General features: G+C 41.7%; 10 protein-coding genes across 11 annotated transcripts; 6 read left to right on the forward strand and 4 right to left on the reverse strand.

Annotated features, from left to right (window-relative positions):
• Nucleotides 1–40,176: 40,176 nt before the first annotated feature.
• Nucleotides 40,177–51,679, forward strand: fscn2b (fascin actin-bundling protein 2b, retinal; the record flags this gene model as incomplete). The annotated part of the gene is made up of 7 exons (XM_083932299.1): nucleotides 40,177–40,202; nucleotides 41,517–41,615; nucleotides 41,878–42,604; nucleotides 49,987–50,143; nucleotides 50,883–51,004; nucleotides 51,129–51,296; nucleotides 51,474–51,679. Exons 2-7 carry the CDS (start codon nucleotides 41,523–41,525, stop codon nucleotides 51,677–51,679), a joined length of 1,473 nt encoding a protein of 490 aa, XP_083788425.1. The 5' UTR covers nucleotides 40,177–40,202; nucleotides 41,517–41,522.
• A 3,328-nt stretch (nucleotides 51,680–55,007) lies between these two features.
• On the reverse strand, nucleotides 55,008–60,601 carry faap100 (FA core complex associated protein 100; the record flags this gene model as incomplete). Its single annotated transcript, XM_083932295.1, has 8 exons — nucleotides 55,008–55,139; nucleotides 55,983–56,069; nucleotides 56,461–56,583; nucleotides 56,699–57,635; nucleotides 57,720–57,876; nucleotides 58,553–59,442; nucleotides 60,240–60,358; nucleotides 60,443–60,601. 8 exons carry the CDS (start codon nucleotides 60,599–60,601, stop codon nucleotides 55,008–55,010), a joined length of 2,604 nt encoding a protein of 867 aa, XP_083788421.1.
• Nucleotides 60,602–61,486: 885 nt separating this feature from the next.
• Nucleotides 61,487–65,416, forward strand: birc5a (baculoviral IAP repeat containing 5a). Its single transcript, XM_083932305.1, has 4 exons — nucleotides 61,487–61,608; nucleotides 63,343–63,452; nucleotides 63,783–63,900; nucleotides 65,279–65,416. Exons 1-4 carry the CDS (start codon nucleotides 61,501–61,503, stop codon nucleotides 65,369–65,371), a joined length of 429 nt encoding a protein of 142 aa, XP_083788431.1. The 5' UTR covers nucleotides 61,487–61,500; the 3' UTR covers nucleotides 65,372–65,416.
• A 1,474-nt stretch (nucleotides 65,417–66,890) lies between these two features.
• Nucleotides 66,891–77,138, forward strand: tmem235b (transmembrane protein 235b; the record flags this gene model as incomplete). The annotated part of the gene is made up of 4 exons (XM_083932328.1): nucleotides 66,891–67,068; nucleotides 67,158–67,238; nucleotides 67,372–67,509; nucleotides 76,915–77,138. The coding sequence occupies 4 exons, from the start codon at nucleotides 66,891–66,893 to the stop codon at nucleotides 77,136–77,138; spliced, it is 621 nt and encodes a 206-aa protein (XP_083788454.1).
• A 2,183-nt stretch (nucleotides 77,139–79,321) lies between these two features.
• On the reverse strand, nucleotides 79,322–89,833 carry LOC310960578 (modulator of smoothened protein-like). Its single transcript, XM_083932304.1, has 3 exons — nucleotides 89,519–89,833; nucleotides 82,087–82,299; nucleotides 79,322–80,228 (listed from the first exon to the last, which is right to left on the reverse strand). Exons 1-3 carry the CDS (start codon nucleotides 89,622–89,624, stop codon nucleotides 80,044–80,046), a joined length of 504 nt encoding a protein of 167 aa, XP_083788430.1. The 5' UTR covers nucleotides 89,625–89,833; the 3' UTR covers nucleotides 79,322–80,043.
• Nucleotides 89,834–91,300: 1,467 nt separating this feature from the next.
• On the reverse strand, nucleotides 91,301–97,419 carry uqcrc2b (ubiquinol-cytochrome c reductase core protein 2b). Of its 2 annotated transcripts, none has more exons than XM_083932297.1 (14): nucleotides 97,335–97,419; nucleotides 95,475–95,576; nucleotides 95,060–95,209; nucleotides 94,868–94,932; nucleotides 94,714–94,770; nucleotides 93,743–93,867; nucleotides 93,333–93,430; nucleotides 93,198–93,255; nucleotides 92,944–93,039; nucleotides 92,620–92,819; nucleotides 92,407–92,487; nucleotides 92,202–92,278; nucleotides 91,808–91,961; nucleotides 91,301–91,636 (listed from the first exon to the last, which is right to left on the reverse strand). In XM_083932297.1, the coding sequence occupies exons 1-14, from the start codon at nucleotides 97,365–97,367 to the stop codon at nucleotides 91,553–91,555; spliced, it is 1,380 nt and encodes a 459-aa protein (XP_083788423.1). In that variant the 5' UTR covers nucleotides 97,368–97,419; the 3' UTR covers nucleotides 91,301–91,552. The 2 variants fall into 2 exon arrangements, with proteins under 2 accessions (XP_083788423.1, XP_083788424.1); XM_083932298.1 differs by lacking the exon at nucleotides 95,475–95,576 and adding an exon at nucleotides 95,612–95,704 and having other exon boundaries at nucleotides 97,335–97,418.
• Nucleotides 97,420–98,650: 1,231 nt separating this feature from the next.
• On the forward strand, nucleotides 98,651–101,675 carry LOC310960571 (zinc finger MYM-type protein 1-like). Its single transcript, XM_083932296.1, has 2 exons — nucleotides 98,651–98,785; nucleotides 98,965–101,675. The coding sequence occupies exon 2, from the start codon at nucleotides 99,316–99,318 to the stop codon at nucleotides 101,509–101,511; it is 2,196 nt and encodes a 731-aa protein (XP_083788422.1). The 5' UTR covers nucleotides 98,651–98,785; nucleotides 98,965–99,315; the 3' UTR covers nucleotides 101,512–101,675.
• A 1,701-nt stretch (nucleotides 101,676–103,376) lies between these two features.
• LOC310960580 (NHP2-like protein 1) lies at nucleotides 103,377–104,987 on the forward strand. The gene is made up of 3 exons (XM_083932306.1): nucleotides 103,377–103,553; nucleotides 103,734–103,854; nucleotides 104,510–104,987. Exons 1-3 carry the CDS (start codon nucleotides 103,551–103,553, stop codon nucleotides 104,770–104,772), a joined length of 387 nt encoding a protein of 128 aa, XP_083788432.1. The 5' UTR covers nucleotides 103,377–103,550; the 3' UTR covers nucleotides 104,773–104,987.
• A 7,199-nt stretch (nucleotides 104,988–112,186) lies between these two features.
• LOC310960575 (ketimine reductase mu-crystallin-like) lies at nucleotides 112,187–115,976 on the forward strand (the record flags this gene model as incomplete). The annotated part of the gene is made up of 8 exons (XM_083932301.1): nucleotides 112,187–112,353; nucleotides 114,198–114,348; nucleotides 114,626–114,688; nucleotides 114,787–114,888; nucleotides 115,200–115,383; nucleotides 115,480–115,601; nucleotides 115,718–115,802; nucleotides 115,903–115,976. The coding sequence occupies 8 exons, from the start codon at nucleotides 112,187–112,189 to the stop codon at nucleotides 115,974–115,976; spliced, it is 948 nt and encodes a 315-aa protein (XP_083788427.1).
• A 1,101-nt stretch (nucleotides 115,977–117,077) lies between these two features.
• LOC310960577 (ras-related C3 botulinum toxin substrate 1-like) lies at nucleotides 117,078–122,351 on the reverse strand. Its single transcript, XM_083932303.1, has 6 exons — nucleotides 122,084–122,351; nucleotides 120,532–120,603; nucleotides 120,262–120,379; nucleotides 119,701–119,763; nucleotides 118,920–119,079; nucleotides 117,078–118,383 (listed from the first exon to the last, which is right to left on the reverse strand). The coding sequence occupies exons 1-6, from the start codon at nucleotides 122,116–122,118 to the stop codon at nucleotides 118,253–118,255; spliced, it is 579 nt and encodes a 192-aa protein (XP_083788429.1). The 5' UTR covers nucleotides 122,119–122,351; the 3' UTR covers nucleotides 117,078–118,252.
• Nucleotides 122,352–132,500: the final 10,149 nt, after the last annotated feature.

Genomic DNA, 132,500 nt, shown 5'->3' on the forward strand with positions numbered 1-132,500 from the left:
TCATGACTTAAGGGGGGTAGCTTAGCTAGTGCTAGCACTAAACTTATCTGCTAGCATGTTTTCTGCTGACAGACCCCAATGTTGTTATAAGAGAGCGTGAAATTCCCTGTTTTGTCTTAAGGTCAACTAAGCTAACCTCCCTCTGGCTGTAGCTTCTTATATTTAGCTATAAATAGCTTCTCATCTAACTCCCGACAAGAAAGCAAGTGTATATCTGTTCCTGTAAACACTTTCCTGAAAATATCAGTTCGGGATGCATTTCACATTTCTGAAATGTTGGTGAGTTTATTTTACTTTTATTATTAGTTTTCTGTTGCCGTACATCACTGAAAACCAACTGTAGGCCTGTTCTCACCAGTCTAGATTTAAACTTTTGCAATTTTGGAATTTACCCACATTTGTTCTTCACAAAACACAGACCTGGAAGGTAAATTGCTAATATTACTGATTTACTGTAAGCTTCCTGTCTCCAAATGGCTCCCTATGCTGGGTAGCTGGATTAGTTTTCTGCATTTTCACCCAATATTCAAGCTCTCAATCGCAATTAACCCTGCAGTCTGGGATAGCTCAAACAAGAAGGAAAAAAAAACATGCATCTACCAAATCACCAAAATTAAAAATAAATAATATATTTAACACATATACATATATACAGGTGTATATATATATATATATATATATATATATATATATATGACAGTCCTTTATATTGAGATGTAGAAATCATACATGTTGAAACATGAACGGTAATTTGCAATGTTTTTTTTTTACATTCCAATTTACGCATGCGGTAGATTCCCGGCAATTAAGAAAACAGACGACCTCGCAGTTATTACAAATCACAAGGGGGGCCCAGGTAATACATGTCCCAGTCGAACAGGGCTAATGTCAAGACGTAGTTACCATGGTAATAAATGGCAGAAAATAAATTAACAATTTAGAGAATAATTGGTAAACATAGGGACTCCTGCACTGAAAGTAGCCTCGGTAGTAGCCCCGTTGCTCATGTTAAAAGCTCAGACTGATAATATAAGACACACAAAGAGTAAATGGTGATATACTGCAGAGACAACTGCTTTCTTACAGTGTCCATTTTATGTTTTCTGTCCAAACTCTGCCTATAGTCCCTAAAGCTGAAAGCTGAAAGCTATGAGCTGTGAGCTGCTCCGCTCCGTCTGTATGACTGACAATTCATCAACTGACAGCGATCCTGAGAGATTAAGACGCCACGCTGAGTGAGCAGAGCTGAACCAACACACCAGGAATGTACAGTACAGAATCAATGGAACAGTTAAGCTTCCTATATATCACACAACAGAAATCAAGACAGGCGGGGGAAATCCTGCTTATATTTTGGCCTTTTGTCATCCGCATTGACTCAGCAAAATGTGTGTACGCGTCTGTGTGTGTGTGTGTGTGTGTGTGTGTGTGTTTGCATGAGAAAGGGAAAAGATACAGGATTATGTGTGGATTATATGTGTGTGGAGAATTTGTGGCTACGTTCTTGTGGTAGTGAAAGCACATGATAGGTGTGTGAGTTGGGCTGCAGGTTTAGAATGGGGATTTTGTGTCTGTGTGTGTGTGTGTGTGTGTGTGTGTGTGTGTGTGTGTGTGTGTGTGTGTGTGTGTGTGTGTGTGTGTGTGTGTGGCCTGACCTCACACAAATCTATCTATCTATCTTTCTATCTGTATGTGTGTAAGTGTGTGAACAGCCTCTTCTGTGCTACTGTATTCATGCCACGTTTCGTTAGCCCAAAGAAAATGTTTCATCTATAATCGCCCCTTCATCTTCCACGGAGGTGTGTGTATGAGTGTGTGTTTGTGTGTGTGTGTGTGTGTTTGCATAATGTGTCTTTTGGTTCTATAAGTTTGTATGTCTGTTCAACTACGCCTGTATTTGTGTTACCTGTATACTCAAATCAGAGGCCTTATTAGTCATGGACTTGGTCTCAGTGTGTGTCTTTGTGAGTGTGTGTCTGTGTGTGTGTGTGTGTGTGTGTGTATGTGTGTGTGTGTGTGTGTGTGAGAGAGAGAGAGAGAGAGAGAGAGAGAGAGAGAGAGAGAGAGAGAGAGAGGGAGAGGGAGAGAGAGAGTTGGGGTATGCATGCTGATGGCTCTTCACTCTTTCATCTCATCAAGCGTTCATCACTCCGTCCTTCATCATCAATCACACCATCCAGCAGATCACTCATCAACAGAGGGTCCTGCTTTTAAATGATAAGATCTCTCGGGCCACAGACTCTCTCTGTCTGTAACACACACACACACACACACACACACACACACACACACACACACACACACACACACACACACACAACGTGGTATGTGATCATGGTTTGTTTTAAAGGTATTCTCGCTAACACAGTTGGAGGCCTCCCGTGTAGCACCTACACATTACCCCCCTCCTCATAACACACACACACATCCTCCAGCTCACTGTTGGTCACCAGTGCACGCACACACACACACACACACACACACACATACAAACACAGTTTCCATGGTGACGGATAGGCAGCCATGCAGAATGAGTGCATAGTCCCTTGGGACATCTCCTTTGTCCATCTTTCCATCGCTCTCCTTTAGTGATGACAAGATGTCTCCTCTCTGTCTGTCTTTCCCTTCGGCCTCTGTTCATTTTGCATAATGCATGTGTTTCAATTCATAAGCTAAATTTCATCTGGCTCATCCAGTGTATTGCAGCACAGGCGGTCTTTGTTCCCGAAGTCTTTCCTCCAGATTTGCCCACTGTATTGCTCTAAAGTCTGTTTCAACAAATGCAACTGAGACCTTAATCCCAGCTGAGCTGGCTCATCCTGTAACCTCGACGGTGTTGCAATAAGTGCAGCTTGAAGCAGTTTGAGTGGCAGCTCCTCATTATGACAGAGTAAGTGTGGTATGGAGGGAGGGAGGGAGGGAGCAGATTGGTTGTTCTGTCAGAGGTTGTGAAAAGAGACCCTTTCACACTCTATGGTTGTGATTAATGCTAAAGATGATCTCTTACTTTTCCTGTGAGTCACTACCATTCAGCATGTTGGGGCTCTGCTAGGCAGAAGGAGTGTGCCCACAACAACAACAACAACAACAACAACAATAACAGCAACAGCAACAAGCTGGACAACAACCGCAATCATCAGTCTCCCATGCTGGAAAGGATTGGTAGGAGAGCATGGATGTAGTCTCTGTGATAATCAGTACATGGGCATGGACAGTTGTTCAGGGGGCAGCATGGTGGGAACCCTCCAGCAGACACCTATGGAGCCTCAATATCATATTATAAATGTCATATCATGTGACCTCCACTACAAGAATGGAGGTCATGGGACCTTAACCAACTTGGACTGGACTTTTGCATTAATGACTGTTCTGACAGTCTGTTAGTCAGTGTTAGGTATAAACTTGTCGATCTGTCATGATTCGTTGTAACCTGAGTGAATAATGCATTAAACGTATTAATACGTCAGATTTAGCTCAGATATTAATTTGAGGTCAAAAGCTACAGATTTAACTAATTGCTGTGGGTCTTGCCATTTTCAGGGTCTTGTTTTTTCACAACCTGTTCTTTGCTAAAAAAAAAAAAAAAACTGACTCTATTCACTGTTGTTATTTATTTGAACTGAGCTCAGCTGATCTATAACCCTACCAAACAGACAAAAGACCACAGAGACAGAGACCGTATGTTCACAGTGTAAAAAATGTACTCATCGCTGTAAAACACAGCTATTTCAGTGCTGAGGCTACGTTGTTAAATGTGCAAATGAATCAGTGTTGCTGTGGGGATAAATGAGTCTCAGCGTCTTCTATTCTGAGACATTCGGTACCACATGCTTCTAACACATTTGAGTTAGCTGAGCCTTACTCACACTGGGGGACCGGGGACGTTTCATATACGTAGAACAAATCTCAAATATATTTTAGACTGTTTTTTCTCCAGATTATCCTCCCATTATGTACTGTTTCAAGTGGGAAATCAATATAAATGGTAGATGTTATAACAGCTAGATTAGAGAAACATATTCTTCCCTGTGAAACTTTAATCATGACAAACTGATTACAGTGAAATAAGTCTCCAAATTGTTTCATCATTTTCATCACGTAAACATCAGATAACCATAAAGCCATCTGTTACTAATACGTCATGATTCATTCAGTTGCTCCCTCATTGCGCTGATTGCACAATGCCAAAAGGGTTATGGTGGTATGCCATGTCAGTAGTACTTAAAGTATGCTGAGTGTGTTACTCATTCACACAGCTGTTGTGAGCAAAGTTTCCTCATTAACATAACATAGTTATCCACTGCATGGTAGTGTACAGCTCGACTCTACTCCACTCACTCTTTTTGGTTTGTAATTACAAAAGTTGTTGATAATAGGCTACCTTTTTTTGATACGCTTGGTACCTCGGTTGAGGTTTTAAAGCGAGCTGAGCTTATACTAGAAGGTGGAGTTACTCATATTTGATCATGTTTTCCACCATAATTAATATCATTGTCATATTCTATCACCTTGGCTGTGCTTGTTTCTTACTATTCTACTATATTAACTGCCATAACCTATAAGTCATATTCATATTACTATAGATATTATTATAGCTCCTGTTACTTTTGGGGTTGTTTGCGTCTCTGGAAGTGTGTCTCTGTCTCTCTGTCCATCTGTCTTTTATCTCTTTCTCTCTCCTTTTCTTCCTCCCCAACGGCTCAACACAGAGCTGGGTGTGTCCGAGGTTCCTGCCGGTAATAGGGAAGGTTTTCGTTGCCACCGTACTCTACGGGGGAATTGTTGGGTCTATGTAAATCATAGTGTCATAGAGTGTGGTCTTTACCTACTCTGTAAAGTGTCCTGAGATAACTTTTGTTATGATTTGGCACTATAAATAAAATTTAATATAATTTAATTTAATTGATATTTTTAGACTTTCCTGGACTATAGGAATAACACATTTTGAAAATAGGCTTAGGTCCCCATCAAGTCTTTACCGATCTGGTTGAGCGACAGAGTGGCTTTCTCCAAACATGGTTTCTCAAAAATCATATGCCAGGCATCACATAGTGATCTCAATACCGTAAAAAGTCTGTGCTCTCCCTCCTTTGTCTTAATAGTGTCTGAGTCAAGATTTGATTTATTGAAGGTCAGCAGTGTTCATTCAATATCATTTTTTCATGTGTATTTGATTGTATGCTTCTATGCGAGGCCCAAAATCACAACGTCAACTCCGATCCCTGCAATAAAACTGACAAATGATTCACTTAACATGATCTCAACTCAGTTGCTGACAGCTTTTAGAACTTAAGCTCATTGGGCTGCATTTTAAGAATATGCATAAACCTTTACTTTTTCTCCTCCTTCAGAAAAAAACTAAATGTCCTGTTTGTATAAAAGCATCACCCAGTAACCCAACAAGCCTCGCATTTCTGTTGCTCAATCACCCAACAAAATGCTACAAACACAAAATGCTGTAACGCTCATTCAAGGTTGTCATGTTGAGATTGGAACAGGAATGAAGACACTGAAAGGTCTGGTGTAGTCAAACACAAAGCTTGTGCAATGTTGGCTTAATGACGCCACCCTCGACGTGGTTCACTGGATTTTTGCGGAGAACAACGAGGAGATGGATGTGGAAGGTGAAAGGTAAGAGGAGCAGAGGAGAGTAGCTGATATATAGTAGAAAAGTCATGTGTGAAACTGCCTCATCTGGGAATTTCATCATAAAGGCCGAGGGCTGTTTGCTATTGTGCAAACAAGGTCGTTTCTCTTTCACTCTTTTGCTGTGCCATTAATTGTGGACAACTTAGCCTGAACTGTTGCTCTTGATCTCATTAGTTGCACACAAAATTTCTGCAAGAGAGCCAGTTGGGGCTATGTGGTCACCAGCAGGAGGGTTTTAACAGGCTACTGGGAAATGTTGAAAATCTGATTACAAATGGGAGATGTTGGAAGTAATCAGGGAAAATGTTAAGAAAACATCATCTGGTTTTAACCTAGGCTGCCCTACCACCCAGTGACTGTTCACCCACACCGCGGGGTCCCTAATAAATAAGACTACAACTCTGCACTTCACTTTTATTGTGCATAAATGTGTGTGTGTGTGTGTGTGTGTGTGTGTGTGTGTGTGTGTGTGTGTGTGTGTGTGTGTGTGTGTGTGTGTGTGTGTGTGTGTGTGTGTGTGTGTGCGCGCATGCGTGTGCGCGACCTCCTCTCGTCCTTTGGCACGTGGAACATTTTGCTCTGCTGTTTTTACAAGCCGGGCGTTAAGCTGTCAATCAAATGCCAGGAAAATACTCCAGATCCTTTTCTCCCTATCACACACTCATGCACACACAGATACACACATCGATTCCCCAGAAACCAAACCGCAGTCGCCATAACGGTAGCCGTTCCTCTGCCAAAGCTCTTAAACACACTGAAACCAACCTCTGCGCTCTTTAAGGCCTCTCTTATACATGAGCCTTCTCTTTTTACATTTCTCACCCGTCCTCCCTTCCACCCATCATTCATCTCTCTCTTTATGTCCCTCCCTAAATATCCTTTCTGCGTAGATACAGGCCACGTTATAAGGCCAGCGACTGCTGACTGTGGACCGTGATACAGCCAGCCCCATCTGGCCTCTCCACCTAAGATTGGCTTGTTGGGCGATATGCTTGTAAATATAAAATACAGCCTGACATGGTGCGCTGCTCTCTATTACCGCTGCTTACACAGTCAAAAGAGAGGGTGCAAAGGTTGTGTGTGCATTCATGTGTGTGTGTGTGTGTGTGTGTGTGTGTGTGTGTGTGTGTTTTATTACAGGTAAGCCAATATATCAAGCTGAAATTATCTTTATTAAATAATAAGTATTGCAGGAAGCATGAAGGTTACAGCTGAATCACCACAACATCCTACTTCGCTGGAAATTAATCCTCATGTCAAGGCTGTGTTGCGTCCCAGATTAACTACTACAAAGCCATTTTGGTCCTGCTGTTGTAAAGAAGTTTCATCTTTCGCCGTGCTGAGTGTCTTTGTCCCATCAACTGCAGGAAATAATGTTTCAGGGGGAAAAAATGAATCTTGGGATACAAGCATGAGAGAACAAAAAGCTTTAAATTGATGGTGTACAGCCAAGAGGAAGACAGGAAATGTGAGGGGAGCGAGGGGGATGACATGCAAAAAAGGTCTCCTGTCTGACTTGCAGGGATGTTTGTTTAGTCAGTGTAAAAGTTGACATCAATCTCTCTGTGACCGTGGCAGTGGACAAATCTACAGCAGAAGAACACAGGAAAACCAACAGGAAAAGCCTTAAGTTTGGATAATACTCCCAAGCTTACACGTTCATGTACACGTACATGGACTGGTCACATCTGAAGTTTGGTGAACATGTGTAGTAGATCGGTGTCTATCATTGGCCTCTTAAATATTTCCTCTTGTGCCGACACGCTTTCTTCTTTTCCCAAACTCTGTGCAATATCCCTCCATGAATTGTTGCACAGACTCTCTTCGAATACATCGTCCATTTTTGTGCAGTTTGTGCACTTGTTGCATAGTACAAGTCTGCGTGGTCATAATAAATCGGGGGTTCATGGATATCTGCACAGAGCGAACACGCAGACCTACTTGATACTTGGCCCGTAAAGTATAATCCAGGCTTAACGAGATAGTTCTTAGTTGATATTTTTAAAGTGGAAAACTTGCTTTTTTTGTTCCTCTGGTCTTTATAAATACACTGGTCATCTGCCAACCATCAAGCCAACCGGCCGCAGACTACAATGTTTCAGACTTTGTGAGGCGCACATGTTATAATGGAGATTTTCAGGTGTTTATGAAGCCTGATTACCTGTATAATACTCAAATTCTTTTTATTAAATATATTGGAGAGATTGAGCACCAAAATGGATCAATCTTCAGTGAATTGATGAGCAGTTGCACAGACTGTATTACAAACATGCAACAGGCTTTAGTTGCAGTCCCACTAACCCCTAACCCTAACCCTTAGTTTGGCTATACATAATGCACAATACTGCCGAGAAGGTGTAGACAAAACTTTCGGACGATAGAAACAATGGAAAAACAGGTTACAAGTTCAACTTCATTCATTCATTCATTCCTCTTCAACCGCTTATCCCGGGGTCAGGGTCGCGGGGGGGCTGGAGCCGATCCCAGCTGACATCGGGCGTGAGGCGGGGTACACCCTGGACAGGACGCCAGTCTATCGCAGGGCACATAGAGACGAACAGAGACAGACAACCATTCACACCTACGGGCAATTTTAGAGTCATCAATTAACCTAACACGTGCATGTCTTTTGGATTCAGACCTAACTCAACTCTGAACTACGCTGTGTAGTTCTTCCTGCTGCCTCTGCTGCCTCTAGTTACTAACTAACCAAACTGAAAGGCAGTTGCATGTTATAGTAAGTCAGCAAACTGCCACACCTTTATCCACATTTTTTTTTTCTTTGGAAGCAAATCCAAAATTCATGTAATAAGTACCAAGTATAACCTGTTGTGCTTCCTGTGAATGTTGTATTCAAACTGATCATTAGGGAATAAATATTTATTTTTTCCTTCAGCAGTGGAAGGGACAGCCCTTCTCAGTTCAGGCATTTTCATAATGGATTATTTTTGTTTGTACGTCAGCTCAGAAACAAAATATTTCCTTTACCCATCACACATTACATCTTTTATGGGGGGTTTGACATTTCTATAGTTCATTTGCTCAGCAGGGAAATTGTCATTTTTTATAGATATTGTACATCAGCAGTTTCAGAACAACATTCAATATTGGTCTTGGCCTTCAAAACTCTGTCAAACCCCTGGTATATCTATACATCTGTGTGGATGAGGGAGAGTATACCTGGGGAGAAAACACTACAGAGAACCTTTGACAAATAAAAGGTGGAAGACAAAGGGGAGAACTAAAAGGAGGGAAGGCATCACAGGGGCCACGGTGGAGAGAAAAAAACATCAATACTGTGTGCATTTAGAGGAAGTGAGTGAGAAAGAGAGGGAGAAAGACGGAGCCATGGGAGAGAGGCAGGGAGCTCCACCGAGAGAGAAAGAGAGAGAGAAAGAGAAGGAGGCTTGAGAATCAAGAGGGGAAGTCTAAATGAGATTATCTGAAAGAAGTCGAAGACAATGAGAGAAGCATTCAGAGGAACAGACAAAGGGAGGAGTGGAAGGCTTTCTACAAACTGAGCAGGAGAGAAAAAGCTCCAGCCTTGACAGTGCCGCGAATTCGACTCAAGCAGATCTTCAGTTTTTGTTCATGTTTCATTAATGTGTGAACATACAGTAATTAACATCATCATCTTGTATATACACATGGTGTATCCAAGGTATAGTCTGAAGGGCCATACAGTGACATAGACTCGTAGAAAAGAAAGAAACAAAGGGGGGAAAATAGCCTCTAAACTCTAAAAATACCTAAGAAATAAAATCCTTTAGCTGGTCCTTTGAGAGAAAAAAATGTTAAAGGACTCATGCTGATCGATATTCACATAATATATCTAATACAATGCATTAGACCATCTCTCAGTACTTTCCAACGTTCCCTTCACTCTGCTAATGTGTTTTTTTTAAATAGTTTTTGGTCAGTGCAGGTCTATGACACAGATGAATGCGTTATATCAGGCTTTGGTTTTCTTCTTTTCATGGGATTTGTTGATAATAAGGAAAACGTAGAATATCATCAACCCCGTCCTGTAACAGCAGAAAGTATCAGCTCTTGAAACACTGGTTGACCGAGGAACCTAACTCACATCGGGTCAAGTCTACCTCACTTCTGGTTCAGATTTGATTTTATTGTCGCGGGTCATGTCGTTTTTTCTATTTGACCAAAGAACAGCTTGACGACGACACGGAGAGGCGACCGCTCGTTCAAAACAACAATGGCGGCTCCTAAAAAGGTAAGCTTGGTCGGAAAAGCGAACGATACTGAAGGCTATTCTCGGTTGAAAAGATGTTTTCTCTCTTCTGATTGACTTTGGCGAGAGTTTGATAGACGGATGGTTCTGTCCTCTATCCTCTCCTGGATTCAACACTGTTGTGTGAACCGGCGTAATTGATCTAAGCTTGTTCAAAGAGAAGGACTGGAACCTTCATCTTACTCTAAAGAGTATAACTCACTGATTTATATTGTCCTGTTTCCACGCAGTCCTCCCTAAAACCTGTAAACGGGTTAATATGGAAATAATGACAAAAATCGCAAGAATATAAAAATTGTTTTCATGAGCAAGCTATCAGCTCAGCTCACATCCACATAGTCAACCACCTAAAAATGTGTTTCTGAAGGGTTTGCCATATGGATGTGTGTGTGTGTGTGTGTGTGTGTGTGTGTGTGTGTGTGTGTGTGTGTGTGTGTGTGTGTGTGTGTGTGTGTGTGTGTGTGTGTGTGTACAGGGTTTTGGTGGGGGTCACGTCAACAGACAGTCAGTGATATAATTGCGCCTCATTAGTCGTACAGATTGGTGCCTTCCACTCCCTTTCCATTTCCCTCACTTCGGACGACCCCATAGGATGGCTGCCACTCAGAAGAAAGTCATTAACCAATCACAGCATGGCGTTTGTCACTAAGGGGAAAATAATGATAATCGTAATCCTTAGGATCTCCCGGATAACTCATTTATTTCATTTAAAAGCCAAATTACAGTGCTTGAATGCAGCGGAGGGCGCAGTGGCACTCAAAACCGCGCGTCAGAGAGGGATGAGCGACGTGTCGTGTCTTCATTAACTGTGCAAGAGGGAACCAAAGACTCTGCACGCAATTAATGCAACATCACAGCGCTAACGTTTACCACATGACCCCAAAGACATACACACTCACGCACACACACACACATACTGAGTGACATAGACACAACAGCACACTGCTCATTACTCCTGTGCAGGTCTGGTCTCCATGGTCTAGGTGATGTGATGGGGGCTGTGGGAGCAGCCTGACACACACACACACACACACACACACACAGACGCACCTAGCTTCACCTGCTATAGGGGATCAGGATGAGGGAAACCTCTGATTCACTGCCTTTTATCTCGGGCACATACAGACACACAGAAACTCTCTCTGTCTATCTGTCTCTCTCTCTCTCTTTCTCACACACACACACACACACGCAGTTGAGTCATATCTTGATTAGGCGGCTTAGGTGGTCCCAGGGAAATACACTCATCCCTGTCTGTCTCCCTGCCTCCCCCTCTCTGGCATGTTGTTATCTCCAGGGTCCAAATGTTTGGAGATATCTTCACACACACCTGATGGCAAACAACCTCAGTTGTCTCCCCGGCCTGCAGCCTTGACTGGACCCACAGCTGTTTACAAAGGGTCAGCCCCAACAGCTATTTAGCCCTTTTTGTCAAAAGGCAGAAACAGAAAGGTGAAAAAAAAAAAAAAAAGTAAAGCTAAAGAAGGGGAAAAAATGGCGAGCTTTTACTCTTCGAAAATACTTCTCTGGAAAATTGGATTCTTCACCAACTGAGCAACTTCATTTGCATTTAGTAAAAAATGACAATGTATTCCACTGAATAGTGGCCTACTCTTTGCCATAGAGCAGAATATATACAGTATTATGCTGTATGGCAGCCAGCTTGTGTAAAAAGAAGTGGATCTGACGTAATTCACTTTATTTTAAAGTGTGTAGGATTTAGTTGCATCTGGCGGTGCGGTTGCATTGCAACCAACCGAAGCTCACCGCCTCTCTGGAGCGTGGTCGAACCTGAAGTGGGCCGAATGCCGCCTACAGTCTCCTGTGACGGCACCCGCCTGTCATTCAAAGTGGCACACACGTCCTAATAACTTTAAGCCTTAAACAGGTGAGTTATGTAAAAATTTAGTTGCAAAGCATTCTCATCAACAGGTCCATATGATATATATATATATATATATATATATATATATATATATATATATATTACTTCATGTGACATCTTACGGATTGTTTATTTATTTGATGCTGTGAAACGGGTTTGTATGATATCTTACAAAATATGATATTCTATTTAACCAGAAGTGGACCACGACCGTTAAATTTAGCCATCAAAACGAGGATTAGAGAAAAGATTGTGGTTTGGCCTAGTACTTCGGGGACACAAACACTAGTGAAGACCCACCCACCACGCCGGCACTCTTACCTACACGGATTTGAGTGCATCTATAATACATCACCGGATTTACTTCTTTGTTCTGGACGTAATTTTTACTACTTTAGTAATAAATAAGTGGATTACATAGGAATTAAAATACATTACTTTTTGTTGTTATACTGTATGTACGTACAGTGAATGACAACAACCCGAAAGTTGTAATTAACGGGGAAATTAGCTAAACCATTCTGCACCAGGCTATAGATATATTTATGCCTGCTGCAAAGTTGGGCATTTGGACATGGGGGTTGACGGGGATTGAATCGCTTTAGGAGCCAGCCTCAAGAGGCCGTTAGAGAAACTGCAGTTTTGAACACTTGAACTAGCCGCTTGAGTACAGACTACAGTAGCCTTCAGGTGATGAAGCACATTAGACTTAATATTCACAATAAAACACAATTATGAATGTCGTATTACATTTCTTCTAATAGATCTCCCTAAATCCTACACACTGGCATAGAACATATAATTAGAGTTGAGTTAACACTGGGCTTTTGGTCAGGCTCAAATTTAAACTGCATGCTGATGCATGAGAGGGTATTTTTACTTTATCTGACTGGGTCAGAAAAAATCAAAGTTCTGCAGTATCTAATAATATAATATAAAATAATATATAAGAATCGTTGTATGTCTCCCGGTACTGTAATAAAATGCCTTAACAGGAGAACTTCGCGTTTGTCTTCTTGACTTGTGTCTCTCCTTGATGTGACACTATCAAATATGCAACTGTTTAATACAATTTTAGGGTTTTTAAGTTGTTCATAAATTTCAGTCTATCCTGAAGAAGTGACGAAGAATTAAGACTTTTTCTTCTTATTAAAAAGCAGTCATTACTGAAAGTAGATTGTGTTAAATATCATGAGTGTATTTTTTCATGAAATGCCTCTTTAGTGCCTCTATTGAGCTGTAAGCTTTTAATTTTTGCAGCGCCTAACAAATTACTGCAAAAGATCTCAGCGGTGACTTTCCCCTCCTTTATACTCATAAGAGACAGCACCAGAAACGTAGGTGCTCAAACTGGTGCCCTTTTGAACACAATGATCCTGAAGATAAACACAGCTAGAGACCTAGTCACTTACCGTACATAGATAGTGAAATTAAGTAGTGTTGTGTTTGTGAAGGGAGACGTCTCTGCATGATTAAAGGTATGCAAACTCTCACACACCTTGACTGTTACTGTTAAAAGAAGATCAGTCAACAGATGTGACGGTGTGACTTTTGATGTCTGCCTCCCCTCCAGCGACAGGTCGTCCGCAGGCAAATTGAAATGAGTTACAGGAATGAACTCAACTTTTAAATGCAAATATTTAAATTTAAATAAATGTACGTTATGCAGAGATGATCACAAGTCACTTTTTGCAAGTCCAAGTCAAGTCTCAAGTCTCTGAGGGAAGCAGCAAGTCCTAATCAAGTCTCTTGTGGTTTTAATAAATAATAAAATAGTGTTGGAGTGCAACCGTATTGTATAATTATACAAAGTCCCAACTAATGACACCTTATAATCTAGTGTGAATAAAGAAAGTCTTCTGCTCCCTTTACCTGGAACTAATTACAGACACATCTGAAACTCCAGGTCCTGCTCTCACTGGAGGATTTTAAGACATTTGATAATAACTTGGAGGCGGACCCTTCTGGCTGTAGATATTCTGACTGATATATTCATGATTAAGCTCGATTTTGATGTATATTTGCGGTTTTCAGTTGTTATTTGATATATTTTTATTGTATTATTGTCATGTATTTTATATTGGCTGCTCATTATGTTTGTCGGAAACATTGTCAGTCGTGCTGCTGTCTGTCTCAGGACACTTTGAAAAGAAGGGATGTTTAATGTCAGCGAGCTCTTCCTGTTAAATAAATAAAAAATCCTCCAGCCTCTCAAACGCAGTGTAATGGGTAAAGCTAATAATGCAGAAACATTATTTGTTATGTGGTCAACCATAAACCTGTAACATAAACTTGCCTTTAGCTTAATAATTAACAAGTATTTCTCCCGGTTTAACGGCATTAGCCAGCCGATGGGGGCAGCACCGACAAGAAAACACTTGTAATTTAATGAGCACCAATCTAATAACTAATCTCTCACAAAGCTAACATTAGTAACAAGCTAACATTGATAGTTTATGCAGCTGAGCTTAACACAGACGATGCATTCTGTGATTCTTTTGTTTCGGCTGTGCCTGAAGTTATTAAAGTCAAACAATATGACAAATTGTAATGAAACTGCAGCAGCAGACCGGGGTGACTAAGTTGGAAGTTGGATATTTGGATAGACTGGGACCAGTGTGAATATCCGTCTAATATCCAACTTAAAACTAACTTCGCAACAGCAGCAGATGACGTGCTCTCTGTTGGAGAGAATGATAAAACGATTGTATCCAAGCCTCAAACTAGAGATCCCGTCTCTGATATTAAGTCACTATCACTAAATCAGGTCATATTCCAGAGAAAAATAATGAGAAAAAGTGCATTGACTGGAGAAGGTGGGCCGAGCTAGTGCTGAGTCGGTATGGATTTCTTCTTACAGCGGTGAAAATGTAACATATCACCACGGTTTGGCGGAAGTTCCTGTGTCTTGCTTCCCAGCTACTGGGCAAAAGTGAAGGGAGAGTCTGTGGGATACCAAATGAAGTTGAATATACTTAGTCAGTGCCTTCCATTGGGCATCCACCTATTGAAACGTAATTAAATGCTTCAGGTCCCGGTTACACCCGAGACGCAGCTGAGACGCACAGATTAAACTGAGAGTATCAGTTGTAATCTATATAGAGTGTGTGTTTCTAGAAGCCTTTTCCGTTTTTCATTTTATTAAATGTATCAATCCACACTGATGCCTGTAGGTTTTTTAAACGCTTCAAATATATTTTTGACGTATTTAGTGAAGCGGAATCGGCATAGGCTGCTGTTTAAATCACACAGATATACTGCTGTATATGTGGTTTGAATTTCCATCCATTGATTGATCAGCTCCCAGTATGTCTGGGAATGAGTCACTACAGGCAGATTCCCCTCATTCACTACAGTGGGTGGGGAAATAAAATTAATAAATCAATAAATAAACACTGTTGATTTCTTTTGGAGCTGACATGAAATCTAGTCAGTGATGATAACTGTTACGTACAGCCCTAAATATCTCAAAATTGTATCTTCAAAAATGGTGTTTGTGCCACAGTTGGCAACTTGTAAAGAGAGGAAATATTGCAATATTGCAATTTTTTGGTCACTGTTGCAATAAGAAAGTGCTAAAAGTTGAACTTCTCCAAGTGGCCACTAGAGGGAAGTTTCATAGTAGAGCAGTTTCTCAGGGTCTGCTCACACTGTCCTCCTGGACCACGACCCGGACTTTAGGGTACTTGTCCCCCCTCCCTCTCCCCCCCCCCCGCGCCCCAGCCCCGTTTGTACTCACACTGTCGGGGCCGGCCAATGCTTCTTGCTGTCCATACGCCATCACGCTGTAACACGTCACACGCATTGATCGCGTGTGTGTGGCTTTGTTTACAAATCTTTCCATAGACCCGGAGTTTTTGTGCGTCTTGTCGACTGTTTTTGAATATTTTCATCCGACCAAATCTGCAGTAAACACTCCACCTCCGCACCACACGAACGTGAACCTTTCACCACCATTGTTGTTGTTGTTAAATGTCCGCGCATGGTCCGTCCTTCTATTTACATGTCCGAACAGGCGGACATAACGCTACTGCCGTAGGGCTCGTGCCCGTACACTTGCGCACGCTCGTGCTCGTACATGTGCAAACGGCTCCGCTAAAGCCCACCTCTTTCAAGCGGGCCGTGGAGGGCCAGCTGGCCGCAGTTGAGCGCGGAGCGGGTGCACTCACATGGCTTAAAGGTACTAGGCTTTAGCTGAAAAAACGGTTTTGGCCGCGACCAAAAGGACAGTGTGATCACGCCCTCATTGACCCCCATGTAAAACAGGCCGTTAAGGCCTGGTACAAAGAACCATTCTAGTCTGTATGTTTAGGTCAGATCTCCATGACAGCACTGAGGTGAGTGAATTCTTTTGTAACAGGCTAGTTTTTATTTTATTTGAGGTTGAAATGTATGAATAATTGGCCCTGCCTTTTGAATGACAGCTAGCCTCTGGCCCTCCTCGGAGGTATATGTCAGCCAGATGGACGCATCTCCCTCCCCCTTTTTTTTTGGTAAGAGGAAATAAGGCGGTGTCAAAAGTCCAGCTCAGACCAGAGATTCACAACAATTCGAGTTAAAACTTGCAATTACGATCTGCAACGTTCTGAAACCTGCCCGTTTGGACCAAGGAGACGAGGCGAGACGTGTATCATCTCCATGGCAACGACTCTCAGTACTTCCGTTCTAACCTCCGACTTTTCAGGCTGTTTTCATAGCTGGATATAATTTGTAGCATTATAAAATATAAATGAGGACAGAGCTATTGAGAAATTTACCGCTGCTTTTCTAGTTGTGAGGAAATGGCAAAAACATTATTTTATTTCCCTGATTAACTGCTTTGTTCTGGATTTTTTTCTATCTCACACGCTTATTGAGCCTCCGATTGATTGACTGGCTGTTGTAACTGGTGACTTGTGTTACGTTCTAAAAGCCAGTGATTCAACTTGTCAAATCGCTGGCGACGACATCAGCTGGTTAGATTCGCAACAACACGGGTCAGTTCACACCACTGCAACTTTCACCTGCGATGTTCTAAGGCAGTTTTGTTGCAAAACTTCGGTCTGAAATGGGAGTACGATTGGATCAAGTTGAGAGAACAGACCACGGAGGAGGGGCTACGTCCATTTTTTTATACAGTCTATGGAAACAACCTAGATAGTGAGGTGACAAGATGTGAATTCTATTCACTGTTTGTCAATTTTAACGTAATATCTTGTTAGCATGACCTTCTGGCTCATAGTAGAGCCAAACGGTTCTATGAGCAGAGTGGACTGTAAATGTCTCCCGTTGTCAAGTCGTATCTGAGGGTCGTCCTATTTACTGGAGTAACGGATCTGTGTCGGACAGTTTCTGCCTAAATTCTATCAAACTTCAAAATTCTTTTTAAACTACGAATATAAATGATGGTGTAATGTTTTGAGTTAATTAAATGGTGTTTAAGTAAAGTCTAACTTCTAATCTTTGCAACTTTATATCGTTTTAACGGCCAAATTTATCTTTGTGTTTACAAGAGGGGTCAAAAGGACGCTGACGCCAGTGAAGTAGCCATGTGCTGCTCTCGGCCCTAGTCAGACACCCTGATCTCCTCGCAGTAAACACTGGGAGCTGCTGGTCGTCCACATTAACATCAATGTTGTCAAAAGATCCGGGACCATACTTTAGTCCTTCACAATGATATTACATGCTTTAACAGCTCACCACCACCTGAGTGTCGCCCAAACGTTCTGACTGCTTTCACTCATCAACGTCACTTTATTTGACTAATTTGACATGTAAATGCGCATGTACAAATATGACATTTCACTTGTTGAAGTGCGTTAATAAATTCTACTTGCACTTCGGTGGCGATCACCCAGTAAAAGCACCACAAAAAGACCGGAAACTGCGGCAGACACATAGACTGTGAGCAGATCAGATCCGTCCGGATAGGGAGAACACCAGCGAACAGCATCTGACAGGTGATACAGTTATGTTAGTGAACAGCGTTTCCATTGCATAAGAACCTTATGGGAGAGTAATGATTCTTCCAGGGATTCAGTCAACCCCTCCAGAGAAACTGTTACTTTAGATTTTGAATACAAAACACATTCGAATTTAAATGAATGGTCTTTTTTTTTCCTTTGGCAAGTGACGACGGTGTAAGCAACAGTATGCTCTTAATTCCTGATAATGGACAGCTTGTCGAGAAATATCCCTTACTAAATGGACACCCCATAGCCAATCAGAATCAAGTATTCACTCAGATCATGGTTTAAATGGATGTATTTACCATTTACCTGGTTCATTATTTACCGGCTGTCAAAGTGACTCATCACATGCACGTATACTGTATTATAGGCCTATTATTTATTTTATTTTGTTTCCACAATACACAAGAATAATTAAGTCTACATGGGAGTTGGTCTACATTGTTTTCACAGGACACAGACAAACATAATCCGGTTACACACGCAACTTTGTGTGACAGTAAGTGAGGAAATTCCTGCAGTTGACAGGCAGCAACGAGACTGAAGAATGACTGACATGAGTACACAAACACAAATACAATTTGCACACTCTTTCTGTCTCACTGATCTGCTTGAATGGGCTCAGTTCAGCACGCAACGGCTGCGCTATGTGGTTTTTATTTTCTTTACTCCCGTATAGTTGACTCATGCTTCACTGCCTAGTGTGTGTGGGTGCGTGTGTTTCAAAACGGTAACACAGTTCACTCTTCTCATATTCACAATAACTGATGATGTGGTGTGATTGGTGACTGTAGCCAAAACTATCGCAGACAGGTTTCAAAATGAGTTATAGGAGCTGCTCAATTTTTCAACTGACTGGATGTTGAAAGCCTGAGCTGCTTGTATAAATACACGAAGACGCTCTCGCATGTATGTGCAGGCTCGAATATACAAATGCACGAACACGCCGCAGCAAAGTAAGTACTGTAAAGGCATCATAAAAAAAATAATTCACGCTACTTCATCCTCAATCTTTGTTTTGCTGGTGTAGTCCACACGTGCAAACAATGGCGTGAAAACACACGGGGACAGGTAAGGCCTATCATGCATTATGAGCCTACAGTGCCAAGGCGTTCAGTAATTGAAAACAGGGCTGAATAATCTGAGGGAATGACAGCCCTGAAAGATTATGTGAACTCAAACATTAACACAATTAAGTGTGTGAGCACTGGAGTATGTCGCAGCATTAGACAGTGTCTTAATAGTCCCCCAGCACAAAGACAGAGGAACATGTGTGAGAGAGAAAGAAAGAGAGAAAGAGAGAGAGAGACAGAGAGAGAGGGGGAGAGAGAGAGAGAGAGAGAGAGAGAGAGAGAGAGAGAGAGAGAGAGAGAGAGAGAGAGAGAGAGAGAGCATGCATCACAACCCATACCACAATAGTTAGATGTAGAAAGACCAGAAGCAAAAGCAGTGGTTGTTTAAAGCACCAAAATGTTGCAAAACAAATATGCTCCCTTTGTATGTGTGTGTGTGTGTGTGTGTGTGTGTGTGTGTGTGTGTGTGTGTGTGTGTGTGTGTGTGTGTGTGTGTGTGTGTGTGTGTGTGTGTGTGTGTGTAATATCAGTTTGATTACAAATTCAACCAGACTGTGGGGGGGGTGCAGTGATAACAAATGGTGTTATTTTTTATAGCAGTGATCCGGTTGTTAAAGACAGACGCTTTATCAGACAGCGAGCAAATGATTCAATTGTCTCCTGGTGATTCCGCGCCTTAGCAACAGCCGCTGGGGTCGGCGTGACGACGGCCCAGTTCTGATTTATCTAGCGGGCTTACACTCAGGTGCTGTTTTGTTAACAGGATTGCAGCCATTTATAACTGTGTTTCATTACTGTACTAAGAGCCGATAAGATGATCACTCACACACACACACACACACACACACACACACACAGGCTCTAATTCAATCCGCTGACAGAGAAACACGGCAAACAACATCCATTATGGCCTTAGAGCTAATTGGTAATGGTGGGGAGGGGGGTGGAGGGCTGGGGAAAGGGAGCAGGCGAATGGTTTGGTGGGGGATTTCTTCAATGAGACGTAATATTCCCCCCATTATTTTTATTATTTTTTTACCACCTATTGTCTGCAATTATTCATCACATCCATCACTTTACAACTAAACACAGGACAAGGCCTTTCGCTCTCCTCCTTCCTCCTTTTTTGGAAGAAAGCTGTTGCCAGGAGGTAAAGTTAAACCTGCCAATAAACCAAACGCATCCATGTGACCAGCAGCAAACTGTAAACCCAAAACAAAGATGGCATCTCAGCCCCAGGTGGCATCAAACTACCGGTGACATTTAATAATTCCTGGCTCTCTCTCCCGCCAACCCTCACCTCCTCCCTCCTCGATCACCTGACTCACTATTACAATTAGAGATAAATCTTCCTCCTATAGGAAGAAGAAACCGGGAGGGAGAGACAGGGTGGTGATGAATTACCGTTTTTCATGCTAAGACAAGATCTTTTAGGATTCCTGGCTTTGGCTCTGTTTATTTACTTCCTCCATCACACCACATCAGCAACAGAGTGACGGCGGATGAATGGCTGGAGAGGCGGGCAGACCGTCAGACAGATGGAGTTGCGGGGAGAAATAAATAATGCCAGTGGAGGTGTTTTGAGGAGAGGGAGAAGGAAAAAAGAGAGGGGAAATTATAATACGGAAAGAGAAGAGGAAAGAAAAAGTGCAGCGTGGAAGGATGTGAACGCCCGGGGAAGAGAGAGAAAGATAAAGAGATAGAGGCGAGTAGAGACAGAAGAGGCAGGGAGCGATGGATGAGCAGATTTAGAGAGCAGGAGATAAGAGGAGAGATAAAAGGGTGGAGGAACAGAAGGAGGGAGGGATGGGGCCGCTGCAGCGTACAATGTTTACATGCACCAATACGTTGTTGAACATGTCTGCTTACTTATGTCATTAGCTGGAACTACTGAGAACACACACAAACACACACCGCGGATGATGGCAGGTACCGAGAGACACACACACACACACACACACACACACACACACACACACACACAGGAACAGAGAGTAAAAGACTGATGACATTTTGAAAAAACAAAAGTGTTTTAGCAACTAGATACACCCTGTGTTGTGGCAGATCCTAATCCTGTTTGTGTGTGTGTGTGTGTGTGTGTGTGTGTGTGTGTGTGTGTGTGTGTGTGTGTGTGTGTGTGTGTGTGTGTGTGTGCACACGCACAAGTGTGTGTGTGTGTGTGTGTGTGTGGCTGTAGATTTCTGTTAAGTCATTGCTGATTAAAACTTGAAAGACATTGAATGCACCGCTATGGAGATTAGAATGATAATTTTTTAGCTGATTTCTAAGACATAGTTATAATTCATAGAAAAAATAACAAACAAACCGATCGACGCAGCCGCAGACCAGCGACTCCTGTGTTCTGTGAGGTAAAATGATGAAAGCATAGATAACAGCTTCAGTTGCCCCCAGTTTGAACTGAAACAGGTCTGTCTGATGGTAAGGAAAGGCTGTGAAAATAGTCTAAATGTAGGCTTTCATATTAGGCGACTGTACATTTAGCTTCTGCCCCATCCATAGCAATATATTTCTATTATTTTATTTGCTTCTGTGCCCACCTCTCCAAACTGGGGGCGTGCCGACCGCCGTCTACTGTAGGTAATACACTAACTAGGGAAATGTAACTCATACAATCCAACTTAACAAAAATCTGAACTATCCCTTTAACCCTAGAACATTAAACATGACAACAATTATTAACAATCACTAACAATGTTTGACGATTGTTGTCATGTGATTTCCATTGTGTTGCTGCTGTCTGACTGACGCAGGTCTTTGAGTAGCTTCAGTCTGCTCACTGACGTCATCGAAGGTAGGTGGGTTTCCCTGCACCAATCGTTGATTTTGTGTTTCACGTGAGTTGTCCGCGACGTTGGAGAAAGAGGGTACAGGTTTACACTAAACAGTCGCTTCTCATTGCGTCATACTTCGAGCCGCCTCAATACCAACGCTGATTGGTTCAGTCGCTTGGGCAACCTTCTCCACATTTGCTGCAAGTTACCAGACTGATCTGTGAGTAAAATACAATGGAGCCACTAGTTCCCAGCTTCCTTATTTTTGTTTTTAGAAAGTTAGAAATTTAAAAAAAAATCTTTCACTAATTTTAAAACCTTCAACCCATGATACCTTTTTCGTTTTATGAGACTTTGTGTGGGGGGAAATGAAAGAAGAGTGCTTCAATTTGCCATGTATTGTTGTATTTTAATATATTTTGATGAGAAGTAATTTGAAATAAATCCAACGTCAGTGACGTGTTACTAACTGTTGCGTTAGCGTTCTAGGTCAAGTAAATTTCCATATTGTAGTAAAATTAACTGAAAAGTTGCACATGCAAACTTGGAAATAACATGGAATGTATATACTTTGTACATGGGATATAAAATGCAAAACTGGCGGTGGGCTGCTTTAAAACTTCTCTTATCTCAGGGAGTTTCCATGCTGCTCTTAGTTCTCAGAAACAGGATCATCATCCACATAGTGTCTCGCTGTGTCCAGTGTGTCATAGTCAGCAGACATGGATTTTAAGTCCAGAGCCATGTAGCTGTCACCGATAGGGTTTGGAGTTCCAGGGTCTGAGCCAGCACATCTTCTCCTTCTCCTCCTCCTCCTCCTATTCTTTACTCTGATGACTAATATAACCACCATTACTGCAATAACCCATCCGACGCAAACACTGACTACGAGCATTATAGAGAACGTAAACAGGCTTTTTCCTTTGGGTGTCTGGTAAATGTTGAAGATTTGATCCGTGGAGTTCTCAGCATCACAGCCATGTGCCTGAGTCGGCACGCTGTCGTTCTTTGCACCCCAATTTCCAGGCGCCACCATGGGTCTTCTCTGGACCGTGAGACTGACAGCAGACGAGGGGAGGTCTTTGTACTGAATCGTGGCACAGACGTAACTGCCCGTGTCCTCATTACTGACTGGGTCCAAAGACAGGGAGGGTGAGTTTGCTCCGGTGCCATTTAATTTCAGCCTGTTCTTGTACCAGATGTAGCCTGGGTTGGAGTTCAGACTCACAGCGCAGGTGGGGACACAAGTCAGCGTTATCCTCTGACCCTCTATCACTGTCAGATCTGCAGCAGGCACACCCTCTCCCCTAACAAGCTTCTTCACCACGACGCTCACAGCAGATGCAAAAACGGAGAGCCTCGCACCAGGTACACCATTACATGTCATGTTTTGATCTGTAACATTTCTAAAACTGTATACAAAATAGTAAGTTGATGCGTCAGTCTTCTTTAAGCCTGTAAGTTTCTTTGTGCAGTCATTATTTCCACGTTTAGGGTAGGTCATTCGAAACAAATAAGCTGGCATCTGTTTCAAGGGTTTAGAGTTCATCTTGGGGTTCATTTTTTTGGACCATCCTGATACCGAGATGACTCGACTATTAAATGGGTAGGAGCAGGGAATCTCTACGGATGAGCCCTTTAAGCCACATGCTTGTCTATGTTTGTAGGTCACACAACTGGGAGATGATAGTTGAACTTAAATATAAAAATACAATGTACAAGCATGATTAGCACTCTCTGTGGGATGAGGTCGATGCCCAAAAGCTTGCTAACAATAACAGTGATGATGTGATGCAAACACATACCTGCCTCAGGAAACAGCACCAGAAACACGGCCCAGAATACACTTCCTGCTGCCCCTAGCCCCCATTGGTGCTTCAAATGCACGGCATTAAATTTGACAAAGAAAAAGGGATATAAAATGAAATAAATATACTCTTAGTCAAATATAATATTTTTGCATTTTATTTTAGGTAAATTTCATGCAAAGAAATGATGCATTTGCCATCCACAAAGTGAAAAAGTTGACAAGTGAAGATAAACAGTATAAGTTACATAAAGGCCACAAACATTTTACATTGCTTAAGATTAAATAACAATATATAATTAATTTTACTCGGTTATTTATTGTTTTCTCTGTGATTCAAGCTTAATTACCTTTAACTTATCAAACTCTCGAAAGATCAAGCAGGAGTGTAAAATCCTCCACAATTTTATATCTTAAATAAGAGAAGCCACCACAATTAAATAATATATTAATACATAATATAAATATTCACACTTACAGCTGAGACAGTCGAGCAGTCCGGTCAGGGATCGTGAAAATAACAATGCAGGTTTGAGGATTAGGGAGCTGATGATGCAGATATGGAAGCTCCATTTGCACACTCCCCCACCCCCAGCCTCAACCAGCATTAGGATTAAGGACTTTAAGGACAGATCTGCTTTTTTAGCTATAAAGCTGTTTTATTTTGTTGATTTATCATGTTAAGTTGTGTGTCATGTTTAGTTGGGTGTTGTTTTGGTTTTAAATGTGAAACTTGTATGTTTATGCTATCTTGGCCAGTACTCCCTTGGAAAAAAAATCTCAACAGGAATATTCCTGGTTAAATAAAGGGTAATAAAAAAAATGAAAAAGTACTCGTAGATTACTAATTAGTTAGATATGGATTCTTTTGATGTTCAGACAAACAAATGTTCTTAAAGCGTTCTTCTTTATTTATGGTAGGCAATAGCTCAAGCAGTTCACGATCTATGCCAGGATCAGACGGGGTTGACTATTATCTCCATTCTTGCTTCTGCTAGCCATCGATTGTGTAATGACTAAATCAACTGAACAAAGAAAAAAACTGAATTCTGTGGACACAGCTGGATGACCTGGACTGTGTGATGACTTAGCGCAGGGGTGCCCAATCCTGCTTCTGGAAAGCCACTGCCCTGCATGTTTTAGGTTTCTCCCTGCTCCAACACACCTGACTCTAAGGATTTTTCAAACCTGTGACAGGCTTCGGCTGCTTGATAACGAGCAGATCATTATACTCAGGTGTGTTAGAGCGGGGAGAAACCTAAAACGTGCAGGGCAGTAGCTCTGCAGGAGCAGGATTGGGCACCCCTGACTTAGCGCTATACTGTAACACAGCCACCATCAGATGCAGGATAATATCACAACGCTTGCAGCTATGTCCTCACAAGTATAGGACTTAACATCCATAAGGCAAAGATGAAGATCATGAGGATGAATGCAACCAGCGAATGAACAAAAATGAGAATCTTCTATTTAAAATCAGTGCCGCTCTATGGTGCAGCGACCCAGAGACCAACAAAGACCATAATCAATAAAGAACAAACCAAATCAAAAGAGAATTCTTGAAGAAAATCCACCGGCCAGACAAGATCAGCAATAACGATCTGTGGACAAGGACACAACAACAACCGGCACAAGACAAAATTGGAAGAAGAAGATGGCGATGGATCAGTCACTCGCTATGGAAACCAGTGACAAACACCACCAGACAAGCTTTGACATGGAACCCTCGAGGAAAAGAGTCTGGCTAAAAACACCTGGTGCAGTTTCTCCATGCAGACATCAAGAGATTGGGATACAACAGATACAATCAGATAGAAAAGAAAGCAAACGACGAGAACTCTGGGGGTCTTTTCTTGACGGCCTATACTCGGGGAGGGGTGTCAGGAATAAGAAATTAAAATCTCTCCCCAGCACCTGCCAAGATAAGTGTGTATCCCTCTCATGTCATTATTTTTTAAGAATACAATGCAATGAATTTAAAACCATTTATAATAGAGCGCTACACATAGCTTCGATGTATACCTATAAAAATCGGCTTTTATGTGACCCAACAAAAGCCTTTAAGTCTTTGTTCCATAGGGCTGGGTAACATTTTTTAGAACAAACTTAAACATTTCTGTAGCATCGAGAACTGTCAATCACCATAAATTGGCATAGAATGGATTTGTAGTTTTTAAAAAGTAAAAATTGCAATTTGATGTGGACTGGGTTCTGGCATTGGGAGACTGAATGTGGCTGCCAGATTTTTTTACAGACTTTGGCCAATTTGGGTTGAAAGTCTATTCCAGTTAGTGAAACTAAAGGCCAATGTCGGGGCCGTCTGCGAGCGTCCATTGCCTACTTTTTGTGGTGTCAGCGGCTTTTCGGCCGAATGAGCGCGTTCAATCAGCGACGGAGAAATCGCACTGATTAGCAGTTCAGCTTGTGCGAATCAGTGAAGAAGCCATGAGATCAAAAACAAGTTTCTATCAGATAAGGTTTTCTTTTCAGCCATTGACACTTTAGCGAAAAGTGTTCGCTAGTGCACGGTAAATATCATTTGTTGTTAATGGCTAACTAGCGTCTTGAATCCGTCCTGTCGGCCGTCCGGTTCCCTTTTTGAATGATGAATTCAAACTACTGCCGCCTGCTGGTATGGAGAGTTATTTCCTCTCATACAGGCACATGTGTGTGCAACTACTTACTGCATTTACTTAGCTGTGAAATAGTTACACTCAGGTGGCTGATATGCCTCCATACCCACAACAAACTACACAATTCCCGCATGCCCAGGCAAAAGGTCAATCACCAGCCAGAATGTGAATGTCATAGCTGCTTCCAGACCAGTGAGATGTGAGTAAGAGCTGAAACTGTCATGAACAGTGTCGGCACGGTGTTTCACATATTTTAATGAATATGCCAATTTGATTATGTTGAGTTTGACCGATGTGCATCATTAAATGCATTATACATTTTTAGGTTTAATTACCCTAATGAGAGAACTACACTCATGCAATACATATTCAACAAAAGCAACTATGTTGAACTGTTGTCATGTCAACATGCTGGCATTTCCTGTGTTCTAGTTATTTTGTTCTGCTTTTTCCTGTTAATGAAATACCATGTACTCTTCAACTCACACAATACAATCTCATGTCTTAACATGTGCAGTGCATTTTACCAAAAAGGGTGTAATGTACATTGAAATGAACAAACTACTTTGATTTAATTTTCCTATGTTTTGTTTTAATTTATAAGAAAATAAAGTACATGGGAAATGTAATGATAAAGAAATCTGTTAAACTGAGAGAAAGACCTGGAACTCAATCTAGATAGATAATAAGATAAACAAAAAAATAATTACACATTTAGCACCAAAGTAGAGTGAAATGTGTTTGATTGAAAGATGTAATGAGAGACAAGAAATATTAGTTTTAATTAAACATTTTCTTTTTGGTTCAAAATCCGAGCACATCGTGTTCAAGCTTTGTCTAATAGCAGCCCTACTTCTAACTGGCTATAACAGTTATAATATATCTTTCTATCCTCATCCTGCTTCCTGTGCTACTGTCCAAGACCTCAAAGATGGATTCCTGCTCTGGACTGATAGAAGGTGTTTAATATCATTCTGGAGCTCATGAAACCTTTCAAACCTCTTCAAATTCTCTAACATGCAGACATCATCTTGGAATAGGGGAAATGATGCACTAAAATGCCTCAGTTTCATGTTAGAAAGTCATACAAAGAAACCGTAGGATCCAGAAGACTCTCATGACACCTGTAAGAGAAACGTGAGGGCAGCTCATTAGATCATCTTACTCCTGTCCATTGCTCAGGGCTCTGGGTTTGGTGGTCCTTACACCAACTGCATCTTTGTGCTTTGGCCTTGGTAATAGCCTGTTGATGAATGGCAGGCCTGAATACCAGCTTTTTGACGCTCACGCTGTACAGTGTTGGTTGACACCGTGTCACAGAAGGTTTTAGAGGTTGATTAAAACCTGTGTTCAATTTTGATATCTTATTTGTACAAATGTTAGCAGCTTTCCCGTTACTGCAAATGTTTGTCTATCTCTGTGGCCGAGCTTTGACTTGAAACCACTTTAACTCTTGGCCCTTGCATCCATTAATTTAATACATGAACGTTTTTTTTCTTTCTTTTTGCTTTTGTGTGTGTCTTACTCATGTTGCTCATCGAAACCACATACTGATAAAGACTGATTTTACAGTGGAAGAAGGAAGCACTGTATGGTTCTGATGGCTGATCCGACAGGTGCTCTTTGGTGGGGCAGGTAAAGGTACAAAATAAAATAACAGAACCGACGACGGCTCGCTTTATATAAATTGATGCAAACAACCATGGAAAAAGGACCAAAGCACTCTGTCTTCAAGTTAAATTATGTTGTAATTGTTGTTGAGCATGAATATGAAATATACCAATTTGAGAAGCTCTAAGTCTTTATCAGAGTCTGAAAAACATGTAGTTAGCCTGAATTATACACCAGCCTTAGGTGGTAATCTAACCAACACCTGAGGCCGGGTTAATAACCACTGGTAAGTGCTTAAACATTGTGAGCCCCATGACTGCATACATACCAAACCTGTAAATGTGAATAGTGCTCTTTTTACTCCCAAGATTTCAACTTTTCAGAAAGTCGTTCTTGCATTTTTTTTAAACTAGTGCAGTGCCTGTTGAAAGCGTGCCAGTTCAGAACGGGACAATTGATTGGCTCCGGTATTGCTACTATATGCCGATTTGTAGAGAACCTTTTGTCCAAACAACTTTACAAATGACACTGCGCTCTCTGAGCAATGCACCTCCCATGACATCGTTGCATCCTCTAGCAATGCTGGAGTATACAGCTATTTGAAGCCAGGTTATGTCCAGGGTATAGCAGAATATATATATACATATAAACATATATGTGTGTGTGTGTGTGTGTGTGTGTGTGTGTGTGTGTGTGTGTGTGTGTGTGTGTGTGTGTGTGTGTGTGTGTGTGTTCATTTGTGAATATTATCTTGCTGCACAAAATGTGTAAGTATCAAAAGCTTTTGTTCACCACAGAGTTTAGAAATCTAAATTCCAATGAAAAAAATCTCATTGACTTTATATCAACAGGAACAGGACAATGGCAGGTTCCTCGTCCATGCAGCACTCTAGGTCATAGGATCAGGCTCATTTTCTCAACCCAATTTAATGAATCCGGCCCTTTAATGAAATCAAATACATGACGATTATTGAATCATTTTATCGTGTTCAAGGACACTTGCATGGGTAGACTCTTACTCTCCAGTTCAAGCAAAGCAGTCTGGAAATTTGACATGTGTTTACATGTCTTGTTTAGAATCTCAAATAAATCTAAATGGGTGTTTCAAATGCAACCAGTGAACGCATCACGGTTCATTTTTTTATTTGTTTACTTTTTCATTTGACAGGGACAGTGCACAATATATAAATTGCAGCAGAGAAACCTTGACTGTCCTCAGTTAAACAGTGTGTTCAGTCTGTTGCAGATCAAACTGTCATATTCAGTCCAATACAACACTTGCGGCGCTCTACTACCTGTGAGCCAATTACACATTTTAGTTGATCTGTGTATGCCGTGATGGATGTAGAAGTGGAAGCCAGGCCACTGATGATGATGCCTTCCTGCCTTTTACAAATACCCACGGAACGATTTCAATTAATTATTGCATTACTGTCACACATTAGCCCACTGGCCAGAAAACAAATGTTCCTCTGCAAACAAAGAAAACCAAGAATAAACCAATGAATTAATTTACTCTGCAGGCGATGGCAGAGTCAAGCCTGTGAAAACGGATCCAAACACCAACCGTTGTTCAGAGCAGAAGCAACGCCATCTGGTTTGAGTTTATATCTCTATGTGCATGTAATTTGTGCTGTAGTTGATCCGAGTACTGTGTAAACACATTTTAATACACTGGGGGGAGGAAGAGAGAGGAGAACATCAGGACAGAGATGAGTGACATGGTCTCTCTCAATCCACGTCTTTCCCTCCCTCCCTTTTCCCTCTCCCAGACACTTTTGGTATGTTGATGGATACAGCACACTCAGCAATATTTCAAGGTAGGACAGAGGTGTGAAAAAAAATCCTTTCATGGCAAAACAAACAGGCCTTCGAGCTGCTTGGGCTTGTGTTGACAAATGGGGAGGGAGCATTAAGTACAGTCAGAAATGGCAATGTGAATTCCCTGGAGAATAGAAAGAAAAAATCTGACTACTTGGTTAGGCCATAACCATGACCATAAGGCTGGGTAAATCTCTCTGACACACACACACACACACACACACCCACACACACACAGTCCTTTGATGAGCCTGGGGCCTAGAGGGAATAATGGTTAGCAACCTGAAAAATGCCCTCATCACAAAAGGCCTCCGACAGTAATAAATGAAATAGTTGAGCCAAACACATTAATCCACGCCAGTGCTTCCGTGTGTGCATGTGTGTGTGTAACTCTGTGTGTGCCTCCCTGTACTTGTCTGCATATTGCCGCTGGTATACGTGAGTGTTTTTGTGTGTCCGTACACACACGCATGCATGCATACAATCCTGTATGTGTGTGACCCAGAGAGAGAAAGAGAGACAGCTAAAAAAAAAACTCTGAGAGCGCTTTAGCGTAAGAAAGTGAGAGGTAGTAACACACTGTCAAAGCAAATACTCTCGCCGTCACTCTCTTAAGGCTGCGTTCACACAAAGAAATGTGGAAAACTCTGGTTATATGTGAAAACAATGTGCGTCTTCAGCTAGTGGAGGCTTCAGTTTCTTTAGGATTATTATGAAGTTGTCTGGCACATCTAATACAAAAACAGATTAATGACAACGCCTGTTTTGAGACTGTTCTCACAGGGAAGATTAAGGCATGGTCTGTTTGTTAAAAGCACCTCTGTGTATGCCCCTAACAACGGCGTCTTAGGACGCACTCACACTTGGCCCAGATGATCCGTACTGTGCTTTAGCGTTATTGACCCCCCTCCCTCTTCCCCCGTGGCCCAGGGCCGCTTACACTCACATTGCTTAAAATGATCCGCCCCTCAGCTAGATTGCTTCTTGCTTATACGTCATCAACCCTCTGAGATTTAGTTTTGTCTGACTGTTTGTGAATATTTTTATCTGACCAAATCTGCAGTAAACACCTCCGCCTCAAACCATTCGGCGGCACCTTTTTATATGTCCTTTGCAGGGAACACTCGTATATAAACAGACATCAGGACCGCCGTCAATGCTCGTGCTTGTGCTCCTGCTCATGCATGTGCATCCGTGCTTTACTAAAGCCCACCTCTCTCAAGCGGGCCGCAGTTACAGTACCGTTGTAGTCACACTGGTCAAGCAAACTAGACTTTAGCCGTAAAGCGTGATTGGGCGCGGTACTAATGGACAGTGTGAATGCGCACTAAGTCTCCGTTCAAGCTCAGCTCTGGGTCAGGAGTATGGTCTGGCTGCACAAGTTAACAATTCAGGGGGGGGGGGGGGAACACTCTTGGCTTGTGTGTATTTATTTAAACCAATCACAATCGTCTTCAGCTCTGGGTGCAGCAGTGGACTCCTTGTATCGGAGAACACAATGCCCACATTGCATGACGCAGCAAATATTTCTTTAAGGCTTCAAGTTTACTGTCACTATCTACACAAGATAAGGTACTTTGGTATGAAATCTCACATTTTTTATTCATCCAACTATCCTGTGTCATAATGTCTGGTACCTCTTGATGATCTGTTGAAAATTCAACGAGTAGGCCTAATTATGATTTTAATTGTGCGTAGACCTCCTGCCTCAATAGATATACATACATTAGGAGGCTCGGTTCCCCCGTACAAATGTTGCGGCTGCGTTGATGAATCGCTCCAATGAACAGCAGGGTTCAAAGTGGTACCTACATGTGTCTATCTATGGTTTCTTATGCGTGACAACGATCTTTCCATTACTTTAATAAAATGAATTATTTGACCTTTTGGGAAATATGCCAATCTGTCCATTAAATATAAGAACATATCTAGCAGCTGGTTAGCTTAGCTTAGCGTAAACACTGGTTACAGGGGTAAACAGCAAGCTATGTTGAAAGGTAACCAAATCCCCATGGTTGGTGTCCTTCTTCAGGTAGTTCTCCTCAACCAGAGAGTACAGTTGTAGGCTATAACATATGATTCTGGAGGAGCTAAAGTGTGATCCTACCTCGGGCTTGGAGACACTATTGAGTTGAATTACGTGCATTTAAGGATCCAACATTTTTTGGAGCTTGTCCCATAGTGACTAAAAAAAAGGCTATCACGGTCTCTGCTGCTTCCATTTTGACCATTCCTTCTTATCCGTCTCTGGCTGGCATGCACCTAACTTTATAGAAGTGAAACCCTGAAGTACCCCTGGCACAAATACCTACTATAACCTTTGAAAATGATTCCCAGTTTCCAGGTGTCAGCGTAGAGAAAATTTTAATATAGCCCAATTAGTGTTAACACATTCTCCCGACACCCGTCCACAACACCTCTCGCACAGTTTTGCATGTTGGGCCTCCCACTTCTTCCTTCTTTTCTCATCTCTATCTCTAACTTCTAAACTGTATACATTTTCTCTCTCTCTTTGTGTCTAAACTGTGTATTTTTAGTCACCATTTGGCCCCCCTCTTGTTTTCCCTTCACTCTCTTCGCCTTCATTTTTCCTCTCTCTCTCCAAACTGTGTATATTTGGGTCTGTCTGTGGGGAGTCAGGGGTCATTATTAATCTTGCTAGCTCTCCTACCTTCAGGCATAACAGCAGGGCAGCATCCGCGTGTGTGTGCGTGTGTGTGTGTGTGTGTGTAAGTGAGCGGGAAAGGAGTGGTTGCGAATGAGTCAGTTTCGCTGTTCGAGTAAAGGTGTTGGAGAACATGGTTTTGTGAGTACACCGTCTGTATGCCGTTTAGGTGTGCGAGCGTGCGTGCGTGTGTTTGCGTGCGCGCGCGCGCGCGCGTGTGTGTGTGTGTGTGGGAAGGAGAGGGAAAGTGCATTTTGCCATGATGGATCATGAGAGACCCACATTCTTAATGCACACTCGCACAAGACAGACATCCATGAGAAATGAAGGGGAATCACAGAGGGGGAGGGGGCGAGAGAGAGAGAGAGAGAGAGAGAGAGAGAGAGAGAGAGAGAGAGAGAGAGAGAGGGGTGATGAGGAAACAGAAAGGAAAGAGAGCGCGGAGAGTCCCTGTTCCTCCTGAACTCATTAACCGTTGTCCTCTCCGCCCTCCCTCCTGCACTCCCACAATGCCAAGCAGCGGCGTGCATCAATAATGCTGGTGACAGCACGAGGGGGACGGGTCAGACAAGCAACCGCCATCTCCCTGGCAACCACCACTACGGCCACCATCGCCACGACAACAATTGCCGAGCGCACACGGGGGGTATCCCCCTTCCCCGCCGGCCCAGCTCCCCTCCTGCAGCCGACACACAGAGAAGGCCGCCGCGCCTGCTGCTGCTGGATCAGAGGCAAGCTAAATCCGCAGCACGGCTCCGGCAATGGATGAGCCGAGCAAAAAACGGACTGATCTCGATTTCCGAGGTGAACTGAACGGACAGGAGACTCAATCTGAGCAGAGTTTAGCAGCATTATTCAACAAGAGGAGGAGGAACGGGAAGGGATGTTCTGGAGGCAGAGATCCCAAAGAGTCACTGCAGCTTTTTCTGGGAGTCAAAGTCTGGAGCTGCACGGGAGACACGATACTGGCAGAATATATGAACCCTCAATGTCAAAAAGAAACTGAACAAAACACACACTAGACTGATTTAAATAAGCTTGGCTGCTGTGCAAAACCAAGTTAGATTATAATGATTTATCTGCATCTCGTGTTTTCTTCATTGCTAAACCAGCATTAGGTTTGTGTTTATACATTTTCACTGCATGAGATGACTCTAGCATATGTAATGTGAGAGGGGTCATAATGCCAAAATCATGGAGGAGTAATTCATCTCTGCAGCTCTTATACAGAGCTTTTTAACCCACCATCAAGCATTAAAGCTGATCTGTCCTGCAGCAAACAGCTAAGTTACAAGTAGCTGTAAAAATATAAATAATAATAATTTAGCAAGCTAAAGAGTGAAATATTGTTTCTCAGGAGTTGATGGAAAACCGTGCACGGCAAGAGCCAGCAGAGCCAAAAGCAGAGTGAATGCAGCTTTGTTTGCGGTTTCATTTTATCTCTGAATGGGAGACGGATGAGCCTCAAATAGGGTCCTGCCTCTGCAGCAGACTTCACTTCCACTAGCCTCCATATCATGGAGACTGCCCTTTATTTTTATGAAACATCTTAGAGAGTAGTCTATCCTTCTTCAAAGCTGACTGGGTTTTATATAATCTGAACCAGTGCTGTAAGAACCATTATTTTGACAGTGCACCAATGTCAAAAGCTTTTTAAACTGTTCGGAGCAACCCCTGCATGTTTCTGACACCACAAATCACCATTTTCTAATTCAAGTAGTTCAAAAAATAATGATTAAATAAAAAAGAACTGATTACACCTAACTGGATGTGTTCAACTTGGAGACAGCCTCTTGTGTGCTGAGGGAAAACATGTTGAAAATCAGGATAAAGGATGAACAGGATGAGGCAGCGAGTGTTGCAGCTGAAATGTCAGTGGTCCTACAGTAATGGGACACATGGTTTTCTCAGTCCACGCTGTCACAGCTACAGACTGAGACGAGTTTAGGTTCTTTACTAGAACTTTGTTTGTTAGTGGTTCATCTCAGTCGCATTAAGAAATTGCATTAGAGAGGCTTAAATTAAGCATTTTATCTGAACGTCAACTGCCCGTTTAGTGTTTCCTAGTAACCAATTTACATTTTAATAAGTCCTTTAATAAGACATTCATACATTTAAGTGGTGCAGAGTAATATAACTGTTAGGAAGCAACGTATAATAACCTAGGACTGGATAGATAGATAGATAGATAGATAGATAGATAGATAGATAGATAGATATAGAGATAGATAGATAGATCAATAGATAAATGGATGGATAGATAGATAGATAGATAGATAGATAGATAGATAGATAGATAGATAGATAGATAGATAGATAGATAAATGGATGGCTAGATAGATAGATCAATAGATAAATGGATGGATAGATGGATAGATAGATAGATAGATAGATAGATAAATGGATGGATAGATAGATAGATAGATAGATAGATAGATAGATAGATGCCAGAAGCATACTCTCACACACATTTGATTAAACGCCTTTGCCTGTTAATTTTCAGTAATATAATTAATGAATTAAAGGTTAATGGTCCTGCCTGTGTGTGTGTGTGTGTGTGTGGGCCGGTAGGAGGATCGGTGCGAAATGTCACATCTGACTTCGCGCGCCGTGAAGCGACGACGGTGGCACGGTGCGGCAGCCCGCGCGAGCCCTCGGAGCTCGCGAGAGGGATATTTCCTTTCCTCTCGGTCGGAAAAACAACGAGAGGAAGGGCGGAGCGGGAGTGGGTGAAGGAGAGGGGGGAGGAGCTGAAGCCAGCAGCTTGGCCAATAACAAAGCGAGACCCTCTACGGGCGGGTCCTCAGGGTGGAGTCTCAGCCAATGAGAGCGCAAATGAGGGTTCGCGCCCCCACGTGGGGACCGAGTTCCAAACAACGACCGGGCTTTTGGACCAATCACGACCGCGCAAGGTGTTAATCTCGACGCGGATTGGCCCGCTGCTTTTCACAGAGTCCCCTCACTCATCACGTTTAGCCCGTTGTTATTAACTCTTTCCTACCACACAGGAAGGAGCTGCACTGCCCATAAAACACAAACCCGCACTGTAATAGCCAAATGTGAATTAATGAATGATTCAGAGGCGGTTTGTTTTTAGAAACGCGATACATCAGTTAATCCGGACTGTTTCAAAGGGCTCGTTTCAGACACATTTAAAGAAAAAAGCGAGGGTAGCCTAACTGAACTGTAGTGGAGCACATGGGGCGACCAGAGCAGCGCTGCAGCCTTTTCAAACCGTGCGTGTTGTTGATCATAATCAGATCAGCATGCAAGAAAACCAATGGGATTAAAAGCACATGAGAGATGCATGCTTTGCAGTGAGGTATAACCCACATTCACACATCCAGGCTCTAAAATTGTGGGTCAAACCTGCTCCTGTTGTGCCGTGTACAGCCTGCATTACACGGCACAGACTCTGGTACAGTGACTGGAAGTGATTGAAACATGGGGAAATACTCCCTCCTCCTCCTCCTCTTGCGTTTTAATTGCACTGATGTTTTTACAGTTGATAACGCCGCACGTGTTGTTGACGCCTTTCATTTTCTGCAAAGTACCCCCCCCCCCCCCCCCCCCAAAAAAAAAAAAAAAAGCAGGACACATTATAAAAGCAGCCATTTTAAATAGCACTAAAGTCATCCCCTCCTACGCTATGCAGTCACACAGGCACCAACACTGACAAACCAAGCATCAATCTTCTCTCTTTTTTTAACCTCCAAAAAATATACAGGCAAGGTTCTATGAAAGGAGCCAAAGGAGAAGGCTGACACCGCCTCTAAGTGGTAGCTTTGGGGATTACAACTGTGCATGCCCGGTCAAAAGGTGTGTGGTAGTAATAGTGAGTGTGAGGATGCAACTGTTTCAACATGCAAAAAAAAAAGAGTAGAAAACGTTTGATTTGTGATCACAATGCTTAATCTGATAGATGTATTTAGATTAGTTTGTGTGGAAGATGCTTAAAAATACACAAAATGTAAAAATGCATGGACTTTCTTACACACTTGTTTTTTCCGTCAAGTTTCAACTTTCAAAAGTCTGGGATGTCCTCTGCTGTGTGAGGAGAGGAGCCGTGGGAAGGAGACAAGGAGGTGCAAAGAAATGGAGGTGCGTCGATGAAGGAGGAATCAAGAGGTGGTGAGAAATGTTCCACGTGTTAAAAGCCAGTTTTCAACGTTCATGTTGGGAATAAAGTGTGTGTGAGCGTGTGTTAAGTTCATTTGCATCCGTCTCCGTTGACATTTCAGTCAGATCTTGGTTACAGTCGGTCACTAAAGCTCTTGTGGCGGTGGCAGCATCCTCAGACTTATTTTCACCTCTGCTCACCCCCATGCGTGTAAAGAAAAGAAATCCATTCTCAATCTATTATATTTCTTACAAAACATGTGTATTATGATAAAAAGAAGACAACATCTTCTAGGTAAACAGTTAAGTTATTATTATTTGATCTTTTTCACTCTCTTTCACTGAATGCAGGTATCTTTACACCTAAGAAAAAGTGGTAAAAGTACTCAGAATGAGCAACAAAGTTTGGTCTCCTGTTTCCTGTCCCCTTTTCCCTTTGATCCCCAACATGGCCGTCATATCTTCTAGCACATTGGTTCTCAAACTGAGATACTCGCAAAGAATCTCCAAAATAAAAAAGGAAAAACATTAATTACTAAATAAACGTAAAACTATCAAAATACTACAACATTTCGAAAGAAATTACTTCAACTTTTAGGATCCATGAAATGTAATTTAAAATAAGTTCAGCATTTCCTGTCATATTGTTGTTTTAATAACAGCCTGCTACGTGCTCACGTTCATGAGTAACGAGCTAAGCTGTGATGGACGAGAGTGAGCAGAAGGAAAGTGATTGGTTTGAAAACACTGCAATCGTGGCTCCAAATGGGAACTATTAGGAAGAGAAATGTGGATCAGGAGGAGAATATTTGGAGCAGTCCTTCTGAAACTGAAGTCATCACAGACAACAATAAATAATCTGATTAGGAAACAACCTGCCTGTCCGCAGCTGAATAGGGTCGGCCTACGCTGCTGTATTTGAACATCTGTCTTAGACGTGGTACTCGAGAGCCTGATCTTTTCTGAGGTGGTACGTCATGTACACATTTTAAGAACCACTGTAGCATAACCCGGCCTTTAGACAGTCGTGCTTAACTGAGTATACATGTTAATTACAAATCTGGGTCCAATACTAGTTTATTCTTTTTACAGAAACAGGTTCATAATGTGTCAGGGAAGAGAGGAAGGGAAGTTGACAAAGCTAGACACCAGCAATAGCTTGTCAGGGCATGCTTTTTGCAATATCAAGGACAACCGGTGGACTTAGAGATTGATCCAAGTGATCTCTCTTTCATTCAGTTCACAACCTCTGGAATTGAACCCGAAGACGAGAGAGAGGAGGAGGGGGTCTTAAAGTGGGAAAGAAGGAGGAAGAGGATGAAACTGAGAAAGAGTGTTGAAAGGAAGGGAGTGTGAATGTGTGTGTGTATGCAGGGGGGTGTCAGTAAGAGTTGGGGGGGCACTGTGGGGTATGAGGTAGCCCCCCGCAGTCCCAAGTAATGGCAGAATAGAACTTAATAGGGTAGAAAAAGGCTGGAGGCTGTTAACTCAGAACGGTCATTTTGAATTCCCCATTCTCTCCCTCAGTCGCTCCCTTCCCCTCTCATCCCTTCTTCCGTGCACCTTCTATATTTTTTAACATGGTTCTCCATCCCCGCCTGCCCGTGTAATTTGCCGATTCTCCCACCGTCTCCCTACACTTAACCCATCTCCCACCGGTCACCTTTCAGCCTTTTTCCTCTCTTTCACTCCTTTCCCCTCGCTCTTCTTCTCCTCCAATATACCACCCATCCTTTCCTCTTCCTTCCCCCTTGCCTCATCTCTCCCTCTCTCCCTCCTCCTCCTCCTCCTCCTCCTCTTCCCCGCGTCTCCTTGGAGGAGGTGTAATGATAGCTATTTGAGTGTCATCAGAGGACCGCTGTAATGGCTTCTAAAGCACCATTCCACGGTTGCCACGGTGAACCTTGCACAGCCGCCGTCCCACAATAAGGGGTTGGGGGGAATAAAAAAAAAAAAAACATCTGGTTGGCTATCGACAGGCGTCACTGCGCCAACGGCAGCAGGAGTGCCGGCACAACAGCAGACAATGACGCAGTCCCCGGGGGCCACAAAGAGCGAGCTAATGAAGCGTGGGATAGGACACATATGAGGAGGAAGTACAGTAATAGTGATAATAGTGATAGTAATGAAAATAATAGCACTGATAACAATAACAGTAGACGACTTTTATGATCTGTCTCCTTTTTTTCTCCCAATTTCTGCAGTGTTTTCTATGTGTGTGTGTGTGTGTGTGTGTGTGTGTTTAAGTATGCATATTTTGTGTGTATTTATATAAGAAAGAGAGAGAGTGCAAATGTTTCCCCGATGAGGGAAATGTGAATCTCTAATTTCCAATTTATTTTTGTAATTTTAAAGATAGGAGTGTTGTTACACACATTATGCACATGCACGATGTGGCTCCTCTTAACAACAGGAGATCAGATGGCTTGTCCGAGTAGAGAAGCGGAGCGAACGTTTGAAGTGAAGTGATTTATCCACATTATTAAGTGTGTTTTTGAAGGCACAGGTGGACGAGAGAGTTGGGATGATGGACTATACCTTAGAGAACTGGTTGTACCCAGCTAAAGCCCTTGAATGTCCCTTTTATGGTCTTTGTCTGAATGCCACATGCCATTCAATCGAATGATACATGATAAAAGAAAATCTAAAACTCAAACCCAAATCTTGAAGATGAGTTTGCAAGGTTCATATTGGCCTGACCCGGACCTCCTGTCTGCAGAGCAATAGAGCCTTGTGTAGTAGCTTACATCAGTATGACGTGAGACCTGTACACTAACTTGTATCATTCAATCAATAGTCAAATAAATAATATAATTGTCCTCCTCTTATAGACTACTCACATAGCTAATTATCAGTATTGCAACTTTTGTTTTTGAGTTAGTGTATAAGAGACAGTTGGTTATATAATAATCTAAATAACGACATACGGCTTAGGTATGAATCCTCTCCAAAACGCCTTCAAAACAGGACATGACATCAGTGTCTTCTTTTGCAGAGAGACTGGTCTATTCCTGTCTTCTTATTGTATCTAAGTTTTGCCATTACTGTGGAAACATTACGTTTCAGACTTGTATAAGGGAAGCTGATCTCAAGCCAGCATCTTAGAAATGTGGGGTCTGTTTAGTCTTCACACACTAAATTACACCACTGCTGTCCTTCAGTATCTGTGTGCCTGCGTGCGTGTGTGCCTGCGTGCGTGTGTGTGTGTGTGTGTGTGTGTGTGTGTGGGCCTGTGTGTGTGTGTGTGTGTGTGTGTGTGTGTGTGTGTGTGTGTGTGTGTGTGTGTGTGTGTGAGACGCATTGTTTATCACATTTTGCGTAAAGCGCAGCAGTTCAAGTCTGGGTCAGGAAGAGTAAATCTTTGGGTGGGTGGTGTTTACTATGAACCCTCGGACCCTCCTCTGACCTTTGTGTGTGTGAGTGTGTGTGTGTGTGTGGTGTGATGACAAACATGTTGCTGTGGGTCAGTGAGTCTCTGTGTATGTTTATAGCTATTGACAAGCAGAGGTGTGTGTGTGTGTGTGTGTGTGTGTGTGTGTGTGTGTGTGTGTGTGTGTGTGTGTGTGTGTGTGTGTGTGTGTGTGTGTGTGTGTGTGTGTGTGTGTGTGTGTGTGTGTGTGGAGTGGGGAGGGGTCGTCCCTGTAGATTAGCCAGGTTGGGATGATTGGGTTGAGGATTAGATGGATTCAGGAACAGACACGTCTGTTTACTCTGCAAAGTAGACTTATAATAGGCTGATTGGCACACACACACACACACACACACACTTGCTGCACACACAGTCATTCAAAACCCCATATGTTGATTAACTTATTATTGTGTACTTTAAAACATCCGCCATCTCCTTTCCCTCTGCTTGTCTCCCCAGTTTGGATGTGATGTGTGAGTCCCTCGGCCTCTCAGACACATTTCCCATTAGGACTGACCCAGAGAGCCTGCAATCAGAGAAGGTGTGTAACTAAACCCCCAGCATAGGCAAGTAAGGCGAGCCGCACTCAGGCAACTACCCCAAAGACACAGGGAGCGCTCTGGTTACCCGGCGCTGTGTGTGCATGTGTGCGTGTGTGTGAGTGTGTGTGTGTGCGTGTATTGTTTCTACTTACCTGTCTTTATGTGTCACAGAAAGAGGCGAAGTGCAGAGCTCAGAATAAAGCGCAGAGAAAGGCAGGATTATACACATGGCAGGTTAGAGAAAGGCAGAGAGAGAGAAGGAGAGGATGGGAGGAAAAAGCGACAGAGGGAGGCTTAAGACTACAGAGGCAAGCGCCCTTTGTTGCTGAGTTCAGCTGTGATGGACGGCTTATGTTTAGGGGAAGAGTGAAGGAGTCCTTCAATGCGCTACCATAAAATTTGCAGGACCGTGGAGGATGTTCTTCTTCAGTGATCAAACTTTTGTCTGACAAACGAGGAACCTGGAAGGTGAAGAAGAAGGTCAGTGTATTCGATGTGATCTACAGATAGTCAAAAAAAAGGAGCCAAAGGAGGGAGGGGGGACCCAGGGAAGACTAGTCAGGGGGACCAGTTGATTGAGCCTTCGGTGTGAATAAAAAGTCAAGTAAAAACAAGAGTTAGACTTGGCGGGAGAGTACTTGTTCGACGAGGGAGAGGGAGAGGGTGGACTGCAGAAGTGGAGATAAGCAGTCGAGAATAAAATTAGTCTACAGAAAAAGAGGTTGAAGCCGGGCTCGGGACTGAAGAGAGATCAAGGTTGACTCAAGACTTTGCTGCCTGATTAGGGTGAGGAGAGGTAGTGGCGGAGGGGAGCTGGGAGACCCGATCAACAGAAACTGAGAGCCAACAAGAGAAGGAGTGAGAGAGAGAGAATTACAAGAAGTCGCTTGGTGAAAGAAGCCTCTTAAATCTGGGAGCTGGAATTAGAGCCCGCAGAAACTGCAAAGGGGAAGCCACAAAACCGCAGTAAGTGAATTAGGAGGCTGTAGCTGGAAAAATGTATAATGAAGCCATGGGCGGGGGAAGGAATTTGTGGTCTTGGGAGTGCTTTATATACAGTACCTTAATGAATTGATTTCCTGTCTTTAAGACTTTCTCATTTCATCATTCTCCATGACTTCATCCTCTTCCTTATTCCTCACCTCTTTAAAAACCCTTTTATACCCACCCCCACCCCCTTTTTTTATGAACACCCCTCACTCCTGCATCCCATGTCAGGTCTACCCTCTTTCGCCCTGCCCACTCTTTCCCGCTATACCTAACTCGTCTCAGCCCTTGTCCTCCTTCTGTCTCTCACGTCCCTGAATCCACAGGTGAAGATGCCTGCTAATGGGAACCGTCCCTTGAAGTTGCAGTTTGGTCTAATCAACCATGAAGGTCGCTACCTCACTGCTGAGGCCTTTGGCTTCAAGGTACAAACACGTCATCCGGTAAAAAACAAGAATTGTAACATAGGCCGTATTTACCTGTGTCTCAAAGCTGTCCTTTCTCACATGTTGTACACAACAGGAAATCATCGTTCTTACTTACTCAAAATACTCTGTTAGACGAGGGGTACAGGGACTGAACTTTGTACAGGGATGAAGTCTTTTAAGCATACACTTGTCTAAGTATACAAGACTAAGTATGTAAAAGTCTTAATGCTCTATGTTGAAGTGTTCCCTTGTCTCTCAGGTGAATGCATCAGCGCCCAGCCTGAAGAAGAAGCAGATATGGACTCTAGAGCAGGACTCCAAGGACACCCAGGTGGTCTACTTGCGCAGCCACCTGGGACGCTACCTGGCCTCTGACAAGGACGGCAAAGTCACCTGTGAGGCTGATGGGCAAAATTCAGACTGCCGCTTCCTCATCGTGGCTCAATCAGACGGTCGCTGGGCCCTGCAGTCTGAACAGCACCTCCGCTTCTTTGGTGGCTCTCGGGACTTCCTGTCCTGCTTCGCCCAGGTGATCACAGATGCTGAGCTGTGGGCTGTGCACCTGGCTCTACATCCGCAGGCTAATCTGCTGTCTGTGGCCCGCAAGCGTTATGCCCACCTGTCTATGGAGGATGGGGAAATCGCTGTGGATATGAACATTCCCTGGGGTGTGGCAGCACTCCTGACCCTTGTCTACCTGGAGGGGAAGTACTGCCTTAAGACCTACGACACCCGCTTCCTCAGCAATGACGGGAAGCTCTTGATGCAGAGCGGGAGGGCCACAGCGTACACGCTAGAGCTGAAGTGCGGCAAGCTGGCTTTTAAAGACTGTGAGGGGAAGTATCTGTCTCCCATGGGGCCGACGGGCACCCTGAGGTCTGGGCGGTGCTCCAAGCCGGGCAAAGATGAACTGTTTGACCTAGAGGAGAGCCACCCACAGGTGGTTCTGATGGCCGCCAATGGGCGATATGTCTCCATAAGACAAGGTAAAGAAAACACAGACACATCAGCAGGGTATTTTGCCATGAGGCCTGGCATGCATTCACAAGCAGCAAATCTTGCAGCTTCCTGGGTTCCCTAAAGTCTTACAAAGGATCCCAAATGTCTGATTAAATGGCCAAAGGCTGACCTTATGTGCCACTGAGGGTGGTCATATGAGTCTTTAGCTGACACACACTGACCTACACACATACATAATGGAGAGGATGGGCAACAAATACTACAACAACTACAGTTCCTGCTGTGCACTGATACGCCCCCAGAAAACTGAGCTTACAATTCACAGGAAGTTGTGGGCATGCTAAATATGCATGGTTGAGTGAATAGGCCACTCTCTAATGATTGACAACCGATAAGGGATGCATGGTAATTATGGGTAATGTAGTCTGCTCATCCGCATGCATTGACATCTCATTGGACAGTCGCATCTTTCCAGGAAAACAAGATAGATGAGGTTGATAAGAGAGCCTCATCTAGGAGACCTGAGACGAATACGCCATTCGGTTTAGGGCTGCAATTGATTTAGGTGAGTCCAATGTCGGTGTTAAATATTGCCACAAAGGGTGGTTTGGTAAAAACGACAGATTTATTGTACACCCATGTTGGAGAAAGTTACAGAAACAGATTTCTCAACAACAATTTACAATTAATTTTTCATGAATGAGTTTAAATGTTATCGGAGAAGGCCTTGCGTTCCTGTAATGGTGGATACCCCCTCATAAAACGCAGCACATAGAAAGTTTTGCCGAATAATCTATCAGAGATGTTCTTTTCTTAAATCCCCTTTCACTCCCTCTCAAATGTACCTCCTGGCTTTGTTGGGCAACAGTGTTAACACTACACTTTTGCCCCTCAGGCTTACTGAAACAGCTGCTTGTAACCTATATGCTGTGGAGTAACGCTCTGTTGATACTGTATTATGTATTTACTCTTCGGCCTTGTGACAGCGCCCATGGAGTGCGTTATTTGATCAGCATGTAGGCACGACACAACACTACTATACTGATGGATTACACCTGTTCCTCATTGGCTTTTTCCCCCTCTAAAACAAGGTTGGATTTCTTTGATCAGTGTAAAAACTAGAAAAATTGTGATTGTAATGATCATGTTTCATGTAACCAGAAGTGCACTAGACGGACTTGGACAAATGTTTAGTTGTTGATGGTCGAAATGGTTTGCTGGTCTGATTTGAAACTGGATTTGGGGTGGATTAGCATACACCAACAGTGCTTGTCAGCATACTTGGCCATGACACCCATCCTCAGGCTGCAGATTCTTGTCGGCTGGGTCGAGTTACTTAAGCCCCTGGTGATGTAACTGAATCTCTCCCAGCTCATTGTTCCTGGGTACTAGTGGGAGCTTCAGGCAGAAACTAAACGACTGGGAGCACTGTAAACTGAATGGTTGAAGAGAAGGAAAGATGCGGTGCAGTATAATACATACAGTATATAGAGCAGCTTTTTGTACAAACGTATGCACAGACGGAAATACTTGCAGTATGCTCATATTTTTACCGATATTCTGTCCCTGTCTCTCTCTTTCTCTCTCTCTCTCTCCCTCTCTCTCTCTCTCTCTCTCTCTCTCTCTCTCTCTCTCTCTCTCTCTTCCTACACTTGTTCTGCACAAACAAAAGCTTTATCTTCCTCCGACACACTCGCCCACACACAACCATACCATCCTGCTGCGGCGAGTGGTGAGTCGAGGTGTGTTGAATTATTGATGAAGTCGGCCCCTGTTCCTGGAAGGCGAAGGGAGAGTCTGCTTTCAGAAACCCAAGCTGTCTCTCACCTGGGGCCAAAGCTTTCTGCCCCTCTGGATCCTGCTCTAACCTGCTAATCCAACCCGGTTACCCCCTAGCACATCAGTGAGCACTGATGCGCTGCTGGAAATCATGGAAACAAACTGTTAAAGACAAAAATCTATGTTAGGCGAAAGGTTAAATAGTGAAGTTGGACTAAAAGTGGGACAAAATGGAAAAATCCTTCCATGCTAGTACCACAGAAATTTTCAGTACTTGGGTAAATACACCCTGTAACCTTCTACATCTCGGTTCAACGTGATGATTAAAGGGGAGGAAGAGGAAAAATGGAAAGCAGAGAAAGGAGGATACAAGTCTCAAAGGACTTGAGGACAATAGGAGCATGTGTGGGATCTTTCTCCTCCCTCATGTCAACTGTGTCTTTACACATATTAGCATCTTTAAATCTGCTCCATTTAGTGCAGATGAGTCACATTGGCTATCTATTTAAAAGTGAATATGAATACAGTAAATGGGTTAGTAAAAAAAAGGGGGTCAGCTGTGATGATGAGGTACCATGAATTCAGATATAAAAGTGTTAAAGAAACAGCAGTGGAATGTTCTTCATCTCTTTATTGTCTGTAGTGTGTGTGTGTGTGTGTGTGTGTGTGTGTGTGTGTGTGTGTGTGTGTGTGTGTGTGTGTGTGTGTGTGTGTGTGTGTGTGTGTGTGTGTGTGTGTGTGTTATGTGTAGATCTGTCATCATGTCTCTCATCACCTCCCCGTGGTCCACTCTGCACTGAGAGTGACACATTAATGACAGTCCAGAGAGACAAACTTTCCATTAACACACATGAACACGTGCACACAAATAGATTACACACGTGACGCATGCATGTACAAACACACACACACACACACACACACACACACACAGCAAAGGAACAGATAAATGGGAAAAAAATACTGGACTAAAATAAACAAAAAACCTCAGAAAATGCAGTTGTGGATGAAGGATTGGGAGAAAGAGCATCAGCTTACCATTAATAATAGATGTCAGAGCCAGCTATCGCTGATGGATTAGTGAGGCCTGCTCCACTTGCAGCCTGCAGGTAGGACAACACCAGAAAGTGGAGCTGGATCTGGGGTCTGATCTAGAATATGGCACTGCTGACGCGTGTTTGTGTAGATGCACCAGGGAGTGTGCCGTGTTAATTATCAGTGGTCGTGGATATGATGACAACACCTTATTCTGTATGCTTGACCAACGGCTGTGTCAAAGATGGTCACCAACACAGCTATTGATATCCTCAGATTGCTGTCTTGGATTTCAGCGTATCTAATCTCTTTCTCCCCATTCTCTGTTTCTTTCTCTTCCTCCATGCGTCTCTCTTCCTCTGTCCCCTCTCATCTATCAGACAGTGGCTGCGAGGTCCCAGCTGAGCCCTGTCGGAGGATCATTTCTGGGTTGAATTAGTGTGAAATGGACACATGGAATAGGTAGACAAAGCATGACATTGAGTCGGGATGAGAGAGAATGAGAGTGATGGGCCCCCAGGCATAGGTGCGGAATAGAGGGGCAGAGATATATTCTTCAAATGCACTTAAGATCAATGATAATTTCACCAGTTGTAAGAATTCATGATACCTAGTTTATCAGGTGTGAATATGATGTGATTAAAGGGTCCCGGTAGCTCAGTAACCATGACATCTTTGTCGCATGTCATTCCCTTTCTCCCGCCTCCAGCCTGTATCTATGGATAGATATCAAATTAAGGCAAATGCTGTGAGAGAGCCATGTGCACTGCCCAAAATGGGATTCACACTGACATGAACCACAGTCTAGGGCTGAAAACTGGTATTAGAATTTTAATCAATCTTTTTTTTTTCAAACAAAAAACTGCTTTAACCAGGTCGTTCAAACTGGTACGTGAATTTGCATCGCTTGAAAATAGCCTTAAAGGGGATGATGGGATTATTGAAGTTCCCCCAGTATACATGAGCGGGAGTTGAATGGGAAAGTGACGGAGCCCTGCCAGCATACAGCTGGACTGAATACATCTTTTGTCCGGTTCACCTTTGTCAAAATCACAAGCGGCCGACTTTTGGACAGAATCCGACTGAATCTGGTCTTTTTGGTAGTGATGTTACTTGCCGTTGCAAAGTCCTCCCTTGGTTTAAAGGTAACACTCTATTATAGTTGTTTTTTTTCACATTGTTTCCGACGCGGTTGCTTTCTGGTTTATTCTATTTCGGGGTCAAAAGCCACCGCCGCGGAGTGGGGAGCATGCGCAGACAAGAAAACCAATAACAATCTGAGAAAGCTGTTAATGCACAAATAATCGAGGAACTGAAGGAGTTCTCTAGGTCTGTTGACCGGGGTATGAGAACCTCGATAATTTACCCAGGGTATGGTGTTAACATGGTGTTTAATCTCCATTCAAGTTAGAAGTCAGGAAGTCTCTAGTGTGCTTGCTCTGTGTGCCCCATAATGCAGAAACAGTACTGGTCATCTGGGTATTTTTAGCTGCAGAATTTCAACTTTCTTTGGCTTCAGACGCTACTGAGCAACTTTAATAGGAATGACCGATGCTCTGCCTTAAATGCTTCGTCAGGGAGCCTCCAGCAACTGTAGGCAAGTGGAAAATATGTGCTAAAGCCCTGTAGTGGTTTCTTGCCAGAAACCGGGTATGTCCTTAACCCGAATATAATAGGGTTTTTAAACTGCATGTAAACGCACTGACTGTTGAATGATGCAGATGTAGTTTATATGCATGCATCTTTCAGTGGCCTTTACCACTCGATGTAGCCTCTCATAGTGAGCTCAGGTTAATAACTTGTGATAAAAGCATAACTGGAGCTGGAGATTGACAAAGCTAGCTCAGACGACAGGAGCTCTGAATTGGACAATGGTCAAGATCAAATCCAAGTGGTGCTTTTGAGAGAAGTTCGGACTGATGAGAGAACCTTATAAAGTTACCTCAACTGCCTCGACTTTGCTGCTATAAACGCACCAAATCTCCAACTTGGGATCCAGTGCCATGACTTCCAAAATGCTCATTCAGTGACAATGTTGATTAGGTATAGTCAGTTTAGTTGGAAGATTTTGTGTTAAAGATTCATTCAGCATTCAGTTTGCATCCAATAAAAGCACCATTGTGTCTAAATACAGCCTTACTGAACCACCGGCATGGCTTGTCTCGTCTCTGTTAATCTGTGGTCAGACCGGACACATTGGCCGCAATTTAATCAAAAGAAACGTCAGTATCGCATCGCTTGATTATATTTGGATCATCGCTCCAATCCAGACAGAAAGCCAAATGAAGCTACTCTACTGTTTCTAAAGGGGAAGTTATGCTAGTGCTAACCAGGGATCTGAACGCTTCTAAAAGAACAGAAATGAGTTCTCAGATGAAGAGTATGCTGCGTGTAACAACTATTAACATTGAAAAAGGCCCTGGGAGGATTTCATTTTTGTGCTGTTGTGAGACAAAACATCCATGGCGATCACTGAAAATATAAATAAAGATAAGGTGATCACCTGGATGTTATCACAAGGAACTTCACGCAAATCGTCTGAAATGTTAAATATTTTCCACTCACGCAATCAGGCGATGGACCCAACATTGCTATATCACTATATCGCCCATCTTGAAATTGTGTATAAGTGCGTCTGTACATTGACTTTGTATGAAATCTTCTTCGCGTTCTTTGGGGCCATCGCATCTGGTGTGAACCATCTCTAGACTAAAGCCCCTTTTCACACATGGACTGCAAATCGGACCAAACCAACTCTGCCAGCTCCCTACAAAGTCTGTGCAAATGTGTGAGAAATAACAGGGATGAAGTGGGCGTGTTGGTTTCTATAATGCGGGCTGCACAAAATCGCAAGAAAACAAAACATCTGACCTGATTCTCGGAACGGAGTCCAGACTTTATATTAGTAAACATTGTTTTTTGTATGATTGTTTTGGAGGAGAAAATTGTCTTTTTTTCATGCCTGTAGGTTACCCATAACTGAGGTTCCAGTCATTCTTTTTTTTGTTTTGTCAAATAGAGTTTGTTTCTTATTGATTAAATAAAAGTCCCCTCTATGTATTAATATATTTTGGGTCCTTAAAACGATATAAAACCAGTTGACACAGTTACATTTTTTAGCACGTTCTCCATATGTTTGATCATTCATCATGCCGTTAGCTCAAGGGTTGAGAGGGATTGGTAATTATCTGTACATCCCGCTAAGTGTGGACCATAAAATCCTCTGGTCTTTTCCTGTTTTTCCTTTATTCTTTTATTGAGGGGATTGAGGGATTGGGCGGGTAGCCCTTGAAAGCTGATTATATCAGAGCCCCGCTGTGAAGAGGGCAGATAGGCAGGGCCCGAGGTGGGTTGAGGGTGGGAGGTGGGGGTAGAGGGGGTCAGGGGCAAGAAAGGAGAGATGGGGGAAGGGAGGAAAGTAGAGAAGGGTGACCAAGGGAGCATTGAGAGATAATCTAATTTGGGATTGAGCTCTCTGCAATCTGTCTCTCAGTGGTGACAAACAATAGTTGTGTTTTCTGCCAACACTTATGATAATGCTGACAGTAGACAATATTAAAGCGGCCCATTCTATGGTCACAAAGGACTTCTCCGATAGAGAAGAGCTTAATAGACTGGTAAATCTCCCCTTTTTTAAGCGCTGTATAAATCTGATGTATATTATTATTATTATTATGAACCTGCAAAGCCAAACCACCCATCAAAACAGAGGGAGGGATGTCACTTTGCTTCTCACGTGTTTGACACCATTACTGTTTGATGTGTCAGCGATGAAAATGCTAAAATAATTGGTTTCTGAGTGGTTTCTATAAATGCGGAGTGAGTGCTATCTCGGTGTAGCACATATTAATGTAAGAAGTATACATTCTACACGTTTTGTGTGTGATAGCTTATCTAGCTTGACTTTCATTGCATGTGTGAGACAATATATGCATATATTCAGTCCATAAATGCATCCAGAACCACAATCAGTGAAAATGTATTTACCCTTCAGGAACGTATAGGCCTGGCACCTCAGATCAAGGGTGCAGTTTAAGATGGAATCACTTAAAAAATAACATACCAGAATCAAACGTGATTACCAACTCTTTCATGCTGGGCCAAGCTAAACATAACAATACAACCTGATTAGAACACTGCTATGTCGCCATTTTGCCAAATTACTTTGTTGGTTTTCAACTTGGCACTGAGAAACGAGAAAGGGAAAAAAAAAGTGGTCTGTAGATGTATTTGTTTATTTCATGCACAAATAACACCTATTCAGTACAATCAGATGTATTTCTGTGAACATACATATTAAAGGCCCCATATCGTGCTCATTTTCAGGTTCATACTTGCATTCTTCTTTTCTGCTAGAACATGTTTTCATGCTTTAATGTTTAAAAAATCATTTTTTTTTTCTCATACTGTCTGTCTGAATATGCCTGCATTCACCCTCTGTCTGAAATGCTCCATTTTAGCGAATGTCTCTTTAAGCCCCGCCATTTTAAAATCATTTTTGAATGATAATGATTGAAGGGATCATTAAAAAAATAATAATGGGCGGCAGTTAATGGATGGATCCTACATGTTAAGCTTGTTATGCCCCTCTAAGGAGTAAGCCTCGCAGCCAATCAGGAAGATGAGACAGACATGGAGACGTTTCAGATGGAGATCGACAAGGAAACCAGGAAGTGTATGTTCCGCACCAGCCAGGGGAACCACTGGGATCTGGTCGCCCACGGAGGCATCCAGAGTACTGCCACTGAAGTGTGAGTGGATGCTCTGACACATACAACATAAGTGTATGTGTCAGTTCTACTTTTTATATTTCAGATATGATATAGGTTTACTAAAGGAACTGTTCTGCACCATCACATGGTTAGACCTCAATATCCAAATATAATTGTTCATTTCTAATCACATCCACTAGACTACTGCACATAAACTTTGACCTGTGAGTCCACAAGTTAAAAAAGCAGTCGTGGATGCTTTATAAGAGATAAGGTTAATCCCCGACTCAGTAGATATATATTTTAAGAAGAATGCAACATTATCACAGAACACAAGACAACTTGTCATTGAAATGATATATTGGTCTTGATCTTGATCACTTGATTGCATGCATGAGATGACAGGCAACAGCATATAAATCACTGGTTTGAGTACATGAGCTCTACTCTTAAACACATCTTGACGAATATAATATCATAAAAACTTCAGTGTTTCTTAATTGACATGCTTTACCTTTTTTAGTCTCACATGTGCATCCAACAAGTAATAACAATGTTTCCAGCAGTGAAAAGTCACCAAGTACATTAACTCAAACTGTACTGTACACTTTTGAGGTACTTTTACTTGACTTGGGTATTTCAATTTCATGCTACTGTATGCGTCACTACATTTCAGAGAGACTTGTTGTATTATTTTTTTACTGCACTACATTTATGTGACAGTTGGAGTTAGTAGGTACTTTACAGATTTCAATTTTACCCATTCTCCCAACTGCAGGTCAGCAAACAGCATGTTTTCTGTGGAGTGGCTGGGCCACAAGGTGGCACTACAGGCTAACAATGGAAAATACATCTGCACCAAGAAGAACGGCCAACTACTTGCTGTCAGTGATTCCATAGGTAAGAGACCATTTAAGGTGTTGTTCTCCTCTACCGTCTCTTCACTAATGCACCTCCTCCCTATCACTTCTCTGCTGTTCCGTCAGATGTGTTTTCATGGTTTTCCCCGTCACCCCTTTGTCAGGCGAGGACGAGCAGCTCACTTTGAAGCTGATCAACCGACCCATGCTGATCCTGAGAGGAGAGAACGGATTCATCTGCCACCACAAGAACTCCAACACACTGGACGGCAGCAGATCAGTCTACGACATTTTCACCCTGCAGTTCAGTAATGGGGCGTACCACATCAAAGGTCAGGATGTAGGCTTACCCACTCAAATCCCTGCTTCCCTTTGTGCTCCCTTCTCACAAACCAAGTCTGTGTTTTAGTGATGAAATCCATCAGGTGTTGTACATTACTTGACCACACTCCTGTACAGTCCACTGTGACACATCGCCGCTGCTCTCCTCTCTGTGTTCAAACTCCCAGGCGTGAACGGTCGGTTCTGGTACGTGAACAGTGCCGGACTGGTGTGCTCGGACGGCGAGGCCCCTGAGGATTTCACTCTGGAGCTCCTGGAGCGTGGTCGCCTCGCCATCCGTGGCAAGAACGGCAAATACCTGCGTGGAGACCAGGGAGGGACGCTGAAGGGAGACGGACTCAGCCTGAGCAGTTCAGCCCTGTGGGAGTATTGACACGATCCAATATCAGTCCTAAATCTGACTCCTGTCATCTTTGAGTTCACCAGCTGCTATTCACCACTCAAGATGCTTCATCTAAACTCTGTGGCACTGAAAGGCAGTTAATCATCAGAGACTAGTTGCAGCCTGTTTCTAATCTGATCCCACTTTTTTTCTCTCCTTCCTGTTGCAACAGAGAACTCACAGGGATAACTGACTCTTTAGGGGGAGAAGAGATGTGAACAAGTGGCCATATTCAGCCAACAACAGTCTTGATGAAGTGAATGATGCTTTGGAATCAGTGCTTGTTCTCAAAGCAGCAACAGAAGTGTGAATGGACACAACCATTTTTGTGTTGTTCCTTTAGATTTTGTTTTTCCAATGAGCAATCACTACAAGATCTTTTTATTATCTGATTAAAAAAAAATCTTCCTTTCACGGCTGTAGACCAATCAGGTCCAAGTCAAGTCCAAGACTATGTCCAGTCGAGTCAGAGTCAAGACAGTCCAAAGCAAATTGAGCCCAGTTCAAGACCATCATTGGCAATAGTTTATTTCCAATGCTGGTACAGGGATTAAGGAGTTTGGATGGATCTATAAACAACAGTGGCGTGCACAGACTTTTTGAAGGGCAGTGGCAAAAAGGGAAAAAAAAGGCACATATAGCGCATCTTCCCTATTGAAGAGGGCACTTTAACACACGTCTTGGCTCCCAGGGGACACTTTAGCACGCACTAAAGTGTGTGTGTGTGTGTGTGTGGGGGGGGGGGGTATGTATTTTCAGACTTCCCATCTAAAAAGAAATGATTGAAATGGTGGAACAAATAATTTTGTTTGGTCAACTTGTGTTGCGTGTATTGTTTTTTAGAACTGTTTACCAGTATAAATGCCGTTGTAAATACATAATCAGTTAGTTTACACAACTTGGTTAGGGCTTCATATTTTGATATTCATCCATTTACTCTCCATACACTGGGAGAAAGGAAGATGGTGAGAAGAATTGGGAGTAAATAGGCATTACATGCCTGAGACCCTAAAAATGATGATTCACGAATATAACAGTTAAGTAAAGAGTGATATGTTGGCTGTTTAAACAATAGAGGTAAGCATAGTAAATTATTCCCTGTGCACTACTTTGTGAATGATATGATGAGCCTTTATGAAGTTGTGATTTATGGTGGCATGGTATGAGTTGCATACGGGCAAAAAATCCTAACATCGGATCTGCACCCTGGTCTCATACATGGAAGCAGTGCGAATAAGATCACTGCAACTGCAAAGGGGTGGATTTTGCTTTTGTCCTTGTTTTGTTTTTCTACACTTCTGCTGTTTCTATTAACATAAAGATAATAAATGCACTTGTATGGCTGGTTATGTTTTGCTTTAATCATGATGCATTTCACGCATATTGGACACAAAGCCACATTTGTCTAAAGGTACTTTTACACCTTTTAGAGCTGCTCTCACAGGTGACTCATTTATTAGACCTTTTTAGCGACTGTCATCCTGCATCATCATCGCTCCATTGACTCCCGTGGAAAGGTCTAATTCAATGGCCGATTGCAAGTCAGTCTGTGCAACTATTTGTTTCCTCCTCTTGGTTTGTTTGTGAGAAGCCAGTGTGAACTAAAAGACATGAATGTATTCTTTTTTTGCATGTAAGCACCCTAGACATCAACAATACACTACTAGTACTTTCTGAATTTTTATCAAATGTTTTCTTCCTTGTGAAATACTTTCATCTTTCTGGGTCCCCATAACTCAAGAAAAATCACTCTTTTGGTTGGACTGCTCACAAATCATATCATATAGGGACATGTCCGGTCATTAAGGGTCACACATAGACATTGCTTCATTTAAAAAAAAAATAAAAAAAAAAGTGTGAATCAGTGATGGTGGAAGATTTAAGGTTAAAAGACAATCCTGTATTTACAATTAAGGCTACCTAAAAAAAAAAAAAGAACATCAGCAGCCGAATGTACACAAAGTATCAAGATTACACAATAAGTTCTTCATTATATTGGATTGGATATTACTAATGCATTACTGTAGAAGCAGCATTTAAATATCTGTGAAGAGGAAGAATCTACAGTAGGAGCATAGGAGGGGTTTCTTCTTCTTCATCCTCTGCTAGTGCTGATTCGTTGCTTCTGCGGTTTCAAAGGTCTGCTGTTGTCATGTGGATTAGAGGAGGAAATTCAGATTCACTGCTGTTTCGAGGGTCCACTGTCTGACACGCACCATCACGTTGTGGCTGTGTAACTGGTTTGTTTCTGTTATTGGTGGATGAGATCATATAGTCTTGTCCACAGACCGGCCAGTGCTTTTATAAATGATGTTAGAGCGTACGAGGAGCAGGTGTTGTTTCCAGTTTTTGATGTGGTGCTGTTGGGGGAGCGGTAGTTTTCATGTTTTTCTCAGGTTGAGCAACCTCTGTGGAGAGAGACACCCACCAGCTGTGGTCAGACGGTTACAGGTTGACCTCAAGTTTTAGTTTCTTGTCATCCTGCTACAGGTCTTTTTTCCCCCCAGTTCCTTATTGAAGAAAGTGTTTGTTATTTGGACAAAGGAATGGCTGCTGTCATCCTCTCCTTTTGATGATTCAGAGAATAAATGTTCACATTCTTTTTAAGAAAACATGTCTTCACCTAAAGTGACTATAGAGGAAAAACAGGTTCCACTTTATAATCACAAATAAGATTATCCTTTGTTTTCTTTATGCCTCATTAAAATGACCAAACAGTGGTTCCTTTTTCAATGTCGAATCTTAAGAGATCAGCCTGTTTATAGTAAGAGTCAAACACAATGTATTCACCGTAGACTCTAATGAATGTGTATTAAGTGCTTTATCTTGCCTCCCAGGAGCTTTAAAACATGCAGACTACTGCATGTCTTAGGCACATTTCAGAGTGTACATCACTGGTGCTAATTTTAGGGATGTTATCCATGACCAGAACACTGCAGTGTGTTCATGAATGTCTGACACTTTAGGAGACTTGAGTTGAATGCGCAGACTGTTAAAAACTAGGCTGATTGAAATAGTTTGTATAGTGAGATTGAGCTGAAGAACACCACCCACGAAAAAAATAGTGCTGTGGGTGCTCATTCTCGTTTGAGCTCCATCAACAAAATAAGAATGATGGAAATAATGAGTCAGAAGCTCTTAGTGTAAAATGCAAAACAGTGGCAGTCATTTACAGTGACGCAAAAGCACATTTTACAATAGCAATGACAATTATGGACATTATTTTTCATGCTTCGGCTGCAAAGACGGGTCACAGAACACCGGAGACAGAGGGCAGCTGTGTGGGCTCGGCCGGGGGCAGGGGGTGGTGTGTGGGGGGTTAAATTATAAGGAGGGGGTTTTCTCTGAGTTCTCGGTAAACGCTCAGAAGAGAGCGGGTCATCTGCACCGTGGACACGCCCCCACCGAAGGCCCCTGAGACACGAGTTTGCTGGATCTGCTGCAACAGGTGCTGACATGAGAGGAGGACAAAGAAGAAAGGTTAAAATAAGGAATAACACCAAGATACTAAACACAATCATTGATAACAGCAATATTCGGACGGGATTAGTTTCATAAAAGTAAAACAGTCTTACCTAGGGACATCTGTAATATAAATGGCCAATTCGCACAGGCTTAAGAAATCCCTGTATTCTACCAGAGGTGGGAGGGGTTACTCGGTTTACGCACTACGTCACCTCCCTGTGGCCATGCGCGTGCTACGTAGCTTCCTGATATCACAAAATTAAGTAAACACCAAACTAAAGGACAGAATCAATTATCTAAAAAAAGTCTTGTGGACTTGTGGAAACTATGCATTGACGGGATATGACGGAATATCAACATATGTTTTACAGAAGGACGTATTCAGTCGGGATTAGTTTTACCTGTGGTATTTTTTCTGGACCATTTCACAGAAGTTGAAATCGCCGTAACTATTACTGACATTCTCCAGAATAATTACTGACATGGTGCATTCGGACAGGACTAAAACCTCTGATAAAAATTATCTTACCGCACGCCCCCACATTAAACTAACCCCGTCCGAATAGGGCTAATGACAAAAACCTATTGAGTATCTCTATGGTCTTATAAAAGTCTTGGCCTGACTGGTCCTAGCTTAACCAACAATAACATTAATTTACTTCTGGAATATTTCTGACTGTCCCTGATGACGTCACTTTGGTATTTGTAACCTGTACCTGTCAGTACATCAAAAGGTTATTTGTTCATTGATGTAATAGCTCGCTGAAAAAAAGACAATGATTAGGAACTAATAACAATTGTAAGTTGCAGCCCTAATGGACTAAAGTACCTCCGCCCGCTGCAGTGCCTGTCTTAAACCTAAACTCTGGACCCTCTTTGTGGAAGTGGCCCTCTCAGGAGCCCTCTGCGACAGAGTCTGTGTGAAGGAACAGAGCAGACAACTGTGACTGTGCAGGAATTTCAAATATAACATTCACATCTGCATCTAAAAGCAACACCCGCATTACCATCAAGCCTGGTGAGAGCAAGCTGAGTCACATCAGTATATAGCCAATTTCTCATATGAACTCAGGACAGAACCAGATGGACGTAGTCTGTAGTTTCCCTTTCACACATGCAGCACATATATAATCCTGTAGTGTGCACTTGTGACTGAGATAACAGCAGATTTCATTAACCGATCCTCCTCAAAAACATCCATTACATGTGTCAATCATAACAAAACAAAAAAATCAAACTGTCAGACAAAACTCAAACCTCTAAGTTTCTCTGAAAATGCTGAAAAGAAAGTCAGTGGGTGTTTGTACCTGTAACCGGCGCAGCACGGCGTGATGCAGTCCACACACTGTTGCTATAGATGAGCTCTCGACCTGAACCTCCACCGTGGTCAGGGACTCATCCTTCGTCATGCTCTCCTCACCTACATTTACCTGGAGAACAAAGAAAACACATCTGTTTATTCACATAATACAAGATAAAGCCAACTGTGATGGGACCACATCACCACCACCAATTTTATCAACATAATACAAGATCATTCTTTACCTCTTTTGCAGTAAGTTTGACTAAGTGTCCGTTTGGACCTCGAGCGTGGACCACTGAGCTTCTGAGTGCAATCTTGTCCCCTGAATGCCTCGTCGTCACTCCTCCGGGACCTTCAGACATCAGCCATTCCAGTAGAGATCGGCACACGATTTGGGGAGGCAACTTTGGCCCTTGAGCGTCCAAATCTGACCTTCTCAACTCCAGAGTGTCCCTCAGTAACTCTGACGACACCCGTAATCTCACTGAATACTGCTCTCCCTCAGGCTTTGAAGAGCTCTCTCCTCCTCCCGCCCCTCTTCCACTGCACCTAATCCAGCGTGAGCTTAAAAAAGCTTGGACTGTATCTGTTGTGTTGATGGATTGAGATTGAGCTTTTTTATAGGTGGCCGTGGCATCGTTCAGCTGCAAGGCATGCAACCAATCCACTGTCAGTGTGTTCAAAGGCAAAGTGAAGCAGCTGCTCTGCAGACCGGGAAGGTTCGCAGCCTCCTCTTTCAGGAGACTTGAGAGGGAGAAGATGAGCGAGCAGCTCACCGTCACAGGGAAGGATGCTTCGCCTGCAACTGCAAGGGGCAGCGACACTTCTAACGCCTCCCCTGGATGGAGATTTTGGAACGGGAATGAAAAATTTGTGGAGGAGCTTTCTCCTCCTGCAGCAGGAGGATTGGACAGAGGAAACACGGCGACGCTCAGTGTCCAGCCTCGTTCGAAGACATAAGGACTTGAATTATCCAGGACACACGTCAGGTTCAGGGAGTCTTTTTGAAGCAGCCTGCTCCAACTGGTCATGCCACGACATCTGACTGGCTTCTCCTGGATGGGAGGATGCTCCTTACTACTTGTACTGGTTATCAGCAGGAAACTGATGTTGAGCAGCTGATTCAGGTGCCTCAGAATTTGGTTTTTGGATTTGATGGCAGTTTTCAGCACTGACGCTCTAACAGAAAACAAGGAAAATCACATTCATATCAACAGAGAGATAATGTTAACTACAAAAAAATGTCTATTGTGTTGGGTTTACCTGTCACAGACGTCCCCTATAGCAGACAGGAGGTCCCTGATGCTGCGGCCCACCTGAGTGGAAGGCACCTTGGACATTCTTGCATCCTCTTTCCCCGCAGGTAGGGTAATCCTCTGGAGCTGCCCTCTGACAGACAGCCCCAGCAGCTGAACTTCACCTGCTATGGAAAAGCAATCAAACGTCCCATATTGTAAAAAGTGAGATTTTCATTATAAAGCAGGTCGAGGTGCTATATAAATACTGTGAAAGTATCAAAAGGCACAATCCACAGAGAAATGCACACAGCCCGTATTCAGACACTGTGTCTTTCAACAGGACTTCTGATGATGTTTTATTGTGGTGGTGCTGATACGTTTACATCAGTTTCTATCGGTCCAATCACTCCAATCGCACACTTTGTTGCTTAAATACGCGTTTAGTTACTTGTGTAAACAGTGTTTTCTCTCATAACTTCTTACTTCCTCGTGGATCGTAAAAAGATATGCATTGCTGGCAATGATCTAATTGTCATTGCTTTAATGCTTCTACTGAATAAATATAATGGCTTTCAAAACTCTAGAAGAAAAATACCTTTAATCAAACAGAAAGACACATGCTGCAGTGAGAGTCAGTGTCTCACACTTATTCCCATTTATTTGCTTTCAAAAGTCACCTCTGTGGAAAAAGATACGGTACATTTTTCAGCACTTGACCTAACTTCACACCGCACACCTCAACCATATCTATTACCATAATCGTCTGTTGGTTCATTTTTAAAATCGTAGTGGTGTGACCTGAAAGCAAAGGCTGCCAGAGGGCAATAGTTCCCACACTTCTACGTTAGGCCTGCTTACCTGCAGTGTTGCATGTAGGCTCAGCCAAGGTGACGACTCTACACACATTGAAACTGGTAGGGCTTTGGAGGGCAGAGTCTTTTTTACTGAATGTCTCCTTGTGACTTCCTTGGCCTTCTCTCCAAGATGATCCCTCTGACAGATCCAGTACCAGCAGGTCGGACCCAGTGCTGTAGTAAAGACGTTTTTTATCCACACAGCCACACAGGACGGGTCCGGGTACGCTCCCCTCAATAAAACCAGTTCTGTTGCCCCCTCCACCTGAACTCCCCTTTTCCGTTTTGATCAGCACCACTCTCCCTAGTTCACCCACTGCCACCAGACACTGTGCGTGTCCCGGAGCCGTTTCCATGACAACAGATGCTCCGACAAATACAACCGGCTGCTCAAGGCTCTGCAGGACTCGAGGCCGCGATCCCGGGAGACGCAGGGGGAGAAAACACAAGCACCCATCTGGCAGGCCACAAAGGATGACTGGTGACTTGGCAAGGGAGGCGTCGATCCCGAACAGAAGTTTGAAGAGGACCGGCTCAAGACGGACGTGGCCGTTACTTAAAGTCGCCTCTGAAGAAGTGGAGGGGGAAGGTGGTGGCGTTGCATCGCCAGAATGGACACCAATCAGCACAGGCCTTCTTCTCCTTCCTGTCTTCCCCTCAGTGTCATTTTGTACCACTCCTGACACCAGTGGTAGACAGAATGAACTAAGCATCTCATAGTTTGAGGATTTGTACAGAGTCAATGTCCAGGACGCGCCTCTCCGGGAAAGAGTCAGGAGCACAGAGCCAGCGAGGAGCAATGACGACACTTCTTCTTCTCCAATAACAAGAAACTCAGAGGAGATTTTCAGCTCAGCTGGACTGGAGGATGCATCAGCTGGGGAGCTTTGAGCTCTGCAGAGGACAAAGGTCACATTAGTAAGAGGCAGTGACAGCAGTGTTAATAGAACACATCAGTGGTTATTTGTGATTATTCGGACTATCTATGAACTATAGCAGGGGTCTTCACATTTTGAGGCCAATGACTCCTTAGCTGAGAGAGAGACGAAGCAGGGACGCCCTACTACAAACATAGTATTAAATTGAGTTGCATATTAAACTGGGCCTAACAACTAGGGCGACCTGAAGTCTATACACACAGCTTTTTATGGTGCATACAATACTGAGATATAACAATAATCATTATTAACATAATCATATGTTTATACATCATATGTTAATGTTAAACATACATTTAGAAGGCACATTAAATCCTAAAGCTCAACTGTATCTGTGCATGGCTACCTCAGTGACTACATCAGTGACTACCTCAGTGGCTACATCAGTGGCTACCTCAGTGGCTACCTCAGTGGCTACCTCAGTGGCTACATCAGTAGCTACCTTAGTGACTACCTTAGTGGCTACCTTACCTATAATCCAGTAAACCTATCAAGGTTGTGTAAATGTATTTATTTGTTTTTCCAAAATGCATCTTTGCTAATAATATGGTGCATTCATGTAAATGTATATTTTCAGACATATTTTTGAAAAACAAAAACGTTGGAAAGATTATCAAACAATTTTGTGGACCCCCTGCAGTAAATCTGAGGACCCCCCCTGGGGGTCCCGGACCCCCTGTTGAAGATCTCTGAACTAGAGGGACTATCTATTCTTCTGCAGTATAACTGGGCCACCTATATGAAGGTTCATACCTGGATAGCAGAAGCTTTAAACTAACACCATAAACTCCGCTGCTACACGCGACAAAGAGGAGCTGCTGGCCATGACTTTCAACCAGGTCGCTCACAGGACCAGGGAACAGGAGGACAGCCTGCAAACACACACCATGACACAGTCAAGCAAACCAACAACGTGGATACACGGTTCATTCATTCTGTCTATGTGAGTGACTTGCCGTAAGTTTTCTCTCCTGGGTGCTGAACACATAGACCTCATCGCTGCCAGTACAGAGGAACACATCTGTCCCCACACCGGACTCCACCCTCAGTGTGCACGGGGCTCCTGAGAAAAAGCCAAACTCTGCCCAAGTCTCCACAGCACACCGTCCCTCCATGGCCACAACACTCTGCAGACGTAACAATAGGGAATGTGTTAACACTGTTGGTCACCAAAGAGCGATAATAAAAGTGGACATTTGTGGAAACTAGGCGAGCTACTCCTGAGCCGGTTGTTGACACACACTGAAGAGTCCTCGCAGTTCCGCGCGCCGTGTTTTGGACCAATAACAGCCAAGAACGACATTACCCGTGAAACGTAAGCGGAAGTGTGATGCCGCACGGTGGATGTGTGTTTGGTGTTGAACTTCTTTCTTTTTGTTTTTGTTATTCGTCATTCCCTTTTCTGTGCTTAACTTTATTTGTACATTTTAACTAATGTTATTATCATTTCTACGTTTTGAAATACATGTTTGGTGCTGTGTATAACTCTGGAACATGTAAGAAAAGTAATGTTTATATTGAATTTTTTCAATAGATAAATAAATAAATAAAAGATGGACACGTTACACTGTGCTAGTTCCCTTTAACGCTGTTAAATAAAAGCCTAAGTTATAGTATGAGTATGATACAAAAGTGTTACTTCTTTAGGGAAGAGGACGAGAGAAACACCTTATATCTTCTTTCATAAATAATTTATAACAAAACATTGTAGACCGGTGTGTGTTTTTTAAGAGTTTAGCGTCAGTAAAGTTTAACCATAGACTGCATAAAGTATCTTTTTTACAGTCTCTGGGTAAACGTCGTGCGCAGCTGCGAACACTAGGTGGCGCGCCTCTGCATTTTGTCATGGAGTTAATCCACGAGGAAGAAAATACAGGACACACGTGATCTTCATCCGCCAATCAGAACAGTTGAAGTGAACATCGCCTAAATTTGAAATCTTCAGCTCGGTTGTGTTTAGGTGCTGAAACCATTTCTGGTTCAAGCTAGTTTAATTTAACACTACCGCAATACGATGGAACCATTTAACGAAGAAGATATAAAAATGTATTCTTATGAGAACAGACTGAAAACCTTTGAGGGCTGGCCTTTCGACGAAGACTGTCTGTGTACCCCGGAGAACGTGAGTGAACGGTTAACTGTTGCGGTTAGCTCCATTAGCTACCAACTGTGTCACCAGTCGGACAGTTTGGGGCTAAATTCTATCAAACTTTCTGTTTAACCTACGAATATAAATAGTGGTGTAATGTGCTGAGTTAATTTAATGGTGTTAAACTAAAGTCTAGCTTCTTATCTTTGTAATCATATGTCGTTTTAACGGTATAATTTATCTCTGTGTTTACAAGAGTGGTCAAAAAGGACGCTAACACCGACGCTAGTTTGACACCCCGATCGCCTCGCTGTAAACACTGGGATCTGCTTGTCCTCCACATTAGCGTCAATGCTGTCAAAACATCCATACTTCGGGCCTTCACAATAAAATGACATGCGTTAACAGCTCCGAAATACACCCTAAAGTCTTCTTAATTTACATGTTTAATGTAAACCACCTGAGCCGCTCAGGCTGAGCGTCGTCCTTACTACTTTCTCTCATCAACGTCACTTTATGTTACTAATTAGACACTTAAATGTCAATGCACAAATATCAAACTTCACTTGTAGATTTTCAGAAGTGTGTAAATTAATTTTACTTGCACTTCGGTGGTGATCACCCAGTAAAAGCACCACGAAAAGACCGGAAACTGCGGCAGACCAAAACCCTCCGGATAGGGATAACACCAGTGAACTGGTATATATATATATATATATATATATATATATATATATATACACACACACACACACACACACACACACAGTACAGACCAAAAGTTTGGACACACCCTCTTATTCAATGACTTTCCTTTCTTTTCATTCATTTTAGATTCACACTGAAGGCATCAAAACTATGAATTAACACATGTGGAAATATGTACTTAACAAAAAAGTGTAAAACAACTGAAAACACAGCTTATGTTCGAGTTCCTTCAAAGTAGCCACCTTTTGCTCTGCACACACTCTGCATTCTCTTGATGAGCTTCGAGAGGTCGTCCCCTGAAATGGTTTCCACTTCACAGGTGTGTCCTGTCAGGTTCAATAAGTGGGATTTCGTGCCTTTATAAATGGGGTTGGTAACATCAGTTGTGTTGTGCAGACGTCAGGTGGATACACAGCTGGTAGTCCCACTGAATAGACTGTTAGAATTTGTGTTATGGCAAGAAAAAAGCAGCCAAGTAAAGAAAAACGAGTGGCCATCTTTACTTTAAGAAATGAAGGTCAGTCAGTCCGAAAAATTGGGAAAACTTTGAAAGCGTCCCCAAGTGCATCTAAAATTTTCATAGCCATGAAAATAAAGAAAACTCTTTGAATGAGAAGGTGTGTCCAAACTTTTGGTCTGTACTATATATAGATAGATAGATAGATGGATAAAAAATTATAATAATATAACACCTGTGATTTGGGTACATTAATATAACGTATGATGTGGACTGGAATAATCATTTAGTCCATAAAAGATGACATCTTCAAAGGTCATTTTGTCAAAATTCAGAATGTTCAATTAACAATTTATAGATATAAAACAGAGAAAAGCAACATTTCCTCACATTTGAGAAGCTGGAACTGTTTTGGGTTTTTACTTAGAAAATGACTGAATCAATTACTCATCCGTTATCTGTAGTTATTTTTTTTCCCATTCGTGGGTATTCTTGTTTAGTTTTGAAATATTTATTGAACAATAAAGTGGTTGCAACATTAACCGACACATGTACTTTGTTTGTATCTGTATTTTTTTCCTGTGGTCTGTCTGCTTCCCCAGATGGCCAAAGCTGGCTTCGTTCACACTCCTTCAGGGAACAGCCCAGACGTCGCCATGTGTTTCTTCTGCCTCAAAGAGCTGGAGGGCTGGGAGCCAGAGGATGACCCAGCGTAAGATAACCACATTACTAGACTCACGGGTGACAAACATAAATTTAATATTGTACATCAATAAAGTTAGGGGGCTTGTTAGAGACATGATTTATGTTTTATCATAGAAGTGTTGACCATGGGGTTACAGCACAGCCCCAGCGGACATCTGAAACCTAACTAAAACATTCTGCACATATGTTTCCTACATCCATTCCCCTTTAAATGAGTCTCATGGAGGATGTAGAAAAAATACAGTGCGTGGTACAATGTCCATTCCTACCATAAGTGTTTGGGCACAATTTGCCCTTGAAATTAAATATTTCCCACCCCCCCTCACTCTCTTGCCAGAAAGGAGCACAAATCACATTCGCCATCCTGCCAATTCATCGCCCTGAAGAAGAAAGTAGAAGAGCTGAGTGTGGAGGAGTTCTTCAAACTACAGAAGGAGAGGCACAAATATATCATTGTATGTTCTTCAGAGAACTCCACACATTTCAAATTACTGACTTGCATAAAGCTCAATTTACTCAGTTGACTGTTCGATAGAAATATGTGACTGCTTACATTCTTTTATAGTCTTTTCTTTCTTATTCTTTGCTTTTTATATTTTCATATGTCTTAAAAGTAGGAATGCACGAAACCTATAATTGATATTTTCACATAATGGTGTTTCAAAACAGCCTGTAGTGTACGCACGCCTGAGGGTAAGAAATGTTAGTGCGCCTTCCAGACCAACCGCGGTTTGAGCTTCGCAAGCCGCTGGGTTCAGCTTAGGTCTACTAAGATGTTCAGGTGTATCAGTATCGGCCGATGCGGGCTGCTGCATTCGTTGATAGTTTTTTCCCAGCTGTATTTACAGACCGGCGTCCACAGGCAGCTCCGTGTTGCTGGAGATGTCTTTTTTTTTTAAAGTTCAATCAATGTTCCTTTCTATTTCAAGAAAATTGAGACTTTTCGGCATCGTACTTCCCAAACTAAAGAAATTTATATATAAGGCAGTGATTTCTCCTTTCGACTCGTAACATTTGTTATCATTGTGTCATTTTTATGATGTAAATTTAGGGAGCAAAAGTAGTATCGGCTCAAGAAAACCGTACCGGTCATCGGCTAACGCTGATGGGGAAAAAATCGGCCCCAAAAAACTCACATCGTTCCCTACTCAATATGACAGTAAACTTGTGTTGTACAGTTGAAGGAACTCAGACACACACTATTAGCTTTTCCTCCATGTTGGAGGGCTTCGTTTTGGCCTTGGATGTAAACAAAATGGTCTGGGCTGGCTGCCCTGTTTGTATTGGCCACGTGGGTGTGTGTCACAGCCTGCGGGGTGACCGATAATAACCATCAGGCACGAGCCATTGGAAATGAGTTTCAGAGTGCAGCAGTTCCGTCGATGCGTTCGGTCTGAAAGGCACATTTTGTTTTAATATTCCAGAGCTCTGGCCAACAAGAACTCTTTAAATGTTCATTTTTTTATTTATTTTTTTAAGCTTTGGCTTTTATTGAGCGTTTTTCCTAAGAATTCAAATTAAAGACTTTGACATAATCGAATCAGACATAGAAGTATACTCTGTTTATTGGTGGATCGCAAACCAACTTTAAAGGTGCACACCGCCTCCTACTGTATTGGAGTGTATACTTAGAGTCATTAGATAGTTTATTGGCTATATTTGATTTTTTGCAATAATACATAATATAAATTCCCCATAATCGGCCGATAATTTATTGGTACCGATGTATATCGTGCATCCCTACAAGTGAGTTCATTGCACAGTACAAAGAAAATATTACTCATCTCCTGTAAGAACATTGTCTGATTCAGATTTAATTTCCTTCTCTCGCAGAACAAATCCTGTACCAACGCCATCACCAAGTTTGAAGAGGCAGCCAAATTGCGACGAGCAGATATCATCAAGACAGCCATGGGTGAAGAGTGAGACGATAATAGATGCAGATGAATGAGACGCAGCAGTGTGTGAGAGATTAAATGCAGCTGGCTGATTCCTCGGTGAAGCTATTTCCATGTCCTTCATGTCTTCTTTGTAATGTATATGTTATCTTTAATGTCTACTGTTGTCATTACATCTGTTTTTATTCATTAAACTTGTTCTTTCTACATACCCCCTTTTTTTTTTTAATGTTTTTATTTTGGGTGGGGGTTGGGGGGTAATCTGGTGGGGAATGTGTTACATGGTTCTTACTGGTGCTGGGAATCCTTGAAACTACTTTGTATTGTTGTGTTTTCAAAGTTTAAGAAGTGCTTGGATTTTGGATAAAGTGCTTAAAACTACTAATCTGATCTAACTAAATCTTAAAAAAAAAAAAAAAGAGAGAGCGAGAGAGACACGTTTTAAAACAACTTTTCTGTATTTTAATTCGTACCCTCTGTGGAATGATGTTGCAAAACATAAATTAAGAAGAAGAAGAATTACTTTATTTATCCCGCACGGGGAAATTGAATTTGTTCACTCTTATTATTAATCATGTTACAAACACACAGGCCCGAAATACACACATGCACAAACAGGACCTATATACATGCAATTAAGGAGAGATGTTAGAGCGAGGGGGTTCGGTATATTGCTCAACAGCACCTCGGCAGTGCCCAGGAGATGAACTGGCACCTCTCCAGCCACCAGTTAACGCTCTATACATGGTCCACACAGGGACTTGAACCAGCGACCCTACGCTTCCCCGCCAAGTCACCTATGGACTGAGCTACTGCCGCCAAATGTAGTCGTTTAGAGCTCAATATCCTCTCATTTCATGTGATGAAGAAAAAATAGTCAGTGTACTATACTGTATATACATATGGGATTTACCACAGCTGTGGAAAAGCTTGAAAATGCACCTTGAAATGATTGTAAATTGCTTGGATTTGACTTTGGAAAGGTTTGGTACCCTGGTACTAATGTATAGCATCTAGGTGAGTGTGAACATGTATGGAGCCAGCGAGAGGAGAGCTGTACACTCCGGCTTTATTTATCTTTAAACTATTTGGTGATAGTACTCCTGGATTTATCGGTCCTGTGGTGCTCGTTTGCCAACCCCGTATATGATTTACGATTACACGCATCTTTATTTTGTCAAAGCGCAGCCGGCTGTAGACTCCCCACATGTTCCTTTCTTATTCACTCCCTCCATGTCTTGCGTAAATGTGCGCGCGTCCCGAATAAATCCAAGTCCCTCCCAGACAGAAGCTGCTGCGGTCCAGTGAGGCTGTTCTCCTCGGGCGGTGACTTGAGTCATTCATTCAGGGAAACGTTTATCTCCATCTCCATCCTGTTGATTTGAATTACTGCCTCGACAGGAGCGCCTTTGGATATCCTCAACGCAACAATACCGCGATGAGCGCGTCAACGTTTGAAAGACTACATCAGCGCTAGAAAATCCGCGTTACGCACGAGTTAAAAGCCATCGCCATTACGCGTGAACCAAACACCCCACCTGTGCAGGATGAAGGTTACCTTTGGCTCTCTGGTGATCACAGCCGGCATCTGCGGTCTCCTGAGCTTCGTTCTTTTGTCGATTTCCCTCGGAACCGAGTACTGGTACATCATAGAGACGAACCCTATGAATATGAGCGACTTTGAGGACATGAGCTCCCACTCGGGACTGTGGACCATCAACGAAGGTTTGCAGTTTTCCCGTTACTTTCTCTTCTAACAATTGAGATCACAGTGCTGCTTTTACAATGTAGGTGCTTTCTATTGTGACATCCAGGTGGGAAGATGAACGCAGACTCTATTGACTCTTTCACAGCTGACTACTCCAGGTACTCTGAGACGGAGCTGCACATGCTGAGTGAGTCTTTCCACCATCTTTGATGAAACCCTGTGTTCATAACACATCCTCTGCTAATGAGGTGTCATTATCAAGACAGCCATAACTCCACATATCCTCCGTAATCCATCAGTATGTGTGTGTTTGTTTGTAGACATGCATAGTGCAATAGTGGTGGTGCTACCCTTCAGCCTGGTCCTGTTGCTGTTTGGTGGCATCTGCGGATTGGTCAGCTCTCTGGCTCGGAGCCCATTCCTCCTCACTGGCACAGCCTCCTACTTCTTCATCTGCAGTAAGTAGAGGTTCAGATCTTCGCTCAGCTCCGCTCTCACTCAGTGTCCAGGAAGTGCAATTCTTGTAGAAATCTCCAAATGTCAAAAGTTTTTGATACCGACTCCCAGCATAGCTTTTTCTATGGTGTTCTTCAGGGTCTTGGTATCTAATTGTGGTATTATGGAAGGATGTCTGACCTTTCTCTTTTTAATCAATTCTCACCTGGTTCTAAAAAAAAAAGGTCTGTGTAACAAATGTCAGGAACCCATAAATTGCTGCAACAACTCAAATGATGTATTTCACATCTGTGTGGTATTAGACCCTTCTGCACGTGCACTGCAAACCTGTAACTATCTAGGAATTACCCAGTGGAGCTGTATGTGGGAACCCAAATGTCAGAATTAGGCCAGCTTCCTATTGCAAAGTCTGTGTGATCTCCGAGTGAGCCCATGTGTGAATACAGCTGCTCATTGTGAGTATTCACGCGAGCCAGACCAAACCTCCAAGATTAAAGAAGAATGGCGATTTACACGTAGACGGCAACAAAAACTTGAGAGACGACAAGATTGGGAACTTCTGTCGGTGAGGACCGATGCCGAAATCCTCAAACAAGTTCAAGGAACAGCATGAGGCTTGGTCTTTTAATGACTCTGTTACCGTGGTGTGATTCAGAGTTGGTCCATTGTTGTTTACACTGTACATAAACAGCATAATTCTGCCAAATCAATATTTCAACAATCTTTTTTTTTGCTGATGATGCCACATGCCCAAGGCCTGACTTGTCTTCAGTCCGCCTTCGTTGCTTTCCAAGTATCACTACGTCATCACAAGCTAGTTTCAAATGCAGAGGTACATGGTTTTCTCCGCATCCACCAGTGACTCTCTCTTTCCTGCCATTAAAATTCTAGTATAACTTTTTTTTTTGGGGCACTTTTTCAAGCCTTTATTCAGTAGGACGGACAGGAAATGGGGCAAAGGGTCCCAGGTCGGAGTCAAACCCGCTGCCTCTTAAACATGGGGCGACTGCTCTAGTATCACTTTTGTAGAGTCTTATAAATATCTAGGGATTTAGCTTGACTATCGTGCAGTCCACCTTTAATGTCTGAGCATGACTGTGGTGATATTCTGTATTATCACCCTGCCCCATCAACACTTCAGCTGTAAAACCTGTTTTAACATAGTGCTTTACCTTTTATCACAAATGCAAAATTCTATTTAAACATCATTTTTCTCTGTATCACATGAACCTACTTTGTCAAGAAGAAATAGTCATCTCATGTTTTTCATTAATGAAGCCCCACAGTTGAAGCTTCCAGACTATTTCTAATCTCTTCTGTCATTTAGATCTACCAACCACAATACATGATCCAGTACACACTTAACCTTAAATATAACTTATCACTCACTTACACACTAATGTTGGCAGAACTGGTGTGTGTGTGTGTGTGTGTGTGTGTGTGTGTGTGTGTGTGTGTGTGTGTGTGTGTGTGTGTGTGTGTGTGTGTGTGTGTGTGTGTGTGTGTGTGTGTGTGTGTGTGTGTGTGTGTGTATGTGTGTATGTGTGTATGTGTGTGTGTGTGTGTGTGTGTGTGTGTGTGGTCTCATTCCACCCTTGCATGAGTCAGTGCCCCACAAGGCTGATCATTAAAAATAAACCACAATGGTCAGTAGCACCAAAATGGGTCAGTGCTACGATTAGCACTATTACTACTGGCAAAACATCAAAGAGTTTCTGAAGATAGGGTAGGGAGTTTCCATCTACACAGTATGGACAATGCTCTCTCACAACTACTGTGCCTGTGTCTACTATCAAGAACACAGTGATGCTTTTGTCACACTGGTGCAGTGCCCATTCGAAGTGTGCGCCTGTTCAGAACAGGTCGATTGCTTGATCCCCGGAAGAGTCGCTTGCAGAGTTCTCGAGAACCGCTATTGCGATAGACTTCACACTCAAAACTGCACACCCTTGGGTCGTCAGCAATACCTCTGCAAAGTGTGAAGTCGATTGGATGAACAGTTTTTTGAGCTATGTGAAGGAAAGCCATACACCCATTCACCGACAGACAGAGATTATTTTCTTTATACTGTAGTAAGACTAGTGCAGAGCCTGTTTGGGGCGTGCCAATTCAGAGCGTTCCGGTTCCTTGGGGCGGCAGTAGCTCAGTCCATAGGTGACTTGGCTGGGAACTGTAGGGTCGCTGGTTCAAGTCCCTGTGTGGACCATGTATGGAGCGTGGACTGGTGGCTGGAGAGGTGCCAGTTCATCTCCTGGGCACTGCTTCGGTGCTGTTGAGCAAGGCACCGAACCCTCAACTGCTCGGGGCGCTGGTCACTGGCAGCCCCCTCGCTCTAACATCTCTCCTTAATTGCATGTATAGGTTCTGGTTGTGCATGTGTGTATTACGGGCCTGTGTGTGTGTGTAACATGTATAATAATAAGAGTGAAAAATTTTAATTTCCCTATGCGGGATAAATAAAGTAATTCTTCTTCTTCCTTGGCTTCTGGTACTGCTGTTAGCGGTGTTCCCGGTGGGGGGGGAGTTACAGAGTCGATCAGACGGACGGTTCTAGAGATTATAAGCTCTGCCTACAGCATTTGAGCACATTTTGCAGGCCAGCTAATAGCAAATCAATTATTGGGAAAAAGTAACCTTTTCTGGATTGATCCAGTGATGTTCTGTATCGAATTTGGTGATGATTGCTCAAAATTTGTAGGAGTGGCGTAGAAAACAGACGTGGACACCATTCGATATGGTGACCCACAGTATCCAGGAAAAAAATATTTTGTTTCTGAGAATTACAGTTCAAAAGTTACAGACCAAAGCGTATAGTTTATTATAGCGCCACCATCTGGCCAAACTGCACCAAATTGTACACAAAGCATGCCGAGCTTTACGCCTGATTAAATGTACGGATCTGGAGATATGTGAAATTACACACTGACAGACTCACATAGATTCCTTGATTCATAGTTAGATTTCAGAGTCAGTCGTGGTTGAAACATTGGAATTAGACATTATTGCCACTAAGTTGCAGGAAAGACGGTGTCATAGATTATTGCACTCAAGGTCTGTGTGATGAGGAACAGGATGTCTCAGAAGTGTGCACTCCATCGCTGTGCAATCAATGCTCTCTCACTTTTTTCCCATAGCATTTTTCTCACAAACAGCTCGTGTAGCAGAGAGACCTGTGGATGGAAAATGACACCCACAGCTTTAATCATTCTTAGGGCTTGATTCGGTCGCACTCTGTTGCAATTAAAATATTATTTGTGTCGAGTGTTAATTAAAAGATAATGACATACAAACAAGATGTGTCCTTTTGCATTCTTTTCTTCATTAGATGCTGAAATGGGGAAACAACAGAAGCGGTATGACTGAAAAGTCTGTTTAAAGCAGAGAACACATTAATTTTTTTGGTTTAGATTAGAAAATGGTCACGATCAATGTCTTGGTGATTTACGGTGACAATCTCCTTTCATAATTCATAATTCATAATATTTAATACACTGATGATGTTACAAAATAAAGTGGAAACACGAGAAAGCTGTAGAGGGTTTGGTGGATATATATCTATGGCTTGAGTTTGGCAGTAACGCAAGGCCATGTGGTTAAATTGTGTGACAGGGCTGAATTTGACCTCACTCATACTTTTGACCTCTTGTGACCAAAGGACTCACGGTTATTACCATCCAAGAGTGATTGGCTGTTTGAATTTGGTGTGTGTGTGTGTGTGTGTGTGTGTGTGTGTGTGTGTGTGTGTGTGTGTGTGTGTGTGTGTGTGTGTGTGTGTGTGTGTGTGTGTGTGTGTGTGTGTGTGCGTGCGTGCGTGCGTGCCTGTGTGTGTGTTTTTGTGTGTGTGTGTGTGTGTGTGTGTGTGTGTATGTGTGTGTGTGTGTGTGTGTGTGTGTGTGTGTGTGTGTGTGTGTGTGTGTGTGTGTGTGTGTGTGTGTGTGTGTGGGTGTGTGTGTGGTTGTGTGTGTGTGTGTGTGTGTGTGTGTGTGTGAGAGCGCTCTTGTTGCTGTTACATCACAAAGCTTCATCCTGTCCTCTGTCAGATGGGTTATGAGAGCTTTTATTGGTCTGTGGGGAGGCACAGGCAACAGTAAAGTAAATTTGCTTCAGAAACAGCTGCAGCCTGGCTGCGTCTCTCTAACGTTCTTTATTTCATTTCACACCATCTTTTAGGCAGTTTTCCTGAAAAGGAAAAAAAAAAAAAAAAAAAACGCCAGAATTTTGAAATACAGCCCTCCTACTGCAGCTGTGTCGTAAACCCCTCCCACCAGACAAGTACGAGCATTTTTAGATGCTTCATACATCAACCTGTACAAGTAGTCGTTCATTACAATTGTCCTCATTTTATACAGCTATAGCCCGGGAACCAGACGAAATCTGCCATGCTAATGTTTCATTTGCCCTGGCAAATTCACCTGGCCCCTCTCACATTCAGAGAGGTTTCTAGCAACTTGAGATCCAATCGACCGATCACAACCGTTTATCTCACATGGGCCGGGTTTAAGGCGATGACTGACAGTAGAGTCATGCTTGACATCAGTTACTGAACTTAGCTGCCGTTCCTCGTCCGAGAAAATTTACCAAATATATCAAACTGTCAAACTAGGCAGCTCTGATCAAATAGGAATCCAGATTCTGGTACTCTATTGTCTATTTCTCGCCTTTTCAGAAACACATTTTAGCGTACTCTAGTTTGAGTTCACATGTGTTGCTCAGCAGTACGTTGATTGTTTTGCTGTGATTGGTTGTAGTTTATGTTTTGTTGCTCTGATTGTTTGTAGCTCTATCTCATCGTGTCCAGAGGTATTTTGGTCGGCACCGTTGATAACGCCCCTTGGACATTGAAAATGAACTAAGATGTTGCAGACAGGCAAGAGGACATTCTATGAAAATTATCGGGTTTTCTTTGCAAACTTGTGGGCCTTTAAATTCCTTTGAGATGGCATACTGGGATTCAAGGCTCCAGCTAGCTACGTGAACTTAAATTAGTCGAAGCCTTGAGCTTTAGCATGAGGCTAAACTATTAGCAACATCTCACCATCTCTGAAACGCTTCGCCAGTATTGACAAGTTTTTAATTGCATTTGTGGTACTTCTTTTGAATCTGTCTTCCTGTTTTGGGTTGCTTTGCAGTGTATCAGCTTTTTCCACCATTGAATCAGGCTTTCAGTGAATGGTTACTCGACTTGCATTTATAGCGCCTTTCTAGTCTTCCGACCTCTCAAGGAGCTTTACACTACTTGCCACATTCACCCATTCACGCATACTTTCAGAGACACAGGCAGTTTTAGAGTGAAGTTATTGGGCTCGTGTGAAACTAGACAATTGGAGGAATCCATTGGTACCTAGCATGAGATGCTATTTACACTTTTTGATTTTAAATGTATTTTATGTGGATGAAGGGTTTTAGTCATCAGCCGCCTGGATCTCAGCTCAGTTCACAGTCCAATGAGTTGAACAGCATCTGCGAAACACTTATTTATGATGTGAAATTTTCATTTTAATTGAGATTTGATGGAGTACATATTGTATGTTTAAAGCTAGGCAGCACGGTGGCGTGGTGGTTAGCACTGTCGCCTCACAGCAAAAGGTTCGAATGTGTGGAGTTTGCATGTTCTTCCCGTGCTGTGTGGGTTCTCTCCAGGTTCTCTGGCTTCCTCCCACAGTCCAAAGACATGCATGTGTTAGGTTAATTGATTACTCTTAATTACCTGTAGGTGTGAATGCCCTGCGATAAACTGGCGTCCTGTCCAGGGTGTACCCCGCCTCACGACTGATGTCAGCTGGGATCGGCTCCAGCCCCCCGTGACCCCGTTAGGGATAAGCGGCTGAAGATGATGGATGGATGTTTAAAGCTACGATATGTAACATTGTAGTATATTTTATCGTTCAGATGGATATGTTCCAATGTTTGACCTATTTTGGCGTCAGGGCTACAGCTGAGGAAAGCAGAATGACACTACAAATTTGAAAGAGCTGACAGAAAAAAAAGCCTAACAAGATTAAGACAATTCTCTAAATATTGCCAAAAGCCGCTGTTTAACACCTTAACCTGGTTATCTCATCCTCTAATCAAGGTCGTAATCAGAGCATTACTACTCAGCAGTCTATTACATTAAATTCAATTCTCAGTTACGCACCAGAGTTGGACAGAGTTACATACAGTATGCTTCCTGTATGCTCCTGACTTGATAATAATCCTACTATCAGGCATCCTTGTTATGTGAGGCTAGATGTTTTGGTGGCAGAGTGGGTCGTCCTCTGTTCGAGAGATTGGTGGTTCGATCCCCATCTCCCCCCGGTCCACATATCGAAGTGTCCTTGGGCAAGACACTGAACCCTGAATTGCTCCCCGTGCTGCGCATGGGTGTGTAAATGTGGTGTGAATGGTTAGACCAGATTAGATGGTATGTAGATGTCCACTGCCATCAGTGTGAATGTCTGTGTGAATGGGTGAATGTGACAGACACTGTGAAGCGCCTTGAGTAGTCAGATGACTAGAAAGGCGCTATATAAGTACAAGTCCATTTACCATTTACCAAGTCCATTTATCTGTGCTGTATTTGTTTGTACCAAGGGACTGCAGATGCAAATTAGCCTAAGGCTAACTCTGGTGCAATGCATCAAATTGTTACATTTATGTTTTTAATTGCACATGGTCCCCTTCAAATAAAAAAAATTAAAATAAAATCAGACGAATGATATACATGTTGGACATTGAGAAAGTTAGATTACCATTAACCATATAAAAGCTTTTATCTTAATCAGGGTATTTAAAGTAATGAAGTTATCCATGTGCGCTGAACATCTGATAGAGCTCTTCCCTTGGTGTTCTCCCGCCAATGCTGTATGAGCTCCAGAAAGAGGACCTTGTGAGAAACACTTACTTTAAAAGAGTCTTTATATTCGCCCTATAACAAGCTGCACATGGTAACGCGTGGAATGGAATAAAGGCTTCAATTAGATTGGCGTTGTAGACTTGTTGACTGTCTGACTTTTAAAATATCCCTGCTTCCAAACCAGGTGTCTCTTTGTTTTTGGTGTCTATGTTTGCCCCCAAATCATCAATTTAGCCTTCCTCCGCTTTTAAAACTATATTATTTAATTACATGCAATGGGTTTAATTAACGTTGAATACCGGAACATTTTCTGAGTTCATCCTCAGTTAGTGTGCACTGTGTTAATAAACCCCCAGTGCCAACAGGAAATGTGTTTTAACACCAAAAGTGAGAGGGTGAGAAATCAGGGCATGCCTGTCCAAACTTTTGCTTGGTACTGAATATGAACAAATGATTCAATCTTTACTGATGTACATTGTCTGTGGCGGTAGATAACCTCCCATAGGTGCTGAATTGGATTTAGGTCAGAGGAACAAGAGGGCCAGTAATTGGTATTAATGCCCTCTGTCTACATCGAAAACGAGGATTTCATCCCTGTACCTAACAGCAGTCAGGGTACCGTTGGTTATGACATGGGGGTCTGTGCGACACTCCGATAATTTGCCTCCCCAGACCATCACTGACCCTCTGCCACATGGATCATGCTGGATGATGTTACACGCAGCATAGGGTTCACCATGGTGTCTCCTGACTCTTTCACACCTGTCACATGTGCTCAGTGTGAACCTGCTCTCATCTGTGAGGAGAACAGCAATTCTGGTGTTCTCTCTGAACGTCAATGGAGCTGCACGGTGCTGGGCTGTGAGCACAGGTCCCACTGGAGGATGCAGCCTCTCATGCCACCCTCAGGGAGTCTGTTTCTGACAGTTTGGTCAGAAACATGCACACCAGTAGCCTGCTGGAAGTCATTTTGTAGGGCTCTAGCAGTGCTTCTCCTGTTCTTCCTCGCACAAAGGAGCAGATACCAGTCCTGCTGCTGGGTTGATGTCCTTCTACGGCCGTCTCCAGCTTTCCTTGTGTAACGGTTGGTCTCCTGGTATCTTCTCCAAGCTCTTGAGACTGTGCTGGGAGACACAGCAAACCCTCTTGCGGCCACACGTATTGATGTGCCATCCTGGAGGAGCTGGACTACCTGTGCAACCTGATTGCGCAGTAGTGACAAGGACGCTAGCAGAACATAAAACTAGAGAAGAATCAGTCAGAAAGGATGAGCAATGAAGAGAGCAATTCTATGTGGCAACCACATGCAAAACCATTCTCCCTTTGGGGTGTGATTGCTTTTGCCTCTCCTATATGTATATACTATATATATATGTATGAAGTCTCTGTTAATTGCTTTGTTCTGTCTTTTTTCTAATGTTGCAACTTTTTTCCTCGCCAACCATTAAACAGCCTAATGGGTATTTGCCTGGGTTCCCTGCAGAGCCATCCCACTGCTTCCCTTGCATTTCATTTTCGGGGGGAGAAGAGAGCATTTATGATAATTTATTATATATATAATTGTTAAAAAACAAAAACCAATCCACAGTCATCAGAAAAGCATAAGTGTATGATATGTTATTAATATTGTGTAGCAATAGCAATGTTATCTACATTGTAATGCCTGAAATCTTAAAATCTAGTGACTAATTACAGGAAGAGGGTTAAAACAGGCGACACATGCTAACATTCAATTATCACTATATACAAAGTACATGGAAATCACATCCTGGTATGAAACACAGAGAGGGAAAGTTAATGTCACTTGAGCAATTTTTTGGATGTTTAGTCTTTCTAATGATGTATTTTCACAGTCCTCTGCGTCAACAGTCAAACAGGACCAAAAAAATATTTGTCTCTAGCTACTGACTGCCATACATATTACATCCTATCGATCCACCAATCAATTTATTGACTTTTTGTTTCAGCTCTAGTGGTAGTTCTTTCTACATGTACAACATGTGAGGCCGTTTGCTGTCTGTCTCTCTGTTTGTGTTTTTCTGCATAAAAATGAGACATCAGATGCAGCTTCCTCATTCTCAGAGCCCGTAGCACCTCGGGGTGTAATTGTGATAAAACGATTATTAGTCCCGCCCTGGGTAGTCTCTGTGCTCCACTTGCAACCTCTTAAAACCAGTAGCAAGCCGCCAAAATTAAAAGGGTTTCCAATAGCAACACAATGAAACTTGTGTGGCTTTGTGCGTGTCTGTGTCTAATCTCTAATGACTAGGATGTTGTGTAAGGAGGCAGCACACACGTCAGTATATTTCCCGTCTCTCATTATATGAAATTTAAGACAGATAATGGCATAATGTTATTGCTGGTTTTATTGATGAGCTCTCAGCGCGGAACTCTGACTGGTCCAGATTTCCAATTGACAATTGCTGGAGAAAAATGCCAGCGTGTGTTTTGCCTTAAATAATCTTTATTCTTAAATACATGAATGCTTTTCAATGAAGAGATGGCCAAAGCGAGTAAATGAAACCCAGCACTGATTTAAGTCTGTGTATACGTGTGTTATGTATATCTCCAGGTCTGCTGACACTGTGTGGTGTGAGCCTCTACATCATCTACTCATACCAGGCCTTGGCTGAGACAGAGAGGCTGGTGGGGACAGAGGGTCTGGCCTATATTCACACCTCCTTCGGCTGGTCTCTTGGTCTGGCCTGGCTCTCCTACGGCCTGGAGCTCCTCACCGGCGTGCTGCTGCTCGTGGCTGCACAAATGGCCAAGCTGCGGCACAGAAATTCCACTTGACACAAGCCTCCACAGTGGATCCAAACGCAATAAGGATGGAGGATTGAACTGAACTGAACTGCATGTGTTGCTGCCTTAGAACAAGGTAACAGGTACACAAAATAAAATGTTGAGTGTTGTATACGTTAAATGTCCTTGAATCTGCTTCAGATTGGAGATCTTTGTCATTCATAGGAAGTGAACTGGCGGACTCCTCTACGTTTACTTTAACCAATTGTGCCCCCTTGTGTTCAGATTTGAAGTGGCTCCTCCATGCTTATTGTCATACTGTAGAGATTTAATCTGTGCCAAACTAAACTGAGGAGCTCCTTTTATATTTCTCAGATTAATGTGAGCTGTTTGTTATATTTGGTGTTTACAGTGTTAGAGCACCATAAGTCAAACCTAAACGTGTTGTACATATCATGAAATGTTAGTTATATGTTTTTGTATTGAGATAAATATACAGTATAGCTTAAAAATGAGACACTTAAGCAGCGATTTAGGCCCCCTTCAGACCTGTTTCTTAAAGCCGTCCAGAGAGCCGATCACAAGTGGACTGTTCCAGTACAGGTATGAACGCACGCAGAGCGCGTTGAGATTGGATCACTCACTGAGCATTTCAAGCGTCGCCGGAGGGCTTCTCAACACTTTCTAATCATTGCATACGGAGAGCGGGAGAAGGTGTGCGGTGCATGATGAGATTGTCAAGCTGTCAGTCAAGGCAGTGAAGTTTTAAAAATAAAAACATTCATGTCTTTTTTCTGGTCAAAATGTTTTCAGAAATAGAGTTTGACTGCTTGTTTAAACTGCAAGTTTATGAGCAGGCCGCTATGTTGTTTCCGGTTCGAAGCGGAAACAACCAATCGGGTGCGTTCCCTGGTGCATCACCTGCTTTGGAAACAAGGAGAGAAGCTTCTCATCACTATGTGGTATCAGAAACAAAGTACTACTCTTCTCCAACTTTGTTTGTTACATGTGAAATAAGAGAGAAAAATAGATCAACTGGATGAACATATTTTCAGAGCCTGAAGTCGCAGCACTTGTGACTGTCAGAAGATCAAAGGCAGTTTCTATTCTTCACTTTTGGCAGCAGCAGTGGGTAGATGAGATGAGACGACTTGATTCATGCTGTTGCCTCTCATAGCCCATTGGATCTTTTCGAAAAAAAAATCAAACACACATCACTAAATACTTGTCTAAGACGTTCCTATGGCAACCTAAATATCCTGTGCATCCAAACAAAGGATATAAATAAAGTGGATGTGAGATTCAGCCCTGAACAAGCTCCACTTCACTGCAGAAGCATCTGCAGAAAACGACAGATTCATTTTGGTGATCAAATGTATTATGCATCTTCAAAATCTCAAATTTGACCAAAAAAGCCAGACATTTTATTAAATGTGGGAAGTTTCACGAGCTCAAGACATCAAAGAATTTTTCAACCCAGAAAAGAAACCCGATGTAATCCTTCAGCAGAGGTTTTAAGAAAATTTAAATTATCAGACATTTAATAATTGATAACCTAATATAGCTGTTCGACATAACTCCAGATTACACCAAATTAAAAATGTCAACGCATTTCTGAGTTTCCGATCCTGGTAAAACGGGGATAATATTCAAATTTCTGAACTATCTTCTTTTGATAACTTATGTGCTTTTTCACTTCCATTCACTGAGTCTCATGGGAGCCCCCCCAACACACACACACACACACGCCCGCACACGCTCGCACACGCACAAACGCGCACACACACACACACGCACACGCACACGCACACGCACATGCACACACACACACTCTCTCTCTGTTCTAAAAGAAATGGTTAAAGCAAACTGAGACAATCGGTGTTCAAATAAGTCTTTTTTTTAATTCCATGCTCATCCAACTGCTTCTAGAAAATGTCACAACTGAACAGACAGAAATGAAGCAGGCGTTAACGTCTCAAATATATAAAACAAACTAGTCGTAGACTCAGTCATTTCTTGATACAGTGTTTAAACAACAGGAAAAAGGTGAATACATTCACTACATCACTAAAAAGAAGAAAGCTATAACACGGAGACCAAAAGAGGTTTGGCCTGTTGACTGCTGATCCACACTGATGAAGGTTTAGCTCAACAGCCTCCTCGAGACCAGCTCCTCTTCCTGCAACAGGTCCATGGATACAACATTACATTGTTCATCCATGATGATTAGTTCGGTCAGATGTTTCCTGATACATTTACATTCCAGTTCTAGCATTTTTATGCTAAATCATTTAGTGTATTCAGAATTGATCCCAAGACACATCAACGCAACAGTTATTTTAAGGTTAAGAGCTCTTTAAGGCAAAGTGATCCACCACACACATGAATGGCAGGAGAACTCTGGGATACATTAAGCCTTTTTGACAAAATACCTTTACAAAAAAACATAACTGAACAATTAAACAAATAAATAAAATGAGCCAAGAAAGTAAAGCTTCATTGTATATATTACAGATTGTTCCACGTAGCTGTGGTCAGGGAAGAGCCTCCACCTTATTAGAGGGGACCGGCCGATATTTGCAGCTTCAGCCAGTTGGGCCTTACGTGTCAGTGTATGTGTGCATGTCATTAAATATTAGGATGACTGATAATACCACAGTGCTCCTGATGTTTGGATCCATTTCCATCATGTTTTTATTAATATTCTCCTGCCCGTTCACCATTTCACACTTATCGCTCAGGACCGAAGATGATGGAGGCCATTTCAGAGCTCGCAGCGCCTCCTCAGCCTCTGGAGAAAGACGGATGGATAGTTTCGACTCTCATGACAATTCGTCCAAATTCAACACAGACCGGTGCTTCTCAGCTCCTCGCAACACTGCCACGGAAGAGTAAATTCTGACAAAATTCGCCTCCAATAGTAGGGTTTCTCAAAAGATACAAAAAGAGGAGGAAGTCAGCCGGGCAGGCATACCTTCCCAGCAAACAGCAGTCCCACGATGGTGAAGAATATGGACAAAACGAAGAGTACGTAGGAGGAGCCCACCACTGTGTTGTTGGGGAGCTTATATGGCTGTCCTCCAACCTCGTTGATGTAGAAGCCGATGGGGAATATGAGAGCAGCCATGCAGAACAGGACCACTGACGCAGGAGAAACAGAAGGACAGAAAGATTAGCATCCCTTCTGGACCAGCAATTCCCAACCAGCGGTACTTCTGCGGTTGCCAGGGAGTATGAGGCAAGACTGTAGTGAAGCTCAACAGAAATTAAAAAAATACAGAAATTATTATTGGAATTTTAAAAATGTATAAAAACTATAAGGCCATCTTAAACACATGAATACCGCGTGTTGCAAGCCAGCAGGTTAGTTGAAACAGTTACGTTAGCTAATAGATGTTTGGTTAGAGATAAAACAATGGATAAACATTTTAAAACATTAACTTTGGCTAAAAGTAATGGATAAATGGTTAAAAAAAGAAAGTAATGGATAAATGATTAAAAAATAGCATAATGAATAAACAGTTCAAACATTATAGAATAGATATACTGTTTAAAACATTAGCTTGAAGGAATGGATAAACTGGCGAGCGTACCTATGTTCCCCGCTTTGTATGTGCGCTTGTCACAGAAAGGCTGCCATGTTCCCCCGTCTGTTATTTTTTCCCCAATCAGTGCCAAATTCCCGGGGTAATAGGCTTATGTAGCCCTAACACTACCCACTAACCCTGACAGTAACCGTGACTTCTAACCCTAGCAAAATGCTGAATTAAATCAGCGAAGACACAGGCTTATGTGGGAAAATGGGGGGAACATAGGGCTGTCCCCATTAACTGTTAGCTACAAGTGTGAATGAATGAATGGATGTTTAAACAGTTAGCTAAAAGTAATAAACACTGAAATAACTCAAACTAATGGATAAATAGGGAATTTGCTCTAAGTAATGGTTGCAATGGTTAAAAAAGCTTCCTAGCCTGCCTAATAGACGAACAGCTATTTAGCTAGTTAGCTTAGAGGAATGAACAAACAGTTAAACAGCTAATGGATAAATGGCTAAAATAAACAGCAGTGTCAATCACCTAGAAACTCCTCTGGCATGACTGAGGGGGTCCATCTGACAGAAAAGGTTGGGAAACCTTCGCTCTGGACAACTCAACTCTCGCTTCTTATTCAAATATTTGGTTCTCCAAATCACTTCTTTAGCGCCTTTAAAGACAGCCTTCAGGTTTTAAAATGTGTCCTTAAAAACGGCCCCCACTATTTTTGGTCTTCTCGTGGGAGCCAGTTTCATATTGTTCTAAATTGAGAGCCGGTAGAAGCACAGCTCCTACTCTGGTCCTCTAAAAGACAAACTGTCTCTTTCTCTGTAAAAATAGAAACCGGCGCTTCAGTTAGAGCTCATCTGCAGTCACTTTATCAAGATGTTCATAATTACCAGACTAAAAGCTTTCCTAAAATGAACCATGGTTTCTGATGTCTAGGTTAGCCCCATTTATTTCCCAGGTGATTCTCAAGTAGCGTCTTTTACTTTCACAGGCATTTTATAAACTATAATGGGCAGTTTCGCCTCCACCTGCAGTAAATGTCTGACCCCGGTGTGCTACTTAACAGCTAAAAGGTTCGAGTGTGATATTATATCAACTTTGCAGCTTAAATATTTATGAATCTTGTTATGCAACAGCTGCAATCTGGAATCGGAACAATTATGTTTACAAAGGTTGCTGATGCTTTACAGGAAAAAGACGCAAAGGATGTAATGACACTTTTCTCATGCAGCCCATTTGATGTGATTAAAACTGCTCGTGTTACGCTCTGTGATGTCTTTGGATAAAAACAGAGAGAAATAAATTCTGTCTACATGTGCACTGGACGCTGCACGGACACAGAGGTGCACTCATCTAAGTTTTAATGTGTATTTATGTTAAAACATGTTGTCACGTGTGTGGTTGGCATAAGAGAAGAGGGCTGGTTATGATGGAAGAGGACAACAGTGAACACCTACAGCCTGTGAAGGCGATCCATCGGGCATAGCGGGCAGCCTCGCGTCGCCAGCGTGACATCACCAGGAGCCCACAGGTGACAGTGAGGGAAATGATGCCTAGGATGATGAAGAAGAGCGTGATGATCCACTCTGGGGGCAGCTGCGGGGGGATGCAGGTCCGGTCCCGGCCGTGGATGGTCTGGCACTGCCGGACCAGACCCACAGTCATAGAGCCTGGGTGGAGACAGATCAACGTGAAAGCTACAGCAGAAGGTAAACCATCCACAGAGAGAAACTCGACTAAATTTACTTCCCATGAAAACCTAAAATTGAATTCAGAATTGAACGGGGTCCTGTACATGAGCACAAAATATTGCACCAAAGTTGGAACAGTTTTGGTTAAATGACTTCTGTCTTTTGTGTTTTTGTTGTTTGAAGTGGGTGGGGCTCAGTTGGCATAATGTAATGTCACAAAGTCTGCGCATAGCCATCAGGATGTATTCTTAAAGTTTCATTGTTTCATTTTCCGTTTCGGTGCAGCAGAAACAAGCTGTGAGCACAAAGCTGACATATAAGTTGATGTGCTGAGCTTGTTAGCAAACAGTGGCCGCCTTTGGTGCTGAAAAATGAAACCAACGTGGAAAACTGCGGTTCTTTGAATGGCCACTGACTGCTGACACCAGAACACGGCCATGTTAGAATGACCAACTTTACTGCAGAAATAAACATGTTAACAGCCAAGGTAACAAGACAAAAAGTTTTGGTTTTGGTCCCTAATTTCCCTGTTCTTGCTAACTGTACAGAGGGTGAATAAAACTCATTCATTCACTCATCTTCAACCGCTTGTCCCTGACGGGGTCGCCGGGGGGCTGGAGCTGATCCCAGCTGACATCGAGCGTGAGGCGGGGTACACCCTGGACAGGACGCCAGTCTATAACAGGCTACATAGAGACGAACAGAGACAGACAACCATTCACACCTATGGGCAATTTAGAGTCATCAACTAACCTAACACCTGCACGTCTTTGGACTGTGGGAGGAAGTCGGAGAACCCGGAGAAAACCCACGCAGACACGGGGAGAACATGAAGGGCCCCAACCGGGATTTGAACCAGGAACCCGGAAGTTATACATAATTCAGGGCATGGCAGCTTTGAGTGACAGGTGGGTGCTGGTGGGTGACCAGCAGAGACTGTAGGCTTCATTCAGCCCGCCTCAGCTCCATCCACACTCCACCTCTTTGCCCATCTTTGGATTAGCTCGGAGTTAGGCGACTTCAGGCGCTGCCAAGATGGCGACGGCCGGAGCCAAACCACTTTGAGCTTCACTTGGGGTCCTTCAGAAACCCGGGTGACATCATGGAGACGACATCCAGATTTTTTTACAGTCACTTATTCACACATCCAGCAGTTACAGCGCAGCATCGTCATTCATTTGGAGTCACGACCACTTGCAGAGCTTAAGTCAAATATTCACTTTCTTTTAGCTCTGTTTTTGGTCTCTACCTTCTTCGACTGTGTTTGTCTGCTGCCTGGCGCTGAGCAGGCAGTGTGCGGCATCTTATTAGAGCTGTGAGAGGGAACCGGATTACTACAGCTGTGGACTAGTAAGCGAAACAATGAGCAGCAACTGGCTTTAAAGCTCTTTAAAGCTGAAGGTTTGTAGATTTAGATGATATTCTCTGTGGGATCATCGCTACAAATGGACTCTTTTCATTTTGTTTTCATGTAGTTATTCAGTTACAGCTGCTCTAATGTTTTAGAAAAATACTTTTTAGGATCTTCAAAGCCCATTCACATTAGATTTCCATTGATCGTCAGAGATACAACATTATCCTGGCTCCACTGTAACAAACCCATCAGTCTAGATGCCAGTTTAGCCAGTAGAAAAGTGCAGAAGGTGACTCATAATAATAATAATAATACTCCACAGTCAACTGCCCATTAAATCCATTACATGAAAGCTTATAGCATATTGGAGCCTCTCTGATGAGTTTGCGTGCTTACATACTATAAAATATGACAATTTATTCATATGTTGACTCAGGCTGTAAGACAAGATGATCCCTCTGATTCCCCACAGTGACCAGGGGCCTAGAAACCTGTTGCAGTGACCCCCAGTGATTCATGAATGACGCCAGACATAATCAGGGTTCTGCCATGAGCATCACAGAGAGAAAGAGAGAGAGAGAGAGAGAGAGAGAGAGAGAGGGAGAGAGAGAGAGAGAGAGAGAGAGAGAGAGAGAGAAACTGACATAAGACTGAAGAGATCAATGACCCGACATCAGATACACACACACACACACACACACAGAGCCCAACAGAGACTGCATCGACTCAGCTCTGCAGCCAGTCTGACTACACCACATACAGCAAAATTAAATCCTCCCACACCTTCATTTATTCTTTTGTCTCCCTCCCTTTTTATTCTTATTATCCTCAGCAAGCAGTTTAGCGCCCACAGAAGAAAGTGGAGCTTTACACATTTTATGGATTTATGGATTTATTCAGGGCAATTTAAACCCAGCGACAGTAGCATTAACATAATTGTCACCATGTCCAAAATTACAAGTAACCAATATCATAAAAGAGTACAGGAAAAACACAGGGAAGCACGGAAACATCATTTGATTAGGAGGAAATGACATAAAAGAAGTCACTTTGAATAAACACCTGGTACTTAAAGCCATTAACGCTATTTAGTATTTTGAAACTGTATAATGTGTTAAAAGATTAAGGGCAACAGAACAGAAAACTGATTTTATTCACGTTCATTCTGCTACTCCCACGTCCATTAGCCCATTAAATATTTATTGTTGGCTTGAAATGGCTTCAGTTCGTCATCATGGACAAAGTGCTGGGTGATGACACCAGGACGAGGCTGACGGGATCATCAGGCCCGGACCACATCCTCCTTCAGGCTGACCTACCACCCCCCTCTTACACACAGGACATCCTGTTCCCGCTCAACACATCCTTTCATACCTCAGGGTGGGGGACAATGTAAATAGGGAATTAATTTCCCTGCGTACTGGATTCCACGACAAGCTGTCCAACAGGAATGTGTTTTTGCCTTTTGTCATAACGGAAAAGTTGATTTGCTTTCAATAAAAATATGAATAAGAGAGCGAAATAACTAAGAAAAGGTGAAAGCAGTAAATTTGACTTTACACAAAAACTGTTTGTCTGGGTATGTGTTCTTCAGGTATTACTAGTGTATTATACAGGGAACAGCTTGTTAAGTAATGGAACATTGTGTGGAAAGGAATCAGTCCAGGACTTGTGCATGTTACTAATTCAACTTCTTCCCCGGAGTTGTTTGTGCTTTGTCGTCTCGCAGGTCTCTGCTGATCGTGGTGATGCCTGCTGCCGTGGTCCTGCATGACGCTTCCTGCTACTATTATAATCTATAACCTTAGCTGTGCTTGTTTCTACTATTCTGCTGTATTAACTGCCATAACTTATAAGTAATATTCACATTACTATAGATATTATTATAGTTACTGGAAGTGTCTCTGTCTCTGTCTTTGTGATTGTCTTTGTCTCTCTCTGTCCATCTGTCTGTCTTTTCTCTCGTTCTCTGTCCTTTTCTTCCTCCCCAACCAGTCAACACAGATGTCCGTCCTCCACAGAGCTGGGTGTGTCCGAGGTTCCTGCCTGTTATAGGGAAGGTTTTCGTTGCCACCGTACTCTACGGGGGAATTGTTGGGTCTATATTTATCATAAATAAGTCATAGAGTGTGGTCTTTACCTACTCTGTAAAGCGTCAAAATGTAATTGAATTGAATTGACTTCATTAACATTTGAGATAGCTGACGACACAAAGCGCTGGTAGGGTTGTGTATTGGCAAGAATCTGGCGATAAGATACCTATCATGATAGGTGTAATGATTCAATATATTGCTATACTCTAAGCCAGGCCATATATTGTGATCTAATTTTAGGAAAAGTGTCATAAAGAACACATTGTTACGCTGAAGGGGATGGATCAAATGGTCGAACATAATTCACGGCCATCGGAGTTTAAACACCAAACGAACCACCGTCTGCCACGACTCTCTGCATGTAAACTATTCCTAAAAAAATGGATACAGGATCTCTATACAGGATCACAAAAGGTAACCTCACGAGTAACGACAGTCATACTGTGGCCTCACAAAAAAACAGAAGTACCACTGGTGGGAAGAGAGTGTTTCTCAAAAGTGGCCAACCTTCACCTGTAAAACGCTTTGTATACTCAGACACTCTCCAGCTCCTTCAGCCCTCTCAACACGACACAGGGCACACAAACACACCGAGTGCACATGCTCATACTGCTGAACAGTTACTCTCTCACACACTCACTAACACTCGTGCATACCGACCTTGTGTTGTATGGAAAAGCAGCTTGTGAACACATCTGTGCTTGAACAGCAGCTAGAATAAATGGTGTGATTCTAAATGATCATCATAACTAATAAGTTATCAGTGTGCGTATTCACATGGAGCTTGAGCTTATTATATTATCATTATCATATTATTATGAGAAGTTTATTCTGTTTCTTTTCTTCTTCTGGGTGTTAAGAAAATCTTTTCGGGCAACTTTGATTTATTTAAGAGAACTGGACGATGGGCAGATCATTATTATTATGTTTTAACCTCTATACACTCCTCACTCAAAATAAAATACGTCATGGCTGAGCCCAAGGAGCTTTAAAACTCCAGGTGGAAAGCATTACTGTCCCCGGAGGCCTAATTAGAAGTCCCATGTCTTTATTCCGAAACAACACTTCCTACCTTCAGGTCATTACTATCCAGCTAATTAAACAGGAACAAAAAGCTTTTAGTACAGTGAGTACAGTCATTTCACACCATCTTTTACGCTGAGGGAACGGGAGATTAAACCTTCTGCTGAGTGCCAGTTGGTCTGAACTACAGTTCATTTCGACTTCTGTGTGGTTACTTATCCAATCATGAGACAGAAACTGCTTGTTATGTACTCAACTTGCAGAAGCAGTCATTTTTATTTATTTAATTATTATTTTTTACACCAAATTAAATCCTGTGATAACCACTCTGCTCCACAGTAGCATTAGGACGAAGGCTAACATGAACCCCGGGCAGCTGTTTTAGTCAATGTTTAGCTTTTAGACTTTGCTTCTGAATATTACTCCACTGCAATAACCAGGGAGGCTGACCGTAAATGCCTATTTTAAACACCTTTATTCTAAGACACATTCAATGAAATGCGCCTTCTTTCAAATGATCATGATTGGATTTAAAACCATCATATAATTGATGCCCAATACAACGGCTCATCAAATCATCAGTGGATGTAAATCAGGATTATCTTCAATCATTTGTCCTTCATTGTGCTTTTTAAAAGTAGGATTTAAAATCTTATGTATTCTCTATTGATATTTTCCCACTTGTCATAACTTATAACTCTAGGGGGCCAAGTCAACCAAACAACAATGAAACCAATAAAAATCATTCTACAAACAGGCACTTAAAATAATGGATCAGAAACCTGTTAGATGGCACCACCGCAAAATCCTCAAGAAACATAATTAACTGGGTTTTCACAGCTTTGTAAGCTTTTCAATTTTTAAACTTATTTTCAAGTGTGTGAACAACCTTGCTCCAGAAACACTCTGCAAACTGGTAAACAAACAAAACAGTAGCATCAGAACTAGTGTACCGTGCAACAAGCGGACAACAGCGAAACGCAGAACAACATTCGGACAATCTTCCTTTAATGGTGTTAGGCACCAAACTTAAAAACTCCTGTGAACACTGACCCCCCCCACCCCCCACACACACACACACACACACACACACACACACACACACACACATTACTTGTCTTCGTTGCTTTTGTCATTCTGTGTCCTGTATTTGATGTTGTTGTGTATTGTTTTAACTTTGCTTGTGTAGCTTTTAGTAAAGGCCTAACCAGGGACAGGGGTTGCAATTTAAACCTGTGTGCATGGCATCTATTTTATATTTTATATGAAACAATGTACAATGTATTTGTCCCTGCTCAATAAACTTCTAAACTAAAAACTATAATATTAAATATCAATTGACTGAATATGAAACAGTTAAAGTTCCAGAAGATGGGGAACTTCACTGATATCACACATCACAGTGTGTTAACAGGCTCCGGCGGGAGCTGCCCTTAATCTGCTAAATTATCGATTCGACATATATTGATATTAGATCCAAAATGAATGACAAAAATGGAATTCAAGTACACTTCCTTGATTTGCAGCTGAACATCTTCAGACCAGTAAGACCAGCACAGATATAAACATAAATACAGAAACCTCCCATTAAATAACCAAAACTGTTGTGGGTGCCATATTATAACATATTTTACGTTGAAGGGGGTGGGGGGGTGGGGGGGGGTGGCTGGTTGAGGTGATCTGGCAAGAACATGGACATTTGAACATGTGACAATAACATGCCACAGGGCAAAGGGTGACACGACTGGAGCTAAATTGTAACCTTTATGGGGTTCCTACACTTTTTCCAAAGTCAAGCGTGTTTTACAGTTTATACTGTACTGATTATGGCACTTATTCATAATAATACATAAGATGTTAATGTGCTATAAACAACCAACATTATGTTTTGTGACAGCTTTCTACACACGGGTGACCTACATTTTTAAGCACCTTATTAATAATTCAAGCACTTTTTTACACCACATTAAAAGTGTTTCCAAGTTATTTCCAGCACTTTTAAGAACCCTGCCTTTAGTGTCTGAACATGGAACATTATTTGTTCCTTATACGTCAAACTACTGATCAGATCCTCTTTATATAGCTCCCCTTTGTAGCTAAAGAAAAAAAAAGCTTTTAAGTTTTGTACTCCTACCTTTCCATTCTGTCATCCTTTTGCTCATTAAAAAAAAATGTTTTCTCCTCTTAAAACAGATGGCCTGTTTCCAGTAATGCCATCACTGCTCCACTCTCTGTTTACAGAGTGATCATCCTTCATAAATAGACTTTGGTTACATGTGACTGAACTTTGTTGAACACAGTTTAGACGCTGCATTATTACTGTGCCCTATCATCTCCACTCTTTTACTTCATGGTAACATGTTCTCTCTATAATCCTCTTAAAACTGGGATTCCCAATTCTCTAAAGTGGTCCAAGGATTCATTTTTGTAGCCACTAAATTAAGTCAAAAATCTGTTATGTAAATGCCCCTTTTATTAGCTTTTTTTTAATGTATTGTTTCTTTCTATTCATTGATCCTTTTCTGGTGAAATACTGTCACCTTACGGGCCAAACAGGGTGTGAACCAAACTCCATAGACAGTTCATCCGTGTTTGTGTGCAACTGTTGCCTTTAAAGTTTGTTAACAAAAGAAATAATCCTACAAACAGATGCATTTCTTTTCCATTAAGGCTTGTGTTGTCTATCACCTATCCCCGTGCAGGAGTGGAAGGAACAACAACACCCTACCGGCTGATTCTCCCGTGCTGATCCAGTCCGGGTTGGCGATGCTGGCGATGGCGAAGACGTCTGCAGCGAGGAAGAGGCATCCTGAAATCACGGTGAGTTTATCCATGTCGAGTCGGTAACCCGGAGCCAGCAGCCAGCGTTAGAGGACCCGCGTCGACAGCGATGAATGGGTCGGTTTCATCCGCGATCTGTCCGCGCATTGTGTTTGATCCCGAGGCGGTGAGATACGCAGCCTGACCCGACCTGCTGGCCTCACTCCAGCCCAGGAGGAGACAGTCGGGCTCATGGATCACTCAGCTCCGGATGCTGCACCGCATCCCGGGGACATCTGCAGAAAGCAGAGCGGAGAACGGGGGCTTTAATCGCGGATTAAAACTCCAGCAACGAAAACGGATTCGTGCATGCAGTTGACCTGTTTCCTTAGTCTCTCTCTCTCTCTCTCTCTCTCTCTCTCTCTCTCTCTCTCTCACGACCGAAGCGGGTTCTCTATGGAGCTCATATTTTGCTGAAAGTCGTCAGTTTCGCTCTTTAAAAAGGAAAAGCTTCAGAGATCTGTGTTTATTACAAGTATGAGAAGTAAAAATCAGGGATCTCGCGTCTCCATAGCTGTATTGGAGAAGTCTCGCGAGAGAATCTGTAAAAAAAAAAAATAGCCGACGTACCTGCTACTTTTTTTTCTTTTTTGCATCGCCTTGAATCTTGAGTGAGTTCCTCAAACATCTCTGAGCACATTTAGCAATTTAACACACACACACACACAGTCAAATGGAAGCTATGGAAGCACAGCTCTGCCAGTAAAAGAAAATGTGACTTGATTGCAGGAAAAAAAAGAGATCCAGTCAATATATCTTAGCATCTAAAAATGATGAGAAACTTCCTCAAAATATTGACCTAATATCTCAAAATACAACAGTCTTGTGCAAATGTCAAGAATGTTTCTCCATACTTTGAGATATGTCCTCATTTTGAGAGCGCTTCTCATTATTTTCAGATACTTAGTCATACAGACTCAAAAACAGCTTTTACCCCAGAGCCATAAGGGAACTGAACACTGAAACGGTTTACAATCAATCACTCACTCAATCAATATCCTTTATTTAACCAGGTGAAAACTCATTGGGCAGAATGGTTACACCAAACACACAAGACACAAATAAAATACGATCACACACTAGCTTGTCTGATAGTGGCTAGTGTTAACATCCAAACTCCTATCCCCTGTATGTATATACCATACATATGTAAATATGGATACATAAAGCCACTCCAACACAGCAATATGCAAAATCAAGTGCAATATTTTCATCTATCTACTTTTAGTCACACAAATGCCTACGTTCTTACTCACACGGTCAGGATTCCTACTTAATTTCTGTGCATTGACAATAAATTAATTCTATTATCTTGAGATTAGTAATTTGAGAAAGTTTCTCATTTCTACCACTTTGGTGGAAATGTGCTTCCATACAAATGTTGAAGGTGCCACCTTTCTTCTCTTAGAGCTAATACTCTAAAGTTACAAATACTAAAAATTAAAAAGTCGCTTGGTCTGGAGCTTTCGACTGTATCACAGGCTTTATTAGCAGATGGGTTTGCTCAGTTTCAAATTCCCATGGTTTTGAGACCTTCATGGACTTTTTACTCATGTGGACTTGACAGCTCATTCTTACCAAAAGCTCATTCAGATCTTGAGTTAGGGTTGCTTTGAGCTTGTTTCCTATGTCAAGCTTAAACTCAGAAACGTTATCCAAGACATAAAACATCACAACAGGACACTCAAAACTCTGTAAGGTAGATAGAATTTATTCATTATTTTACATCAGCTATACAGTAAATGTGGACAGATGAGCGAAGAACCACACCTGAAAATATACCGTTACAACACCTATAAATACTCAGTGGTGTTATGACATTATATCCCTCAGGACAACAGCGTTGATGACCTCTGCCTCGTTTCTTTGTGTCAAAAGGTAGATAAAACAGATTCTGCTTTGACTTCAGAGTTGGGTACAGTGTGAGGTGACGAGGAGGACTTTAGATCTCGTCCACGAAGGGTGTTTTGATGAGATTGCCGCTGGATGCCATACTCTTCTTGCCTGTCACAAATTTCTTGGCAGCCTGCAAATAAACAGCAGAAAGTTCAGAGCGGTATTATTTTCACACAGTAAATTAAAGACTTTGCCAATCTTTCACTTGCTATCTAACTGGAGTAAAGTCAGTGACATGATTACATCCATTCTTTAACATCCTGACAACAACCGAGCCCCGACAAGAAACCAAATGTCTTACGTTGGCGATATCTGTCAAGGAGACGTTGTCGATGTTTTTGCAGACTTCCTCAGCTGAGCAGTAGGATCCCTCGGCCAGAGCCTGGGTGCCCATGGCCTCCAGCAGACCCTCAGAAGTCTCCAGAGACATCAGGAACTGCCCCTTTAGCTGGGCCCTGCAGAGAAAACAAAAACAAGCTCATCATAAGCTACTACTAATGAGACGTTTTAATTAGACCAGTTTATCATTTTTTTCTTTCTCTCAGCAGTCAGACATTACATTACACTGTCAATGAATATCCTCATAAATAAGCCCACTTTGGAGTTTATTGTTAACTGGAAAAATATATAAAATCTGACTTCTCAAGGGATTCATTATTTAGACTATGTTTCGTAAAGCTGCAACGTTATCTTACTTGGCCCGAGTGAGGTCAGCAGCTGTGACGCCACCATCAGCAACAGCCTTTACCTCAGCGAGAGCAGCCCTGATCACCTGGAGAGACAGAAGACGGATAAGATATCTTATTGTTTCAGTTTTTCAAAAAACACAGAGTAGCAGCAGCTTGGTTGAACAGATTGCGCTAATAAACAGGCTCTGTGTCACGACTGTGGGATACTCACATCACCAGCAACTGCAGGCTGGGAAATGGTGTAGACCCCAAACAGACCTGAGTCAGAGTAGCTCGAGTTGAAAGCACTGACCTGTTCGGAAAGAAAAAGAAATTGGGCAAAAATGTTTGACGGATAATGTCGAAATTATTATTCAAGCTTGTAAAAGCCCCGGTTCATGACCCATTTTAAAAGTTCATATTAAGAACTGGCAACCCCACTCACGTCAAAGGGGTCAGTCGTTTCCTTGGCAACACCCTGGACCAGTTTGCTGGAGACACACAAGCCTCTCTTGACATGCAGACCAGCTCCCAGTAAATGCTGCAGCACACTGAAGGCCAGAGCCTCGCTGGTGCCGGCTGCTGCTGACTGGCTCACCACCGCTGAGTGGACCAGACCGCCGACGCTGGGCAGACGGATCTCACCTTTGAGAGGGATACAGGGTGTTACATTTTCTTTAACTATTAAAGTTGTAGGAAAACTCCAGATGTTGACAACACACTGGTGTGCGAACAACGTGCAGATTTTTTTTACGCAGGTTCAGCTCACCTCCACGATACTGAGCCTCGGCCCCGGTGGCGCCTGTCCCACTGCGGATGTTGAGGAACTGCTCCCCAACTTGCTTCAGTACCGTGTGGTCCACACCTTGAAAGACCAACATCGTACATTTAATAGTCTTTTGGTAATTTAGGAAAAACACTGGGTATATTCCTTTAATAAGCATTATTTTCTATAGAGTTAGAAAAACTCAAAGTTAAAACAATAGTGCTATAATTACAGGGTTCATATGTTTAAAGCCTTACCAAGTCCAACGAGAGCCATTCTTGCGCTTGTGAAGTTGTTCTGGACAAACTGGTGCAGCTGAAGACAAACATTAGAAATGTTTAAAAGGGTATAATATTACCATAAATCTTAAGAGCACATAGAATAATACATACATGCCCAGACTGGATGTTGCCGACCATGTGGTCAGGACAGTACAGGGAGTTACTGAGAGCATTCTTGTAGGCAGCTTCATGCAGACCTTCGATCACACCTGGGAAAGACAGAGAGGCATGATCAGGGTGCAATATTCCGATGGCAGAGCGAACATGCTTCTTAACTGATGCATCTTTATATCTGCTTGTTTGGTGGACACTCCTGAAAAATAGTGAATAAATTTGGTGCGCCCTGTTGCTTAAATAACAGGTTTCCATGAAAATTACCACACTTTTGATGACATTTTTCATCGACAATTAGCAGCTAACACTCGCTGATAGGAATAAAAAAGTAAGTAGTTCTATGATAAACTGGACATATCCATCTAAAAAAAGGCTCTGTGTGTATTACAAGAGAAATAAAGGCCCACCTATTTGAGTACTCTGTGCACCCTGGGCCTTGTCCAACTTTACTCTGGGTGTGAGGTCTGCCACCTCCCATGACCGGAACTCTTGGGCTGTTGTCACATTGATCAAATACTCCATCACTTTGTCACTGCAGACAAATAATGGCGGGGGAGAAAAATATGTTAGATACGAATGCTGAAACTGTGCAATCACCCCACATAACATAATCACTCCTGCAGGGTAAACTTGCCTCTCCAGTGAACATTTCTATGTACCAAACAGCCATTGACTGTTTTGTCATATGAACTCCGGACAATGTCCAACGAATCAGGTCCGGATATCGTAATTCGAGGGGTGGGGCCTGAGTAGAGCATGCAGGTGGCAGGACATGAAGCGGACTACATCATGGTCAACGTGGTTACCAGTACGTTATTTGGTCATAAACAACATGTCTCTTTCCGTAATGTCTGATGATTTTGGCATTGACCCTTACCGACAGACATTCCAGAATCTCATCATCTCTACAGTTAGACATTTTCCATGCGTCTTCGTGTACATTACCCTGCATTTTCATCCTTGGATGTTTGTTTTCTTAAACTTTTGCGACAGCCGCATGATACCAATGCCATAAACACGCCCACTTTGAATTTTCCGGGCAGTCAGCTGCTTTGTTCACACATGGGCTCAATCAGACAAAGTCCAATCCAACTTATTCGGACATTTGCTTTCTCACAACATGTCTAGATCATTTCCAGTTTGCAGTGCATGTGTAAGAGAGGCTTTAGTTACGCATGAATATGATGCAAGAGATTTCACACCCTCGTGAAACTGACATTTATTCAAGCTCAAGATACAAGGTTTATACACCTAACGTTTCAAATTAAACAAAACTCTTAATGTCCTTGTACTACAGACACGGACATTGTATCATGATTCCTCTCCATATCTGACTAGTGTAGTATCAAACACAACAAAGACACAATCAAAGACTCACATGTCATCCCTCAAGCAGTCGACGCTGTAGACCATGTTCTCTCTGGATGAAGTCACACTGCAGAGAAACATACGGATATCCAGGTATCAATACAGGTAAAAGGAAGAAACGTGTATTCAAAGGATTAATATGGCCTTTCTTGGAGATTGCTGACCTCAAGCTGCCTCCCACTGCCTCCACACCACGGCATATCTTGAAAGATGACGCTCCTTTGGTTGTCTGGAAGAGTAGAAAATGCAAGCTGACATAAAAGGCAAATATTAATTTATAGCTATATGAATAATACTATTTGGAAACTGGGGGAGAAGGGACAATCAAATGAAGACTAAAAACTGCAGCACCATACCAGGCTGGAGGCCAGCCGGAGTAGGTGGGTAACCCCCTGGTTGTCAGGGGTCTCATAACGACAGCCGGCCTTGACAAACACTCCGATCTTGGAGGCTGGTGAATAGTTCTCTAGGGAGGCGATCACCAGACCGCTGGGCAGTCTGGTCACCTGGACAGAAGGACACATATAATTTCCATGATAGATGAAAACCTGTCAGCCAATAAGCCTTAATTTATATTTAAAAGGGGCCATCTAAGATCATTTGGACATTTAGTTAGACGTTTTAAAATAATACAATCATTATAATAAGAAAACACAAACTGAAGAACCCATGTCTTTATCTACATGCAAACCAACTAATTTCTTCATTCTCAGACCCAAAAACCACACTGTCTGGACCCATCCGACCCATCCTCATCACTCGCCAACATACATGGATGTCCTGGTAAGCGTGGACAGCCTCTGGAGAGAGCTTGAGGCCAGCCAGGGGCTGGGCAAGGGACTGGCCTGATCTGGCAGCCACATGGAATCGTCTCTGCGGAGAAGAAACACAAGTCAACAACCACTGACCTGCACATCCTGCGGCTGAAACTTAACGTGCTCGACGGCTGCGGCCCCCGTGAACTCCACCTTACGGGCAGCCTGGGCCGCGTAAAGCCTTGTCTGGAAAAATAGAAGACACGGGAAGGCGGGAAATTACAACTAATGTGTTGCTAGCTTGCTGATTGATGCAAGTTTAGTCTGAGGAGGAGGGAAATCAGAGGCATGACAGATCGGCAGACTAAGGACTTTTGATGTGGTCTACTGCAGTGAGAATTTTGATGTGGTATAGATGCATGTGATTTATTTTATTTTTGAATTTGATCTGAAGCAGAGTACCATCATGTTCCAAACACAAATACCAATCAACCCTGTTGTTTCGCAAATAAGGTTTCTATTCTATTGTCAAATGGTGGAATCAGTGGTGTTGTATTTTTCTTGATATGCCATGCACTTCCCATACAAAAATTATACATGCTACCTCACATAGTAGACCTATATATAGTGTAGATGCATTGGTTCTGTTAAGATACAGTTTGTCTTCATGATTTTAGAATCATACAGTTGATCATATATCAATCCGATGTGCTAGTTATTGTTCCTGAACTGACTCAGACATCTTTAATTTTAAGACAACTGGGCAAGCTGGTGAAAATCCACAGTAACTCAACAGTAGCTGTGGAGGGAAAGCTGAATCAAGTTTACAGGTAGATAGCTCTAGATCAGTTAATTGGGTGTAACATTGTTTCAACATGTATCGGAACTGTGTCACCAGTCGGACAGTTTTTGGCTCAATTCTATCAAACTTTCTGTTTAACCTACGAATATAAATTACGATGTAATGTTTTGAGTTAATTTAATGGTGTTAAACTAAAGTCTAACTTATTATCTTTGTAATCATATGTCGTTTTAACAGCCTAATGTATCTTGGAGTTAACGAGAGTGGTTAAAAGGACGCTAACACCGGTGAATTAGTCGTGTGCTCCTCTCTAGTCTGACACCCCGATCTCCTCGCCATAAACACTGGGAGCTGCAGGTCCTCCACATTAACATCAATGCTGTCAAAACATCCGGGACCTTACTACAGGCATTCACAATAAAATGACATGTTTCAATAGCTGCAAAATAAACCGTAAAGTCTTCTTAATTTCCCTTTTTAATGTAAACCACCACCTGAGCCGCAAACGTTCTGACTGCTTTCGCCCATCAACGCCACTTTATTTGACTAATTTGACATGTAAATGTTCCTGTAAAAATATCAAACTTCACTTGTGGATTCTTAGAAGTGTGTAAATAAATTCTACGTCCACTTCGGTGGCGATCACCCAGTAAAAGCACCACGAAAAGGCCGGAAACTGCAGTAGATCCATAGACTGTAGGCAGGTCAGATCAGTCCAGATAGGGAGACATATGTATAGATATGGATTTAACGGCCTAATTTATCTCTGTGTTTACACGAGAGTGGTCAAAAGGACGCTAACACCGGTGAATAAAACCAGCGAACGGCCTCCCATTGGTGACACATTCCCTATAAAACAGCCCGACTGGTCATTATTATGTAACTTTATCAGTTGGTGGTTCAGCACAGTCTCCACTGACGATGGCAGCCTCCTCGCCCGCTCTTCATTACACCTTGTCCGCATGACCCTGAGTTTAACACCGTCCTGCAGCCACACAAACACTGAAAAGGGCAGCTAATGTGTGTACAGCTGTCCCGACACACATATAAAGGCTACGTTAGCGGAGTACTTACCGTTAACTGACTAATTCCCCGAATCCCCTTCATCTCCTCTCTCCCCTTCAGTCAGGACGATGGAGCAAATATGGCGGACTCGAGTGAACCCTACCCAGAATGCCCAGCGCGTTCCATTTCGGAGTGTGCCAATGAGCGTGCGCCATCTGTTGCCACGGAGATGAATTGAAAATTAAAAATTTTATTTTTTGTAACTATTTGATCTGAATTTCATTTTTTCATGTGTGTTTCTTTCCAGTACTTTGATGTTTTATGTAAAGCACGTTTAATTTGATGTTTCCAGGCGTATTGCAGATATTTAAATGATTGAATTTACTACACCTTTGATGAATGTATGAATATAGACTGTTAGGAGTTTTAAGTTATACAAAACATTCACAAACCAAAAGTCTCCCTTTCTGTTTTCCATAAATAATGTGTGACGGATTACCATTAAAGCAATTGCACCAATAACAAAACTGTAAATAGTGTAATTTAGTGCATTATTTAATATATCAGTCATGTGTTGTATTAGGGTTTTAATATTATATTTTTATTCATCTTTTTGCAATGTTTTTTTTGTCATTCGTGCTATTCTTCTGTGTTGTGCTGTTTACTTCCCCTGCAGTTTTGTGGGGGATTAGAGCTAGTTAGTGTAAATAAAGCACAGCAAGTATCGAGCAACAAGTATTGATGTGTTCACATAGGCCTATGTAGAAAATACAAATGTAGAACTGTAACTTTAAGCAAATGTTTAGTATTGTTAAATGCCGTTCTAGTTTTAATAGCCTCCATTTTCAATAATCAGAATATTCCTTTTTTATTTAATTTCCACAAATATAAAAAAAAAATTTTATCCAAATTTCTGTATTTTATTCTTATTATTTTGACTGTTATATTTATTGTATAACCAAAAAATATTTACTTATTAGACACTAACTACCCTCCTTTTATATTTTTAAAGATTCAGATTTTAAATCGTAAATTACCTCTATGCTAAATATAAAACTCAAAAAATAAAAAATAGGTAAAACGATTAGATTAATTAGACATTTCGGATTTACTCCCTTAGTTTAGCTATAGTTTGTTTTTGTTATTCTTCCTTACTATCATTCTTTTGTCTATGTTTTCCTCTTTGTAAATTTTAATTTCTGTAATTATTGTTTCTACATTTACAAATACAATTTTTTGGTATTGTGTTTAACTCTGGAACATGTAAGAAAAGTAAACTTTATATTGAATCTTTTCAATTAAAAAAAATCACTTCCGGTCGCTGTTGTACCCAGTGCGCATGTGCGGTACTCCGCACATTTATTGAACGTTTGGACGGGCTACATGCTACAAACATACAACTTAAAGGGAAAACAACCTATCCTTTGTCTTGTTAGCGTTTGTAGCCAAGGTGAGAGACAATATCCCCCGTGAAGCATTTCGCCGAGAGGGCCGAAATACCAGAAGAACTATTTACAATGGTGAGTGTGAACTAACAGGCTAACACACGAGCTAAGTATGTGGCTAACGTTAGCGCAAGTAGCGGGGCTGTAAAGTGAGCTAAACTTTAACTCAGAACACCCTCCTGTTGTTGACTCAATGTACTGCAGATATTCCCGTGGTTAACGTGGTTTTATTTTTGTTGTGTGCCATAAATCAGACCGCAGGCCAAGCCGAAGACCTTCCTGGACCTGGTGCAGCAAGCCTACTACAAACAGCTGAGGAGGGGGGCCAATGAAGCATTGTCGGCTGCTCTACGACTGCAATGGAATCCTTTTTGATTGACAGCTAAATGAACGAATCAGCGACCTTGAAGAATAAACATGCATCGGAGCATTTTCCATTTTCCCATTCTGTTGTTCTGAACTGATCCAGAGACTTTACTGATCCCCAGTGACTTTGTTTAAAAACTGGTCGGTCACTCTGCGGTTTCTCCCCCGTCACGATCACTCACACTGCACAGTAGCCAGGCGCAGCAGCTCCAGCTGCTAGCATTAGCAAGCTTCACAACATGGCAGATATGAATGTTGTCGACCGGATTCTGGCGAAGCCATTTGATAGTCTTCCTTACGAAGAGAAAATTAGAGTTAAACAGCAGGGTAGGGCAACTCCCAAGATGGATTTAGTACAAAAGATGGGTAAGAGTAACAGGACTTTTCAGATGTCCTGGTATGACAAGGTGAGCTGGCTGACTGGAAGTGCTGTCACAAATAAAATGTACTGTTGGCCATGCCTCTTGATGAAACCACCTCAGGGATGTGTTGTCTGGTCAAAAATGGGTTTGAGGGATCTATCTAACTTTGACAGGGCATACAAAAGGCATGAAAAAAGCAATGAACATGTGAGTGCATGTGCAAGGTTAAGTTGCCTGGGCAGAGTCAGGGTTGAACATGCAACAAATGAAGGTGCGCGCATGCAAGTAGCGAAACATAATGAAACAGTCAAACAAAACAGGGCTTTCCTAAACCGCCTTATTGATGTGACTTCCCTGCTTGGCTGTCAGGAGCTGTCATTTAGGGGGCATGATGAGAGTGGTGACTCATCCAACGAGGGGAATTACAGTGAGTTTACAGAAACGGTAGCAAAATATGACTCTGTCCTTGCCACACACTTCCAGTCATCAGCTTTTTTTTCTGGGACGTCTCATTCAATCCAAAATGACTTGATCGCTGCTCTTTCAGCCACAGTTTCTGATGAGATTAAAGATGAAATTCAGGCTGCTCCCTTTTTTGCATGGCAGGTGGACGAGGCAGCTGATATAGCTTGCTGTGCCCAACTCTCCGTCATTGTTCGGTTTGTAGATAGTGCAGGTCAAATTCAGGAGCGCTTTATTGGATTTTTTGATGTTTCTGGAGAAAGAGATGCTCAGTCTGTTTTTGAAGTCTTGAATGAGAACATGCAGAGCTATAATATCATGGAGAAACTTGTGGCACAAACCTATGATGGGGCTGTTGTCATGGCTTCAGCTCTCAATCGTTTGCAGGCCAAAGTTAAAGCAATAGCCCCCAGTGCACTGTTTGTGCATTGCTATGCACACAGATTGAATCTGGTGCTCTCTCAGGGGGCTAAATGCTTATCAGAATGCAGAATCTTTTTTGCATCTCTCTCTGGGTTTGCCAAATTTTTCTCAAAATCCACAAAAAGGAAGTCTTTTCTTGAGTCTGCAGGTTGCTCAGGGTTGCCTAGAAACGCTCCTACTCGATGGGATTTTACGTCCCGGATCGTGAGCACTGTGGCTAACAATTATGATGCCCTCCTGGAGACTTTTGAGAAGATCATTGCAGATAAGACCATGGATGATGACACATTAGATTGTGCCAAAGGCTTTCTGATGAAACTGGAGGATTTTGAGTTTGTGTTCATGTTGTACACATATGAACAAATCTTCTCTGAGACCGATGTGGTGTTTGACATTGTCCAGCAGAGATCTATGGATGTTCTGTACTGCAAGAAAATAATTGAGTCTCTTCTTGCTTATGTCAAAGAGAAGAGGTCAGTAGGGGCTTTCCAGGCTGTCTATGCCAAAGCAGCAGATCTCACATCCGACCCGCAAACTGAGCCCCTGAGAAAGCGCCGTCTGTCACAACTGCAGGATCCCAAGGAGCGCTACAGGAATCTGTACATGGCCATCCTAGACAATCTTTCAGAGCAGATACCTCAGCGTTTTGCAAATTTGGAAAGCATGCGCTTCTTAGAATTAGTCAATCCAGAGAAATTTGATGAGATGAGACAAGTGTTTCCAGAGGAGGCGTTTCAGAGTGTCCTGAAAAGTTATGGCCAGTTCTTTGATTCAGAGAGACTGAGGTCTGAACTTCAGGTCCTTTATACAAACCAGGACTTGCAGGGCAACAGGGGAAAGCTGTGTGATTTCTTGCTGTTCCTTAAAGACATGGAGTTGGACAGTGCAATGCCTCAGTTGTACAAACTGTTGTCATTAGTAGCAACAGTTGGAGCTACATCTGCGGGTGTAGAGAGGAGCTTCTCCTGTTTAAAGCGGCTCAAGTCTTACACCTGCAACACAATGGGCCAATGCCGTTCAAGCAGCCGAGCTCTGCTGGCCATTGAGAGGACACTGGTCAAGTCCCTGGAAAAGACGCCTAGTTGGTACGACAAGGTCACAGATCGTTTTCTTGAAAAGGAACGAAGGGTAGAATTTACATATAAACACATTTATGATGTAGGTGTGAAAAATGAGGCCTCTCCTTGAAAAAGACCAGCAGCTGTCACTGCAATGAAGGTGAGGGTGTGGACAGGTGTCCTTTGTACAGATAAGTTCAAACAGGTGCCATTAATACAGGTAATGAGAAAGGACGGAAGAGCTTCTTAAAGAAGTTACAGGTCTGTGAGAGCCACCGATCTTGCTTGTTTGTAGGTGACCAAATACATATTTTTCAACATAATTTACAAATAAATCATTTTAAAACCCTACAATGTGTGATTTCCAGGATTTTTTTTCACATTCTGTCTCTTGCAGTTGAAGTTTACCTATGATGAAAATTACAGACCTCTGTCATCTTAAGTCGGACAACTGGCACAATCGGTGGCTGACTTGATACTTTTTTGTCCCACTGTAAAGAATGTCTGCAGAGGAATGTCGGTGCACTATCCACATAGAAAAGCTCTATTTTCATTCCAGTGTGAGAGTCTGCACTAGATAATGCTTTCATTCAAATGTATTATTAGAATGAAATATAAAAGTAGGTTTTAATTGTGCAGAAAGATGACAGATGTGAGTCATGACTGATGTGACTGATATTTGTAGTACTGGTAAGCATCATATTTCATAAATCTTTAGGGTTAGGAGATGTTTTATCCCTAAGGAAGGAAAGAACACACGTTATTTCTAAATTTAATTTTTCACTTTTTAATCTGCTTGTTTTTATTTTTTGTCATTATTTGATCTGAAAGTCATTTTATGTTTTTCCAGTGCTTTGATATTTTATGTAAAGCTCGTTTAATTTACTTGAAAGGTAATCAAAAATCAGCGTACCTTGCCTTGACAAAACATTTATAATAAATATTTCTTTCTGCATTATTTTGATTGTGGAATGATGTTTCCAGGCTATTGCTGATAATTAAATGAGTGATTTTACTACAAATTTTATGACAGTGTGAATATAGACTGTTTAGAGTTGTTAGTTACACAAAACATTCAAAAACAAAAGTCTCCCTTTCTGTTTTCCATAAATAATGTGTGAAGGATTACCATTAAAGCAATGCACCAATAACGAAACTGTAAATAGTTAAACTTTAAAGCATTATTTAATATATCAGTCATGTGTTGTTTTACGGTTTTAATATTATATTTTCATTCATCTTTCTGCAATGTTATTCTTTACTTTATTGCTATTCTTCTGTATTGTGCTGTTCACTGCCCCTGCGGTTTTAAGGGGGATTAGAGCCAGTTAGTGTAAATAAGGCACAGTAAGTATCGAGCAACAAGTATTGATGTGTTCACATAGGCCTATGTAGAAAATACAAATGTAGAACTGTATTTAAGCAAATGTTTAGTATTGTTAAATGTCTTGCTAGTTTAAATAGCCTTTGTATTCAAAATCATTTTTATATCCGAATTTGTATATTTTATTCTTATTATTTTTGCATCCATCCATAAGCTAAACCCACAAATCAATTACATTTACAACTATTTAATAATAACATGGAGAGCAATAATATATCCAACACAATGATTTGGCTCAACAAATACCCTCCTTTTATATTTTTAAAGATGTAGATTTTAAATCATAAATTACGTCTATGCTAAACATAAAACTAAAAGAATAATAAATAGGTAAAAAGTATTAGATTAATTAGGCATTTAAGATTTACCCCAGTTTGTTTTTGTTATTCTTCATTCCTTTGTCTATGTTTTACCCTTTGTACATTTTAATCAATGTAATTATTGTTTCTACATTTACAAATACATTTTTTGGTATTGTGTTTAACTCTGGAACGTGTAAGAAAAGTAATGTTTATATTGAATCTTTTCAATAAAATTTAAAAAAAGCACTTCCGGTCGTTTTCCGCTGTTGTACCCAGTGCGCATGTGCGGTACCGCACACGTGTGGTGAACGTTTGGACGGGCTGCATGCAACAGAGCTTAGAGAGTTCGTAGTGCAACAAACATAACTTTAAGAAAAAACAACCTATCTTTTGTCTTGTTGGCGTTTGTGGCCCAAGTGTGAGACAATAACCTCCGTGAAGCATTTCGCCGAGAGGGCCGAAATACCAGAAGAACTATTTACAATGGTGAGTGTGAACTAACAGGCTAACACACGAGCTAAGTATGTGGCTAACGTTAGCGCAAGTAGCGAGGCTGTAAAACGAGCTAAACTTTAACTCAGAACACCCTCCTGTTGTTGACTCAATGTACTGCTGATATTCCCGTGGTTAACGTGGTTTTATTTTGTGTTGTGTGCCATAAATCAGACCGAAGCCCAAGTGAACCCGAAGGCCTACCCGCTGGCCGACGCCACGCTGTCCAAGACCATCCTGGACCTGGTGCAGCAAGCCTCAAACTACAAACAGCTGAGGAAGGGGGCCAATGAAGGTGAGGAAAAGCTACATCCAAACACGCGTGTATATGTAGTATGTTGGTTCAGAGGTCAGTTAATGCAACATCAGAGAAGTGTGTACAGCGTGGTCTTTGTCAGGTCAACAACGAACACGGCTGAGATTCTTGAGCTTCTCAAATGTGTGCATTCAAAACATCCTAACCTGGAAAATTAACTTTGCTGTACGTATTTATTAAAGCACTGCTATCCTTTTGGAGCTGCAATGATTAGTCTGTTTTATTATTACTACTTAATTGTGGAAAAAGTTTAACTTGCAGTTAACAGTGATTGCAGACTATTAACACTTTAAGAGTCTGGAAATATGTGATTTAGTAACCTTTAAAAGTTGGAAGAATCCTTCAAATATTTGAGGCAGCTTCTCAAATATGAGGATGTGCTTCTTCATATATATTTTATGATAAATTAAATGCGTTTTTGAGCTACTGGTTGAATAAAACAAGCACTTTAAGGACTTTGAACTCTAGGACGTTGTGATGGACTGTCTATAAAATAAAGTAAATGCTCATATCTCAGAATCATTTCTAAAACAATAGGCTGCTAGTGTGCAGCTACCAAAACAGTTATTAAAGTAACGATTTAACTGCGATTATGTAAATGCATTGTACTAACTGTGATCTGCTTCTTCTCCAGCCACTAAAACCCTGAACAGAGGCATCTCTGAGTTTATCGTGATGGCTGCTGATGCTGAACCACTGGAGATCATCCTCCACCTGCCACTGCTCTGTGAGGACAAGAACGTCCCGTACGTGTTTGTCCGGTCCAAGCAGGCCCTGGGCCGGGCCTGCGGAGTGTCACGTCCCGTCATCGCTACCTCAGTCACCATAAAGGAGGGGTCTCAGCTCAAGCCGCAGATTCAGTCTGTTCAATTGGCTATTGAGAGACTGCTCGTCTGATTTTGTTGCGCTGTTGTGACAAAAAAAACCCTTGGTAAAAAGGGGGAGACAAATTCCAGATGGAAAATTATTTTGTCATCAGTTTGATTTAAAAAAAGTTGTAATGCAAGACAAGAACTGTTTCTTTTTTACTTCTTATGACAGTGTGTCTACTAAAATGTATCAGTTTACCAAGGCATCAGCTGATTCATAATAAATGTTTTTATTTAAACCTGGTTTTGTTCGTTTCAGTGTTTCATGTTGTGTGGAAAAGGCAAATGCTCTTCATGGTATGGGGGAGATCAGACCAGCCCTGAGGATATAAACACGTTTGCCCCCTGAACGGTTCTATTGACTTCATTTGGGGAGTGGGTTATCTTTCATAGTCTTTGAGGGCGACAAATCTATTCCTTCTAAGTACTGTTAAATTTTATGTAATAAAGTTATTGCTAACACTTTAGAGTAAAACGTTTTTAGGCGCACTCACAATGTCCTTCCGCACCGCGGCTTTAGGGTACTTGCCCCCTCTCCCCCCGCCGGCCAGCCAGTTTGTACTCACACTACCTGGGCCTCACCCAAATGCTTCTTGCCTGTCCATACGTCATCACGCCGTAACACGTCACACGCATTGATGACATTTTCGTGATGCGTCGCTTTGTTTACAAATCTTTCCATAGACCTCGGAGTTTTTGTGCGTCTTGTCGACTGTTTTTGAATATTTTCATCGACCAAATCTGCAGTAAACACTCCACCTCCGCATCACACCAACATGAACCTTTCACCACCATTGTTGTTGTTAAATGTCCGCGCATGGTCCATCCTTCTATTTTCTATGTCCCAACAGGGGCACATAAATTACGTCAGAACCATCGTAGGCCCCCTGCTCGTACACATGCTCGTACATGTGCAAACAGGCTCTACAAAAGCCCAACTCTCTGACGGGCCGCAGTTATGCGCGGAGCGGGTGCACTCACACTGCTCAAACGCACTAGGCTTTAGCTGAAAAAACGGTTTTGGCCCGGTGCAGAAGGACAGTGTGAGGACGCACTCACACTTCCTTCTGTAGTGCGTTTGAGCAGTGTGAGTGCACCCGTTCCGCGCATAACTGCGGACAGCGGGCCATCCACGCTTGAAAGAGGTGGGCTTTTGTAGAGCCGTTTGCACATGTATGAGCACGAGCCCTACGGTGGTAGCGGTATGTGCGCCTGTTCGGACATAGAAAATAGAAGGACGGACAGTGCGCGGACATTTAACAACAACAACAATGGCGGTGAAAGGTTCATGTTGGTGTGATGCGGAGGTGGAGTGTTTACTGCAGATTTGGTCGGATGAAAAGATTCAAAAACAGTCGACAAGACGCACAAAAACTCTGAGGTCTGTGGAAAAATTTGTAAACAAAGCCACACACACACGATCAATGCGTGTGATGTGTTAAGGCATGATGACGCATGGACTGCAAGAAGCATTGGCCGAGGCCCTGGCAGTGTGAGTACAAACGGGGCTGGGGCGCGGGGGGGAGAGGGAGGGGGGACAAGTACCCTTAAGCCCGGGGCGCGGTGCGGAAGGACAGTGTGAGTGCGCCTTCACACTGGTCAAACGCACTAGGCTTGTTGTAATAAACGTCTCCAAATAACTTTTTCATTTCATTTTGTAATAAAGCCGCATTTTGTAATAAATTTTGCCGCATTATGTAATAAGTTATTACATTTTGAGAAGATTATTACAAAATGCACTTGGAACTTTTTTATTTTCTAGGAAATGTAATAACATGGCGCATTACGTAATAATTCTAAAGCATTGTTTATTTGTTAATTGTATTTTATTTTACTTTAAAGTATTTGTAAAAGTTAGGCCTATTATTAGTATCACTGTATTAGCCTAGTAGCAGTGCTTAGAAATTACAATCACAGTTCACTATTCAAAGGTTGCATTAGCAGAGAATATTCTGTAAATTCCAGATTTTTTTTTTATTGGATACCAAAACCACATCAAGAATAGTTATAAACATCCAACAAACCTTAATATGCTTCTTATAATACAGAACAAAACTCTGGGTATCAAAATTTAGTCCATTCGTAAACATTAACATATGCACATACAAAATAGAAACGCTGATGAATAGGTAAAGAACAGCTTTATTTATGCATTTAAAGAACCTTTCAACAACAATAAATGCATCCAACACACGCAGGCTTGTGGCCAATTTAAAATAATAATGAACCAATGAATATAAGTTCTACCTTAAACAACGTAAGTGTCTTCTGCTTGTTTAGAGAGCTGCTATGACCAGCAAATGTCTCCACTAAGATTCATTTTAAACAAATATGAAATTGCCTCAAAAGGCTAAACAAACAACAAAACTTCTATTTCCAAAATATATCCGTAATTTCAAATTGTCCATGTCTAATATGTCTAATTACCAGCCGAGCCATAAACCACTTAGAATGTTTCCCAAACAGCTCCTTGAGTTTTAATGCCACACCACCAAAGCGCCCTGCTGCTTTGTACAACCTTTGTACACTAATTGTGTGCTTTCCAATGACGTCCAACCCAAGGCTTTGGCTTAGTGTTTCCCTAGATAGATTGATGGATGGAATCGATCTGCAATGTCTTTGAAATGTTGAGACACTCATGTCATCCTCAAGGGTCATTTTGATAATAGACATTTCAGTTGGTAGGACAGGCTGAACAGGGGGTGTAGTCAGAACAGGGTCCTCAGGCTCATCAGGCTGGATAGGTGGGTCAGACTCATCTGGTGAGGCAGGCTGCAGTGGTGAAAGTGTGTTGTTGTCATATAACTGTCCTGCTTGAGCATCCAAAACATGCTCTATAAATGGTGTGACTGGTCCGTCCAAACTCAGATAATGTTCTCCATGCCCCTCTGCCACATGACCAAGTACTAGCACTGGATTGTTGTGACAATATATGTTTCACTCTGATACAATAGTTGAGGCATTGATTCCCAGAGAGGAAATTACAAGAAACTGGACCTGGAAAATTTCAGATGCTCTTTGCAATGTAATGTGGTCACCATAGGTTCCAGTTCGGGCCATTCTTTCCAAGTATCCATCCCAGTCGTTGCCCTTGACAAAGTTGAACAAGATTGTTCCATTTCCATTGTATGGATAATTCCTGAGGTCTTGGACAATTTCATCTCTTGAGCTTTCTGGTGATCTAAATATTCCAAGTGTGGATAGCTGGTCAGCCATGGCTGCAAACTGACAATTTCCATCTGGGTCAGGGTCATAGCGAATGCTTAACTCCATGGACATAAATTCCTCTAGTCTCTGTGTGTGTGTGTGTACTGAAACAAAAGTGGGTTTAGGCCTCTCTTTGATGGTGCTGTCTTGGGATTTTTGGCAGCCGGTAAGCACTAGTTATATCCGACACGAAGAACCATTTTTGTGTTTGTCGGAGGGTCTTTGGGTCCCTAAAACTCACTTTGTATTTTGAGAGCTTTCGATTTTTTTTCACAATTGTACCGCGCCTTACGTGAGACTTTTTGGAGACTCGATGGGCACCATCCCTCATTCTGACCAAAACAGCGTCCTTAACATTGTAGTGTTGTGATAGGTTTTGTTTGAATGCACGCTTGATCATTAGTTTAGCACAGTGCTCAGAGGCCTTCCGTGCCATTCTTCTCACCCTTTTTCGTTTAGTATCAAATTTTTCTCAATGTCTCAAGGATGGTAAAGTTGAATGTTGATTCCTCACAGACTCCTTACGAACAGAAGATGGAGAACCGCATAAAGGATGCCTTATGCTGTTGCTTTTTCTTCCATAGTATACTTCAAATGGAGACCTCCAGCCTAACACTTCTTTAAGATCCTCATTTAGCACTCTTGAATATACAGGTAGGTGCTTGACCCAGTTAACTCTGTTCCGTTGAAATTTCACCAGATCATGCATGATCTTCTTTCTTAGCCACCTATGTTTCCTCTCAATCTTTCCTTGGCTTTGTGGATGATATGCTGAACTTTCAATTATTTTCACTTGCAGAGATGTCATTAGAATTTTCACTGCCCCTTTAAACTCAGTCCCTTTGTCACGTTGTAACACTTTGGGTGGTCCATGTTCACGATAAATCTTGTTAAGGTGTTTGGCAATTTCAACACTACTTTTTCTTTTCAATGGTTTCAGCCACATGTAACGACTGAACACATCCATCACTGTGAGAATTCAAGATTCACGATGCAAGATTCAAGAATCTTTATTTATCCTGAGGGAAATGATTGTGCAACAGTTTCAATACAAAGGTGGGAAAGGATCAGAGTAACAATAAGCATAAACATAAATCAAATCAAAATAAAGCTAACGTAAAATAAATCAAACAATTAACTTAGTGTGACAGAGTGCAACAGACATTGTGGTTAAGCGTAGGTACATACGATATACAACAATACGCAGCGTGCAGTTTAGCAGCAGATTGAAATAAAATAAGTACAAACTAAATAAGTGAGAAGGAGCGATAAGTGATAACAGTGTTAAAAATGTAGCAGCATTTCTGACTGAACAATGGCAGAGTGAAGTGTAGCAGCCTTTCTTACTGAAGTAAGTAAGTTACAGTAAAGTGCAGTACAGTGTAGCAGCATTTCCTACAGAACTAGGTTACAGTTAAGCACAGTAAGTGTAGCAGTAGTAAGTTACAGTACCACAAAATAAAGTGATGTAGTGGTGGTATAAAGTGACGGTATAAAGCCTGACCATAACTAATTTTCCTTTTTCCCATGTCCAATAGGTCAATTTGGTGTCGATCTTGCACTTCTTTGGCTTGAATGGTCATCAAAGGGGGCTTATTCAGAAACTTTGCATTTTGAAGTTGGTGCCACTCAGTTTTGTTCAAGATTTCCTGCACCAGTCTTTCACTTATGCCACCATGATGCATTTTCAGTCGTTTGCTCAACTCTCTTGCTCCAGAACCCTTAGTATCATCTAGACCCTTTTTAACAACACAATCAACATAAGACTGTAGCATGACTGGCTTGCCGGCACACAGCAGTGTCTGCCACCAAGGCATTTTGTTGAATTCTTGTGCGTTCAGAAACTGGAACATGAAACTCTCCTCTCAACTTGCGAACTATGACATTGTACATTTCCTCGGTCATTGCTTGCTTTTGTCCATGGCCTACAATGAGCCCCAGCAGGGTGCAGGTCAGGGTTATAATTAGCAGACCTACAAGGGTGACAAAAGAGGGGAAATGTTTAACTCCCAAAACTGAACTGCATTTTGTGCCTATTTTTTTTGCACTTTTATTTTATTTGTGGAATTTAATTTCAAGTACTAAAATATTTTATCTTGAATTAATATTCAAGAAGGTATTTTAATTATTACAATTTTGATAACCCACCACCACCTGTGGCATCACAGTAATTCAAATTGCTTTATGAATGTTGATCTTATGTTATAGCCCTAGATTTGTCTCAATAAGGGATGCTATCATTAAAGAGGACACTGCTTTTGTAGGAATACTGAAAAACAAGGTTTTAACAAATGTATTGTTTTCACATCTGTTATAACATTTTTAGCCTTTTAATAGCTATTTCGATGCTTACTATTTATGACTGTGTTCCAAAAATGTATGAATTATTAATATTAATTTCCCAAAAGGCTGTAACTTGAAACTGGTAAGAGATAAAATGATGCTGTAAATGAGATAAACCTTAACCACAACCCTAAGTTTGTGATGGGAGTATTCTATAATCTAATTTGCATATTATGACATTCATTGTGATCTGGGATGTGTTGTTTAAATGATCACTTTATTTTTTGAGCAGTGAGCAGTTTTGTGTGTGTGTGTGTGTGTGTGTGTGTGTGTGTGTGTGTGTGTGTGTGTGTGTGTGTGTGTGTGTGTGTAGTTTTTTGCACATGCACAGTTATCCTTCAAATGTGTTATTACCTGTCGGTCATTAAAAGTTATTAACTTTTAATATGTATTTAGAGGCATAGATTTCAGTTTTACTTTACAAACTGTTTTTAATGCAGTGAGCATTACTTGGACAATGCAGGTTTAAATTCAGTCATATCATTTCTTATCAAGGGCAAAACATCTACATAACTTTAGATCAACTGCAAAATGTCTTTATACTTCCATATATTCAATTACACAGATAATATTTGACACAGTTTTTTCATACCTGGCATCATGTTGAACTCTGTTGGCTGTCTCAATTAAGCATGCAAGCAGTGCATGATCTTTGTAGAACTGATGCAGCAGCCAATCAGATTACAGCCCGCCCTCCCCTCCCCCGGCTGAGTGACAGACGATGTAGAGCTTTGAATTTGGCCACAAGTTATTGGCCTATATAATTCAAAACGTGTTCTGTCATACATAGATTTATTGGGCTACATAGCTCTAAGGGAAAGTGCATAAAAAGCAACAAAAAGTCACTCTTGTATAAATGCATTGTTTAACAAACAACAATAATAGGTACTATTACATAATGCGCCATGTTATTACATTTCCTAGAGAATAAAAAAGTTGCAAGTGCATTTTGTAATAATCTTCTCAAAATGTAATAACTTATTACATAATGCGGCAAAATGTATTACAAAATGCGTTGGGGCATGTTGAGCCGCATTTTGTAATAAAGGTGCCAAGCGGTTGAAGATGAGATGAGATGAGATGAGATGAAATGAGATGAGATGAGATGAGATGAGATGAGATGAAATGAGATGAGATGAGATGATGAGATGAGATGAGATGAGATGAAATGAGATGATGAGATGAAATGAGATGAGATGAGATGAGATGAGATGATGAGATGAGATGAGATGAGATGAGATGAGATGAGATGAAATGAGATGAGATGAGATGAGATGAGATGAGATGAGATGAGATGAAATGAAATGAGATGAGATGAGATGAGATGAGATGAGATGAGATGAGATGAGATGAGATGAGATGAGATGAGATGAAATGAGATGAGATGAGATGAGATGTAAGAGTCTACACTAGATAATGCCTTCATTCAAATGTATTATTAGAATTAGAATTAAGGGTAAAAGTAGGTTTTAATTATTCAGAAAAAAGACGGATGAGTCATGACTGATACTTTACTATATATGAAAGTATTATTCGTAATACTGGTAAGCAGCGTTTTACTGTTGTAGCGGGTTCATAGCTGGAGGGAGTCAGCGGTCTAACATCCTCCAAAGGGTTAACAATAAATCTGTAGGGTTATGAGATGTTTATGCCATAATCCCTATGCAAGGAAAGATGAAAAGTTCTGCTTCACACACATTTCTTTTTATTTTATTTTAATATTTATAAATCTTACTTGGGAATAAACTTTGACAGCCGCCCGCTCAGCGCGACCCGGAGTACACAGAAATCCTACACTTTCACTGCGGCTCTTGAACGCAGCTCGGATCCACAGTCAGCGCTGTGAACTGTGTGGACCAGTCACTCCACTGAAACTCATCAGAAGTGAAGCCATGGCCGGGCCTCCTGTTGTCATATGGGAGCATGAAGTGGCGCGTCTGCTACATTACAGAGAGCTGCTGCCCCGTCTGGAGGAAGCTCTGGGGAAATTCTCCAGGCGAGACAGCGCAGAGGTGGTCCAGCCTGTGCGCAGCATACTGCCCCTGCAGAAACACAACGGGTAAGCCTGCTGCACTTTACACCATATTTAAAGCAACATGTGGGAACTTTGGGATATTTACTTTTCATGTAGAAATATATTGGCAGTGTTAAATGCTAAATATTAGAGGTTGAATATGGAGAACTCTCAGGTTGCCAGGTTGGTCGGACCCGGTGTTGTGCGTGTTCAGCATCCATGCCCCATATTTAAAGCAACATGTGGGAACTTTGGGATATTTACTTTTTTCATGTAGAAATATAATGGCAGTGTTAAATGCTAAATATTAGAGGTTGAATATGGAGAACTCTCAGGTTGCCAGGTTGGTCCGACCCGGTGTTGTGCGTATTCAGCATCCCTGCCGTGAAATGCACCCCCTCGCATTATAGGTGATATTCTGGATCAGAAGGCTGATGTTTCCAACTATAGGAGTAGCTTATATGTATACAGGAATATATATTTACATACAGGTAACCCACAACAGTCAGAACATTGGTTACTTACAGTCTTTAAACTATTTTAAAGAGTTTAAAGTCACAAACTTGGATAATAGAGAACACAAAACAGCACCTTTTTGCATGTTCTGTGGAAATAAACTGCAGCCATAATTACAAAATGAATTCAATGGATCTTTTGAGCAAGTATATAGAAATATAATCCCAGCTTTTCTTGCAGTTCATAGGTTCAAAAGTGTGTTTTTAATGCGGTTACCTGTATATAAACTACCCCTATAGGTGGAAACAACAGCCTTCTGATCCAGAATATCACCTATAATGCGAGGGGGAGCATTTCACGGCAGGGGTGCTGAATATGGCACAACACGGGCCCAGTAGCTTACAGGAGACAGGAGTTTGTTTGAGTCTGTTTGAATGTTCCCCTCTGGCAAATCTCACCATATAAAACAAGTATTTCAAAGGAGTTAGACTGACAGTTACCATAATTAAACATGAAAGTTAGTTTAATGATCAAGGAGAAACGTAGCCATGTGGGCGCCCGTTTTAATGCTGTTGAACTCCTTTATCTCAGTCCATGGAGTGACTGCTTGGCCTTTATTGACTCTGGTTTTTGCCCGTCTCCGGATCCCTCAGCTGCTGGGACAAATAAGCAGCTGCAGGGTTGGCAAACTCCATTTCACCCAGTGCCATTCTACAGTAGCTGCACCTAACAACAGACAACCCTGGCAACCCGCAATGCTGGACGCTACTGGCTGCTACGATGTAAACATAACGTGACAGAAAGTCATTGTCAAACCTGTAAAAAAATATTTAAGTATTAATTCAGGCTAAATAGATTTTCATTTCATTCTGTTCCCCTCAAAACGCTCCATGGGTGTATTTTTGTTTGTTAATATAGCTTTTGATGAAGATTCTACATATTCATCCTTTAAATCTAAAGGCTAAATGTTAGTGGGACAAGAAGAAACACGGGTGTGGGGAAAAATAACACATCAGAATTGCTTCATCAACCTTTTATTTTGGTACTTCCGCTGACTGGCAGTGTGAATTTGCACATAAGCTAAATATTAAGTTTCACTCGTGACATTTAGCATTTATCATTTAGTATTTTGACTTGATATTTAGATTTAACATGTGATATTAAGATTCAACATTTAATATTTAGCATTTAAATTTAGATTTAATAGTTAGATTTAACATTGACATTATATTTCCACAAGAGAAGTAAATATCACAAAGTTCACAAATATTGCTGTAAATTTGGTCAAAAGTGGCTTGAGAAATTTGCATCACTTTGTGGCGGAAGGTTGCTGTTTATATCAGCGTGTGCCACTTTACAATCAGCGTGCTAAATGCTTTAGACTGTGGTGGTAGGCCTATCAAAAACATTAACAAACTTCTTTACCTTTATAGCTTCATGGGATTGATGCCTACATACATGGAGAATGATGGAGTCCTGTGCACAAAGGTATTGTGTTTCTACAAGAGGGGGCAGGATTCAACTTTGCCACCTGTGCAAGCCACAGTGGTGCTGCTGGACCCGGAGTATGGGAATGTAAAGGCTGTGAGTAACACAAATTCATGTATAAATGACGTTGATGTAAGAAGAAACTGCAATAGGCCGGCTTCAGTAACTCTTCATTAAAACAACCAGCAGGCCGTATAGGTTTAAAGGGGTGATTCGCATTTTTTGAGGTGGGTTTGTAGGAGGGTATTATCCATATCAGTGTGTTACCTACAGTACATGGCAGCTAGTCCGCCCCCAGTTTTGAAAAAAATCTGAACTGGAGCTTATCAGGCTCATCCACACCGGGCAGTCATAGCATGTTTCCAACCTGCAGGTCATTGATGGAGAGGTGATCACATGCATGAGGACAGCTGCAGTCTCTGCCATCTCTGCTAAGGTATTCCCACTTTTTAAAAAATCAACTCGTGCCTGTTCTCTAATCTCACACTGTTGTTCTAACTTTGGGTCTGTCCTGCTTTGCCTTTGTCACTGCAGCTGCTGATGCGTCCTGAGGCAGAGGTGTTGGCCATCTTGGGGACCGGCAGACAGGCCTTGAGTCATTACAATGTCTTCACAGAAGTTTTTTCATTTAAAGAGGTAGAGTTACGACAGTTTCTTGTACGTGTATGAATAGCAAGAACAGAAGTTTAGGGAAATGAATGTTTGATAAGTGGGATGCTAGTCCCAACACAACATGTCATTGTTAGGTAGGATTATTGTATATACATACACATATATTGATATGAAAGTGCATTTCTAGCAATAAATCCTTAAACAGGGCATTTTACTTGCATTTATTAGCAATAATATTGACAACTAACTCATAACTGTTGAAATAAGTTTTGTGATTTAATAAAATATATGTACATAATGTTTGGTTTTTCACAAACCGTCACACTTCACCCCAGGTACGTGTGTGGAGCCGCACACGACAGGGAACGGAGAGGTTTTGCCGCTCTGTCAGCGGTCCAGTGACGGTATGCGTCTCAGCGGAGGAGGCGGTGAGGGGAGCAGACGCCATAGTGACGGTAACCAGATGCACAGAGCCGGTGCTCTTTGGTCAGTGGGTCAAACCAGGAGCCCATGTGGCTGGTGAGAAGAAGTAATTAACACACAAACAAAATGAAAGAGTAAATACGTGATGTATTTGAGTATTTCCCTCTGTGTTTCTCGTCTGTTGCTGAGCAGCGGTGGGAGCCTGCAGGCCAGACTGGCGGGAGGTGGACGACGTGTTGATGAAGGAGGCGGTGGTGTACGTTGACAGCAGGGATGGAGCAATGGCTGAGTCTGGTGACGTCATCCTCTCTGGGGTCAGTCTGCCATTTTGCTCTCTAACCGCCTCCATAACAGAACTGAAGTGTGTATCATTGGCTGCCTTTGTAGAATATGTGTAGAATAAAACCTGGTTGTGGATATCTTGTTTTAGGCGGAGGTGTTTGCGGAGCTCGGAGATGTTATTAATGGGATAAAACCTGCCCACAGAGAGAAGACAACTGTGTTCAAATCCCTTGGTAAGCAACACTTGATGTGTGCCACATTATGTAGAAAGTAGCCTATTTAATTTTTTCAATTCAACACATTAAAGACTCGTTTTGTTCTTTATAATAACAGGGATGGGGATCCAAGATGCAGTTTCTGCTCAGCTGGTATTTGAACAATGGAAAGCTAAAGCCGGCCAACCATGAAGTGGACATGTGTCAATCCTGACCTCCCTGTTTGACCTTTATGGAACACAAGCTGCTCCATATCGAGGCAATGTTACATTAATCAAAAAGTTTCTGTCCTAATAGATTTGAGCCTACTTCAGTTTATTCATCCTGGAAAAAAAGCCACTGCACATATAACCTGACCAACCTTTTAAAAATATTTAGCAATACAAATATTGCCATAGAGCTGTGTATTTAATGCAAAAACGGATTCATATAGTTTATCACCAGACATTTTAACTTTGAGTTTTAAGTCTGACGGCATGGAAATAGTAGGTTGAATTTAGCATGCTAATGCTAAGCTGGTATACTATACCTATACAATGTTCACCATGCTAGTTTAGCGTGTTAGCATGGTAACATTTACTTATTAGCCTAGGCAATACATTATGCAGTATATGTGGCATTGGTTTATGCTAATGTATGACTCTTGCATATTCTGGCCTATCTCTGTGACCTGTTCGTATTTCTTTAAATCAATCACAATCACCTTGGGCGGTGCTTAACAAACCCGATAGAGGGGATCGCAGAAGGGGGAAATAACTGACATCTAGCCACATGCTGGACTATACATGGAGTGTGTCAGACAGTTGCTACATAAAATACAAATAAACATTAAATAAAGACAACCTTTTATTTGCGACCAGCCTAAGGCGCAGCTGTGCAATAACCATGTTCTGTCTAATCAGCATCTTGACATGCCGAACCTGCCAAGTGGATGGAGTATCTCAGCAAAGAAGAAGTCTTGTGAAGTGAACATAGAATGAGAGGAATAGGTATTTTGTGTACATAGAAAAAAAATTGCGTTGTGTTATTTTTTGTTCAGTGTATATTAGCCCCCCTACGCGCCACCATCCTCGAACAAACATGGTGGATTGTTCTTTTGCATTTGAGGCTTTAATATTACTATACTAATTATATATTATATATTAATAACAAAAACAGGGGAAAAGTCATTATTTACAGTCTTAAATTTCCGCATGTTTTGAAATAAGATATAAATACAACAAAGCATTTTCAATGAATTTATTTGCTTAAAAACAAAAAATCACCATACTACTATGTGAAAATGAAACCACATTCAGCAACATAGTAAATCCAAGTGTGCACTTCAACTGCTCCATTGAAACACTGATAAAACAGGTCCAGATTTACAGCACCTTGCCATGCAATTTGATCACTGCTCATTTCAAAATAAAATGCATTTGCCGATTGCTCATATCAGACAACAAAGACATTAAAAACAGATACAACCTCTGTGTGCTAATACACTGGCTTGTAGACTTCATAAAACACAGTAAAAGATGTGGTCAAAATGAGCAAGGATTTGAAATGATGTGACCTTCACAGATTTGAGAATGAAGCAGCGCATCAATGGCTGCACTGCACCTTCACATGCCTGACAGTCAATACTGTGTGTGTTAACACATAGCGAGAGCGATGGCTTCATCTAGAAAGCTTTTAGGAACAAAACGACATCATAACCTGATAAATATCTAGCAGAACTGTGGTTTAAATGCTTATTAAATGTAGAGTTATGATTACTTTCATTAGCAGCTGCTACAACAATCATGTTATTTAAGGGTTCAACGTGACTGCATAATGGTCTCTTGTACAGGTTCAAACAAACGTAAAAAGAAGACATTTTAGTGTTCACGGAGAGACTACAAAGTGATGACTGAGTTATGGCAACATGTCAGTCTAGTCAGATGATGCATGTAAACAAAACGGTCCGTTAACCGCGGCTGACAAGAGACTGACAATGAAAAAAAAAAGAGGAGAAATTAGAGCTTCTAAAAAAAACAAACACATTTTCTTAAAGTAAAATTTCATCAAGGCAGCAGGAATCTTTTAGTGTGTAGGGAAAAGAGTGCAGTGCAGGACCTCCTTCTGTTATAGAGTTAAGTCTACGGTAATTTCATGATAAGATCACATTCAAGTAGTGTTTCTTCACAATGTCTGACAAAATGACATGGGTGTTTTTCATATAATCCTCCATCTTCCTCCTTAAAATCAACCCCAGTCACTTCATTCCTGTCGATTTGAAAGGACTAAACAGATGTAAAGCAAACCAGATCTGACAAATAAAAAACCTCAGCGCTGCTTAGACCGGCGAGGTTCCTTCAGATAAAAGTCTGATCTAGCACAGCTTCTATATAAGCAAGGACACAGGGGGGTGAACAGATATTTGGGGAAACCCAGCCATCATCTTCTTCCCTCTGAGTAGGTGAGTTCTGACTCCCTGTGGTTCTCCATTACAATATTCTGCACTTCCTCTTCCTCTTCTTGATGGGTGGGGGGCAAAGGACCGCTCTGATGGCTTCGTCAAACACTGTCTTAAGGCCGCGCTGCGTCAGAGCAGAGCACTCCAGATACTTCACTGAGCCTGGTGGGCAGAGGAGAGGAGAGCGGGAAAACAAGAGGAACAAGTCAGCAAACCACAATGCTTCTAGTCACGATGGGTATCGAATGAAATATAAAAAAAGGTATCAAATGAAGTACTACATCGGGTATAACTTTAAGCGTACTGGTATCGTAATTTTTTTCAAATAATAGCCACTCCTAATTATGGCTCCTCTTCACATCATTCTCCTAAATTGACACATTAATGGCATTTCCCTTCAACTCTGGCAGGTAAATATTACAGAACGTTAAATACAATGCAAAAGTCACCATGTAATAAAATCCAATTCATCAATAAAACTACATAAAACAATAATACTGGTAAACTAATCTGGCATCATGTTGCTGTATTTAAGATAGGTTAGTGATTTTAATGCCAAATAAACAACAAGCAGCGCAGAATTGCTGCTCGGAATAATTACATTTTTCAACAGTATTCCTTAAAAAAAGGGTCTTTCAATTTGAAACCTTAACAGACCTTAAAATCATTTAAAACGTATGTGTGGTGTTACAACTGACTTATTTCTTTCGCCATGGCCAAGCCCTGAGGGTAGATGATGGGGGAGAGTTTCTTCTCCTTGAGTTTTTCGATAGTGTCCTTGTCGTCTCTGAGGTCATGCTTGGTGCCCACCAGGATGATGGGCGTGTTGGGGCAATGGTGTCTCACCTCAGGGTACCACTGAGGGGGGAAGAGAGAGGTCGTGGGATGCAGACGGACGGTATGGCAGACAGTTTGGAAATCTCTAATCCAACTTCAACAAGATATGACTTTTGAGGAAGCATTCTCAGTCCTGCTGTTACAATGTTACTTTACCAACTCAACCCCAAATAATCCCCTGCTATTTTATAACCTCTGAAGTAGTTAAAAACATTTACATTTCCATAAAGAAATGCCACATACGCAAATCTGGATCATGTAAACAAAAGGACCATGGTTGTATCTGCAGACCAACACTGACAGTTGGTTTTTGCCTAGAAAAATGTTTTTTTAATGCTGCATCGCAACATATTATATCCTTTTCATAACATTTTGCATATTCTCATTACATTCAGCATTTTTATCTTGATTTATTTATGTGTTTTTTTTAACTCATTCCTTAAAGATTTCAATTCAAGTTTATTTGTGTTAGTTTCAGAGTTGTGCTTAAGTTGTCTAATGGCTAAATTCCCAGCTATGTCCCTCTTCTTCCTCCAAACACGGCAGCTCTGACCATTGAATTTCATGCAAAACGGTGAGTCTAAAATTACTATTGGTGGCAGATGTGACAAACTGCAGAGATAAAGAGCAGGTTGTTCTCACCTTGGCACGGACGTTTTCAAAGGAGGCTGGACTGACGAGCGAAAAGCAAATCAGGAACACATCCTGAGCAGGGAAAATGACAAACACCAAGTCATTAAATTAAATCAGCACCGTGGAGATGTTTCTGTTACGATAGGCACAAGAATAACCACAACCTAACGTTGAATTATTATTGCCTTAATAGACCCCGAATGTTGAGACATGAGGGTTCACAGTAGTACACAAATCTGTACTCTGTTGATTAACTACACACTGACTCCCACTTTAAGCTCCCTGTGAGTCTTTGGCACAGAGGCAAGTTTGTTGTCAGGACAAAGAGTGCAAACAAGAGCTCCCTTTCACTTCCTCCAGATAGTGTATAGGTACTATGGATACGAGGCTCTACCCTGCGGAGTGCAAAGACTCTGTCTAAAGCATTACAGGCCAGTGAATAACTTCAAATCAATGCTGGCAAAGTGAAGACAGTGTTGGTGCAAACATTGTCTGGCTGATACTAGTCTGTGCACGGCTGTGGTCTGAGACAAGCAGTTGTTTCTGCTGTGTATGAATGCGTATACGTACTGTCTGTGGGTAGGACAGAGGCCTGAGCCTGTCGTAGTCCTCCTGCCCTGCTGTATCCCACAGGCCCAGGTTCACGGGTTTACCATCAACCATCACATTGGCAGAGTAGTTGTCAAAACTGTAGGAAGGGAGATGGAGATTGAAGATTAAAGTTTTATCTTAATGTACAATACACTGAAGAGATACATTTGCGCATACATGTGTGTAGATTTCTCGATTTCCGTCCGTCTCCGCCTGCTCATGAGAGGCGTGTCTTTGTGTGTCACTTACACTGTGGGGATATACTCTCCGGGGAAAGCATTGGTTGTGTAGCTGATGAGCAGGCATGTTTTACCCACAGCCCTGGGATTAGAAAGGAGAGCGGGGAAGGAGAGGAGAAAAGATGGACAGAGAAAATACAATGATGAAAACTCAGGATTGCTGCTTGATTTATTTGCACAATAGTTACAATATATACTTTAGTGACATTAAGGTAACAGCTGGTTTAAACAGTTCCCTCTGTAAAACATTAGAAAGTTAGCTGTGATTTTAGCGACATTTGTTCTGGATTGCAAATTTTAACAGTGACTGTTGTGTTCGATATCTTTCAAGTGAACATCTACTTCAAATACTCTGCTGTAATGATGAGTGCACTTTCTCTCCAGGGGGATGATGCTGACAACAAAGTGGTGTGAATGTGTATGAAAGAAGAACATGAAAGAAGGTAGTTATATTAAATGTTGTTTGTATGATTTTATGAATTGTGTGAATTTGTGTTCATACAAAGAAAGTGAAATAGGGGGCTGAATGACTTCATAATTAAGATTTCTTTGTCCCTGGCACACAAGGGGGAATCAATTACAGAAAACACAAATTAATCAAAACAGAAAAAGATCAAGCTTTCAAAAACGTTAAATTAAAAAAATGATTTGGTCCTACAGAATCGGGATGAGAGGTATGCTTACTAATTTTGATATTTCATACAATAAAAAAGAAAAGGACTAAAATTTTCAAAGGCCTTAAGATTGATTTGACTTGATTTAAATTTGATTTCAAACAACATACAGAAAATAATATTACACAACTAGAGAGCTTAGAGCTACATGGATAACATATACATATTTATATGACATAATACATTTGTTATTTATCTTTTAACGTGTCCAAAAAGGAGTGGGAAGAAGAATACTTCCATAATCCATTGTTAGTTAGTTAACAGCTTTCTCTGTCATACATTTTTTTAAATTTCTGTATTATAATTATTATTTATTTTCCCAAACTCCCAATTGTTTTAACTTTACTTAACAAGTATCTTACTAAATAAAATATATTAAGTGGCTGTATGATTGCAAAGTGTGCACAATAGATTATATTAGTTCAATACAAGAACATCTACACAGGGCGAGCTGTCAGTCTGCAATTTCTACTTTTTATTTTATTTTTCACTTGAGAATTCTTAATTTCGTTAGCTTAACAATTCATGCATGTAATAATAAATAGTAATAATACGGTATATATTAAAAGATAAAATAATAAAATCAACACATTTACAGCTATCAGTTATCCGTCGTCATGGCAGCCTGCGTCACGTGTAATAACCGCCGCGCGGTGCCCGGTTCAGTCACACCTAACCGGAGCATGCAGTTAAATCTGTCTGACCCAGCTGGACCGGGCAGCAGGAGGCACAACAACAGCTGTCGCTCCTCTCGGTTATCTGAGGCTCGTTAGCCGCTTGACAACTGTTGCTAACTGGGTCAACGAAAACAAACTATGTGTGACTTTTAACCGTCAAGTTGAGATATTTTACGGGTCAAAGTAAGGACACAAAGACGGTTAAACTCACCCGTCCCCCACTACCACACACTTAATGGCCTGCATCGGACGCCTCTCTCGTCACCGCCGCTCGGGCTCAGTTAGCTGTTAGCTTAGCGAGCTAACGGCAGCTAAAATAAAACCAGTCCGGTGTCGCTTAAATTAAGTACAACGTGAACAAAGTGAGAGAGCCTCGACCTGCGGTCCAGAAAAAAAGTTGATAAATGTTGTCGTTAGAGAAATGAACCGGCTTGTCTTCCCTTCTCGGCAACACCCCGGTGAAACTCCAAAGTTGTAATCCCGGCAGCAGGCAACACCCAGGAAAAACTGGAGAATGAGGGAAAACGCCCACAGTGTGGAAGCTGCAGCGCCCAGGTCCCTGCAGTCATATCCGGTGAGAGAGGACGGTCAAACACTGCCATCTACCGGTCACAGCAGCACCGAGACACCGACTGAACCATCAACAACATCGAGGTTAGGCATCTAGTTTGTTAGGTACACTGATGGAAGAAATGCTCATATTTTCCCTATTCTCCCTAACTTAATGCCTTTTATTACAGATAATGTTCACATTAGTGGTGGTGGTGTGAGTGAGCCGGATGACCTCAGGCATTAACTACAGTTTTTTTGTTTTTTAAACAAACTTTATTGTCAACAATATTATATTACAACATAAATGCCAGTACAGGGAGGATTTTTACAATGTGCACATAAATATATAGATTACAATTTTTTCATTCTATTAGTAAATAACCAACTGAAATCACCTGTCAGTGTTGTCTATAGCGTTCTTCAAGATATGAGAAGTCTTTATGAGGCATGACCTGTCAGGTGTGATGGAAATCTCAGGCCTATCACGTTTCATTCATTATCTATCATGTTCATTATCTCGCTATGAACTATGGACTGTTCAGGGCTTCTGTACAACATTGTGGAAATACTAAAAACCTTATTTTTGTAAGATACAATACAGTAGAAAAGCCCATATATTAAAGTATAATTATTTCACAAACCAGTTCGAGCCCCAAAGTTTTATGTACTTTTATTTCCAAGACTTAAGTATATTTAATACCAGAAAACTACCTTTGGTACTTAAGTACAGTAAACATCCAAATCTTTAAGATTTTTACTCTAGTTATATTCTAAAAGGTAACTTAACTTCTACCAAAGTCATTTTCTGGTAAGGTACTTCTACTTGAACTCAAGTATTGCTTTGTACTTTATACAAGACCTCTGAATGTAGTAGAGTAGAAGCATAAAGCAGAAAAATGGAAAATATCAAGTAAAGAACTAGTATCCCACACTTGGGAGTGAATAAATTGAATAAAAAGTGAATGAATTGTATATTAACAACAAACTGCAGAACTGAGTCTGGGTGTGTAAAGTGTGAATGACAAAACAAAGCACCTATTGGCCCCAATTTGCACTTGCAATCAAATATTGTTTCTGTTCATATTAATGCAGACCTGTTAGATCTTTATTTTTTTATCCTTTGAATGCAAAGAATTCAGTGACAAAGTAAATCCACTCCATTGAAATTATAGACTACGCTGAGGTAATCGTAGGACTACTTTATTCAGTATTTTCTTTTTTATACTTTGGCTTCAGTACATTTCAAAGGGAACTATTTGCTTTTACTGCACTTAATTTATCTGACAGATATATTGTTAATCTGTAAATTAAGATCTTAAATACAAACCATATAATCAATTCATAAAATATTATGCCATTTTATAGATGAAACTACCCACAGTGTATAGAAAGGCTTTTATAACCCCCACTTTGACCGCCTGCAGCATTACTTTATAGTAATCTAATCTAATAATGTGATTATATAAGTATATGTTGCTCCTAATACTTTTGTACTTTTACATAGGTAGAGTTTTGAATGCATGACTTCTAATGGAACATTTGCACATTATGGCATGATAACTTTACTTAAGTAAAAGTATCTTTTTTTATTGAAATTGTATTGCTTTACAGCGGTAACAATACTACAATACTAGACAAAAGACGGGGGGGGGGGGGGGGGTTAGCTGCAGTTAAGTAAATTTCTACATGCTGGTTTTCATAAAGTCCAAGGAGCAGAATCACAATGTGTTGTTGCAGCACTTAGAAATAGCACAACAATCTCAAAATGCGTCAGATATAAATTTATCCAGTTGAAAAAAATTCATAGGGCTTACCTGAAATAATGAGTGAAATTGATCCCTCATTGTCAAACATGTGCTGGCATGGTTGTGGTTCTCAGGGGACACTTGATGTAAATGGTTGCTTCTTCTTATTAGACGCAGTACTGCAAAAGTAAAAACAATCCCTCTGCAGATTTGGATGTGAACATGAGAGGGCAGCATTTTACAATTTTACAGTTTTACTGTCAAACCGTCTGATAATGTCCAAATCTTTAAGGCCAAAAAAATATAAAATGCAATCACACATACATACTCTGTCTGTTTCTTTCCTCACAGTTTCTCTCATGGCTTTAGTATCATACACCATCTTTGTAATGGTTTTATTTCTCCCTCAAATAATGGCTGACTCCATGGCAACCATTCAGTGTAGCACACAGTGGACACACAAACATATAAACACACACATACACACAAATACATTAGTAACCTTGACTCTGGATTAAGTTATTGGGGGATTTCATCCAGCAAACAACACATTAATAGGATAAACATCACCATTATGGGGAGGAGGAGAGAGATTAATGGAGGATAAACAGGCCTGTCGCCGGCACATCGGGGAGGCTGTAAAACACAGTGGAGTCACACTGGGACATGGGGATGTCCAACTGAGAAAAGACATTAAAGGAGAAATCTGCTCAGAGACAGTATTCACACATCTCTAGAATTTAACATTTTTTTCTAGAACTTGGTTTTTCTTAAATGAGTGTCACAGATATTGGCTTTCCAAAAAGAGTTATATTAGTCTGCATGCAGTGGTTACATCATACAACATACATCATACAACATAACATAGCAGCAAATCCAACTGTATTTGCCCAAAAAATTACTGCTGCTTAGCGTCACATTTTGACTAGTTACTCCTTTCAGTGCAATGTGTTTGCGTGTTTGTCATTTGTTGTCATTATTTTCCAGGCTGTTCTACTGAAATTGTAAAGGCCACATATAATGTTCAATGTCAGGTTCATACTTGTATTTTGTGTTACTACTAGAACATGTTTACATGCTTTAATGCTAAAAAACATAAGATTCTTTTTCTCATACTGTCTGTCTAAATATACCTGAATTCACCCTCTGTCTGTAACGCTTCGTTTTAGCACCTGTCTCTTTTAAGCCACTCTCCTCCAGCCCGGTCTGCTCTGTTTGGGCAGCTTTTCTGGGTTTTTCAGCATCTCTGCACCGTTATTGCAGAGATCCTGACAGCTTGTTTAAAGGTGCAGTTTCTGAGCACATGCTGTGTGCATTTCCTTGTGGATTGAGTGTATTGATTCTTCCACAGTATATAGCACCTCAACCTTATTTATAATATAAAAAAAATACATCGAAATCTCACTTTTAACAATATGGGACCTTGAAGTTACTTCAGAGTTAGATTAATAATTCAACATTTTGAGAATCATATCTGTACATTAATTATTATTAAGCCAGAGATACATAATTTTTAGGTTAGCTTATTATCAGGTTAGCTTATAAATATAGCATAAAGACAGCAAACAGGGGGAAACCGACAGTCTGGCTGTGGAAGAAAGATTGCTACAACAAAATGTGAGCTAGGCAGAATTGCTACTAAGGGAACTTTGTTGTTGAGGCTTTTATTGTGCACTGTCACACTCACCTCTCAGTCTGCATGCACCTCATGTCAAACTGCCGTTCGGAGAGTCATTTTATCGGATCATTATGTTTAACCATTAGCTCTCTAAATAATCACCAAGAGTTAATGACCCCTGTCATGGTGCTCTCATTTGCATAGGAGTCAGATTGACTGTCTGCAGGCAATCAACACTTAAATGCCAGAGTGTTCTCTGTAATGGTGGCACTCAGAACAGTCCACGGGACGCCTGCTATCACACAATGTTTAGAAAGTCAACATTCCTAATGGAACAAAAGCTAAAGGATGAGAGTACCCTCAAGTTATTCCCTGGATTTCATCACTTCAGACTAACTGAGCGGTGCATAAAGCAGATGGCTGAACCAGAGGCTTTGGCATTTGTGTTGCTGCTATCTCTAGTTCCCACATGATCAATGTAAGCCAGCAGTTATAAGATCCTATAGATAACTAGTGTTGCTATGAATCATTCAGCAGTTTGAACCATGACGTCTGATGGATTTATCCGTAAAGTGTCCTGAGATAACTTTTGTTATGATTTGGCACTATAAATAAAATTGAATTGAATTGAATTGAATTGAATCCATGGAGCCGAGTCTGATTAGGGCACTGTAAATCTGATAATAAGAGTTTCATAACCGTGTTGTTTTAAAATGTCACAGCTGCATCAAAGTATGCAACACCTTTCCACCCACCAAGGCCTTTCTATCAAACTCACCCACTTACTACAAGTGCCCTGTAGTCTGCCCTTCCATTGGATAATGAAATGCCCTGTAGGGGGCCCTTCCAGTGAAGAAAGTGTGATTAAATGCCCTGTAGGGGGCCCTTCCAGTGAAGAAAATGTGATTAAATGCCCTGTAGGGGGCCCTTCCAGTGAAGAAAATGTGATAAAATGTCCTCTGGGGTGCCCCTCCAGTGAAGAAAATGTGATGAAATGGCCTCTGGGGTGCCCTTCCAGTGAAGAAAATGTGATGAAATGCCCTATAGGGTGCCCTTCCAGTGAAGAAAATGTGATGAAATGCCCTCTGGGGTGCCCTTCCAGTGGAGAAAATGTGATGAAATGCCCTCTGGGGTGCCCTTCCAGTGGAGAAAATGTGATGAAATGCCCTCTGGGGTGCCCTTCCAGTGAAGAAAATGTGATGAAATGCCCTGTAGGGGGCCCTTCCGGTGAAGAAAATGTGATGAAATGAACTTCAGGATGTACTTCCAGTTGTGAAAATGAAATGCAGTGTTATATAGGTGCCCAACATGCTAGTCATTATTCTTTTTTTTTGTGCTTTTGTCCCACAGCAGGCAGGCGATTTTTTCCCCCCACCCCTGCCTTTCAGACAGCAGTCAACCACCCCAACCACATGTTGATCAGAAGGGTGTACAGTTTGCTTCAGACTGGATTCAGGCAGCTATGTGCTGTTTGTTTATTGGCCAGTGGCAGTAGATGTTAAATTGTCCTAAAAATAAACTTTTGTCCTCACTCTGCATGAGCTGTGACATGCAGCATTAGCAGAGCTTGAGTCATCAGGTGAAAGGGGACTTCTGTGTAATTACTTGTGTCCGGTCCCATCTATTCGCAAAGCATGCTTTTCCGGATGACATTTTTTAAAAAATCAGCCATGAATCATTTCTGTATTCAGACGGGATCAGATACGTTATATTAGAGCTGTGATGTGAGTAATTTGCTGCTGTAGCCGAATGCAGTTGGAAAGATGTCCCATGTGTTTCCTTTGCCCTCCCTCTCATTTTCTGCGTGTTTCTCTTTCTCCAGTTTCTCTTCCGTTCTTTACTGACGTTGCCTGCTGCACTTTCTCAAATTGTGAGAAAGGAAGTGTGTCACGTTACTTGTGTGTTTGCATTAGCAGGAATGTGTGTGGGACTGTTGCAGATGGTTTTCACAGGATTCAGAAATTTCTTCCTGCAGGCTCAAACAAGAATGAATTATCCTCTGGAGTCTCAGATTTAGGGTTGAGAACAATAAACATTATATTTTCAAAAGAACCATGAAGTTGTTGTACACAATCATTACTGGTAGTAGACTCTCTTTAGTGACACACAAGTGGTGATGGATCGAGTGTGACAGTCTCAGCCTAATTGCTAAACACAGTCCAGATAAATGCCGCATGTTATTTCATTGCTCTAATTTGAAGATCTCTACCCTAACGTGCCAAACAAACAAATTGGTGAGCTGAAATCGGACTTTAATAAAGATGACTGAACCTCTGAAGCTGTACGGCTCAACATCTACCTCATTATGACAGTATGGGTCATGAAGCAGGTAACTTGGTTACAACATTGCTGTTGAACAACTGTAGCCAAGAGATGCACTGGATGAATCCAGTCCCACAGAGAACAGGGTCACTCCCTTTATGAGTGCGACAAAAGTTCAGGGCACAGCATTTTTGGATGAGTCTGTTTGAAGGACAGGAAATAAAGCCACACTGAAGAGGCACTGTGCGGAAACCGTGCACACTGATGTGAGACAGGCTGGAGAAGAATTTGTGAGAGTGTTTGTGTGTGTGTGTTCATCTGGATGTGTCACTGTGGAATAAATGGTAGTTTTTGTTCGTTGAGATTCCAGTTTTGATTAATTATTTGCATTTCTGTCCCTCTGGGTTTGTGATCTCCCTGAACAGGCGGTAAACTTTTTATCCGTTAGAAAAGTTAATTACAAATGATGGTTAGTGGCGTTAAGTCATAGTTAAGCAGAAAAAGGAGCTCACATACTGTATATAATGTACTGTAGAATCCAACACTAAAATATGAATATAAATACTCAAATAATAATGGAGAATATTGCACTTAGTGGTAATTTTCATTGAACAGTAGCTTGAAGGGATAATGTAGTGATCGCTACAGTCGTGTGATGCACAGAAGATGTATTGCTTGAGTTTACTTCAGTGTGAGTAGTCTCCTGGTTATAGCATACGTAATCGTTATAATAGTATGCAATTTCAAACACAGGTGAACATCACGCCTAATAAACATCACCATGTTAAATCTGAGCATGTTAGCATGCTGATTTAGCTGCTAATATTACCGATAAAGTGAGGAAAATACAAAATCTCACCACGACATGTTGTACATTTTTTAACTCACAGGGGAATAATAAACATACCCAACCAAACCCCCAAATTTTTCAAAATATGTCAAGAATATGAAACTTTGACAGGACATGGTAAACTCAAGCTGGTTTCTGTGCAGAATGTCCCTTTAAAAGGAATAAAATCATATATTCATCTGATTATCTGCTTGATTTTTATTAATGAAGACACATCAGCTACCTGACATACTGTAGCATAACCTTAGTTCTCACGTGCGTGCACGCATGTTGTTGTGCCCGGCTGTAATCAGACGGCAGCACACAGGGAAACCCATGTACTCACCACAGCTCCAGGTCAGTCCATCCTCCCCCTGGCCCTGCACATGACATGTTTTAATGCAGCTGACATATGCTGCCTTGTAGGAACCAGCTTCCAGTGAAATATGGAGTTCATCCATCCAATGTTTTTTTTTCCGTCTGGCTTGTAAAACGGGGAAAATAAAAATGATGGAATTTAGTTCAGGCAAAATGATGATGTCAGACCAGAGGCCAAGTTTATGGATCAAAAATGAATAGCAGAGGCTGCCTCTTGCACCCTCTGTTCTAATGTATTTGTTAGTATATATCTTGGTTTGTTTGGGAGACTCATGCTTCTTTTCCAAATGTTCCTATTCCCACAAAACCTGTTCGCATTGTGAACTGCAGATTAATTAACTATAGTGCTTCATTGATTACAGGGAAATAATTCAATTGTAGCACAGAGCTCATGCTGGACTCCACCCTATTTCTGGTTGCACAAAAACTGGAAATGGAGCCTCTTCCTGTGCTGCTCCGGACATCTGCACTGATTATTCCCAAAACTGACGGCCCTCACTTACCTCACACTTTACTTTCTGTGAGCATTTCTGTGAGATACACCAGCAGAAATATCAGGGGAAAAGAGAGATGATGATTAAGACGTCATTTGTCCAATCATCCAACCATTAAGTTTCTCAGAAAAGATGAAACCCACTCTGTTTGCTTCCTGGCTGCAGGCAAGCCTTTAAGAGGGGGGTGGGGGGTTATAGGAACATGCTGAAAATTAATTGTAACCACCAACAATGCGGAGTCTTTGTTTATGCCTGGAGCTTTTTGAGTGGGAAAAACTTGTGAGAGCATTCATTTTCTATTTTAGAAAAGCGAGGATAGTTGTTTCTGCAGAACGCTGTCCTCCCCCTGGAACAGAACACTGAATGATAATTTGTTCTGACAAAATGCAGGAGAGGGAAGCCATCTCGATGTCCCTGGAGAAAGCAGCATCAGTAACATGTGATCTGATCACAAGACTGATGCTCGTTTTTTTTCAACTGAACTAATTGATACTTAAAGGTAGTTAAACCACGCTGACTCTTTTAGCTATGGCTATTTGATCATTTCACCATAATAAGTCTACACACAGTGTATTATTTCATAAGCAAAGTTGTGCTGATTGGAAAAGTGTTTAAATGTAGTCTCTTTGTACTTTACTCATTCCAGTAACACTGAAGTCATTCCTGGTAGTGTATGAAACAATGGATCCGTTATGTCGGCGTGGCTCTACTGCCAGCAGGTGGATTTCAAAGCAGGAGTGGTGCACTGAGACTTGTACCACAGAATGGAAAGTAAGGGTGAGAGTAGTGCACCAGTTTCCATACTTGTTGCATAAGAGTTCCCGCTTTGCAACAAAAGGAAAATCCAACATATTCAAACTCTCTCTCTATATAAATACAATATATTCTATAATTCAGAGCAACGATTAGTCTGGATCTGCAAACACATGTTAAGATTGGTCACTTGTAAAAATGAATGAATGAGCGAAAAAGATGTAATTTACCCATCAACTCACCATACAGAAACTAATCAAAATATTGCACTCGACAAAGAGGACAGAAGGAAACCTAATGGAAAATGAATACATTTCAAGTTCAACCCTTTAATGCATCTTCTGCTCACATGATTGTAGTTTGGATGTTAGAAGCAAACCAATACTTTATGTTTGTTTGAAAGAAAATACGTGGTCAAAGAAGACCCCACACACCAGACTTCTAAATTAATAATTTGCAAATTTGCACCAATAAAGTACAATATCAACTAGGAAGGTCCTGTAGTATTCACTAATGTCACCTAACCAAAAAATATAGTTTAAATATCATATCAATTTTAGTCTTTATTGTGCTCCTGTGTTGTGTATTTCAAAATTAAAGGTCCCATATTGTAAAAACTCACATTTCCATGTCTTTTTTGGTTATAAAGCAGGTTGAGGTGCTAAATAAATACTTTAAGGTATCAAAATACTCAATTCAGGAGAAATGTACACATCCGTATTAAGAAACTGCAGTCAGGACTTCTGTACAGTTGCGATGTCACAACTTTATTATATATAGGTAGAATCACGCTACAGTTCCAGTGGAGTCATTCACTGGCTGCAGTGACGGTGCACAGACAAAGAAAGCGCAGATGTGGAAGACACTGAAATGCTGGCCAATCAGAGCAGACTGTGTTTTTCCGGGAGGGAGTCTTAAAGAGACAGGCGCTAAAATAGTGACAGAGGGTGAAAACAGGTATATTCAGACAGACAGTACATTAAAGTATGCAAACATGTACTATGAGAAACCCAAAATAAAAGTATCAACCTAAACATTAGCATAATATGGGACCTTTAAGTTTTCCATAATTGTATTCAGTGGAGCAAAATTTCCAGTTCACTGGAAGTATCGTATAGCATTACAATGCAAATACTGAAATACAGGTAGCCTACCTCAAAACTGCACCTGAGTAAATGTACTTAGTTAGATTCCATCACTGGTAGAGAAGTGACGCAGGTTAGATCAGATCAGATTTCATAATATAGTACAGTAAGGGTGGAGGAGCGCAGGCTGATCACAGCACTTCCTTTTCTGTAACTTTCTACCATTGTCTGCCTGTAGTGCTGCACAATGAGTCCTCAGCACAACTCCCTTCCTGAACTCTGGACCACATGCTGGGTCCTGCCTTGATAGTCCTCCCTGCTGTACATCACTGCCGGTGTGGCCGGGATCTTCCCTGGAAAAACCTGACATGAGCTCACATGGGCAGGGACATACAGGAAGTATCCAAGCAGTTTCTTTCTTTGGACACGAGCCTTCAAATGTTACCTCATGTCCGCGTCAGTAATACAGAAAGTGGGGCGGAGGTATGAGGTCAGAGCCAGAGAAGCCCCATATAGAGACGTTTAGAGACGTCTTAGGATGGCTCTTTGAAACAGTTGAAGAGCGTTTGGTTCATAAATGAAGTAAATCATAGAAATACCAATCTAATCCGAATCTACATGGATAAAGTAGCTTTAACACTTAAATCGAATCTGCAATTAAACCAAAGGCGCCCCTGACATGTTACTTGTGCTTATCAGTTTACCTTCACATTATTGATTAAGTAGTTTAACCCCTGACTGAACTTAAAGAGCCTGTCCTCTGACCTTAAAGAGTAACTGAACACTGGCTGGAGGTCTGAGTGTTTTGGAGGACTTGTTGAATATGTTTCAGATGGATCTGCTTCTTGGCTTTGCCTCGCTAAATGTCCTCAACAACCCAGCGAGTGATGCGTGTGGTCGGACGTAGTCGAA

The sequence above is a fragment of the Echiichthys vipera genome, assembly GCF_963691815.1.
Source record: "Echiichthys vipera genome assembly, chromosome: 18".
NCBI classification, from domain to species: domain Eukaryota; kingdom Metazoa; phylum Chordata; class Actinopteri; order Perciformes; family Trachinidae; genus Echiichthys; species Echiichthys vipera.

Bases quoted from the DNA above. Each gene is read 5' to 3' on its own strand.
- birc5a (XM_083932305.1), top strand. From the start codon at position 61,501: ATGGAACCATTTAACGAAGAAGATATAAAAATGTATTCTTATGAGAAC. The intron at 61,609-63,342 runs GTGAGTGAACGG...CTGCTTCCCCAG, and splicing joins GTCTGTGTACCCCGGAGAAC to ATGGCCAAAGCTGGCTTCGT. The intron at 63,901-65,278 runs GTATGTTCTTCA...CTTCTCTCGCAG, and splicing joins AGAGGCACAAATATATCATT to AACAAATCCTGTACCAACGC.
- LOC310960578 (XM_083932304.1), bottom strand. From the start codon at position 89,624: ATGGATAAACTCACCGTGATTTCAGGATGCCTCTTCCTCGCTGCAGAC. The intron at 82,300-89,518 runs GTAGGGTGTTGT...GTCTCCACCCAG, and splicing joins CAGCACGGGAGAATCAGCCG to GCTCTATGACTGTGGGTCTG. The intron at 80,229-82,086 runs GTAGGTGTTCAC...CTCCTGCGTCAG, and splicing joins ATGGATCGCCTTCACAGGCT to TGGTCCTGTTCTGCATGGCT.
- uqcrc2b (XM_083932297.1), bottom strand. From the start codon at position 97,367: ATGAAGGGGATTCGGGGAATTAGTCAGTTAACG. The intron at 92,279-92,406 runs GTGAGTATCCCA...CTGTCTCTCCAG, and splicing joins AGCCTGCAGTTGCTGGTGAT to GTGATCAGGGCTGCTCTCGC. The intron at 91,962-92,201 runs GTAAGATAACGT...TTTTCTCTGCAG, and splicing joins GCTGACCTCACTCGGGCCAA to GGCCCAGCTAAAGGGGCAGT.
- LOC310960571 (XM_083932296.1), top strand. From the start codon at position 99,316: ATGGCAGATATGAATGTTGTCGACCGGATTCTGGCGAAGCCATTTGAT.
- LOC310960580 (XM_083932306.1), top strand. The intron at 103,855-104,509 runs GTGAGGAAAAGC...CTTCTTCTCCAG, and splicing joins GAGGAAGGGGGCCAATGAAG to CCACTAAAACCCTGAACAGA.
- LOC310960577 (XM_083932303.1), bottom strand. From the start codon at position 122,118: ATGCAGGCCATTAAGTGTGTGGTAGTGGGGGACGG. The intron at 120,380-120,531 runs GTAAGTGACACA...CCCTTCCTACAG, and splicing joins GGAGAGTATATCCCCACAGT to TTTTGACAACTACTCTGCCA. The intron at 119,764-120,261 runs GTACGTATACGC...TTCCCTGCTCAG, and splicing joins CTCTGTCCTACCCACAGACA to GATGTGTTCCTGATTTGCTT.